The 142,597-nt window shown below is 42.6% G+C and overlaps 10 protein-coding genes, 1 long non-coding RNA gene and 1 other non-coding gene across 15 annotated transcripts; 6 read left to right on the top strand and 6 right to left on the bottom strand.

Moving 5' to 3' along the window:
- Positions 1 to 3,458: 3,458 nt before the first annotated feature.
- LOC127765265 (nuclear poly(A) polymerase 3-like) lies at positions 3,459 to 9,459 on the bottom strand. The gene is made up of 10 exons (XM_052290130.1): positions 8,977 to 9,459; positions 8,787 to 8,864; positions 8,599 to 8,697; positions 7,506 to 7,568; positions 7,260 to 7,421; positions 6,210 to 6,323; positions 5,894 to 5,956; positions 5,499 to 5,795; positions 4,572 to 4,736; positions 3,459 to 4,484 (listed from the first exon to the last, which is right to left on the bottom strand). Exons 1-10 carry the CDS (start codon positions 9,235 to 9,237, stop codon positions 4,146 to 4,148), a joined length of 1,641 nt encoding a protein of 546 aa, XP_052146090.1. The 5' UTR covers positions 9,238 to 9,459; the 3' UTR covers positions 3,459 to 4,145.
- A 5,484-nt stretch (positions 9,460 to 14,943) lies between these two features.
- On the top strand, positions 14,944 to 19,091 carry LOC127768921 (uncharacterized). The gene is made up of 10 exons (XM_052294588.1): positions 14,944 to 15,289; positions 15,372 to 15,551; positions 15,717 to 15,932; positions 16,014 to 16,196; positions 16,334 to 16,555; positions 16,755 to 16,871; positions 17,003 to 17,146; positions 17,519 to 17,620; positions 18,084 to 18,152; positions 18,605 to 19,091. The coding sequence occupies exons 1-10, from the start codon at positions 15,125 to 15,127 to the stop codon at positions 18,836 to 18,838; spliced, it is 1,632 nt and encodes a 543-aa protein (XP_052150548.1). The 5' UTR covers positions 14,944 to 15,124; the 3' UTR covers positions 18,839 to 19,091.
- Positions 19,092 to 22,073: 2,982 nt separating this feature from the next.
- On the bottom strand, positions 22,074 to 22,884 carry LOC127767877 (uncharacterized). Its single transcript, XM_052293349.1, has one exon. The coding sequence runs from the start codon at positions 22,577 to 22,579 to the stop codon at positions 22,277 to 22,279; it is 303 nt and encodes a 100-aa protein (XP_052149309.1). The 5' UTR covers positions 22,580 to 22,884; the 3' UTR covers positions 22,074 to 22,276.
- A 17,700-nt stretch (positions 22,885 to 40,584) lies between these two features.
- TRNAG-UCC (transfer RNA glycine (anticodon UCC)) lies at positions 40,585 to 40,656 on the bottom strand. Its single transcript has one exon. It is a non-coding gene; the product is annotated as a tRNA-Gly (tRNA).
- A 2,413-nt stretch (positions 40,657 to 43,069) lies between these two features.
- LOC127765952 (probable pre-mRNA-splicing factor ATP-dependent RNA helicase DEAH3) lies at positions 43,070 to 46,822 on the top strand. The gene is made up of 7 exons (XM_052290927.1): positions 43,070 to 43,466; positions 43,777 to 43,964; positions 44,108 to 45,192; positions 45,570 to 45,695; positions 45,774 to 46,012; positions 46,095 to 46,213; positions 46,301 to 46,822. The coding sequence occupies exons 1-7, from the start codon at positions 43,176 to 43,178 to the stop codon at positions 46,419 to 46,421; spliced, it is 2,169 nt and encodes a 722-aa protein (XP_052146887.1). The 5' UTR covers positions 43,070 to 43,175; the 3' UTR covers positions 46,422 to 46,822.
- A 727-nt stretch (positions 46,823 to 47,549) lies between these two features.
- Positions 47,550 to 52,768, bottom strand: LOC127765953 (protein REDUCED WALL ACETYLATION 1-like). Of its 2 annotated transcripts, none has more exons than XM_052290931.1 (15): positions 52,592 to 52,768; positions 51,379 to 51,470; positions 51,014 to 51,148; positions 50,863 to 50,919; positions 50,713 to 50,785; positions 50,354 to 50,512; positions 49,767 to 49,916; positions 49,432 to 49,687; positions 49,226 to 49,341; positions 48,869 to 48,955; positions 48,697 to 48,785; positions 48,542 to 48,604; positions 48,380 to 48,436; positions 48,183 to 48,279; positions 47,550 to 48,104 (listed from the first exon to the last, which is right to left on the bottom strand). In XM_052290931.1, exons 1-15 carry the CDS (start codon positions 52,658 to 52,660, stop codon positions 47,946 to 47,948), a joined length of 1,659 nt encoding a protein of 552 aa, XP_052146891.1. In that variant the 5' UTR covers positions 52,661 to 52,768; the 3' UTR covers positions 47,550 to 47,945. The 2 variants fall into 2 exon arrangements, with proteins under 2 accessions (XP_052146891.1, XP_052146890.1); XM_052290930.1 differs by having other exon boundaries at positions 51,014 to 51,151.
- Positions 52,769 to 57,518: 4,750 nt separating this feature from the next.
- Positions 57,519 to 66,955, top strand: LOC127768878 (pentatricopeptide repeat-containing protein At1g05750, chloroplastic-like). 3 transcript variants are annotated; one of them, XM_052294545.1, is made up of 4 exons: positions 57,519 to 59,686; positions 60,108 to 60,293; positions 63,385 to 63,547; positions 66,615 to 66,955. In XM_052294545.1, the coding sequence occupies exon 1, from the start codon at positions 57,670 to 57,672 to the stop codon at positions 59,614 to 59,616; it is 1,947 nt and encodes a 648-aa protein (XP_052150505.1). In that variant the 5' UTR covers positions 57,519 to 57,669; the 3' UTR covers positions 59,617 to 59,686; positions 60,108 to 60,293; positions 63,385 to 63,547; positions 66,615 to 66,955. The 3 variants fall into 3 exon arrangements, with proteins under 3 accessions (XP_052150505.1, XP_052150503.1, XP_052150504.1); XM_052294543.1 differs by lacking the exon at positions 66,615 to 66,955 and having other exon boundaries at positions 63,385 to 64,806; XM_052294544.1 differs by lacking the exon at positions 66,615 to 66,955 and having other exon boundaries at positions 60,187 to 60,293; positions 63,385 to 64,806.
- A 4,019-nt stretch (positions 66,956 to 70,974) lies between these two features.
- On the top strand, positions 70,975 to 74,239 carry LOC127767970 (uncharacterized). Its single transcript, XM_052293463.1, has 5 exons — positions 70,975 to 71,593; positions 71,966 to 72,516; positions 72,701 to 72,883; positions 73,023 to 73,221; positions 73,310 to 74,239. The coding sequence occupies exons 1-5, from the start codon at positions 71,041 to 71,043 to the stop codon at positions 74,014 to 74,016; spliced, it is 2,193 nt and encodes a 730-aa protein (XP_052149423.1). The 5' UTR covers positions 70,975 to 71,040; the 3' UTR covers positions 74,017 to 74,239.
- Positions 74,240 to 75,940: 1,701 nt separating this feature from the next.
- On the top strand, positions 75,941 to 77,086 carry LOC127765870 (nifU-like protein 1, chloroplastic). The gene is made up of 3 exons (XM_052290835.1): positions 75,941 to 76,373; positions 76,504 to 76,646; positions 76,721 to 77,086. The coding sequence occupies exons 1-3, from the start codon at positions 76,031 to 76,033 to the stop codon at positions 76,907 to 76,909; spliced, it is 675 nt and encodes a 224-aa protein (XP_052146795.1). The 5' UTR covers positions 75,941 to 76,030; the 3' UTR covers positions 76,910 to 77,086.
- A 2,510-nt stretch (positions 77,087 to 79,596) lies between these two features.
- Positions 79,597 to 81,284, top strand: LOC127768032 (uncharacterized). The gene is made up of 3 exons (XR_008016541.1): positions 79,597 to 79,911; positions 80,040 to 80,094; positions 80,209 to 81,284. It is a non-coding gene; the product is annotated as an uncharacterized LOC127768032 (long non-coding RNA).
- A 6,516-nt stretch (positions 81,285 to 87,800) lies between these two features.
- LOC127767591 (neutral/alkaline invertase 1, mitochondrial) lies at positions 87,801 to 92,281 on the bottom strand. The gene is made up of 6 exons (XM_052292971.1): positions 91,507 to 92,281; positions 89,647 to 89,812; positions 89,345 to 89,556; positions 88,721 to 89,214; positions 88,510 to 88,558; positions 87,801 to 88,413 (listed from the first exon to the last, which is right to left on the bottom strand). Exons 1-6 carry the CDS (start codon positions 92,143 to 92,145, stop codon positions 88,087 to 88,089), a joined length of 1,887 nt encoding a protein of 628 aa, XP_052148931.1. The 5' UTR covers positions 92,146 to 92,281; the 3' UTR covers positions 87,801 to 88,086.
- Positions 92,282 to 125,790: 33,509 nt separating this feature from the next.
- Positions 125,791 to 128,026, bottom strand: LOC127765111 (transcription factor MYB2). Its single transcript, XM_052289941.1, has 2 exons — positions 127,561 to 128,026; positions 125,791 to 127,074 (listed from the first exon to the last, which is right to left on the bottom strand). The coding sequence occupies exons 1-2, from the start codon at positions 127,715 to 127,717 to the stop codon at positions 126,242 to 126,244; spliced, it is 990 nt and encodes a 329-aa protein (XP_052145901.1). The 5' UTR covers positions 127,718 to 128,026; the 3' UTR covers positions 125,791 to 126,241.
- Positions 128,027 to 142,597: the final 14,571 nt, after the last annotated feature.

Consider the following 142,597-nt stretch of genomic DNA (forward strand, 5'->3'; position numbering starts at 1 on the left):
CAGTTAACCGATAACTTCATTGTAAAAATACGCATTTGCCCTTGAGAATTAGTATACAACCAATAATAGGTATTTTAGTACTAATATAGCTACTGGATACAACATATGAAAATTGATTTTTTTCTGCATCACATGCAATTTTAGCCATTACCATCACAAATAAATTTTCAATGTAAGCATGAAACTGCAGTTTTTTCCAACAATATTTTTAATATAAAGAGCATTTTTCACTGGTTCTGATAAAATTTTGTTCACTCAAAAAGGATTTAAAATAAATTAGTTATGATTTTTTGAAGTTTACACATTTTTTAGTTGAGAGGGCATATTGGTCATTTACGAAAAAAACTAACCTTTGACTAACAGTCAACTAACATTATAGTGGTGGGAGTGGCATAAAAGGGTAGAAAAACTTGAACGGGTGTCATATAAGGGAGAAGCCAATTTTGAGTGGCATATAAGGGAACTGGTCAAATTGTAGTGGCATATAAGTGATTCTCTCTATATATAATATATGAATAGTCCGAATGACCCCATTCGGCACGACCCATGCTAACATCACACCATATGTATCCCTATCTAGTGACGTGGTTAGAGATGCGCTCATTTCCTCATTTTCTTTTTTAAAATATAGGACATACCTGCAAGTTAACTAGGCCACAATATGGCATATCTTATCAACAGCTATAGAACTCGTGTAGGCAGAAATGGTCCATTCAGTGACGTCCATGCTAACATCATATAGAACGTTCCTCTAACACTGCTATAGTTGTCTCAAAATCTAAATATTATTTTTTTTATTTGATCATATACTCATGTTTTGTTTTCCTGTGTTCAAAACCGAGGATAAACATACATTATAATATTATTATAATATTATGTAATCAAAAGATGCTAAGACACACCCACTCGTGTGTGCAAGGACAGACCCAGGCTCCTGTGTTACAATAAAATATTATCGTGTACTTTATCCATCCTAAAATAAACAAATTTAGTACGAGATGTGATATATTTTAATAATACGAATCTGAGCATGCATTTCGTGCTAGATCGATCCATAGTACTATGATGGGTGGCATCATGTGCTATACCGGGCTCATGTCAGAACACTATAGGCCAACATAGGTCTTAGGTTAGAGTTTTTGTTTTTAAAACTCAAAACTTTATTTATATAGATCAAGGACAGAGTTTAAAGGAAACAACATCCCCAATACATTGGCAACAAAGATAGAATATACATAACAACACCATTCAAACAGAAGGCAAAGCCGATTGAACTAAGAAGACTGTCCTCCAAGCTAAACAAAACAATAGTAATTGATGAGATCGATGGGGAGCTATGGCATTGCCAAGGCCACTACGTCCACAAGCCACTACTAAAGATGTGCACACCGCTCGATAGATCGGCGACCCCTTCAGTTGCCTCCACGAGAACTTCGTTGTTCAAGGTTTAATGTTGAGCCGTAGATTTTTCTTAGGCTTGATCGGACTCAACAATGGTTTGCCAAGAAGTTCTCTACCAAATCTGAGGAGCACTAACTGTAATATTATCAACAAAAGTCGAACAAACAGTCCGCACTCATCCAGAAATGGAGTTCTCATCTTGGATACTGTTGCAAGGAAAATTGGAAGACAATCCCAAACCCCAGCCTGCCTTAAACACAAAATGATTAGGAATGGTAGCGACTGAACTTAAGCCTTGGAACGATTAAGCGAAAGCGGAACACAGTAGCAACGATGGAAGAGATGATTCGATCAAGCCTCCCCACCATGCATTCCACTCTAACCTTGCGACTACAGATCGCTAGATGACCACTACCACGAAGAGCAATGGTGTTTCTAGAAGTGACACCCCCATGAACCCCAGACACTACACCAGGCATCAAGCAATAAGCCCACCAAAGACTTACTTGAAGAAATTGATGAACTTATTGAGAGGCCACCTCGCTTGACGTCCAGAACTACGAGTACTTGAGGCTGGAGGATCAAGCGAGCTATACCAGCTCTACCTATTAAATACCAACAAGTAGGAGCCGAGCACACCCATTTTGCCCCACCTCCAGCCATCATCACCATGGAGAATGGGCTGACCACCCTAGATCCGCCATCTCTAGCTCCGTTCACCAGGCTGACCGACAAGCAAGATCCGGTTGTGTCGGATCTAGCCCCTCCACCTCTCGTCGCAACGCAAATCACGCCAACCCTCCTAGATCCGTCCACACTCATCGCAGGGACCATTGATGGGGAGGATGAGCTTGATGACTGATGAGAACCCTCTTCCTAGAGGCAAAGGGACACCCAAACCTACAACTACAGCTACCAACATCACTTTCTTGACATGGCAACTTCACCAATGAGACCCAAAAACAGGATGAAGTCGAGTTACAGGATGACCTGACTACATGAGGATTTTGACCTAAACTACTCTATATTAGTACAGGGAGGAAGCCTCTTCCAGCCCTCGTCAGTGGTAAACCACCGGTGAAATTGGAGGGGGCAGGAGTCAGGATGTGGGAAATTACCGTAACTTCTTGGTCGCCCTCGCACTCTCGAGAGATACCCTCGACAGGACACTTCATCCATCTAGGTCCATCCCGCACTTGTGTGGGTATGTGCGATGTGTGTGGGCATGATAAATGGTATGTTTTGCCATATTTACTTTCATATTTAGTACGATATATTGGTCCTTAAAAAAGACTAATCCCTCCATCCCAAAATACAATAACTTTTAATGTTTAAATTGTGTTCAAATATAACAACATAGTACTTATGAAATGTGACTTTTGCTACTAATTAAACCACATATACAACCCCTATTACCTCTTAGCTTTCTTATTGCCACCTAGTCACCTACCCCTAGAAGACAACCAAGCTTTTTTTACCTCTATACTAATAGCTAAAACTTGCTACTCCCTACTTTTCAAAATATAATAAGTTTAAACATTCCACACGTATATTAACGAGAGGAATAAAAATATTGGTTGTCTCATTGGGATGAGTGAGATATAAGCGTTCTTTTTATTAGGATACATATTTTACCTTGATATCCGTTTGCATGCTTTTCAAACGGTATGTTTTATGCGAAAACTTTTATATAGAAATCGTTTTAAAATATCAAATAAATCTATTTTTAAAAAGTTTGTAATAATTAAAATCCAATTAATCATGCACTAATTGTGTTTTGGTGTATCTGGAATATTTGTCCTTCAACAGACACTAGAAAGTTACGGCACCTCACAAAAGGGAAAATGGAGTTAGAAAAGGAAAAGGTTAGATGAGTATTCAAATAGTCTGAAGTTCAAAACCAAGACTTTCCATAATACTTTTACAGAAACAATGACAAATGTTATTGAAGCGGAAACATGACACTCAATAAACAGTAAGCTGGCATCCCATTTCCCATCCAAGGAAGCAAGAAATGTAAGAAATTGGAATTTATAAGCCCCAGCTAGCCAGCTTTAAAGTCTCAAACAGGTAAATAATCAGTGCAGGTAATCAGAGAAGCAGGGATATAACTCAAAACTATGTTGAACAGAGCCCGAGAGAATGCATGACAATGTTGAGTACACAATGGCAATGTTTTTTTCTTTCTCTGGATGACTTGCCACATAAGAATTTTTCGGCAGTACATGCAACAGTTTTGCAGCCTACAACAGTAAGAATGACTGACATCCATCCTAAACAGTAAACACTATCATATCGACCTCTGAATCTGGACCCAACAACAGTTCTAACCACAGGTGGCGATTTACACAATTTTGCTGCTGGGACAGACATTGGACCTACAGTTTATAAAACTTTTTATGCGCTATACCTCTGTTACATGTATACCAATCCCCCTATGCTGTGTACATGAATATACATGTACCTGCACAAAACTCAGAACAGCAATAAGTAGCTCGATTGAGCTTACTTTGCCCTAGAAGCTCGACACGAAAAACCCAGCTCTCGCCGGCCAGCTCCAACAAAGAAAAAAAAACCCTCCATAGTCCTTGTGACAGAAGCATCCCAAGCCTCGGTCCAAAAAACAGAAGAGATTCGGAGTATCTGATGATGTTAGCGTACTCAACAGCCTGAGTATCAGATCTCTAACTATTCTCAAACAGGTATCCGCAGATGCCGAACAAATTTCAGATAATAATGGAGTCCTAACGCACTGCATTGCAGTCCTGATTCATCAGTTGGTTGCCCATCATAAATTGCCGCGGATTCTGTCGACTCTGTGAGTAAACTGAGTGAGCATACACACATTTGGGCAAATGGGTTGGCCAGACAATGGACATCGTTATGTCTGAATGGGTGCACTTCTCCTTTCCATAGATGTCGTTGGTGACACTCTTCATGAAGTCTTCTTTCACAGAGTCGATGCAGATGTTTGTACTCGTTCTATACATGAGACCCCAGAAAAATACGACATTAGGCTCAATCATGCTATGATCAGCTTGTTCTGAGGGATCTGGATCACAATCAACACCAATACTTTCTAACTGCAGAACATCAGTTTGGATATGTTACAATCAGAACTTGCAGCTATAAATGTGAAGAAACAATGGGCAGGTGATGAAAAAAAAAACCTTGAGAAGAAGGTTGCGAAATCGTGATTTCACCCATCCAACCCAATCACGTAATTCTTCAGCCACTGGAGCAGAAAGAACTATACGGAGAAAATGTTTGTATCTCACAGTATACGGAAAAGGTGCAAAAAGCTCAGTCCAATTAATATCACCATTCCTATCACCCTGTTCAACAGTGCAAACACCAAGCTAGATGTTAGCAGCAGAAATTTCAACGATGAAAGCAAATGTCACCCTAAAGTCCACCAAAGTGCAGATGACTGACAAGAACATTATCGAGGATTCTAGCGTTAGCAAAAGACCATGCAAGGCAAAAGCACCACTTCCTAGCTGTCTGCTTAGTTAAAAAACATACCCATGAATAGATCCACCTATATAATTGACATAAGTTAAAAATAGGGCTTCCTCAGCAAATTACATAATTTGCAACAGTTGACTAATAGAGGGATCTCACTACCCAAAGCAGATGAAGTATACAGATAAATTGGACCTTAATTATTTTTCAGTGAGGTGTAGAGCAGTGCTACAGTTACGAGCTTCAAAGTTTTTTGGTAAGTCTTCAAATACTTCTGTTTTTTTAAAAAAAGATAAAAATGGCATAGCAATAATAAAAACAAAGAAAACAAAATTTGTGGGTCAATTTGTTTCATTTGAATATTCAATGCTTTTTAAAAAAGAAACGGTAGGTGCTCTGACTACTGCATAAAAGGAGACTGGATATTAAATGCTTAAAATAGAGTTAACTGAAGATTCAAGTAACAAATTATTCAAATATAACAGTTCAGCAAAAACAAAAGAGGAAGGACTGACCATATACTAGTTGCACTAAGACTAGTTACTCATTTTCTTTTTCTGAACGGAAAGTGAGAGAGTACAATGGGTTATTAGCTAAATAGTAGTTGATAAAGAATAAGCAATTCAACATACCTTGGTCAAAGCAAAACCACGCTGAAGTTCTTCTTTGATTTTGTTAAAGGTACTTCTTGTTATACTAGAGGCACAAAATTCTGGTGGAGAACAGGGCATCACTATGGGCATGAAAGAGCAGCAATGAGGTCTCCAAGGAGTTGGCTGATCAAGTAAACTCACTGGAAGAGGCCAATGCCAGTGAGAAAATATATCAAAGAATGAGTTGAACAAAGAGCTGAGAGTAGCATGTGGATGCATGATACAAACAAATGCTGCAAGAATCGCCAAATGGATCCCAGCAAAGAAGCCAAGTAGCTGAAAATAACACCATAAAATTAAGTATAACACTGTAAGACCAAAAAAGAAGACAAAACCATAAGCTGTCATTGATAAAGAAAACGTAAGCCACATACATGGCAATGAAGCCCTCTTTTTCTCGCCCATAGTTTAAGGCACCGCAAAAGAATTTGAAACTTCTGCATTAAACGTCAGAAAAAGGAAGCAGTTAAAAAAAAGAAAAAGACTATTAGCAAGAAAAATTTAGAGAGCTCAGCAGATAAAAGATTCAACATAGAATAAGGGAACCATAATGCATTATTGTTGCATTAACAAAAAATAACCAGGAATAAGAAAGTGAAACAAAGGTGCGAAAATATGAAATAAAATACAACTACCATGAGAAAATATGAGAATGGCATATAAATTAATCAAGCGAGGCTAGTGTTTGACCTTTATATTTGGAAGCAATTGCATGATTTGTCTATTAACACGAACTCCAGATAGACATCTCCAGCTTGGTTCATTAACCGCCGCTAGCAAGCGAGGGTCAAATGCATGTATTGCCTGCATCACCAAACAACTTGTGAGAACTTGAATTAACCACCACAATATTGTGTTTAACAATCTGTGTTTGACAAAATGGTTCACAGTTAGCCTTAATTGATAATGAACAACACATGTCAAACCAGGGAGGCCTAAGAATGGACTAGTTGATTATGTATCGTGTTTTAACTGATTTTAATTGCAGAGGCCAAGAGCATTCTAAAACAAATGTAGACAGTCAAATGGCAAACTAAAGCTACTGCCTGAAAAAATGGTGGGGGAAACCTAATCCATTAATAGGCATATAAAATACATTATTTTCAAAAAATACATTCCATAAACCAATTAAATATATACATCTATATATACACATAAAGACAGTGAAGGCGTCATTCCTTATAAATGCTCTGCCATTTAAACTCATCAAACAGAGCACAAGTAAATGTACAACTCACTTAGTTATTGAAATGAAGTCATGGTGTTATGGTGAACATTGACTATTACATTCAAACTAAGCCTGCAACAGCAGTGGTGGGACTCCAGTATCGCCGTTGAATCAAAGCCAGTGATACTGGAGCCCCACAATAACACATGACCTCGAATTCATTTCATTTTTTTCTGGGGGGATCTAATCCATTAATAGGTACTTAACAAGGTAGCATGCAATGCTTTCGAAAAATATTATGCATGATTGAATGCAATTCTGCAAAAAATGAAACCATATCATGGTAAAATATTGAAGGAAGTTAAAAAATAAAGCCTGCAAATTAGCTCCAGGACATCACCAGCAGGTTCTATATCTTCAGGGAAAGGTGTTGTTTTAAGAAAACTTGACTGAATCAACAATTAATCATGGGACAATTATAACACATATATAAGGTAGTACAGAACACTAATTATGATAGCATGTAACTATAGTCATGTAATCAAAACAATCATAAGACATAAGGTACTTGCCTCTGCAGCATTGATAACTGGCAATTGGACATATGGGAAATCAACTAACATCCCGTTAAATTTAAAGCGCATCAATGGAACCTTAGCATTTTCAATAGAATGCAGGTCTGATACTTCTGGCCTCTCTTCAAGCATTTGTCGCAAGACAATGAAAAAATGGTGCTATACAATAACACACATACACACTGAGTTAATTTCAAAAGCTCCAAGCTAGTGGACAAAGGGAAAACTGAAAGAGATATTCACCTGTAACGATGCAATACAAGGGCCAACACAGACTGCGTCTATATCAGATTCAGGTCCATATGCCTTCAAAGCAGAACATTTTAGGCAACGCTTGTCACAATAAGATATATTAAAAATCTCAAAGGGGAATTCCTAGTTACAAGGCAATGTTATAGACAAGCAAAACAAAGTTAAAATACTACTATTAACCCAGTCTATTTTATCAACATGTAATAAAAGATTAACCGAGCCAAGATTGTATGCATAAGTATATTTCCATCCTTAAAACTCTGCACAATGTCAACAATACAAATGGATATTTAGTGAGTTCTCTAATTCCCTGATTTGCCTACCATCAGTCTTTCAAGCATGGATTTAAACATCTTACATGTTATTTACATGTAGAATATTGTCCATGGGAACAGATGTCAAGATTTAATCTTTCTATGTATTCCTTAACCATATAATCTTATGTCAAATCAACAAACACCACATTAAGTTGACTATGAACAAGCACAACTAAGAACATATGATCTATCCATTCAGAAACTTTATTCGCTTACACTCACTAGTCACTATGGCATATTCTGGCTCATCAATCCAGAATAAATCATTAAGTCACCAAGAGGCTTAGAAAAAGAACAATGAGCAAGCCAAAGAACCAAGTTTCTCCTTTTTTTTTTCTCTCTCTCTCTCTCTCTCAGGTTCTGGTCATCTTCTTTAGCACACAAAAACTAGAGCAGTAAATTGTTTCCACTCAAAAAAATGATTGAAAGATTGTGAGCTCACAAATAAACATGCTCTGCTAAAATTAACATGGCATACATGTAATTCCAAATATTAAAACAACGAGCTATGTCTAGCTCGTGGCTTCTCCTGTAGCAGCTCTAAAATGCTCATAACCAAGAGCAGTGGCTGAAAATGACTGGGCAATTGACGAATTAATGGTAACACTTTTAGGTTCAAAATGAGCACAACATATGACAGATAACTAAATGCATTGCAAAATAATTATATCACTCCAACAGTATACACTATAAAATCAATCGGACATTGCATCAACACAAAAAAAAAATCCCAGAAATTGTGCACAAATCGAACATTTCTTGTTTACCCCCAAAGCATACGACCCAAAGGTCAACACCGTAGCTGTTGTGTTCCAATATTGTTCCCTCTGGTCGTACGCCACCCTCTTCGCCCAACCCATCACTATCTGCAAAAACCACCATCGGATCAAGGCTCTCAGACCAGTCAGCATCGCAAACTTTAACCTTTAAGCTCCGAAACCCGAACGATCATTACCTTATCGAGCTCCCGCACCACCACTTGCCTCTTCAACTCCTCCTCCGGCGAGGGCAAAACCCCCGTACGAGAAATGAACTAAACCTCGTAAAAAAAAAAACAAGAAGATCCCCCCAAAATTAGCCACGAGATCAAACACCATAGGATCATACGATGAAGCGTACGAAGCTTAAACGCCCCCGGTGCTCACGTTGAGGAGGGATTTGCTCCGGAAAGCGTCAGTCCGCTCGGCGGCCGCGGGATCGAGCCCGCAGATGATCAGGTGCTGCGGGAGCCACGGCGGGGGCGGCGGGACCCCCCGGAGATACATCACCGGGACCGGGGGCATCGGCGGGGGCGGCGGCGGGCCCATGGGTGGTGGTGGCGCCACGGGGAAACCCGGTCGGGCCCTGGACGCCATCCGGGTGGCCGACGAGCCCGACTGCCTGCCGCCGCGGCTGCTGCGGGACATTGCCCGGGGCCGGCGAGGCCACGCCGGTTCGCGTCGCCGCGCGCGGTGGTGTTGGCCGCGGCCGGGGGGACGTCGAGAGAACCCCCCGCGTTTTCAGTTGTTTCGAGGCAGAAAAAAAAAGGCTCGAGGCCTCGAGGGGGTTTTGAGTTGGGAGGTTGTGTATTGGGGGGAGTTGGGAAGGGGAAAATGGGGGAGAAAAGAGTCGAGGGAGGGCGGAGGAGAAGAGAGAAGACGGCGTGGCAACGACAGGAGACGGGGGGGTTTATATAGCGGGGGTTGGTGGTGCCAACGGACACGGGGGTTTTGCGCTGTGTTTGCCGTGTGCGATGGGTGGAGGGGGGGCGAGCATGAGCCGCTGACGTGGTGGAGCACCGGTAGGGGGGCGTAGGGTACGCGTGACCCGGCATGGGTACAAACGGCAACAGCTGCTGACAAATGATGTTTATGGAACTGTTCTGCAAGCCGGCTGCAGACTACTCCCTCCGTCCTCATAAAAAAAATCGTTTAGGACAATGTTTAAGTCAAACCTTGAAAATATAAATCATGAATAACTCTCAAGATATTGAGTTTGAAAATATAAAAATTATATGAATAGATTTGTCTTGAAAAATGCTTTCATAAAAGTATACATATATCACTTTTTAGTAAATATTTTTATAGAAACAAGAAGTCAAACTTATGTTTTGGAGACCATGTCGCTGTCATAAACGACTCCCTTTATGAGTACGAAGAAAGTATACTCCTACATACGGCACTGTTGGTGTCACCGAATAGGTCCTATCTCAACAAAATTGCTACTCTAGGATGGTTGTAGTTTTTTAAACTTCTAAGATAGTAGTATGGGTCGATTTTAGCTCACCATATTCTTATGTATGTGCTAGATAGTGCTACTATAAAAAAATTGATTGTAGCGAGAGAAGTTAATAGTATCATAGTATAGTCCTGCTTTTCGTGCCACAAATATCATAACTCCTCATGTAAAACATTATAAGTATTTTTCGTGCCGAAACTTGAATGGAAACAACGATTATATTGTTTTATTGTAAATGCACCATTACAATCCGTGATTAGATTCGTGCTTTTGGTACACGCTATTCTATAACCTGGAGAAGGATTGATCGACTGAAAGTAGGATTAAAGCCAAGGTAAAATGGTGAGAAAGAAAATATTGTCATTGTGTAATTATTCCTTCATGAGAATAATGAGTTGTATTCTTTTATGATATTGAATGACTGCTATCTGTAATCTGTGGCTATAGTTTAAAAAAGGGCGCTTGATAAATGTAGCCATTTATGTCCATATAGATTGCAGTTACTCATGATGAAGACGAAGATATGCATAATTAATTCATTTATGAAAAAAGATATGCATAAGTTTTTATGTACAAATGATACGCGGATTAATTTGGAGAGAGAGAACGATTTGTCACTTAATAAGTGTAGTCATTTAATGTAGTCATTTATGTTCAGATATGCTTATGTTTATGTTCAGATTTGTCACTTGATAAATGTAGGCGTTTACGTAGAGATAGATGTTAATGTAGATGAAGATATGAATAACTAAACCATTTATGAAAATATACACATAAATATTTGATATACGAAATGAGATACAAGAGTTATATGGGATATATATAGAGAACCATTTCTCACTTTATAAATGTAGTTGTTTACTTCCAGATGCTTTAGTGTTTATCCATTGGGTATACGAAGATACAAATTAATCTGACCATGAAAAGGTACATTTCTAATCTTGATATACACAATGAGGTACACAAATTAATATGACATATTGAACCACAGCTCACAAAAATGTTACAATAATTTCCACTATGTCGTCCATAAAAAACCAGTACATTGATCCGTGACATTTAAAGAAGTGATTTAGATCCTTATAAAGAATAATAAAGATTTAATCTTGGGATAAAGAACAGCAAAAAAGAAGTAAATGTAGGACAATGATAAACTACCTAACTTGAACATTATCTAGGCTTGTGGGCTCATCCCAAAGAAATGAACTACTGAAAACATTCACAGTGCACTTAAGTAGTTAATGATGTGTTCGGAGGTGGGGGTTGGGAACCCATCTCCTATGCACGGAAAACGGAGCGGTCCATTAGCGCGTGATTAATTGAGTATTAACTATTTTTTTTCAAAAATGGATCAATATGATTTTTCTAAGCAACTTTCGTATATAAACTTTTTGAAAAAAAAGCACCGTTTAGTAGTTTGAAAAACGTGCGTGCAAAAAACGAGAGAGGAGAGTTAGGAAAATAGAGTACCAAACACAGCCTAAGGAGAGAGGAGTGGAGGCGAGTGGCTTCCACATGAAGCTTGTGCCCATTTGCAAGGAATGAGTGCCTCACCTAGAAAAGGCTCCTGCTATGTAGAGCCACTCAAGGGGAGCCGCATTGGTTGATCTTGTCACCTCGCTACATACTGCGACGGTCCCTCATTAGCACGTCAAGCTGCTCTGTTGTCGTTGTTAGGGTCTTCACCACCATGGGCCACGCAAACCATCACTACATACAAAATTTTCGTTGAGACCGTTTGTTCTAAGCAGTGCCACCGAGGTTGCACTTTAACCACATGCACCATCCAAACCATCATATTTGAAGCGGTAGCAAGGAGGAGGAGGACAGGAACGGGACGTTGGATTTGCAGTGGTGGCAAGGAGGACGGGAATGAAAAATAGGAAGGGAGGCATGGTGATGGTGGTAGGGGAGGAAGGAGATTCGGCTAACGACAACCTTCGTGCAACTAGAGCTGTTCATGCATGCTGCAGCAGCAGTCACTGTAATCTACCTCCTCCTCGACCATTACAACTAGCGCCCTCACCACCTTCTCTACTTATTTTTCTTAGACTCCGGCAGTGTCCTTGCCACCCGTCTTCATTTGTTTTGCCGGTGTGGGTGGTGGGGAATAAATGTTGGATTAGGTTACGCTACGTTTTTTATATTATTTTTTTTGTTTTCTTTGATTTTAGTGTATTTTTTAATTTACATGTAGATTGAAATATACAAGGGCTAAAATTAAAAAAAAAACTTCTGAGGTGGACACTTGAAGCCACTTGTATTGTGAGAGATGAACTTTTTCAAGTAAGGTTAAATCCAATTTACCTCCCACCCCCTCAACTATTATAAAAGCACAAATTATCCCTCTTAACTCCAATACCATACATTTTATATTCTCAATTTTTCAAACTAGACAAAATACCGCCTTAACCTAGCGAGGAACAATATTTTTGTCCTACTTGGCATACAAGAGGCAACCCCATCAAAAAAAAACAAATTAAAAAAAATGGTTGAACCCACGTGTCAATGGTCGCCTCATCTTGATGCACTCTTCCTCTCTCCGTCACTTCTCTCCCATCTGCCAACCACCGGCGAATTTACCTTCTCTCCACTGCCCACGAGCAGTAGCAAAGGCGAGCTCAAGCTCCAACACCGCATCCGCCTCCTCTGCAGAGATCCATCTCCACCATGTGTGTTTCTAGGAGCTTTAGCACCGCAGCATCTCATCACCTCTTCTCTATCTCCCTTTTTGACTGGAGCGGTAGGGTGCGGATCAATTAGAGCTGGTGGCAGTGTGGGCGAATGTGGAGCTCTAGGCAGGGTCTAGTGAGGTGGAGGATGAAGTGACATCGACTTCTTCCCCCTTTATCTTATCTCCCTCCCTCACCTCATCTCGAGCTTAGATATCGCTGGCTGCCTAGCACATGGATACCAAGAGGAGATGCATGGTTGTGGCTGGCTGGCTCAACAAGGGCAGAAACAACTAACGGGGATCGCTGGTCATGGAGTGCCCGGTGAGCTAGGCGTTGGAGCTGAGAAAGGGAAAGGCACTTACAATTTAGTCCCACCATTTTTTAAAAATGTTGTTTGACTGGATTGCTACTTCAGTGCCAAAACCGCTTGAGAACAGGAAGGGGGCGCCATGTGTCCGGATTAAATACTATAGGAGGTAATTTGTACTTTTGAAATCGTGAATGCCCTAAAAGAAGGAATAAGTTCACCGGAGGTCCCTCAACTCAACATCAAGATTTTTCGAGGTCCCTTAACCACAAAACCAGAAATGTCTACCCCTAAACTCACTCAAACCGTTCACCGGAGGTCCCTCGGCAGTATTTTCGCCTGGTTTTGCTAACGTGGCATCCTAGTCAGCAAAAAAAATTAAAAAAACACGTGGGGCTCACATGTCAGCTGCACATTTTTTTCTTCTCTTTTGTTCTTCTCTCCTCTTCTCCTTCAGGCTGTGGGCGGAGGAGGAGCAGCCACGCACCGTGGCCGCCGTCGTCGTCAGCTCTCCACCGTCGTTGTCACCGTGAGCGAGGCTACGCGGCGCGGCCGTCCGCGGCGGAGCGGAGGCAGCGGAGCGCGGCGGCGGAGCGGAGCAGCCGCGCGCCGTGGCCGCCCTCGTCGTCGTCTCTCCACCATCGTCGTCGCCGTGGGTGAGGCCTAGAGTTACATGCATATATGCATTCATTCATGAATATATACATATATATGCGATCGATCGATCTTGTCACTTTCAACCCGTGCAGCCTGCAAATCAATCACAAGCTGCTTTTGCTTTGGTCTTTTTCTCTCTATTGCATGCATGTATCCCTCACTTGAGAACCCATAGCTATCATGCGTTCATGGGCTTTTGGCCTTTCTTCTCTCGCGCGCGGAGGGACGCCATTGCCGCCGACAAGCTCGCGAGTGAAGCTCGGCCGGCTCTCTCTCCTCTCTGGCGAGAAGGGCGCCAAGGCCGCCCTGCCCGACGACGACGATTACGAGCCCCCCGCGCCGCCGCTCCCACCCGGGGACGGCGACGACGACGAGGAGCCCATCAACCTCATCTTCAAGGGCGGAGATGAGACCAGCGGGAGAGGGGGTGGCGCTCCGCATCGGCGAAGAGGTCGCCGCCGACCGCCTGCCGCCGCTCCGCAGCCACACTTGCCCCCCTCCCTGTCGCTCGCCGACCAGGCCCCCCGCTCCGTCGTAATCGCCCGCTGCGCTCCCCCCACCGCTGCTCTGTCTACCGCGCTCGTGGAGGTCAACCAACACGACGACGACACCGGCGGTGAAGAGCTGGAGCATGACGAGCGCCGCCGCTCCGCTGCCACTCTCGCCCGCTGCCCTGCCCGCCGCTCCCGCCGTCCCAGCCGCCTCTCTCCCCCTCTCCCGCCACCGCTGGCGCACTCGCTCCACGCCGCCCGCCGCAGCGCCCACTTCCTCTCCCCTCTCTTGCTTCTTCCCCACGCGCCGCTGTGCCCGCACCGCCGCCTGTCGCCACGCCCTCATCTGCCCGGCCGCCTCACTGAAGAAAACGAGAAAAGAAAATGTGCAGTTGACATGTGGGCCCCATGTACTTTTTAATTTTTTTTTTGCTGACTAGGATGCCACGTCAGCAAAACCGGGCAAAAATACTGCCGAGGGACCTCCGGTGAACGGTTTGAGGGAGTTTAGGGGTACACATTTCTGGTTTTGTGGTTAAGGGATCACAAAAAATCTTGTTGTTAAGTTGAGGGACCCCCTGGTGAACTTATTCCCTAAAAGAATGATTGGGCTGGTGATTGGGCTCAGGCAAGGTGATTGGGCTGGGCTGAGAAAGTCCGGGACAGAAGGGAAATGTTCCTTGGAAGAAAAGAACGGTCATGGTGGCGCGGTGGCATCGCCCACTTGTTGGGGGTGTTGGAATCTATCGGTTCGCCACTTCGCCGTCCATCTCCCCCGGAAAAATTTCCCCCTCCCCTTAAACCCTACGAATCATTTCCTATCCATCTCCTCCGCCCTCCTTTCTTCTCCGGCCGCGCGCCGCACGGCCCACCTGCAGCCACCCAGCAAAGCCGCCGCGCGCGTCCTTCTCGCTCTAGGGTTTTCCCACACGACAACCCCCCAAGCATGTCGGCGCCGCCGTCGCTGAAGGCTCCGGCCGCCGCCGCCGCCTCCCTCGTCGCGGCGGCCGCGGGCCACCGCGCTACGGCCGCCGCCGCCGCCCCGTCCGGTGCGTCCCGCGTCCCGCCGCGACGCTTGCGCTGCTCTGCATCAGGCGCCGCCGCCGTCGAGGTGAGCAGAGACTCTTCCCGTGCAAACTCTGAACTCCCGCTTGAGTAGTGGTCGTTCCTTACGGGGGGGTCTGTTTGGTTAGGTGCGTGCTCCGATGGATTGGGCGACGAGGTCGCTGGAGGAGATGCAGCGGGCAGAGGACTTCGACTCTTTCTGCCTGATGGGGCTTTCGCCGCTGGATGGGCGGTACGAGCGCTCTACCAGGGACCTAAAACCCTTCTTCAGTGAGTTCGGCCTCATCAGATACCGGGTCATCGTTGAGGTATCATTTATTTGGATTCCTTTGCACTCGTATCATTTGTAGTGTATTTCATCATTTCCTCACATAAACTAGGATGCTTGATTCATGTGTTAAATACAGAAACTGGGGCATGATGCTAGTGTTATAATCAATGTTGCTTATCTGAAGTGACTTCTGGCTCTGTAGGTAAAGTGGCTACTGAAACTCTCCCAAATCCCTGAGATCAATGAGGTGCCTCCATTCAGCAAGGAGGCCCAGTTATTCCTGGATGCGATTATCCAGGATTTCAGCGTTGCTGATGCAAAAGAAGTGAAAAAGATTGAGAAAACAACCAACCATGATGTGAAGGCTGTTGAGTACTTTCTCAAGCAAAAATGCAGCTCAAATCCAGAGATTGCAAAGGTATGTCAGCCTTCTGTGTGAACCAATACCTGAACATACTATTACTTCGTTGCTAGCTGTTGAGTGTATCTTTGTCCCCAGGTGTTGGAGTTCTTCCATTTTGGATGTACTTCTGAAGATATCAACAACTTGTCACATGCATTAGCTCTAAAAGAGGGGGTAAATACAGTTATGTTCCCTGTTATGATGGACATATGCAAAGCAATGTGCTCCTTGGCAACACAAAATTCAACCATCCCTATGCTGTCGCGAACTCATGGACAGGTACGAGAACCACCTCTGAAGTATACTCAGTAATATATGCTTGTACTGTCGTACATATGTACACAGAGTCACTGTAATCGATGCTATATGCTTAGAAGTTATAACGCTAGCTTAGATTTCCACTTTCCTGCTTGTAGCCAGCATCGCCAACAACTCTGGGAAAAGAGATGGCGAATTTTGCGGCCAGATTGTCAAGCATAGGAAATAGTTTTTCTGAGGTCAAGATACTAGGGAAATTCGCTGGAGCTGTCGGAAATTACAACGCTGATGTTGTTGCATATCCAGAAGTTGACTGGCCTAAGGTTGCAGAAGATTTTGTCAAATCGTTGGGCTTGGAGTTCAATCCTTATGTTACCCAGGTGGTTTATATTCATTATTTTGATATCCAGTTGTTTCATTTGTATTCCCAGTTCAGTGCTTTATTGGAGTTATTATTCTTGAACTATGGTGGTGTGGAGAATTTCCTATTAATACACTTTCCATTTAGCTAACTGCGCTGTAAATTTTAAAGTCATATGATACTCTTTGGTCTGACGCAGTTTTAACTTTTTTTTACAGATTGAGCCACATGACTATATCTCGAAGCTCTTCAATCTATTTATTCAGTTTAACAATGTCTTGACTGATTTCGATAGAGACATGTGGACCTATATATCACTAGGCTACTTCAAGCAGGTAATACTAACATGCAAGGACTGTTCTTTAAGGTTTGGTTGAATTCGTTTAGTACACAGTGGGAAAAACTTAGTGGTCTACAGTTTTAGATTCTGTTTGAACTTACTGCATCCTTCCAAATGTTGTTCCAGATAGTAAAGGCTGGTGAAGTTGGATCTTCCACAATGCCTCACAAAGTCAATCCCATTGATTTCGAAAATAGTGACGGCAATTTGACTATAGCCAATGGTACATTGTCTTCTTTAAGCATGAAGCTACCAATTTCTCGGATGCAGGTATAATACTGTCTGTACTCTTCAATTTCCACTTTTACTATCTCCAGTTGTGAAAAAGGGGTAGTACATCATCCATTGTTGATGCACATGCAAGAACAGACGCCTAACTTGCCACAAATGGTGTTCTTAAGTTTGGCTTTATTAGGCTATAGTCCATGGATTTCTGTCGAACTCGTGGCACACGCTACACTTTCTTACCTCTGCACAATTTAATGCTTTCTTACCTCATTTTTCAATGCAACCGCAATTTTGGTCAACCAATGTGCATGCAAAAATTGTAGCTTGCCACTGATGTAAAATACAGCAAGCAGTCAGACATGCCTAACTATTTACTTAAGATTGAACTAATGAGCAACCATGTCTCTCTGTCAGCGTGATCTCACAGACTCGACTGTTTTGAGAAATTTGGGTGTTGGATTAGGGCATTCACTCTTGGCTTACAAAGCTACATTGCGAGGAATCAATAAGGTTCAGGTAGGTGGCCACAATCCTCCTCTTGTTTGATTTGGTTGTTTCTTGAATTATTCTTGTATAGATAATTTTATCATTGTCCAAGTATTGAACTAGCATATTTTGTATTTGAAGTCTTTCTATGCATGCTGTGATGCTGAATGGTTGATGCCCAAGCATGCACATCCACCCACCCACACTTTATGTTTTTGGACTAAGTGAACTATAAAGTGATGGATGTGGCTAGGTCTTACCCCCAACTATTATTTGTATCTACTCAATATGCACAGGAAGGACCTCAGTCAGGGTATCTGTCGTACTAGAAACAAGATATTCCTTTGTGCACTACACATAATTTCATTTTCGGACTATTGGAATTTTAGACATTTAGTCTGTTTTGTAATTGACCTTAACTTTGTTAAGTTTACTAGCCAAAATGTAACTATGACACTTCGTTGTATTTATGCTGAATTTTGCCTGTTGTTAGGTGAATGAATCCCGGTTATCTGAAGACTTGGATCAAACATGGGAGGTCCTTGCAGAGCCAATACAGACAGTAAGACCATTCTTTTTGTCCTCTATATGGTTTCTGGTTGTTTTCACAATGGTATGCTTCCATGGAGGAGTTGTATTGGTTTGTCCTAGAAATTTGTGCGCCTCTTCAGATGCTTTCAAATTGTCGAAAGTGTCTTTTGGATGCTTGTTTTGTGATTTTGCATTGCCCTTAATGCTTCGTTAGGTAGGACTTTTACGTTTTTAGTCAGGTGTATTCATGGTGAATTTTGATACTGAGAATGGTTAGTTTAATTGCTTTTGTTTGGTTCGAAAACGACATATTCTCCTACATCGTATGATATTTTGAAAATTTCTCAGAACTTATAAGTTTGATATTGGGGGTAATTTCACCTATTGGCATTTTCACCAGATACATCAACTGTATTCATCATCATTTGTCTGTCGTCTTTCAAGCTCAGATGCATATCATACATTATTATATCATCTTTGTAGGTGATGCGAAGGTATGGAATCCCTGAACCTTATGAGAAGCTGAAGGAAATGACCAGAGGGCAGGCTGTCACCAAGGACAGCATACGGCAATTCATTGAAGGTCTAGACTTGCCAGAGGCGGCACGATCGTCGCTTCTGAAGCTAACACCACATTCTTATATCGGAGAGGCAGAATTTTTGGCTAGAAATATCGAAGAGGTGGTTGATCTAAAATCTGGATTTAAGATCGAGTGAGCACCCGTTCCGGAACTCGGTAATCCCCCCAAATTTTTTACCAGGACAGGAAGAATAACGGGCGAAAATCTTCAAAGCTGAGGGTGAACACCGAATTGTGTCCTGACCTTTAACAACTTCCGGTTACGCTAATCCAGCTGTGCTGATTGAAAGGCTTTTGGATGCACGCAAAATGCATCCGTGGAATTTGTGCCATGCGTGTTGCGGAATAAAATCAGAAGCAGGATAAATCTTGCTCGCCTGTCTTTTTCAATCGCAAGTGGCCTTGCTACAGTCTTCATTAATGCAGCATTCGCCTTTGCATCGAGCAGGCTACGAAATTGAGACCGCATATCATATTCTGCGGAGTTTTGATTCGTCCGAAAAACGTGGTTACGTTTGCAAGGCAATAACAGGCGACAGTGACCCTTCGAGTAGAGGAGTTTTAACCGTAGACGCTCAAAGAAAGAAGGAAGCCCGGGATGCTCGTCCTTATCCGACCCTCGCTGAGAACGGATTCGTGGTGCACGGCACGGACGGAACACCGCGCGCGGTAAATTCTTCTCGCGACCGGACCAACCAACCAAATGGCGTTAAGCTCCGGCTCCGGCGCTGCAGCTTACAATCCTGGCACGTGAGAGACAAGAGCGACCACGTCACACTCTCCCACATGAGAATAATAAGAACCCTTCGAATCACAGGAAAAAAAAGAAATAAAAAAAATAGGATTCTAACATAATATTCTCAGAACCCTTCGAATCACATGAATAAAAATAGAGAAATAAAAAAATAGGATTCTAACATAAATGTAAGTGTAAAACAAATTATTGTAACAAAAAATATAGGAATGACCGTTTGATTTGGATGTAGGAAAAACATAAGAATTTGAGAAGAGATAAAAACTCAAGGGATTATTTTCATGAGGTCCTACCTCACGTTAAATTTCCTTCAAAACTCGTATAGAAGTGGTATTCCATAGGAATTACATACGATTTCATAGGGTTTATTACTTCGATTCAAAGGGCTATGTAGGAAAATTTTCTATAAGGATAAAATCCTCTGAATTCCTATAAATTTTCTTTGAATTAAAGGGGATCTGAGTTTATCTGTTCTCACGTACTACTGCCCTCTAACGTGGGTTATTCGTATATAAAGATCACAAACTGTAGGACCCACGCGTCAGCCGCTCAAAATAAGATGGCTGACCGGGACCGACGGGCTCCGTTGTTTTTCGTCCGCGCAGCACGAGGTGTCGAGCGGACGGGTCGTTTTTAGTTTTGTTTGTATCATTGTGTGGACGAGAGCCGGGGCGACTCTCTACTGGCGCGCTTTGGTGCTGCTACACGTGGGGCAATGGGGGCTAACGTCTGTCTGCTGTTCAGTTGTTGAGCTCTCGCTTACTCATGACTTTTTCAGTTTGACGTTATTTTCAACCTTACTAAATTTTGATAAAGTTACTAAAAAAGTGGACATATTTAGTTTGCTGCCAAATTTTGGTAGTTATATAAGAAATCCTACCAAAATTTTAACAATTTATGCCAAAATTACCAAAATTTGATAAGGTTTTTTTTTCATCAAAGTAAACATGCCCTCAATCTCATTAATAAACGTGGCCATTGCGAGCAGCAGATATCCACAGAAGATATTAGGAGGCTGTTTAAAATACCTACTTAATAAAAAGGATTTCGTTATCCAGAGAAGATATTAGGAGTCTGTTTATAAAATACTAGTAATAAAAGAGAATTATGTAATCTTGCGGGGATACTCGACACATCAAGTGTCGAAGCTATCTCAAATGGTAAATTTTTCTACAGTATATCGTTACTTCACGATTTTAGCTGTAAAACACAACACAAAGTGACTTTTAGGGGTAAATATTCTATAAACGTGGTAATTTAACAGTGGACATCGTACCCATTAAAATAATAATTTCCGGTTGGAGAGGAGCGAAAAATCACGTGAAATATTAAAATTACCCTTAAAATTACCCCCTGGATCCATATGTCAGTTCTTTCATCTCTTTTCTCTCCCTATCCCGTCCGTTGGCGCCATGGGGGTCATCGCCGTCGATGGGAAGCAGCGCGTGGGCAGCAGAGGAAGGCGACGCTTCGTCCGACGAGTTTAGCTAAAACCGACGATTTCCTATAGTAAAATTTGTCATGGCGGTTCGCTCATTAGCTTCAGAAAGACACCATTTCATTCGAACACTCTACGGTAACAGTCGAAATAAATTTCAAAGCGTAGATAATCTTTTATGAGCATATACAGTTATACACACGTTGATGCCGCCAAATTGCCTGTTGAAGCCAGGCCGTGTTATGCGACGTCCGAAAGCATCACAGCTCTCTGAACAAAAGGGCCGTGTTAGTAGGAATGAAGCCGGATTTTGGCCAGGCATCGGATCATGGTTTTAACCTGTAAATGGTCCTGACTGCAACAGTGGCGCTTCACGAGGTCCTAGGACAGAACGACAACACCGAAACGTGACATGCAATCCGCGACTCATCAGTGCACTGTCTACAACAGCTACTGCCTACTGGTATTAACTACACCTTCAGTTCCAATACCCTAATACTACGTGTGTACTATAAATCTGAACAATTCAATCATATCCTATAATATTCCTCCAATCTTAAATAACAAATATATAATCGGATGTTACATATTATGATACTATTAATCTAAAAAGATGTGTTACTTCCGGTAGGTTAGTTTTCTTAAGTGACGGAGTGAGTAAGTGCACTTATACGAGACAAGGGAGTAAAAAAAGAATTTTATATATTCCTCGGTTAATAATATTTGTCATATTAGACTATTGTTAAACTTTAAAAACTTTGACTATAAATAACATCTAAAATATTTATAAAATATGATGATTAAAAATTACTTCCATAAAATCATAATACAGTTATTGATATTTTAATACAGTTATTAATATTTTTATATATTATAATAAAAAATATAGTGGTCGAAGTTATTTTGTTATATTTTTATGACGAGTATAATCAGGTAGGAAATAGTAGTTTCATGGACTCGCCACGATTAAGAAAATCATAAGATATTTCGAGGGTTGGACTCACCCCCGTTCCGACCGCGCACCCGCACCAACTAGTCCAACCGAATCTCACTCAATCCCTCTCCCCAAACATTTCATCACCCAAAACAATCAATGGTGCTTGCTGTTCTTCTGCCTCACTGCTCTGCACATACATCAGACAAGCAAAATCCAGTAACAAATCTACGCACTAAGCACCAGTACAATACAATTAGCGGCATCTAAATTAATTTGCCATGAAGCATGAACACAGTGAAAAACCGACGACAAAATGGAGAATCATCTGAAAAAAAAATCAATCAAAAACAGTTGGGAGATTCAGAGCAGAGCTAGGAAGCGATCATATACAATTATGCATACGTACGTACGTACGCGCGCCCTATATGGTGGGGGAGTGGCACCGATCATAGCGTGCAGCCGCAGAAGAGGAAGAAGCAGCACACCATGGAGAAGAGCGCGACGGACTCGATGGCGGTGACGAGGCCCCAGAGCACGGCGTCCACGATGGGGGAAAAGTCCTGCACGAGCTCCGGCCACCGCCGCACCGCCGAGCTGAGCCGCTCCGGCCACCAGTGCTGCCAGTGCCACCCGCGGAGGGCCGGCGCGCCCGCGTAGTGGCCGGCCGCCGACGACGGCAGCAGCGCCGCCAGGCTCGGCACGCCGAGGTCCGGCGGCCACCGCAGCATGGACACCAGGCTGCCCCCCATATCGTCGATCGAGCGGCCGCTAATTAACCTGCTCTTCCCGGCGAGGCCGCGACGGCCGGTCGCCGCCGAGTGTTTCTCCCGCTGTGTGGGCTTATGCTTTGACGGGTTGGGGCCTGGGGGGATGCCGGTGTAACGTGTTACTTACTGCTGCTTTGCTATTAGCTAGTAGTCGCGTGTGGAATGTAGTTGTACCCGCGCGTCTCGTCTCGTGCTCTCGTGGTGCATAGCACCGGTATCCGGTGTCACGATGTGGCGGAGACGCGGGGTCATGGGCGGTTTGGGTCTTTTCTTTTTTTTCTCGGCAAAGTGCTGGGACTGGGAGTTGTAGCCCTGTAGGTCGTCATGCGACTATGCTTCGCACTCAGGCATATGCCGCACATGGCGGTGAGTGGGTTTAACGGACGGGCGTTCGCGCGTCTAGATCATGCACGCGCGTGAGAGTGTGAGATACTTGAAATGATTCTGGCTTAGCCTATGGATCCATCCGTAGCTTTCTATTATGCAACATCTAACAGGTAGGGGTGAAAACGGTACGAAAACTTTCCGGATTCGAACCTATTTTTCGAAAACGGAATATGTCGGTCCGAATTTTTTCGGAAACGGAAACAAATTCGGAAATATTTTCTCGGAAACGGAATCGGAAATGATAAGGGCAGTTTCCGTCGGAACTCGGAATCGGTCGGAAATTTTCTCGGAATTACCAGAAATTTTGTGAAAGAAATACCCTGGATTCTTTTTTAAGCACTGAATAGTGAATACCATGGTGTTTGGCTATTTTTTTTAAAAAAATATTTGTTATGCAAACTAAAATTACATAAGAATATTTTTTTGTCCTACATGGGGATTTATCAACAACATTACTCTTTTAAACATACATAATTTATTCAATTGGATTTATCAGTTTGAGGGAGTTTTTATTCCGATAAATTTTCGTTACCGTATTCGCGCCGGTTTGTTTTCGCTCCGTTTTCAGTTTCGATAATATTCGATTCCGTTTTCGTATCCGGGGTTTCCGATTCCAATTCCGAATAAAATATGAAAACGAAAACGATAAAGATGGTTTCCGTCCGTTTCCGTACCGTTTTCACCCCTACTAACAGGTATGTCTAAGTAGGGTTCACAACTCCGACGAAAACCAGTCGAATTCTGTGAAATTTAAAGGTTTCGACGAGGCTCGAAAATAAAAGCCGTTTGAGATTTCGATAAGTTTCATCCAAATTCAAATTTGAATTGATAAAAAAGAAAAAAAAATAAAAAAAAACTAATAAATAGTATGATATTCATAGAACCTATTGGGATATAAATTTTCGAAAAAAATTAATGTATTTCGTGTATTTACTGAAATTTACAATAGGAAAGAAAAGAATAATGAATTAAAAAAGGAAAACAATTTCAGTTTACCTCTTTTTCTAGTTACCGATTGAAATTTTGATGATTTCGCTCAGAATTTTGTCAAAGTCGACCGGTATTTGTGAGCTTATCGGTAAAATCAGGGAATTTATATTTAAATTTTGGTTTATGAAATTTGTTCGGAATTTATCGGCTCTCCACCAGATTTCGCGAAAACCGTCATTCCACTAGAGCCCAAAACGGAAAGCCATCTCGGAATCGTAAACCCTGGGTCTAACACGTGAATGTTCACGCGTTTGGTCTGTTGAACACTCGTTTTCCTTATTTGCATCCACACGATTTTTTTATCAAGTTTATACACATCTCAATTATTCATATGAATTTTTGTTGTCGAATTACAACTGCTCATGTCGAAGGACGTGGTTCACACAGTGGAAAAGTAAAGCATATGTGTTGGAGGCTTGCCATGGAAGGCCTTCGGCCGAACCTGCCGAAACCGAAAAGTTCAAGTATCAGGCTCACACCAAAGGACAAGAGCGAATCCATACGGGCGAAAGCCGTGACTGTGGGTAACACCACCTTCGTCAAGTGGAGTTCTCGACAGAAGGCGGAACGGGCGAAGATGATGTAGCGAAAGCCTCGGCACACGGGCACAGGTTTCGCCATAGCACCAAAACCCGTTAACGGGAGACTTGGCGGGCCGCTATGCCCTCGGGGGATTTCGCAAGATAGATGGGCCGAGCTGTTTAGGCCCAGTAGGGGCCCGTGTGTGTGTAAAGGACACAATGTGCCCTTCATAATGTCCCTATCATAAGGTAACCATGTAAATTCCCCTGTATGACCTAAACCCTAGTAGTGGGAATCTGTAATGGGGCTATAAATAGCCCCCTAGGGCCATGTAATAGGGGGATCCCGAGAAAAATTCTTAATTTAATACACTTTACTGTTTTCCAACCACTGTTGAGTAACCACGTCTTTCGACATATGCGGTTGTCGTTTCGACAACAATATGTATTAATGATGAAAATTATTGGGATCCCCCATTACATGCCCCTAGAGGGTTATTTATAGTCTTAGTAGAAGCTCATGCATCCTAGTCCTAGAGTTAATGTGTACATGAACATTTATGAGGGTAACTAGTATCTAATGTCTATTTTGCCTTGGGCCCCTTAATGGGCTTCACTATGGGCCTTCAAGTGGCGAAAGGCCATTTTAAGCCTTATAACTTCTTTGGTTCAGTGGCGAAGACGTTCGAGGCGAAAACCTTAGTCTTCTCAGCTGGCGTTTCACCCAAGCCCATCTGGTTTCGGCAGCCTCGGTCGAAGGCCCTCGTGACATGCCTTCAACAACTTTATATGTAGAAACTTTATACATGTATTTTTGGGGGGACAATTGTAAATTTGCCACTAATTTAAATCGTTATCATAATACGACCACTACGAAATTGCAAAAATATCACTATAACTTTCATTTAAATAGCATCCTTGCAAAATTAAAAAAAAATAGTGGCAGATTTGCAAATGCCCTAATTTTTATGTATAAAGCTTTATCTATAAATCAGACGTCATGCACATGAAAAAATTGAAGTAGGAGGGTGTCCACGCGGGCGTGCACGCACAAGCCCTTCAAAAGATACGTTTCCGTGGATCCGTTGATGAATGTCGTTTGTGTAGCTAATAACGGGTAGGTTTAACGCGTGGATGTTCGTGCGCCTAACCCCTACGAAGCACTCGTTTTCCATTTTTGCATTTGCGTGGTTTCTTTTTCATTTTTAAGTTTATGAACCCAAACTCAATGTATATACTGTAAACTTTACAAGCCGAAACTTTATACATATAAACCTACAAGTAGAAACTTTATGAAACTATTATATGTAAAATCACTTGATTCGAATTAGAACCAGATATAAAGTTTTAGCATATAAAATTAGGGAAAGTCCATTTTACACCCTCAAACTTTTAACTTGTCTAAAATATACCCCTGAACTACGAAACCGGGTATAATACACCCTCTGAACCGTTAATATTTGATATTTGACCCCCTTGGGCTGTTTATGATGGTTTTTGCACACGTGGATGATACGTTGGATGCCACATCAACCCTTCGCCACGTCAGCGCATATGATTATATGGGGCAAGCCCATATTGCTTGGTTGTTTTGACCTTAATTTTCAGGAGCGGCGGCGGTAGCGGCACTGCGAAGGCAGGGTTGAGCGGTCAGTGCCGCGTATCTCCGACAAGCAGCTGCGGTCGTCGGCGGAGAAGGTGTCGCAGGAAAGTAGCATATCCAAGCCGCTGCGCGCGGTCATCGGCGGAAGCCGCGCACGACCGCATATATGGCTAAGCAGGGAGCAGGGAAGAAGCTGCTCCGACACAAGCACGATATAGACCTCGACCTGTCTCTTGTGACCTGTGTGTGATGCTTCTTCTGTCTGAAAAAAATTTGAAAATATACTGTTCATAAATATTTTTTTCATAAATATACCAGATGTTGGTCGATTTGCACAAATATACTATTGAAATCGCGGAAGAAAAGCGCGATACCGAGGTTCACAAGAGGATTGAGCGATACCGACACGATATCACAATATCAATAAGCGAAAGCGTGACGTCAGCTCCGGTATCGCTTATTGGGTAAGCGATACCGATGCAGTATCGCTTTTCCCTTGAGCGAGAGCGCCACGTAGAGATGACCTAATTCGGTCTTGCGATTTGGGAGAGAGAGCAGGAATGGACCCAACGGTCTCGCTGATTGCCCTTGCGAGACCGGGATCGGTATCACTTTTTCAACGCGCGAGAGGAGTAGCATTGTGGGGCCCGTGGTGTGGCATTACTGGCGCGTGAGAGATGTGCGTGAGACCCATGGTCTCGCATGCCTGAAGCGCGAGAGCGGCCTCGGCACCGCACTTTCGTAGCACGAGAGCGACTGTGGAGTGGGTCCCATGGTGATTTTCTGGTTGGTGCTTAGTCCGGCACGGTTTCGCACATTAGCAATGCGACAACGCGCGTGGAGCCAGCGATCTCGATCGCTTGTTAGAATTGCGAGACCGGTAAATTTTATATTTCGAACAAGACAACGGCCTCTTCCGTGAAGCAAAGCTACATGATCCTTAGGGCAAACAACAAATATAAAATATGAAATTAATAAATATAAAATATTAATAATGTATAGTATATTATTATTAAGTAGGATAATAATAACGGAGGTAGTTTCTGTTATATAGCTTAGAGTCGGTTCGGGTTTAAAAATTAGATAGACATAATTAATTTATATGGTAAAAAAAATTAAATTAAAGTTACAATTAATTTGTACTAATTGTAAGTTACAATTAATTTGTAGCTCATGTGATTTTTTATTTTATATAGATGGCCAATGTTGTGTCTAACAAATGAAAAGTTTAAATAATGGTAGTTCTATTTCTAGTACATATACAGAAGGTTTCTCATATATATTTACTAACGAGCCTTAAAAACTAATGTTATTATCACATGTTGTTAATTCATGCAAATATAAAATTGTAATTAACTTAATAATCAGTACATTACTGATTCCGTCTGGCTAATTTGGAAAGCGAAGCGCGGTCTCGCAAATCAGACAAGCGACAGCGCTGTCACATCGCTCGTGTTCGGCGCAGTGGCGAGCCTGTGCTGTGCACTATCGCATTCCCATTCCGCGAGACCGCCGCGTGGCGCTATCGCATTCCCACCGCGCGAGACTGCGCGGCGCTCTCGCATTACCTTCGTGCGAGAACGCGCGTCCCGTCGTTGCTTTCATAGGCCCGCGGCACCCGCTCGCTCTCGCACTTCCCAGGCGCGAGACCGCCGCCGCTCTCACGTTTCGGCGCCGCGAAACTGGTAGCAACGCTGGCCCCATCGCACTCGCTAACACATACTGCGAGAGTGCTGACGCTCTCGTTACTCCAAGCCGCGAGACCGCCGGCACTTCGTCCTCGCTTATCTAAACAGCGATACCGCTCTCGTTCTCGCACATCCCCCGTGCGACGCCGCGCTCTCGCTAAACCAAACCGCGACAGTGGTATATTTTTATAAAGGAAAAGTCTATACCTACTAAATTTTTCTTACAAAATGTTTACAAACTCTGATGTGTCAAGCTGTGAGTAAATCTAGATTTCTTGCAACTTCCATATAGTTAAATCAAACGGTTGAGAAATTTATTAGTAAAAGTTTTGTAAGAAAATTTTAGTACGTGTAGCAGTACTCTTTTGTAAATCGTCTTATGTTCAGCATTTTCATGCAAATTCCACGGAAAAAAACGTATATTTTTAAATTTTTTCCTCCTGTCTATCACAACTACTCATAGTACTATTAGGGTGTGTTTGAGGAGAGGGGGATTGAGGAGATTGGGAAGATACGCAAAACGAGGTGAGCCATTAGCTCATGATTAATTAAGTATTAATTATTTTAAATTTTAAAAATGGATTAATATGATTTTTTAAAGCAACTTTTCTATAGAAAATTTTTTAAAAAAACGCACCGTTTATTAGTTTGGGAAGCGTGCGTGCGGAAAACGAGGTGCTTTCTCTCTCAATGTCCTCCAAACAAACGCTGCCTTACTAATCTCGGCAAGCTAGTACTTTGTGCTGCTAGCTGCTCATCTTTGCAGTCATTAGCATGTCAATAGCTCTTCGGCCTCCACGCCTCTGAACAGGAGACGACGGATTAGCACAAGCACGAGCAGGAGCAGGGGTAGTACTCGACTGAGCCAGAGAACGGACCGGTCTGCGGCAACAGAACGGAGCTCGCAGAGGAGGAGCTAGGCGGCCAACAATGACAGAGCTAGCTCGTAGACACCGGTCGCACCGACCACAGTCTGATGGAGGCGAGCCCGCTGCTCATTGAGTAAAGCTTGAGCTTGCTTCCGCCAAGCTCAGCGGATGGGTGCGCCAAGCTCGCGGTGGTCATGGCGCTCGAGCTCATCCCCGCGCATGTATCTTCGGCGAGCTCCACCTCTCCACTCGGAGCTACTTCGACCCTGCGCCTCTGCCTTCGCTGGAGAACGCCGCCCCCATTGCCGCCTCCACCACCACCGCCATAGGTGCTGGAGCTCGATTTGGTTGCGGCTGTCATCCTCTGTGGCGGTGGAATGGGCATTAGAGGACGGTGTTTGCAGGCGGCGAATCTGCAGCTCTGTAAGGGATGAGATAGGACCGTCGCAGCGAGCTTGTCGATGGGTGTGTGGCGGTCCTCGCTAGGCAGAGGGATGAGCCATGCGCGCATGCCGAAGGGGAGAGAGAGTATGGGGAGGAGGAAGAAGGAGAACCGGACTGACATGTGGGGCTAGCTAATCTATACAGGTGGCATCCTACTGCACAAAAACAGTGTAGAAAACCACACCAGGTGGTCTTTTGCATGGTATTAAAAGTTGTAGGGGGTTAGATGTCCGGTTTTAAAGTTGTGAGGTGTGTTTTAGACAAACTAAAGACTTAGAGGGTGTAAAATGCACTTATCTCTACTATTATAAAAGTTTAAGATGTTTTTGCCGTAGTTTTTCATCAGTCATTGTGTGTTCAGATTGGATCAGGATTAAGTCATTGTGTGTTGGAGCTCGATTTGGTTGAAGCTGTTATCCTCCACGGTGGTGGAATGGGCATTGGAGGACGGTGTTTGCAGGCGGCGACAGCTCCGCAAGGGATGAGATAGGACCGTCGCAGCGAGCTTGTCGATGGGTGTGCGGCGGTCCACACTAGGCAGAGGGATAATCCATGCGCGCATGCCGAAGGGGGGAGAGAGTGGGGAGGAGGAAGAAGGAGAACCGGACTGACATGTGGGGCTAGCTAATCTATACAGGTGGCATCCTAGTGCGCAAAAACATTGTAGAAAACCACACCAGGTGGTTTTTTGCACGGTTTTAAAAGTTGTAGGGGTCAGATGTCCGGTTTTAAAGTTGTGAGATGTGTTTTAGACAAACTAAAGACTTAGAGGGTGTAAAATGGACTTATCTCTACTATTATAAAAGTTTAAGATGTTTTTGCCGTAGTTTTTCGTCAGTCATTGTGTGTCCAGATTGGATCAGGATTCAAGAGTTTGGTGTTTCGTAGGTTCGGCCGGTTGGTAGGCGTTGAAAGAGCATCTATGCCCTTAGTGGGTTTTGGTTAATTGATGACAAGCAATTAAGGGACTAATGCGCTTATTGAGTATATAAGCAAATGATTAGTCCGATGAAGAAGCTAGGAAATGGACTTATAAATGGATGAGAATTAAAGAGAAGATATTGAAGATGCGGGTATGAAGTGACTACCTATGGCAAGACGGTGAAGCGCAAGTGACGCTCAGCTGCGATGGACCATGCGGTGGTGAAGGGCAAGCAAGGGGCTTGGGGCCGACGAACCGAAACCGGTGGTGAAGGGCGAGTGAAGACTGTGTCGTGATGAACCGTGCGAGGCCATTTGAAGCCATGGATTATCCGCATCAATCATTTGAGAAATAGAAGATGAAATGTCAAAGATCAAGAAGATGAGATCTTCCCGATGATCAAATGACCTTGACGTTGGTAACCCTCCAAGTGAAGAAACAATATGATGTGAAGGTACTCCTATTGGTTTAACTTTGCTTTTTAAATTTGAGTTTAGGATGCCGTACTATTAAGAGGGATACCACATGCATATAATTGGTTGAACACTAGTGCTCAAAATGCTTCATCTTTGTGTGAGTTGAAAAACTAAGCCAAAATTTCAATTCCGAGTTGTTTCACTTGTCACAACACTTACACCGGGTTTCTTTGCAAGTTTTTCATAATCTCTTAAAGGTTTTGGACCATATTTTATGTTGGGTTTGATAGCCCATAAAACTAGCTTTCCATAGAGTCCAAGATCTTCGAAATCGGAGTTCGGAGTAAAAAGTTATTGCATTTTTACTTGAGCAACATCAGACTATCCGATTTTTCACAGAACTTCACTCTCTGTCTTTGTTTGAAAAATCCTTTCGAGTGAGTTTTTCTAAGTGTCGGAGTATCCGATGTTGGATGAGATAGTCCGATGATACAGAGACTCCGAAATTTCATAGAACTTGAGTCTCTGTTTGAGGACGAAGTTTTTGCTTCTAAAATATCACATACTCCGATTTAACATCAGATAGTCCGATGTCTCGGAAATTCCGAAATTTCATGGAACTTCGTTCTCTATTTCTCGTTGCCTTGGAGGTTTAAAATATCGGACTATCCGATCTTGTATCGGACTATCCGACGTGGGCTGAAAGATTCCCCTCCAACGGTCACATTTTGGGGGATCTATATAAACCCCCCAACCCTTTTCTAGGGCTGCCCAAACTGGTTACATTCCTATTATGCTTTGGGTTGAGCTTTGTGCTAAGTGCTTTGGATTTTTGAGCTCTCTCCCTCTCTATCTCAAATCTCCCTTGTTCTTTGTGACTTGGATCTTTGTGTGTGGATTTGGAGTTTGGGAGCCTAGTGTGTGTTTCTCTTAATCTTGAGCACTAGGATTTGTCCAAGAGTTGTGTGGTGTTTATTACTCTTGGAGGTTGAGGACTCCTAGACGGCTAGGTGTCGTTCTTGGGCCACCGATCTACGTGTGGTTGGCCAAGAGAAGTTTGTGAAGGCCGGATCTTGCCTCCGCAAGGAAAGTGATACCCTTAGTGGAAGGAGGAGTGCATTTGTGCAACCTCACGAGGATAGGGTTGAAAAAGACCCGGCTCTTTGCGAGCCCCTCAACGGAGACTAGAATCCCCTCAAGGGTTTGAACTCCGGGAAATACATCGGCGCATAAACCTCGGTGATATCCTCACTCTCTTTACCTTCTTGTTCCATTGCTTTGTGCTATGCTAATATTGTTGTTGGTCGAGCTCTCCTCTTTGCTTGTGGATTGAATCTAGATCTCTTAGGTTGTTCTCTTGTTTGTATTGTTGTTGTACAGGTCAGATAGTCTGATCTCAGTTCAGACTATCTGATCACATAGGACTATCCGACCTGATATCAGACAATCCGACCCTGTTTTGTTTTAGCTTTCGCATTTATTTTTAAAACCGCCTACTTGCAATCTTGTTTTTGCTAAAAGTGAGATTTTACCTCAAATCAAAATCTATTGAGTTTTTGAAAAAGTTGCCTATTTAAAACTTTTAGGGTTGGTCAGTTCAAACATATCTTTAGTTCAAAGCTTTTGTAAAAGACCAACCATTCAAATGTTGCAGCCTTACAAAGTTCATCAAAAATCTTGATTTGACCATATTTGGCCAAAACTTGCATATGGTGGGTTGAACAATTTGAGCTAAAATTCTTTGTGAATAATGGTATGAATTAGTATCTCTAACCCATCTAAGGCTTTCTAAATGTCAAACTTCATAAAAATCTTATTTGGATGTGATTTGACACTTTGGTTGAGATTTATTGACTTGAATGGCCTACAAAACTCTCTTTGACATTTCTCTTGAAAGAAAAATCTTTTTTGAGAAATTCTTTTTGGAAAATTTTCTATTAAGTGAAAAGATCATTTCTGCAAGGTTTCGCATCATTCCGATTTAAATTGGAAAGAATTTGACTTTTTCTCACCTTGCTCAAGTTGCTGAAATTTTCAGAAAATTCATGGTTTTTGACTGATTTGTGATTTTTACATCTCAAAATGGGTTGCAAACTGGAATGAGTTTATATAATGACTTTTGTTCCTCTATGGTTGGACTTCACATCTAAATTTACTTGGATTTTTCTATAGTCATTTGAATATTTTTATGATGCCCTTTCCAAGCTCTTTTTGAGTTCCAAATTCTGAAAATCCTGAAACTTTCAGTTTTCTAAATTTTTGTGTTTTTTTGTGGGTTCTAATTGTTTGAGAATTGGGTAAAACTCCCAAAATGAAAAATATGCAATGTTCTATGACCTATCTACAAGATTTATTGCAGATTTTATAGTGGAACCAAAGGCTTTGGTAAGACCGCTCAGTTTGCAATCAAGCTGATCTATGACCATGCATTCGAGCCCGGAGGCTCTGGGTACATACCCCGGAGACTCCGGGAAGATTCCTTGGTCACCCGAAGGATCTAGGCCAGAGGCTCCAAGTTCACAAGAACATGCATACTTAAATGTTATCCATCTGTGCAAGAATCACGGGTAACCCAAATAGTCTTTCATATGGTAGATTGTCATGCGTTTATTCAATATGTTCCGATAATCTACATGCTCATTTTATGATGTGTGTTATGTTTTGGCACAAGTGTTTTCTTGAGAATCCTTTATGTGCCTTTCTCCAAAATATAGGCTACACTCCCCATTTGTTTTTCATTAAACACATGCATTTCTACAAGTAATTCAAATACTTTGAAGCACACATTTAGGGGGAGTATATCCTATGTTTTGTGTTTTTGAGACTAACTTGTTATCAAGTGTATTTTTGTGATTAGTCTCATAGGAGATCAAAAACATCTTCGAAGATAATTTGGAAGGTGAGACCACAAGAAGTCCATGATGACCAAGGTGGACTACTTGATCAACCTCAATCAATTCAAGTCAACCTACCGCAATTGTCTATGAAGAACATGAAGACATGTTTCCGGCACAAATGGATGGGATTGATACCAAGGGCAACTCAAGAGCAAAGTTACACCATACAAGCTCAAGTCCCATCGGTGTACCATCCAAAAATTCACCACATCATTCAACGAGATCATCTCCACAATATCCTCGATGACATACAAAAAGGGAGTAGCTATTCATTCTCAATCTGCAAATTTGTGAATGTTACTCTCTCTTGTTGTATTTGGACTATTAGAAGGAAGATGGTGCAAATGCTAAACCGGATCGGGTCATGGCCTTACAAGAGAGCACAAGCACTATCAGGATGTAGACTGTGATCAAGGAGTTAAACATGTTCGTGATGGAAAATCTTAAGTTCTTTCTCGGGATTGGAATCAAGCAAATCAAGGAAGAGATTTCATCAAGCCCATCAAGGTGCCAAATTCAAATTGGGTTCAAGATATCAATTTTATTGAATGGGCATCTCAAAAATCGACAAGGCAGGTAACTTGATGATCCATAGCTTGTTATTTAAATTGGTATGATTGGATCACTTGTCTTGTCTGTGCATCTAGGCCAAGTTTCATTTCTTGCTAATTAGCCTAATTTGCAAAATGTTGTGACGACATGCTTGTTTAGTCAATAAGCGAGTATTAATCACAAAGTTGTTCTAAGTGAATCAATGTGCTCGGAGACCTCATTCTATGTGAATTTTTGGTCTTAGCACAAACTATGAGATTCATACATGCGAAACTCATTTGTGAAATGTTTTGTGAAAATCTTAGGTGAGATTCTTTTTCTTCTATGCTTTAAACCCTTTGCATGTGAGCTTTCTATGCGCAAAATTTGTATCTCAATGCTTATTGATTTTCTTGTAATCTTTATGTGAAATTGCTTCATTTCCTAATCACAAGTGATGAAATATAAAATTGAGAGGTAAGTACTCGATGATCCCTCATCAAGGAGATCTTTGCTTTTCTTTCCCTACTTATGCCCTTTTTGGTGTTAGATGTCAAAGGGGGAGAAGTATACTAAAGGGGATAAAGAAAATATTGATCAAAGGGTGAGATATTTGTGAGAAATTATCAAAATGAATGCTTTAAAGATGCCAAAGAGTAAATGAGAAAGGGGGAGAGAATATTTGAAAGTGTTTATCAATTGGTGTGAATGCTTATTATTTGATCACCATGCCACATGCAATTAAGATTATCTTTTGATACTTAAAATTGTTTACAAAACTTGATTACTCATGCTTTCTCAATCGGTACCGGAATCAATTGGCATAGAATCAAGTTTTTGCAATTGGCATCAATAATTTCATTTGATACATTTTGAATTGGTGCCAAGAATTTGAGTTGTGTGTGTTGTTTTAATTTTGGTATCTCCTTCACACACAATACACCCCACGGATGCAAAGAGTTAGGGGGAGCTCTCACATTTTCAAAAATATGTGCATATGTGTTCACTTCATAAACTTGTATGCACACATTTAGGGGAGCTCAAACTAACCTTTGGATTCAAAATCATTTATTATCAATCTTTTGTAAGCTTTAATTGTGTTGTCATCAATCACCAAAATGGGGGAGATTGAAAGAGCATCTATGCCCTTAGTGGGTTTTGGTTAATTGATGACAAGCGATTAAGGGACTAATGCGCTTATTGAGTGTATAAGCAAATGATTAGTCCGATGAAGAAGCTAGGAAATGGACTTATAGATGGATGAGAATTAAAGAGAAAATATTGAAGATGCGGGTATGAAGTGACTACCTATGGCAAGACGGTGAAGCGCAAGTGACGCTCAGCTGCGATGGACCATGCGGTGGTGAAGGGCAAGCAAGGGGCTTGGGGCCGAGCAACCAAAACCGGTGGTGAAGGGTGAGTGAAGACTGTGTCGTGATGAATCGTGCGAGGCCATTTGAAGCCATGGATTATCCGCATCAATCATTTGAGAAATGGAAGATGAAATGTCAAAGATCAAGAAGATGAGATCTTCCCGATGATCAAATGACCTTGACGTTGGTAACCCTCCAAGTGAAGAAACAATATGATGTGAAGGTACTCCTATTGGTTTAACTTTGCTTTTTAAATTTGAGTTTAGGATGCCGTACTATTAAGAGGGATACCACATGCATATAATTGGTTGAACACTAGTGCTCAAAATGCTTCATCTTTGTGCGAGTTGAAAAACTAAGCCAAAATTTCAATTCCGAGTTGTTTCACTTGTCACAACACTTACACCGGGTTTCTTTGCAAGTTTTTCATAATCTCTTAAAGGTTTTAGACCATGTTTTATGTTGGGTTTGATAGCCCATGAAACTAGCTTTCCATAGAGTCCAAGATCTTCGAAATCGGAGTTCGGAGTAAAAAGTTATTGCATTTTTACTTGAGCAACATCAGACTATCCGATTTTTCACAGAACTTCACTCTCTGTCTTTGTTTGAAAAATCCTTTCGAGTGAGTTTTTCTAAGTGTCGGAGTATCCGATGTTGGATCAGATAGTCCGATGATACAGAGACTCCGAAATTTCATAGAACTTGAGTCTCTGTTTGAGGACGAAGTTTTTGCTTCTAAAATATCACATACTCCGATTTAACATCAGATAGTCCGATGTCTCGGAAATTCCGAAATTTCATGGAACTTCGTTCTCTATTTCTCGTTGCCTTGGAGGTTTAAAATATCGGACTATCCGATCTTGTATCGGACTATCCGACGTGGGCTGAAAGATTCCCCTCCAACGGTCACATTTTGGGGGATCTATATAAACCCCCCAACCCTTTTCTAGGGCTGCCCAAACTGGTTACATTCCTATTATGCTTTGGGTTGAGCTTTGTGCTAAGTGCTTTGGATTTTTGAGCTCTCTCCCTCTCTATCTCAAATCTCCCTTGTTCTTTGTGACTTGGATCTTTGTGTGTGGATTTGGAGTTTGGGAGCCTAGTGTGTGTTTCTCTTAATCTTGAGCACTAGGATTTGTCCAAGAGTTGTGTGGTGTTTATTACTCTTGGAGGTTGAGGACTCCTAGACGGCTAGGTGTCGTTCTTGGGCCACCGATCTACGTGTGGTTGGCCAAGAGAAGTTTGTGAAGGCCGGATCTTGCCTCCGCAAGGAAAGTGATACCCTTAGTGGAAGGAGGAGTGCATTTGTGCAACCTCACGAGGATAGGGTTGAAAAAGACCCGGCTCTTTGCGAGCCCCTCAACGGAGACTAGAATCCCCTCAAGGATTTGAACTCCGGGAAATACATCGGCGCATAAACCTCGGTGATATCCTCACTCTCTTTACCTTCTTGTTCCATTGCTTTGTGCTATGCTAATATTGTTGTTGGTCGAGCTCTCCTCTTTGCTTGTGGATTGAATCTAGATCTCTTAGGTTGTTCTCTTGTTTGTATTGTTGTTGTACAGGTCAGATAGTCTGATCTCAGTTCAGACTATCTGATCACATAGGACTATCCGACCTGATATCAGACAATCCGACCCTATTTTGTTTTAGCTTCCGCATTTATTTTTAAAACCGACTATTCACCCCCCCTCTAGGCGACATCAAGGTCCTTTCAGGCGTGCACGTTGATCCGTCAGCTTCGCCTCGTCCTGACCTGTCTGTCCCGTCCCATGCTTTTCCGACTCGATCTCGTCGTCTCCTCTTTCTCAATTCGAACTGATCTCTAGCGTATCACTGCCTCCACGTAACAACGCCCAGATCAGGGTTGCTTCATTAATCGCACGGTCTCTTTTCGTGTTTGGCTGAGGAGGACGAGGCCGGGGAACTGTTTTAAACACTCGGGTGGACGTTCACCCTTTTCTTGCATGTCTTCTAAATAGTTATGAAAACTTTTCAAAAAAAATACAAGATAGTTTAATATTGTAATATATCACTTCACAAACATGCAAGTTCAAATTCGACTTCTACAAATTGTAACAAAAATAAAAAATTTGACTGTGAATATACGTATACTAGTTAGAGTTTAATTTGTTATTTTTGTTACAACTTGTAGAAGTCGAATTTGAATTTGCATGTTTGTGAAGTGATATATTACATATTAACCTATCTTGTAAAAATTTTTTTCGAATTTTTTCATAATCATTTAGGTGACATGCAAGAAACGGGTGGACGTCCACCCGAGAGATTAGAATCTATCCTCGGACGAGGCCAGGTAGCTGCACCGGCCTTGGTAGGAGTCCATGACCTCCGGTGAGCATGCTGCTCCATCCTTGTACGCAATGGCTGTGAGCTTGTTTACTTGAAGGCAAGGTTGTCAGGATCGGGATACTAGGTAGTATCGTTTTGCTCAAAGTAATATCGTATCGTAGGATCGTATCGTAGTATCGGGATACTATGAGATTTTATTTTTTTAAGTTTAATTAATATTTATATTAATTATATATAGCCATTCTATATAGAAAAATATAGTGATGATATATATCATGCAAATAGAGACATTTATCTAGAGAAACCACGTTGGTTTTGATATATTTAACTGATTTTTATATAAATTTGAGCATATTTAGTTACATTATTTTCAAACCATGTTATTTTAAATAATATTTTGTAGTATCGTAGGGATTGTAGAATCGGGATACCACCTAAAATTTCGTTGGATTGTGTAGTAATGAATAGTAGGATCGAGATACTACGAAAATTAGGATACTAGGTGGGATCGGTATCGTTTCGGCTTGGTAGGATCGTAGTATCGTAAGATACTAGGATACGAATCGGGACAATCTTGCTTGAAGGAACTGATCGCGATTTTGTTGTACGGTGGGTTAATTGTTGAGCAAATTTTAGTCTTTTTTGGTTGCAAAACTGTTCTTATGGTACAGGTCATGTGAAACATCAACTTTTCCCCTGGAGTTCATTACTGGATGCCATCTTGTTTCAGAAAAAAAATCTTTCTCTCCGATTTTTTGATAAATCGGATCGGATCAATAGCAACCTTCTGCAATGGGGAGGTGACTGGCTGTTGCTCATCCCACGGCCATGGAGTCACGACGCAGAGGTCCGATTGTGCTGCGACCTTCTGTGAGCTGTTGGATTCACTAGCACGGGATAGGTCTCAATCAGTGTCAGGAAGGGCTACCATCGCTAAGCAAAAGTCACTGATGTGAGAAGTTATCTTAATCGGGTATTTGACCGTCACGGATGATAGTTATCTCAATCGGACTATGCATAAGGCCCATCATAGATAGGTTTGGCCCAGCATATGAGTCAAACGAGATTAGTTATGGCACCCGCCACGGATGACGGGCATTTTACCCGTTGCAACGCACGGACATTTTTTTTTCTAGTCCCTATAAAATTTGGGAGTATAAACTTTTAGGTATACAAACTTATTAGAAATAGAAATCATGTGGTGCCAAATATTAAAAGCGTGTGTGTTCGTGTGGGGCCTAGTCAAGCAAATGTTTGTGCTATAGCCCTTTTCGCATTGCGGTTACCCTTGCCTCTATACTATAGTTTGGCCCATTTTAACGATCTTACAATTTTGTTTTTCTGATTTTCACATAAATGATGGCATGTTTGGTTAATGGGTTCTTCGAATAAATAACCACCCACTATAGCAAGTTTTAATATGAACTATCCATATTTCTCAGCTAATTTTGTCCTAACCCTTCATTCATCTCTATTTCTCAATCCCACCCTTCACAACCCATCAAAACACCCCTAAATTGTTAAAGCCTTGTTTAGCATATGTGGGGAACTTTCTCATTTCACATTGAGTTAAAATGTTTTCTTGTGAAACTCCCATTTTCCAAAACAATACTTATATTGGAACCTTCCCGTAAAGATTTTAAAATTCACATGTTAAAACTTCAAACCGCCGTTGATGTAGAAGGAGCAAGTATTAAGATCTCATAAGGTACGCACATGGAGAGCAATAACATCATTTTAGGTGAAGGACGGATGCAAGTCCTTAGTCGATATGAGATCGCAATATCCCCAAAGACCACCTTCATTTGGAGTTTGTGTAGAAGGTGCCTTTGATAAGGAGTGGTTCATCTTCATCTCTCCATTCTATTCTCTACTTTATCATTTAATCATGTGATGCCTTAGGACCAGTGCTTAAAACCTTATTAAACTTACTTTAACATACATTTCGACTTGTACTCATATCCATATCATATACAAATGTTAACGAATATGTTCTGATTTGTATTTGATCCCATATATCATGACTCTCGACTAGGGGTGAAAATGGGGTGGGTATTTCCCGACCGCCCGCCCGACCCGAGGCTCGCAGGAGTAATATGGGAGAAAAAAATGGGATACCCGATACTATCCGAGTTCGAATCCGAATTCGTTAGAAATATGGGTTAGGATACGGGAAGACATGTATCCGCCCGCATGTCCCATATTATAAAATATGTATGAAAAATCTATTATAAATCCACCTACAAACATGATAAAAGATTGGTTAATCACTATTTTACGAGCTCACATGTAATATTGTATAATTTTTTTTCTTGATATATCTCTTTTAATACTTTAATTATCTTATTATATTTAATATATATGAATTAGAGATACAATATATATCCATTTCCGAATCTGATTTGAAGGAAATAATATGGGATAGGACACGGGATGAGCGATATATTATTCGGCACTAGCCGTACCTGCCTCCGAATTTAAAGAAAAATATAGGTTAGGATATAGGAATGCCAATCCGACCGTATCCGCCCGTTTTCACCCGACTACCTATCAGTGACTCGCACCCGATCAAAAAAAGCACATGAAATAAAAAAAACACCAGTAACAAAAAGAAAAAGTGTTGACGACACGAGACAACATGCGTATAACTGAAGTAGCTAAAACTATACAATTCAACTAGGAATTAAACACATGAGGCAATTTATAATTTGACGAGGCTATGCAATATAATTTTCTCTTGTGCAATTTGCACTGTTAATCGCACCAATACTTTCCAAGCAAGGAAAAAACAAAGAGAAAAGGAACCAACACCAACTTGACCACTTTGAAACGAGACTCGCATGGCCACGAGCACAGAAGCATGTTTTCGTGGCATGTCAGATAGCTTTGAAGATAAATTGTATAGATGTAGTGACGTTTATCTAAAGTATGGAACCACATAACCCCATACTCAAACTGGAGGGATTAAAACAGCGACATGTGTATGTAATTGATTATGATAAATCAGCCAAAATTTTAGCAAAAATTAGAGAAACATGCGTTTGCCGGGAGTCGAACCCGGGTCTATTGCTTGGAAGGCAATTATCCTAACCGTTGGACTACAAACGCAATCTTGATTATTTATATTCTCCAAAAATCTAAAGTTTGGAAACGTACGAAATGTTGATATGAATATCATAGATATACTGGTCGAGAAGTTTTCCTTTTCACATGACATGTAATACAATTGAAATTTTCCAGTGGGACATGAATGTATTTTGTAGGACTTCTGTGTGTTTGTAGATCTTCTAGTGTCAAATATTTGCATTCCGATGGTGCCCTTAAAGTTTTTCATTCTGCCAAGAGTGTAAAGTACATATAGGGTGTGTTAGGCAAATAGAATATAGGAGATGAGATTGGGAAAGGGAAATGGATGAGTGGCTAGGATTAAATGATGTGTGAAGAATGAATGGCTAGGATGCAATATTGCCCTTTGGAGTGTGGGTCCCAATCCCATTTGCTAAACAAAACCATATAAATGTAACAGCAAAGAAAGAGACCAAGCCATCTTGCGAAACTCCTAAATTGGTGCCTTTTTCCATCCCATTTCACCTTCGAAACCATTTAATTTTGCAATTATATTTTCATGTATACATTATAGAGAATGTGAAGTAAAAAGGAATTGAAGCCTTCAGAGGAATCAAACCGTGGCTATTTAGTTAGGAGAACTCTTGTCTCCCTTTTTTATTTCCCTACATAGAGCTGCTATTGTTGTTGTTGTTGTTGTTGTTGTTGTTGTTGTTGTTGTTGTTGTTGTTGTTGTTGTTGTTGTTGTTGTTGTTGTTGTTGTTGTGAGTAAAATCTATCACCGGTCCCTAAACTTGTAGCGCTGTGTCATCCCGGTCCCTAAACTCGCAAATCGACCGTTCAGGTCCTCAAACTTGTTCGACTGTGTTATCCTAATCCCTAAACTTGCAGATCACTCGTTTAGGTCCTCCAACTTGTTCAGTTGTGTCACCCCAGTCCCTAAACAGGATGGTCTAAAAACTTTATATCAAAAAATAATTCATAACTTTTTCATGTGAACTCTAATGAAGACAAACTTGATATCAAAATTGTAGCCCTCGATGTGACCTACAACTTTGTAGTTGAAAAGTTTTTGAATTAAAACTGTTTAGGGTCCCAAAATATTGTTGCATGTATATAGATTTTGAAATTTTAATTTTAAAATTACATTTTGGGACAAAAAATTACTTAAAATAAAAAAAAATTCAACTACAAAGTTGTAGATCGCGTCGAGGGCTACAAGTTTGATATAAAGTTTGTCTTTATTAGAGTTCACATGAAAAAATTATGAATTATTTTTAAATATAAAGTATTTAGATCGTCCTATTTGACCAAGATGATATTCAAATCCAAGTTTAGGGACCGGGGTGACACAACTGAACAAGTTGGAGGACCTAAACGAGTAATCTGTAAGTTTAGGGATCGAGATGATACAATTGAACAAGTTTGAGAATCTGAACGATCGATTTGCGAGTTTAGGGACCGGGATGACACAGCAGTACAAGTTTAGGGACAGGTGACGGACTTTACTCTATTATTATTATTATTATTATTATTATTATTATTATTATTATTATTATTATTATTATTATTATTATTATTTCTTACAAGTTACAATCGAACCGTAATTGTAAAGAAAAATATCATTTTAAAAATCTTAAAAATTCAATAGAAAAAAATAAATAAATAAACCTAGATATATATTATTGCCTTAATGTCTATTTAGCAACAATTTAACTCTTGATTCTTGTTCCTTAGAGTTAGAATTGAAGATAGAGCTAAACTAAACTTTACCATCTTTTTCAATCTTATATGAGTGAAATAGATGGATTTGCTAAAAAAATCATTAAAAAAATCAAGCTAACTTTTTATAAGGGCATCCACATTGTTGCTTTTTAGCCGGTAATAAGCGATACATTCTCTCTTCCTACCCGGTAGGAAGCATTATGAGAGTGGCAAAGAGTTAAAACCTGGTCATACAACTACTACCGATGAAAATGAGATAAACAATATTATTTATACAGTGTTTCTGACAGAACTCGTGGGAAGGAGTCACGCAGCAATCACGAGAATTTTACTATCGGTGATTTTTTTTTAGCTGGGCCCACCTTATTCCTCTCCAACGCGTATAAACAATGTGAAGGGTGCGATGGTTTAATACCGTCTGACCCCTTGGCCCACAGTATTGCCGAAGTCGGCAGCTAATATTGCGCTTGCCCTAACCCCAACTATATACGAGTTTATACCGGATTCCACGTAAAGAGTCTTGCCCTAACCCCAACTATATACGAGTTTATACCGGACTCCACGTAAAGAGCCAGGGTAGAAATGTAGAATATGACTACAACACGTATACTGAGTAAAAGGAAATACGCCTTCTGAACCGGTTAACGGAAAAGGAGCCCGTTCGCGGTTCGCCCCTTCCAAACCGACTTCCAATCGCGCAATTCCCAAATATAAATCTGGCGACCCCAACAGAGCCGAGCTAGGGTTTCGCCTCCCCCGCCCCGCCTCCTCCTCCTCCGCACCGCGCGAACCGACCCGACCCCCGCTTCGCCGCCGCCGCCGCAGCCGCAGCCGCGATGGGGACGGAGCGGAAGCGCAAGGTGAGCCTCTTCGACGTGGTCGACGAGACCTCCGTCTCCGCCAAGCTCGGCCGCGCCGCCACCACCAACGGCTCGGCCGCCGCCGCCGCGGCCAACCCGTCCATCAATCGGTGGACGGGGAGGCCCTACTCGGCGAGGTACCTCGAGATCCTCGAGAAGCGCCGCACGCTACCCGTGTGGCAGCAGAAGGACGATTTCCTCGCCGTCCTCCGCGACAACCAGACCCTCATCCTCGTCGGAGAAACCGGAAGCGGCAAGACCACTCAGGTATTGAATCTGTCCCTGTGCCTGTACATCTCAACATTGAATTGTAAAAGTATTTTAGGTTTGTCGTTATTGGTTGTTTATTAGGGGATCGTTATTGGTTAGGTTTTGTTTGTGTATTGAGATGTGATGATATTGTGTTGTATGATTAGGGGATATTTTTCCCCTAGATACTAGTGGCATGGAGCTATGGTAAATTGGTTAGATTTTGTTTATGTATTGATGTGTGACGCTGTGTCAAGGTTTTTGGTTGCTATATGGGTGCCTTATTGATGATTTGTTCTTGGGGATTAATTCGTTTTCTGTTGATCAGATTCCCCAATTCGTGCTCGAGGCTGAAGGCTTGAGCAACCGCTCAATGGTTGCTTGCACCCAGCCGCGGAGGGTGGCAGCTATGTCAGTTTCCCGGCGTGTTGCGGAGGAGATGGATGTTACTATTGGGGAGGAAGTTGGTTACAGCATCCGTTTTGAGGATTGCAGCAGTCACAAAACAGTTCTCAAGTAAGCCTTAGTTTGTTTATGTTTAATGGAAGAACATGATTAGTTGCACATCCTTTGGCAGATTGATATGGTGCGTATGTTTCTTTCTTTTTTAGGTATTCTGATCTAATCATGTTGTGTTGAACACTATTGCTTCCTATCAGATATTTGACAGATGGTATGCTTCTGAGAGAAGCTATGGCAGACCCACTTTTAGAGAGGTACAAGGTGATTGTTCTTGATGAGGCCCATGAGCGGACATTAGCAACAGATGTTCTGTTTGGGCTTCTGAAGGAGGTTCTAAAGAACAGACCTGATTTGAAGCTTGTTGTTATGAGTGCTACCCTTGAGGCTGAGAAATTTCAGACCTATTTCAGTGGTGCACCGTTGATGAAGGTGCCTGGGAGACTTCATCCGGTTGAGATCTTCTATACACAAGAACCAGAAAGGGACTACCTGGAAGCTGCTATCAGGACAGTTGTTCAGATACATATGTGTGAACCTGCTGGAGATATCCTTGTTTTCCTTACTGGAGAGGAGGAGATTGAGGATGCCTGTCGGAAGATAAATAAGGAAATTAATAACATGGGGGATCAGGTTGGCCCAGTTAAAGTTGTGCCTTTGTATTCTACGCTGCCTCCAGCAATGCAGCAGAAGATTTTTGAACCTGCTCCAGCCCCATCAAGAGAGGGAGGCCCAGCTGGAAGGAAAATTGTTGTGTCCACAAATATTGCTGAGACATCCCTAACCATAGATGGTATAGTGTATGTGATAGACCCAGGGTTTTCCAAACAGAAGGTTTACAATCCAAGGATAAGGGTGGAGTCCCTTCTGGTGTCGCCAATTTCAAAGGCAAGTGCACATCAGAGAGCTGGTCGTGCTGGAAGAACGCAACCTGGGAAGTGTTTCAGGTTATATACAGAGAAGAGTTTTAACGATGATTTACAGCCACAGACATACCCAGAAATTCTTAGGTCAAATCTGGCGAATACGGTTCTTACCTTGAAGAAGCTTGGAATTGATGATTTAGTGCATTTTGACTTTATGGATCCTCCTGCACCAGAAACTTTGATGAGGGCCTTGGAAGTTTTGAACTACTTAGGGGCACTTGATGATGATGGAAACCTCACGCCTTTAGGTGAAACAATGAGTGAATTTCCTCTAGATCCCCAGATGTCAAAGATGCTTGTCATCAGTCCAAAGTACAACTGTTCAAATGAGATCCTTTCAATATCTGCCATGCTGTCAGGTATGTCAAACAAAACTTCATGTTGCCATATGGTTTGTCAGCTAAATTATATAGTGCGTAATAATAACACCCGCACAATTTTGCTTGCATCAATTGCACATTGTAGAAAGCTTACAAGCTTCTTATCATGAGAGTTTGCATCCACTTTAGTGCATTTGCTCTTCCAATATGCTTTATTAATTCTTTCAGAGCTGTAATCAGCAACTGTCGTGCACCTAGCTTCTTGAGCTATTGATCAAAATGATCATACAGTTTAGGCTGATGCAGATAGTTGCTGTTTGTTGAGTTATTCTGACAAAGCAAATGGTATCGTCTCGCCTCTTTGCATCTGCTGACCACCATGGACTTCGTCTGTTATTGCCGTATTCTTTCTCTAGTACCCAATTGCTTTCTCCGGCCTAGGGAGGCACAGAAGGCTGCTGATGAAGCGAAGGCTCGATTTGGCCACATTGACGGGGACCACCTGACACTTCTGAATGTATACCATGCATACAAGCAGAACAGTAAGTTCATGACCATTTTCGTTCAATCTACACTGATATCCATTTCATTGCCTAACAGTTGTCTTTTCGACAATGCAGATGAAGATCCCCAGTGGTGTTATGAGAACTTCATCAATGCCAGAGCTCTAAAGTCAGCTGATAATGTCAGACAACAGCTTGTTCGCATCATGACCAGATTTAACCTCAAGATGTGCAGCACAGACTTCAATAGTCGGGAGTACTACGTCAATATCAGGAAAGCCATGCTTGCAGGGTACTTCATGCAGGTTGCTCACCTGGAGCGAACAGGACATTACCTGACCGTCAAAGATAACCAGGTTGGTATTAATTTTCTGATGCCCAGTCTCTTTGTGTACAGGATGATGAAATTGCAGATTTCTTACTCTTTGTTGTGCTCAGGTTGTCCATCTTCACCCCTCGAACTGTCTAGACCATAAGCCGGAGTGGGTCATCTACAATGAGTATGTTTTGACCACCAGAAATTTCATCCGCACGGTCACGGATATCCGTGGTGATTGGTTAGTCATTATCTGGCAGACAGCTAGTCCTTTTATGAGTATTGAAGATTTGAAAGAATTTCTGACATGTTTGTCCTTAATGTGCAGGCTGATTGATGTGGCTCCACACTATTATGATCTTGGTAATTTCCCCTCGTGCGAGGCAAAGCGCGTCCTTGAGAGGCTGTACAACAAGCGGGAGAGGGAAAGAGCTGCTAATAGGAACTGAAGTTGATGGCGTTTTCCCCTTGCGCTAGCCTTCCACTCGAGAAGATTCGGGTATATCAGCTTGTCGTGCCGGCGCCAACAATGGATGCTTCCTCATCCTATCGTATGATTTGGCTTGATGGATGCTCGTCACTACGTATGACATGCCAAATGCTGCTCTCTAGCCGTACAATCTACCAGCAATGGCCTAGGATCATATTTTTGTTTCTTTTAGAAGTTGTAGCCTGTGACGCAGGATATTATGTACCGGTCTCCCATATTTTGATGGTTCTGGCACCCTTTTATTTCGGCATATTTGTTTCGTGTTTGGTTAGTCTTAAAAGTGAAATGTGCATCATTGCTACCTTAGCCCGACTTTCTTTCGATAGTGTCAAATCAAAGTAAATTTTACTTTAGGTCGCATTTTATTACCGATGTTTCATTTTGAATCACCTTTAAACTAATATTTTTACTTGATTGGGTTTTCACTTTGGACCAGGTAATTTTATCTTTGTTACACTTTGCAGCCAACTACAACCCAGAACACAGATTTCAAAACGCTGAGTGCATGATAGATACATATTTCAAAACGCTGAGTATATGATAGATGAGATCATGTATTAATGATGTAGGAGATATATTAGTTATAGATGATTTGGAGTTGATAGTTGACTGTACCATTCAATTTGCTCTAAAGAGAATCAAGATATGCTGCTTGTTGCTTTATTACCACATTAGAGAAGCGGAACCGCGCAAGATGAAAATGTTTTTTCAGAAGTAAAATCATGTTAATAAAAAAAAATGTTAATAGTAGAAATCGTAGAAATAATAGCTTGTCAGCATGCGAATATTCATGAGCTTTATTACCACATTAGAGAAGCGGAACCGCGCAAGATGAAAATGTTTTTTCAGAAGTAAAATCATGTTAATAAAAAAAATGTTAATAGTAGAAATCGTAGAAATAATAGCTTGTCAGCATGCGAATATTCATGAGGAAGGAGGAAGGATTGAATAGTTTTCAGGCTCCCCTCTGTCTTAAATTTCCCAATAGAAGTATAGTTTGGGCGTTTGGTACGAGACGAAATATTTGGTTATCATGTGTACATGATTCAATACAAAATAACAACTCAAAACGCAGGCGAACAAAATATTTACCCAGCTTGCACCAAGCTAACAACGTTATTTCGAGAAGGGTCAAAAGAATAATATTCTTACAACATGTTTCCACTATCCTATTTCAAATCTCAATCTCAACGGGCCAAGAGGCCAAGAGATAGAAGTTTCTATAGCCAACGAGCTCGCTTACATATGCATTTCAATTTTCAACGGCTATACAGGCATATATCTACTTCATTATATTCCCATTTGGGGTTTAATGCTACATGTTACACTCTCCCTGATCATTTTTTGTTCTGCATCCCGACTCCTTTTCACCATGTAACACTCATAAAAAACGAAGCTCAGGGTGAAACAATGGAAGTCTCCAAGCCGTGAAGGTAATCAAATCAGCTTTGCAGGTGCCACATAAGGCCAACTATAGGACTTGCTAGTATCCTGCAACGCCAACTATAAGAAATGAAAAAGAATATAGCGCCACTGAAATTGCAATTCCCGCCACAAAATTGTACGAGAGGCGCTTGTTGTCACGACTAGGCACAAATGCGATCTTCAAGGTGTTAGTCAACTCAAATAGCCTATGGGAGACCTGTAGGAATAAGTTATAACATAAGCAGGTTGCCTGTAAGGTCTAAACTCTTCAAAGTCACAGGGAAGATCTACTTACTGCAACATATATAGCAGTTGTGAGCATGAAATTCAGCATTGGGTAATTTGGGATTATTGTCAATAGCCATTTAGGTTGCCCATTGGGCACTTTTGATCTGCAGGAGTAAAGACAATTTTCAGTCATTGACAAGAACAAGAGGAACTTCTAGTGGTACGAACCACGGAGGTAATATTGTAGAGACAGCAGCTGGTTACCTGAGCCAAATATGGAACTGTGATATGTACGTTTCTAAGGTAATCTTTCCGAGCCAGCTAGCACAGATGAAGAGTACATTAATTGCATATTCACAATATCGCATTACAGTAAGATAAAGTCCAACATAAAAGTGGAACATGCTTCACAAACACAAAACTTACGCAAATAGTGTGAGAGAGCAGCACCGGAATTCTTGAGTGAAGTTGCGTAAGCAGATGTACACACTTTTGAGTACAATAAGCATTGAGCAATCAGTTATTGCAGTACACCAAGGATTTTTTTTTAAAAAAAAAATCGATATGGAAAAAATACATACGTTATGGGGATCCAGGATGTATAGGGATGGTATTTGTTGTAGGTAATTTTGTCTAGCTTATAAATGTACTCGTACCACAAACAACCAGCCTGTGATCACAGTAAAGCAAGGTGGTCTTACCAAAAGATGGATATGCAACAATAAGTGGCTTATTCAGTTATTTGATAATTACCGTTAAAGCAATTGAAACTATCAAGGCCTTAATATAGAGTTTAGTTTTCGTTTCAGCTTCTTCAAGCTTCTCCATCCACTTCTCAACCTGCAACACAAACAAATGATTTATTGATGTAAAATACTATTCTCTCGTATGCCCACAATTTTACAAATGACTCAACACCCTCAAAACTGAAAGAACCAGAAAATTTATATCAGCACATTTCTCTCACACATGCATATGCGCAGGCGCGCAGAGACATGCACTCATACAAACAACTTTTATGCGATTCATGAAATTTGATAAAACTAAAGAAATAGAACATCTATAACTGAACACTATGTAAAAGTATAGCACAGTTGGCAGGAAACATACAGTTGGATGGTAATAAGCATAAATCATCCCCACAATCCATATGTAGCGATCCAGTCCAGATCGGAAATGCCACTCATGCAATCGAGGGAGATCAGGTTTAGATGGATCAGTATAGCCTGCACACAAGGTAAATTACATTGATCATCCTTACTAAAAATATGTATATAAACTATCAATCTCACTAAAAGTTTACAGAGAAAACTTACCGAGAAGAAACGTGAATGGGCTCCAGACAATCTCGAAGACTCCTGGGATTTCCCATATCAGGATAACCACCAAAAAGCAGGCAACAAACTTTATAGCCATCACTGATCCAATCTCGTTATACTTATTTAGTATTCCAAGAGCACCATAAACCATAAGGGTAAAAAGTGTGTGCATAGGGCAAATATAATAGAGGGTGTAGTCATTATTTAGCACAATACAACAGAATGCCACGAAAAAATTGAGGCGCCACATCATCTGTCAAGGTGAAAACATGTCAGGAAGGTCCTACTTATGGAAGAAAGAATGAAGGGGAATGAAGGGTCTAAGAATGAACCTGAGCAAATCGTGCAAGGCTGAAATCCTTCCGCACATAATAATAGGAGAAGTTACCAAATCCAGTCATCCAGACATATGCAGCAATGAACACACGAATTGCATTGTATATCTCTTTAGCATTGAAGTAGTGGTACATCAAAAACAGCACCTGAATGAGGGAAATCAATGCTGAAAACAAGTGATATGCATACACTTGAACATAGATGAAAAACTTACTAACCACACATGTATGCTATTGAGGCATTGAGCATTGACTAATTAACTTACTAAAACTAAGAGAGGTTCATTAATGAAGACTAGGTAAGCATACATGTAGAACAATATGACAAAAGATGTTTAATAATGAACACATTTATATCCTCTTTGCATAGTTCTGAGTTCTGAGTTCTGATAAATTAGTATTATGCACAAACGGAAACCAACAATATGACAAAAGATGTTTAATACTGAATGCATTTATACCCTCTTTGCATAGTTCTGACTTATGATAAATTAGTGTTATGCACAAACAGAAGCCAACTAGTATAAGATACCCCATAAATATATGAAAAGGAAGACGGAGTTTTTTTTCCCCAAAAAAGATACCTGCATCCAACCCTTCCATTCCTCAGTTTGGTGCCTATTCAGATACAGTATAGATTTCCCCGTGAATGACGACTTGTCTTGGTGGACCTTGAAAGAAGTCATAGCTGCTACGATAATAAGAAGAAAGTAAAGGAAAAGGAACATATCTCGGCTGTAATTCTGCAGATACAGGATAACAGAAAAGGTCAGAACAAAAAATGTCCCATTGAAAGAACAGCACATTATATAGGCACTTTCCATGAAATATTAGTAAGGCTTAGAAAAGTACTCGTAAAAGATATCTCAACTAGATACAATATTTTTGCAACTACTTTTCAAACGTGAAATCAGGCTTGTAATAAACATCAATGTAATAGCACCTTCGCAGACTCTCCCAGTAGATTTGTGCGATCACATATGTAAAAGTAAAGCAGATGACCTCCAAACTCAGATCTGAAAAAATAATAACTGCTCAGCCAAATAATGCAACATAGAAGAACACGTGAATGCAAGATGCAGCTGTAGCTTACATTGCTCTCAACGTCAATCGATTCTCTAGAATAAGTGCCTGGTCCAACAAGAAAAGTCTGTGCAACAGATTATCTTTGTCAGTGCCTTAGTAATGTTGATATCTCAACGTTTATATACAACACGAAGGAGAAATCATACATCACAAACAACCTGAACATTTGTGATGTGAGAGAAGCATAAACTGGCTTTTGCACTGGTGCTTGGACACCCTCCTCCAATAACATCACTTGATCCTCTCCTTTGTTTGAGCTAGAATCCATTACTGCTAAATTTACATCCGAGTGTCTACTAACAAAGATAAAGAAACAGAAATTCCAATAAGTGGTACATTTCAAGCAAAATAATGGTGCAGCACACATTCAGTCCAGACGAAGTACGACTCTTGAGTTATGCTTCTTGTAACATAAGTAGATATTTCAATCTCAGTGGCAACATGAGAGTATATCACTTAGCATATACGAAAATTAAAATGCATGGATACCAGAACTGTAAATATAGCTGTCACAATTACTTACGCTTTAATAGAAGCAGCATTCTTCCTATAATAGAGAACCTCCGCATATGCCCAGGCGGTGAAAACCCAAAGAAATCCCAGAAGAGCGGAGACCTGTCAGAAAGTTGCCAGCTATCTCAGATCCAGTGATTGAGGACCCCCAAAACAAAATCCTACTATTAGAAGAATATCACTCAGTCATCTGTATAGTAGACAATAGTTCTACAGCTTTCAAGTTGCAATCAAACACTGTAATTGTGTTATTTGAACTTGTGGGGTAAAAGTAGCTCATCATAGTCTGGATTCTTGCAATCCACACCAATATGTATTTCTGCAACTAAATTACTATCTAGTTTTAGTATTTTTACCAACCTGAACTTCCTAACAACTACCAAAGTAAGGAACAACCGTGCGCTAGAAAATCAAGCAGATTGACACCAATTCTAACAGGTTGGTCAGCACATCGATACTGCTACCATCTCTTAGAAAATAAAACAGAATAGCCCATGCTGCCAGATCTTAATGACGGTCTTACTCTAACATCCAATACCTCCAGATCTGAAACCGCAGCCACTTACGAATTTCCAACCTTAAACCCTACATATAAGCTATTATATCGCCAATTTTCCAACAGCTCGGATGAATGGAAACCTCCACCATATATTTGGTGCTACTAGCCTACCATACAAAAGCACAGCTATGACCTGATGATTTACACCCTTTGATCCACATCCCTGAAACCAGCCACAAATTCAAATCCCGCATCAGCCAAAATAGTTAGCCTCCTATCCGAATACCACCGAATCCTAAAACCTAGCACTAATACTTGTCGTATCAACAAAAAAGCAAACCAGACAACCAACCGATATCCACAACCATCTCACCGATCATCACCCAATCCCGCCAATTTAGCCAACAGCAGCGTTAAAGCAACACAAGCTCCCGCCAGAGATTCCACGCGCATGCCATCATCTCCAGCGCGCTTCCTCCCAGTCCCAGCCACCTAAACCCAAAACCCAAGCCGCACTTCCGCGGCCGCGGCCGCGCCCGGCGCCCGGCACACGGGCGATGCCTTCCCATTCCCCCCGACGAAATCCTCGAGCCACCTCGCCAACCGCGGATTCCCCCGACGAAATCGCCTAGGGGGCAGCAAATGCCGCGCGGTCCCCGCACCCGCACCAACAACAGAGCAGCAGCCCCCCCTCCCCGGATCGACGGTGCGATTTAGGGCTCACCTGGCCCGGCGTGAGGGAGGTCGAGGCGGCCATGGCGATCCCACCCGCGGACGCGACCGCCTCCGCCATTCTCTCTACAGCATCCGCCCCGCCTCCTTCCTGCGCCGCTCGGATCCAGCCGCGTACAGGAGCCGAGCAGAGAAGAGAAGAAGAGAGGGAGAGGACGAAGAAAATTAGGTGCGAAGAAAAAAAAAAAGAGAAGCGCGGTTTAAAGCGGCGGGTGGATGTGCGCGTCGTACGAGGGAGCGCGAGCTTGCCGACGCTGCCATGTGGGACCGAGCAGGAGATTCCACGGTCACTGACAGTGGGGGCAGTGAGGCATTTCAGAGCTTGTGGGCCCCACACGCCATCGGATTTGCGAGTGACAGTGTAACTAAACGGATGCTTAGTTTGGTCGATTTAGGTGAGAAGAAGAAGAAAGAAATATTTCCGTTTTTATTATTTCTCTCTTTACACGAAAATTGCAGCTTTGTAGATTACAGGATTGCCCCTGTCGGTCGGCGAGATCTTGTTGCATTTGCACCCCTCACTCACTCTGCTAGTCTTCTTAATTCCTTCGCATTTAGTACTTGTGTTTGCGTTTTTCGATGATTATCACTAACTTAATCTCCCCGCAAAGAAAGGCACTAACTTTAATCGGTAGTACTGCTCCGTTTCTTGGATTTCGATGCACATCAATTCGTCAGAGCATCCTGTCTGTAGTGAATAGCTCGCCTTAATTAAGAATCAAATTCGGAATTTGAGATGGTTAGCAGCGCAGATGCCCAACTGGAAGTCAACTACGGCAACAGATGGTGATTTTCTCGATCAAAAGCCCATAGTTGTAATGACGTGTGTTGAGCGGTTTATGCGATCTGAATCAAAGCGATAAGCTGATAACAATGGCCTCTTTTTTTCTCATAGTTGGCTTGTAATATGCGTCTACGTGGAGTATACAAAACGCCATTAATCGGCTTTTTTTCACCTGGGAAGTGGGAACATGTTTGCCCAGGGGAACAGGAAATAGGATTTTTATGTTCAGTGCGAGAGTCACTAGTCTCGTCGGTAGTTGGTATGCGCCCTAACCCACCAACTAGGATGCATGTCATGCAGATGCAATGGAGCTAGCTTAGTACAGGACTTCGGCTGCGTTCGATCGTCGCTTTTAGATGTTAGTTTTACTGTCACGTGAAATTAGATGTGTGATTAGCATATAATTAATTGAGTATTAATTGTTACTCCCTCCGTCCTATAATATAAGGGAATTTAAGTTTTTGCTTGCAACGTTTGACCACTCGTCTTATTCAATTTTTTTTAAAATTATTATTTATTTTATTTGTGACTTACTTTATTATCTACAGTACTTTAAGCACAACCTTTTGTTTTTTATATTTACAAAAAAAATTTGAATAAGACAAATGGTCAAACATTACAAGTAAAAACTCAAAATCTCTTATATTGTGGGACGGAGGGAGTCAAACCTAGAAGTATTTTTTAAAAAATAACTTCTATATAAAAAAACTTTCACAAAAATACGCAATTTGGTAAACATGCTAACGGAAAACGAGTAAGTTGTAGTTTAAATTTTGAGCTTTAGAACGGGACCTTCGTCTATTTGTGGTGATGCAGTGCCAAACAAGTATTTTCCCTCCATGTCAAAATAAGTAGCTGTATAATTAAAATTTAAACTACACAACTAGATTTATTTTTGGATAGAGGTAGCATGATGGTAACCTGATGGTGATAGTAAAAAAGAGAGAAAATGACTTGTGTGAATATTCCTTTGAACTTGTATTCGTGGATACAATTTATATAATTGATCAATTGTTGATAATGAAACTTAATTAGTGCTTCTTAGCAATAATATACTAGGCATGAGCATGTGTATGCCACTCTTCTCCAAAAGAAAAAAAAAAGAAAAACCTCAAAAGTCATACCCACACAAAACAAACCTTTTAAAGTACAGAAATTTAAAATGATTTTCGTGAAAATTAGTTAGAAAAGTGTGAATCCACGTAAAAGAGAATAAAGGGCATGTAGCCAAGTGATTAAAAGAGTCTCAGTAGCACCTTAGGTCCTGGGTTCGACTCTCCATGAGAGTGATTTTTTCAGGATTTAACGGTTTTTGTGCTTTCAGTGGTAGGCGACGCCCAGTCTTCGAAGATGCTCATAGGGGTAGGGATCACCAGTGACAAGTTCTTCCTATGAGACGGAGGTGATTAGGGAGTTGATGTGCGGTAGGCGCAACATGCTGCCAATGACCAACCCAAAGCTACCTCGCCACGAGCTCGTCCCCAACCATCCCCTCCGCGATGCCATCCACAAGTTGCATCTCCGTCACGCCATGCGAAACAAGTAGCCCGTTGGCGGCCACCCTTTTCCCCACCTCTCATTACCCTCTCATTATTGCTCGGAGGCCTAGTGACAGATAGGAAAGATAGGAAGATGAGGAATAATACCACTTACGACCCTTTCAGTTTGCAGCGGTCGTTGCCCTTTCTAATCTACCGTGGCCTCATCCCATCGATCGCCACCCCTCTCCAAGTCGGTGACTGTCCTTTTTCCCACCACTTGTCGCCTCCTTACAGGGCCAGCTCTAGGTCTAGGCAAGTTGTGCGACCGACTAGGACCCAGAGTGAATGGGGCCTATCCTAATGTAATGTAGGTCAAGAGTAAATAGCTGAGCAGTGTGCCTTCAATCAACTGATGTATGGACTTCTTGATGACCTATCCCATTCCAGTCGTCTCATCCCGAGGCCAAAGGCGTCGAGCGGGAGCAACTCGCCGTCATCGCCGACGACTCCTTTTCGACAGACAACAGTAAATGTGTCTCTTCCTTTGATCAACAATTCATCTCAGTTCTCTCTTCTACTCTTGCCTGGCCCGTACGCTCGTAGCAGGCAGCAGTGTGGCACCCAGCCGGCCAGGCCAAAGAGCGCAGGAAGCAAAGTAGCGGCAGCCTTGATTGAAGACTATGTGCATAGGTACATTTACATACTAGCAGTAGATTTTATTTCTCAATTTATAAATAATCATAGAAGATGATATATCCTACTCCCTCTGATTTCATTTTAATTGACGTTTTGGAGAACGACACAGTTTATAAAATATATGTTTGACCTTATTTTTCTATTATAATATATATATAATAAATAAATGTATGCTTACTTTTATTATAGTCCTTTGAAAGAGAAATCTATATACGTTATTCTAGTTTCTTTAAACTAAATATTTTTAAACTTATTCATGGTTAAAGTTATAAAAGTTTGACCTCAATCTTGTCCAAAACATCAATTATTATAGAACCAGAGGGAGTATCTGGTTAAGATGATACATCCTATCGGGCTTTTAGGTCAAGATTTTTAGTGTTCTTGCCTTCTATTTTCCTTTCTAATTGCAGTTGTAAGATTTTAATCCGTTAGATGATGATGATAATTGTGATGTGTTGTAGTGAAAAGAATATTTTGGACAATATTGAGCACAATATTGTTCTTAATGATTTTGAATAAAGAAATGAGTAAATTTCACAATGGTCTACCTTTTCTTACCAATGTTTTACATTGGGCTAGGGTTAGGTCAAAATTTTCACTAACACCATATATATTTGCCAAGAGTTGCACTTTGGGCTAGGCTCCAGGATTTGAGCCCATCTGGATGACCAGACATCTTCTCCCTCCCACAAGGGCATGCGCAACCTCGCCGCCGCCACTTCTGTCGCTGGTCAGGAGTTGAGCGCAAGGGGACACGATGGGGGTTAGCCAAGGAGAAGGGCGATGCAGCAGGCACTGCTCTGTTGTTGTTTTCCCTTGCTGTCCAGTAGCTCAAGGGGCTGACGAGATTGGCTAGAGGATAGAGATTAAGCGCGCCGGCAAAGTGAGTGGCGGAGTGGTTATTGGAAGGAAAAGCGTTAGAGTTGGGGACAACGGCCATGGCCATGAAGCTGACGGTGGCAAAATCAAGGTCAATGAAACAACATTAGGGGACAAGTGCTTGTTCTTCTTCCCCAGCTCTAGCATGGGATTGACATGAAGCTCGTTTCACGTGTGATTGACATATCCAGTTGAATTAGGGGCAGGGCATAGCAAACGATGGAGAAGCTGTGCTCCAGAGTTGGAAGGAGAGAGGAGGCTCCCAGCTTGCCCATTTATCTCCTAATCTCGCTGACAAGTGAGCCACCGGTCCAAACTGAAATTTTTTGCTGTAAGACCTAGCCTAAAGTGAAAACATTGTCTATAGGATGGTCCAAACTAGAACTTTGGTAAATATAACTAGACCAATGTGCAATTTACTCTAAAGAAATTCCAGAAGTTCTTTTTTAATCACATATTGGATATTAGCCGTTTTCTCTTTTTGAAGCATTGTCAATAAAGTTGTTGGAGTTTAATGGTTATTTGAGGTATGAATACTACTCTTATTTTGCTGTCTTCAGTTTTTTTCAATTTTTTTCAATGAAGCATCAACGCTATTTATCGATATTAAGACCATATTGCAATGTCACGTTAGGGGATTAATGGATTATAATGTGTCTTATAACTAAAAGGAAATATCTAGTCTAAGGGACTATTGTTTCGAGTTTGCATAGGGTCCTAGAAAACGTAGTAGCTTTGCCCCCTAGTTCGCTACGTCTCTATCTATCAGACGGCTTGGTGTTTTCCGTCGGCTGCCGGTCGAAGGCTTGGTGAGAATGTGAGAGATGGGAAGAGAGGGAAGAGGGAGGATAGAGGAGGAAGAAGAGGTGGTTGTTGACATGTGGGGTCTATTGGACACGTCAGTCAAAATCGGGTATTATAAACCTCGAATACACTGTTTTGCAAGTTAAGAGACGTGCTACAATTGGTATCGCGGTACAAGAATGTAACTTGAACTCGGCGTCAAGATAAGGGACCTAATATGAACTTATTCCACCATAAAAAAAAGAACTTATTCCACGATGGAAAGCTCTTCTTGCGTTCAGCAGCCAGTAGCCCAACAAGGCCCATTGTTCGGGTTAAACGAACCCAAAACCGTACGAAAGCCCGAGAAAATTGCCTTCGTCTGCGCCCCGCGGGCTCTCGTCCCAACCGCTCACCGGCTTCCCGCGGCGGCGGCGGCGGGGCTCCATGCTCACGGTGACCCTCCTGGACGCGCACCTCGCGCGGTGCAGCTCGGCGCGCCACCTCCTCCAGATCCACGCCCAGTTCGTCGCGTCCGGTCTCCTCGCCGACGCCTTCGCCGCCAGCCGCCTCATCCTCTTCACCACCTCCACCCGCCTCCTCCCGCTCCCGTTCCACCACTCGCTCCGCCTCCTCCACGTCGTCCACCGCCCCAACGCCTTCTCCTGCAACATGGTCCTCAAGGCGGCCCGCGAGCATGGGCTGCCGCACCTGTGCCTCCCGCTCTACGCGTCCATGTCCGCGGCGCCCGACTGCTACACCCATACCATCCTCGCCGCCGCCTGCGCCACCAGGAGGGCCATCGAAGAAGGCCGCCAGGTGCACTGCCACGCCGTCAGGCACGGGTTCGGGCGCAACCTGTACCTCGCGAACGCGCTGATGAGTATGTACTCCGCGTGTGGGTGCCTCGGCGACGCGCGCAAGGTGTTCGACGCGGGTCCTGTTTGGGACGCCGTTTCTTGGAACACGATCCTGGCCGCGTACGTGCAGGCTGAGGATGTGGACCAGGCGGTTGGGGTGTTTGCACGGATGCCTGAACGGGGTGCTGCGGCGGTGAGTTCGATGGTGTCGCTGTTTGGGAGGAGAGGAATGGTGGACGAGGCGAGGAAGGTGTTTGATGGGGTGGAGCGCAAGGATGTTTTCACGTGGACTGCGATGATTTCTTGCTTTCAGCGGAATGGCAAGTTTGCAGAGGCGTTGGCTTTGTTCTCAGATATGCGTGGGGAGGGGTGGCCTGTGGATGAGGCAGTCATGGTCTGTGTTGTCGCTGCCTGTGCACGGTTGGAGGTAACTCGGAATGGGGAGATGTGTCATGGGCTGGCTTTCAGAGCTGGCCTTGGCTCGAGGTTGAACGTCCAGAACGCATTGATCCACATGTACTCAAGTTTTCTGAATGTTGTTGCGGCACGAAGATTGTTTGACAGTGGCCAGTGTTTGGACCAGTTCTCTTGGAACTCGATGATAGCTGGCTATCTTAAGAATGGCTCTGTCAAGGATGCAAAGGAATTGTTCACTGTAATGCCTGACAAAGATAATGTTTCTTGGACTACAATGATATCTGGTTGTGTGCAAAATGACCAGTCCTCAGAGGCACTCACTATTTTCAACAACATGCAAGCCCAAGGAATCAAGCCAGATGAGGTTACGCTTGTAAGCGTCATCTCTGCATGTACTAATATGTCTTCTCTCGAGCAAGGCAAGTCAATGCATGAGTACATAAGGGAACACCAATATACCATCACAGTCATACTTGGGACTAGCCTCATTGACATGTACATGAAGTGTGGGTGCTTAGAATCTGCATTAGAAGTCTTCGATACAATGGAAGAAAGAGGAACACCTTGCTGGAATGCTGTCATTGTGGGGCTGGCCATGAATGGTCTGGTGACGAAGTCCCTTGACATGTTTTCGGAGATGGAATCATCTAGCACTGCCACTCCAAATGAGATAACTTTCACTGGAGTTTTGAGTGCTTGCAGACATGCTGGCCTAGTTGAGGAGGGCCAACATTTCTTCAAGTTGATGCAGCACAAGTATCACATTATCCCAAACATCAGACATTATGGATGCATGGTGGATCTTCTTGGACGTGCTGGATATGTCAAAGAGGCAGAGAATCTGATTGAGAGCATGCCCATGTCACCAGATGTTCCAGCGTGGGGTGCTTTGCTTGGTTCCTGCTGGAAACATGGTGATAATGAGGTTGGAGAAAGGGTGGGGAGGAAGCTTGTCAATCTAGATCCTCACCATGACGGGTTCCACACTATGCTATCTAACATATATGCTTCAGAAGGAATGTGGCAACATGTAAAGGACCTAAGGGGCTCCATGAAACAATGGCATGTCCCAAAAATTCCTGGTTCTAGTGTGGTTGAATCATCACTACCTTTGTGAGAATATATCATATGATGGTACTTGAAATCAGAATACAGTGCTTAGAGTGGTTTGACTCAAGTTTCATAAGGTACTGAGCCGATCCTTAATTCCTTACTTATCAGCAGAACTAGTGTTCTAGCTATCTTATGAGTTGCTTTGGTAGCTTGTCATTCAAATAATCTTTCTTCTGTCTATTTTTTCACATGTTTTTAGATAATGTATATTTTTCACATAAGCTAAAAGTTTTTGTCTGCCATTAATTTTCACAACATTCATCTTTTGATCATTCACCTGAAGTCAGATATAACCTCAGTCGCTCCCTCCTCATTTCTGCAAAGGTAACATCCATCCATCTGGCACCATGAATAAGTAGCCACCCACTACATGGTCATGGCTCCTTTTTTGCATTTAGCCATGCATAATGGTGCTTATGTATTATTTATTTATTAATTTGTAATCTATGGTGAATTCAATCTATGATGGGGACTAATACTTCTGCATTATTGAAGGCATGGAGCACGTGAGAGTGAGGGTGGTCTACTTCACCAAATTAAGGAGAGTAACTGTCTGTTTATATGAATATATCAGGGAGCTTGGTGAAGGGAGGAGGGAAGAATAAGGAAGCAAGGATGGCCTGTTATTTATAGTTAGCAGATGACAGATTAGCGCAGGCAGACTACCCAAGCTCCTAAACGGTACGATTTTTGCAAAAAACTTTCTTCATCAACATTTCTTAGATAACTTGTTTAAATCAACTTCCAATATTTAATTATGCCCTCGAATAATTGTCATGAACTCTGTGTCATCCATCACCCATCATCTATTTAGGGTGGGATCTTAAGGGGTGCAATAAGCTTGCAACCTTTATTGGTATGTTTAGCTTTGTCGTTGGAAGTTTTGAAGTTGGGACAACATGTTATCACACTTATTGCACTGGAAAACAATAAAGAGAAGATCTGTAGATGTTTTTTTTTTTCCATAGAGAAAAGAGGAATGTAGGTCAATTCTGTTGTTTTGTTTCTAAGGCATTTGTTTGTTACAAAATATGTCCATGTTAATTATTATGAATTTATGATGTACAAGTTGCAGCCGTACAGGCAGCTAGCTAGCTGGTTAAGCATGATTGACACATTTCTGGTTCAGCAATCTTATTCAGTATTAAATTCAAGTCTAAAGAGGCTTATATTTAAGGTGAACAACACTCAAAATTTACTGTTGTGCATATTGACGAAACTAAGTAATTCCAAACAAATTTTGCAAGAAGATAATCATTTTGTATTGACTTTCTAACAAAGAAGAATTTACGGTGTGAAATGTGAGATGAGATCCACCTTGACAAAGTGATAGATGACCTGCTAAATTAATTATTGGGGATTTCATTATATGACAAAGTGAAAGTGACTGGCCTATCTTAAAACTGCACGGGCAAATACTACTGGAAGAGTTTTTCTGTCAGTTCCTTGCATATGACTAGAAAAATATGGAACACTCCTCCCTATTTTATATTTTAAAATGAAGTAGAGATCAAATGCAGAACAACTTTGGCACCACCATACATTATCTCCCTTGAGGGGAAAAAAGAATTCAAAGTCTTATTGACTTTTGACTAACATAACAAATGCATGGAGAAATAATACAGGTTTAATTGACAGAACGATAATCATAGCTAAAGGGAAAAAAAGAATACAAGTCTAATTGACTAACATAGAAAATGCATGGAAATGATAATCATTTGTGCAAGAGAAACAACATTTCAAAGATGAATCCATCCCCCAAAAGACTAATAATGGTTTTGTTGCTGTTGTGAATTTGTGATAATGCAATGAAAGCTCGATTGCATCAAAATGTTGCATGATCAACCGGATCATCTTTGCTGATCCACAAGTTGTCTGCAACTCATTGCACATCAAAATAAATGAAAGGTGAAACTCTTCATGCAAAACTACAAAGCCATGTCATCAAGCGAATATGGAGCAGACGATTTTTGCTCCGGGTGTTATACGCTGTCGGATTCTCTGATTGGCAAAATATCTTCTCAATCCTCCAGGATACTTCTTTTGAATGTAGGTCACAGCTATACACAGTTCGAGTTTGTTTATTTTGTAAAGAGTAAATTTCACAAAACTACAGATACTATGACCAAATTATCACAAAACTACAGATATAACTCGGTGTATCACAAAACTACACATTTAACACCAAATTTATCACAAAACTAAACATTTAAGATGAAGTGTCACGAAACTACGTGTTTAGTAACTAAATTATCACAAAACTACAGGTTTAGAAACAATTTAGTCACAAAGCAGTAATGTTTATAGCTTCACCATAACAATGTTGCTAGGGATTTAAACTCCAAAAGTTGTAGTTTTGTGATAACTTCAATATTAAATACACATTTTTGTGATATTTAACCTTAAATCTGCAGTTTTATGATAAATTTGGTGTTAAATCTGTGGTTTTGTGATGCAACACCTTAAATCTGTAGTTTTGTGATAATTTGGTCAAAATACATGTAGTTTTGTGAAATTTACTCTTCTGAAAACCTCATTGCATATTAGTCTATTTCTGTTGGAGCAGTTGGGGATTTATCAACTCAAATGCCAAAATAATTTCAAAAAGGAAAAAAAATCATTGTTGAGAAGGCTTTGATGAAAGCTGAAAGGTTAGCCTGCCAAATTATACAGTTCTGGAAATGGGACAATTAAATTGACCAATCTGTTATTGCTTCCTAGAATGGGTTGCCAATTTTCTATAGTTCCAACTTTCTCAAATGAGAAAGTCTAGTGGGTTTAGGTCAGTAAATGACTCATACCCAGAAACAAAAATGAGCAGACATCCCCTATGTAACGCATTGTCCTGCAAAAACTGCAGCATGTTTACAGATATTCTAAGAGCAATGCTATGCTGTATGGAGCATTTTCACTATGTCAAATGCGGGTAAATATGCGGGTGCAAACCCAATTTAGGTGAAAACTAGTGTAAACCCTGAGTTTGGAAAAGATCTTTTACATGGTTGTGTAAAATAATCTCATCTACATGTATGATTTTTTTGGGGTGAATTTAGACAACTGTTTGGTCAGGGTTTACATGAGTTTTCACCTAAGTTGCGGTTTCCACCATATATTTACCTGTCAAATGCAGCTCAAGTATTTCAACTATTCTATTATAGATAAAAGCTACCTTTTGGTCCCTCTTTTGGTCTTATCTTTTCCATCTGTTATCTTAAGAAGGATAGTGAAATCTGCAGATTATTAAAATTAAATTATTTAGAAATCCATATCCTATTGAATGTGAAACTATAATCATTTTATCTTTGCAACTGTGGGTTCGTGGGCCTTATAGACCTCTGAGGTTTATGATAGTCTTATAGTCCCCCCTCACTGTCCTTTCACCAATCAGCTTTCTTTCACCTTTTGATATGCAGCCCATATTTGCAGGGATTGTTCCCCATATCAAGCGCAAGCTTATATGCATATGTTTTCATTTCCATTATTCCATTGTTTTCTTTTACTCCTGAATACATGACAACTTGGCCCCTTTTTTAATCATATATTAGATAGCTAAGTCCTTACACCTACCCAAAAAAAAAAACATTTCTTGTGCGTGATATCTGAACCCAAAATTGTATGCGCCTGCCACGTGCTTGGTTTTCATAGATGTAGTTATGGACCTCTGTATTGAATATTTTCATTCATCTGTAAGGACATTGTAGTTTCCATCATTTTGCAAATCAAAATGGATAAACATGTCGCATGATGCATTTCGCTTATTTCCTATTGGCAGAAATCCTCAGAAGTAATCTACTGGCAGAGTGTAGAGCTAAGGGCATGCAAGTGCATTAGTGAAATCCAAGCATCGTTCACATGGTCAATCCTGCCCTAGAATGGTCCAATCCATTAAAACCAGTAAAAGTGATGTCAATAGATGGGCTAAAAAGAGCTTTGAGGTATGAAGTACTATCCCAGCTGCCAGCTTTGCAACTTTGCATAATGTTCTGTTTGTTCACATTTTTCCTGTTCTTTCCTGACAATAGTTAACTTCAGCGGTGAATGAAACGATGTTGAAAAATGGAAATGATTGTATTACGATTCTCCTCCTAAATAAAGTACGCATACTTCATTTGTAGCTAGCTAAAACTTTTGAAGGTCATGTGTGGCATGAAATGGAATATAAATAGAACTGTTCTAGGAAATAATTCTTGTCTTGAACTATGATATCTAGAAGAATCCCCAAATTAATGGTTTAGAATGATGGTAGATTATCAGCTACAGTTACACACTAAATAGTTTATTTATTAATTCTAGTTTTATTTTGCAGCAATGTAGACAAAGTAGACTACCGATCTTATCGTTGCCTGATTAATGGTATTAAACTAAGATTAAATATCAAGTACAAGTAAGGAATAACTAAAATTTGGATTAAAAACAAAAATAAGACTAGAATTTGGTTTCCATGCAAATTCTAAAAAATATCTTGGTTAACCATATTTAAAATAATTTTAAAAATGAACGAAAATGCACCCCAAAAACAATGACTAAATTTAGAATAAAAAAGATAAATTCTATTTGTATATGAATTCCAAAGTTATCCATTTTCTTAAATGTACATGATTTTAGAAGGCGAGCCTTCAGATCTCGGAATTATAACTAACCAATATGCGTGGATAATAATAAATATTACATTAGTATTTTTGTCATTAAAAAATACTTTTGTTTTGTTAAATCAAGGATCTGAAATCATGTCAATCTGCTAATGACCTAAATTAGAAATTCCTAAATAGCTTTTTAGAATAAAAATAGACTTAAAATATCAATTAACTTCATATAATATACAAATAAAACAGAGCTACCCATTTTGTATATTCCCAAACTAAATACATAACTAACTACAACATAAACCAATAACTAAAGGAAGCACGCTAACACAAGCAAAGTATGAAGGCCTCCGTGCCATCCCCCAAAAAAAAAATAAAAAGATAATTTGCCTGAACTCGAGGAAGATGAGCTACACATACATTGGAACATTAGAGGAAGAACAATAAAAGATGATAAGGGGGCTGAAAAAATTGCCGTTTTAGATCACGGAGTTTGTAAGCACCACTTGCAAATACTCCTAATTCATGATGTACTACCAACCAATAGATGGTCCTCGTGGAGAGTCAAATACCCTACTTAGAGCAAGTTTTATAGTAGAGGTGATTGCCATGGTTACGGATAAGGCATATCTCCAATCCTATGACTTACGGAATATACGAATACGGTATACCTTCATGTATACGATGTGTTTCCGTATACGATAAGGAAATCTACAAGATACTATGGAAAACGTCCTCACGATAGGCGGATGTCAAAGTCCTATTTGGAGAGGATTGGGCTTTTACTATATAATGCGGGGTCCGTAGTCTTCGAGTTCTACTTGGAGACTAAGGAGATTCACGGTATAAAAGACGTACCCCTGAGGGGTTCAGATCATCGAATCTTACTACCAACACACCCACCATAGTCTACAAGCTGGAGGACGCGAAGCCTACTCACCGAGAGATCTCGTCGAATCATCTCGACAAGGATCTCACCAGTAACGCCGGATTCATCTATTCTCATTGTACTATGTGGTTTTCCATATCAATATCATATAAATTGGATTAGGGCTATCACCTGATATCTTTGCCTTCTTGTTCCCCGATGTCGTATCGTGTAGATCCTCGTACCAACGTACCCCAATACCTTATTCATCCGGTCTGCGGGTATCATCCATCGATAGTGACGGTAATATATGGTCCTTTAATTTTATTCATATTATCTACTCGTTGATTAGAGCAAGTATAATAATGAGCTATAAGTTAGCTATAAACATATGTGGATGAGAGATAAGAGGAGAGAGAATAAAAGTGGGCTACAAATTTATAGCCAATTACGGTACATGCTCTAAGAGATTGTGTGTATATTAGAGATGGGCCAGATATTAATGTTGTTGTATATGTTTATATGAAACTATTGTATGAGTAGGCTATTAGATTTGTTGCACATGATGTGTTAATTTTTAGATCTAGTAGTTGGCTATACTATTGGGACAATACAACACATCGCCAATGCACTTATCCCAATACACCACTTTATTTATTTTCACTTAATCCATTAGCTTATTTCTCTCATCTAGGAGTTTGTGTAGATATTGACTCCTCCTCTCTTTCATCTCATTATATGATCTTAGAGCAAGTTTAATAGTATAGCCCACTACTAGCTCCAATTCACCTATAGCCAAACTAATAGCCAATTCATAAAATAGTTGCTTACTATACTATTAATATATGGTCCCACATGTCATACACACATTGCGTCTTGGAGTCCGCGCTGCAGCTGGCTACAGATCTGTAGCCCGCTGCTATTCTCTCTCATCTTTTATCTCATTAAAATATGTTTATAGCAGGCTAATAGTTTGCTATTGTACCTGCTCTTATGTACTCTCTCCGTCCCATTTTAAGTGTAGTTGTGGGTTTCTGTATCTAAAGTTTGATTGTCCGCTTATTTGAAAATTTCATAAAAAGATTAAAAGAATAAGTCATGTATAAAGTACCATTTATGTTTTATCATCTAATAACAATAAAAATACTAATCATAAGAAAATTTCAAATAAGACAGACTCACAGATAGTCAAACACATTGGACACAGAAATCATAACTACTCTTAAAATAAGATAGAGGAAATAGCATCTTCCAATAAGATCTTAGAGCAAGTTTAATAGTACAACCAACTACCGGCTCTAAATTATCTATAGTCAATTTTATAGCTAATTCATACAATAGTTACCTATAAACATATACTACACAATTAATATATGGTCCCACCTATCATACATGCATGTATATTGGTGTTCGTGTTGTAGCTGGCTATAAATATGTAGCACGCTACTCTTCTATCTTCTTTTTTATCTCCTCGAAATATGTTTATAGTTGTCTTATAGCCTGCTATTGTACCTGCTCTTAAGGTTTGTACTTGCTCTTTGTACATGACAGTCGTGAGAACTCAAGCGCACCCACCAATGGATGACGTACCCATGGATGACGTAACAATGAATGACATATGTCAATGGAAGATTCTTTGTCCAACGGCCTTGATCTTTCATATACGAACCAGAATTAATCGTCCGTACTCATAAGAGCAGGTACAATAATAGGCTATAAGTCAGCTACAAACATATTTTAAGAAGAGACATGACTACACAGCTAGTGGTAGCTGGTTTGTCTCCACTCCATATATGATAGACACTATCCATCTATACTTCAAATACAATTTTCTCTAAAACTGCTCATCCGATCTACGATCCGATTACACCGTTGTGTTCGTAACAATTAAATCTTTATAACAAGATATCACATGATTATATTTTGATGAAAAAATATAAATTAGTTTTATAATATATCTAAATTACTTTTAGATTTCACTAAGTTACTTCTTAGACATATAAAAGTAATTCAACAAAGCCTAAAAGTAATTTACATATACTATAGAAGTAACTTATAAAAAAAGAAAGTAACTTCTATAATATATGTTAATTACTTTAAAACTTCATTGAATTTACTTTTATATGTTTAAGAAGTAACTTAGTGAAATCTAAAAGTAATTTAGATATATTATAAAAGTAATTTGTGATTTTTTTATCAAAATATAATCATATGAGATATTGTTGTAAAGATTTAATTGTTATGAACACAACGGTGTAATCGGATCGTAGATCGGATGAGTAGCTTAAGAGAATTGTATTTGAAGCATAGATGGTAGGAATATTTTTTCTACTTGCTTGATCAATTAGTACTATAGTAAAGTAAGATTCTTCAAGACACATATCTGGACAATGGCCGATCGTATCTGAACAATGGCTAGCGTCGCTCGTTATGACTAAATCGAGAGCGCTCTCGATTTAGATTTTGCGTTTAAGAAGATAAATAAGGAGAAAGAAGAACAACGGGCTAAAGATTTATAGCCAGCTGTAGCACAGACTCCTATACGCAATGTGTGTATGATTGGTGGGGCCAGATATTAATAATGTAGTATGTAACTATTGTATAAATGAGCTATTAGATTGGTTATAGATGAATTGGAGATAGTAGTTGGCTATACTATTAAACTTGCTCAAAGCAGATTAATTCTCATACATGTGCAATCAAGATCTTCCGTCCTCTGCGTTCGACATGTGCAATCAAGGATTACCTTCCGTCTTCTGAAATTTTATTCTTGTACAGCGTTCGACAATTAGGGTGAGTTTGAGAAGAAAGGGATTGAGAATATTGAGAAGATACGTAAAATGAGGTGAGCTATTAGCGTATGATTAATTACGTATTAACTATTTAAAATTTTAAAAATGGATTAATATGATTTTTTAAAGCAACTTTCCTATAGAAATTTTTAGCAAAAAACACACCGTTTAGTAGTTTGGGAAACGTGCGTGCGGAATACGATGTCCTTTCTCACCCTATATCACCAGAACGAACGCTCCCTTAATCTCCTCCTTTGCATGTAGCCATACATGATGGTCCTTATGGAATTTCTCTTTCTTTCTTTTAATCTATGGTGATGAATTCAATCTATGATGGGGACTAATACTTCTGCATTATTGGGGGCATGGAGCACATGAGAGTGAGGTTGATCTGCTTCACCGAATTAAGGAGAGTACCTGAATATATCAAGGAGCATAGGTAAGGAGGGAAGAGTAAGGAGCCAAGAATGGCATGTTCTTTGTAGCTAATGGATGACGGATTAGCGCGTGCCCACTTTCTAAGCTTCTAAACAATACTGTGATTTTTGCTAATACTTTCTTCATCATTATTTCTTGGAAAACACAAGTTGCACAAGTTGATTAACCCTGTCCCTGCCTGTGTTAATTATGATGCACAAATCTCACCGTACAAGTAGCTGGCTAGCCGGTTAATGATTGACACATTTCTGGTTTAGTGATCTGATTCAGTACCAAATTCAGTCTGAAGAGGCTTATATTTAAGGTGAAAAACGTTCCAAATTTACTGTACGTGTTGCACATTGGTGAAACTAAGTAATGGCAGCAGTAATTTTCTAGAGCAATTTACTCTGCATGATTCCAAATAAATTTTGCATGAAGATAATCCACTTGTATTGACTTTGTAACAATCTCACATGCTTTCTGCAAGTGCTAATATTAAACCGTGTGAAATGTGAGATGAGATCCACCTTGACAAAGTGATAGAGGGCCTGCTAAATTAATTATTGGACTTAGGGGATTTCATTATATGACCAAGTTATGCAGATACTGCCGGAAGAGTTTTTCTGTCAGTTCCTTGCATATTAGTACTAAAAAAAATGGAAAAATCATTTTCCTTTTTTTTATATTTTTAAATGAAGCAAAGAGCAAATGCAGAACAACTTTGGCACTACCGTACCATTATCTCCCTTGAGGGAAAAAATAATACAAGTCTAACTGACTAACATAACAAATGCAAGGAGAAAACAATACAAGTCTAATTGACAGAACAACAATCATTGCTAAAGGGAAAAAGAGAATACAAGTGTAGTTGAGTAACATCAACAAATGCATGGAAATGACAAATCATTTATGCAAGAGAAACAGCATTTCGAAGATAAGATCCAACCCCAAAAAACTAACAATGATTTTGCCGCCATGAATTTGTGATAATGCAATGAAAGCCCAATTGCATCAGACTGTTGCGTGGTCAACCCAACCATCATTGCCGATCCACAAGTTGTGGGCAACTCACTCCATATATTTTGTTAAAGAATTATCCACGTGCAAGGTCTAGCTGGACAACCATCTCTGCAACTGCAACTGGCTAACTGGTCAGTGGTCACTTGCTCCACCCTAAAATAGGTACTCCCTCCGTCCCAAAAAAGACAAACTCTGGTTTCCGTGTCTAATGTTTAACCGTCCGTCTTATTTAAAAAAATTATGAAAAAAATTAAAAAGATAAGTCACGCATAAAGTATTAATCATGTTTTATCATCTAACAACAATGAAAATACTAATTATAAAAAAATTTCATATAAAACGGACAGTCAAACATTGACACGGAAACTCAGGGTTTGCCTTTTTTTTTTGGAACGGAGGGAGTAGAATAGTGCTCCCTCCGTCCTATAAAAACGAATCTAGGATCGGATGTGACATGTGCCAGTACAATGAACCTGAACATATGTATGTCTAGATTCATAGTGCTAGAATGTGTCACATCTGATACTAGGTTGGTTTTTTATGGGACAGAGTGCGTATATATCAATCTATATCGGATTAAACACATTCACTCCAATCAAAATCGATTTGAATCACTTTTTTTTTCATTACACTATTTCGATTAAGACATATTTAGCACTATAAGACCCTGTTTGGATCCACTGATAAATTTTTACACCATGTCACATCAAATGTTTGGACACATATATAGAGTATTAAATATAGATGAAAAAATAACTAATTACACATATTGCGTATAAATCGCGAGACGAATCTTTTAATCCTAATTGCGCCATGATTTGACAATGTGGTGCTACATTAAACATTTGCTAATGATGGATTAATTAGGCTTAATAAATTTGTCTAGCGGTTTATAGCAGTTTATAGGCAGATTCTGTAATTTGTTTTGTTATTAGATTACGTTTAATACTTCAAATGTGTGTCCGTATATCCGATGTGACACGCCAAAACTTTACACCCTTGGATCTAAACACAGCGTAAATCCCGGTCAAATTCATAGCTTTAGAATGTATATAATCTGAAAGCATATTATTATATTTTGGGACGAAAAAAGTATTAGACAAGAGTGATGCTCTGGTACTCTTTACTGGTTACTACCAGTATCGTCAGAGGTAAATTAGTAATTTATAATTATAATGATTAGAATTTATTTTATCATTTATATTTTTTTTGGCTAAATCAATATATGATCATCCATTGTGTTGGCGTTGCTCATGCTTCATCGAAAAAGCCAAAAAATGAGAAAAAAGTAGTCATTGCTAAATGATGATTATACCCTCGATCACCACCTACTTTTTTTTTTTACAGTAATGCCCCTTCACGTTTCTACTACCGCTAACCGTGATGGTTGTATAAATAGATTTGAACCCTTCGATTAATAAAAATAACGGTTCAGGTTGATTTCTACTACCAGTAGAGAGCACCGTAGTGAGGCTCATTTAGACAATATGCACAGCTCCATCCCAAAATATAAGTATTTTTAGCTATGAATCTGGATAACTGTGTGTTCAGATTCATAACCAAAAGTTATTACATTTTGGGACGGAGGTAGTAATTTACAGTCACATACAGTATCCACTGCCTTGCCCTGAACCCTATAAAACACCCTGCTGTTCTGCCATTCCAAAGCGCCTTTTCCTCTCGCTTGCAATCTCACCATTAACAGGCTGTACCAGGAAGCATCCATTTCGATCGCAAGAAGAATAATGGGTGAGAGCAGAGGCAGCATTGCCTTCTTCGCGAGCTACAGGCCACCGGTGGCTCTGGACATATTCTGCTGCCCAGCTCCACCGTCTAGCCCGAAGGACGAGCTGCACCTGACGGACGGCGACTCCTACAACTACAACTGCCAGCCCATCCCACCGGCGGCGCTCAAGACGGTCGTGGAGCGCCTCGGCGTGTCCCGCGGCGACGCCGTCGAGGGCGACATCGATTCCGGCCGCATCACCGGCCTCGTCTTCGTCTCCGAGAGGGAGCACAACCTCGAGACGCTCCACATCGCCCTGCGCTTCAACGACGACGGCGAGGTCCAGGTCTTCTCCCTGGCCGACGCCTATGGCGGCGACGGCCTGTTCAGCGGCGCCCGCATGGAGGACAGCGGCTGCATTGCCGGCGGCTACGAGGTGGATGGCCGCACGGTTGACCATTACCTCGTGTATGTGTCCACCAAGGAGCCGGTGCGAGAACGTCGCAGCCCGTGGAACGTCGCTTACAAGACCAATCTTAGAACCGGCGAGACTGAACGCCTCACACCACCAGGTTATAATTTGATCAGTTACTGAATTATATCTTGCCAAAGCTTAGCCTTTTGCCACTTGATAGCCAACAGATATTACTCGCGCTTGGAAATTCTTGATTTTAGTGAGATTAGGGTGTACCGCTGGTTTCGATATCTTAAAATATACTTTCTCTATTGACATATTATATTATTTATAGTAGTAAAATATGTAAATATCCGGAACTAGGTTGATTTTTTATAAGACGGATGAAGTATGTTAGGAGGGCACATTCGTAGGATATGAATGTAGTATTACGTATGTAGTTGTATGTGTGTGTGTGCGTGTGCATATGTAGTGTAATCACTGAATAAAGAAAATTTTTGATTTGGTCCGTGCAATTGAATTTGGACAGGAACATTTGATATAAGCCCATCTGTGTCACCATCCGGGAAGAAAGTAGCGGTGGCTTCGTACCAAGGGAAGAAATGGGACGGCGAGATCAAGAATCTCAACACCAACATCTACGTGATGAGCTTGGAGAACCCGTCTCAGGATCGCGAGCGGGTGATCGAGAACGGCGGCTGGCCGTCGTGGGGCAGCGAGGACGTGATCTTCTTCCACAGGAAGGACGGCGACGGGGAGAACAGCTGCTGGGGCGTGTTCCGGCACACCCTGAGCACCGGCGAGACCGTCCGGGTGACGCCGGCGGCGTTCGACGCGGTGACTCCGGCGGCCATCGACGAGACCAGGGTGGCGGTGGCGGCCATCCGCCAAAAGTCCGAGTTCAGTGACGTCCGCGTCGAGGCACAGTACCGGCACATCGAGGTGTTCGACATGAGATCGCCGGAGCAGCCGATGCAGATCACCCGGAACACCAGGCCAAAGGCCGACCATTTCAACCCCTTCGTGATGGACGGTGGCAAGTTCATTGGTTACCACCGTTGCAAAAGCGAGCTCCTCCAGGTACATAGCCATGGCTATGTCCATTGATCACGTTTTCTTGTCCAGTGAAATGGCGGTCCAGCCGTATGCCCGTATATAGTATATCATTGCACTGATGGATAACTAATTTTATTTAGATAATGACTGAGTAGTTGGTTGATTTATATTCAAAGCCGCAGATGATATTATATTGTTTCTCGTGCAGCACGGCGATGATCTCCCGAGAAAATTTCACAAGCTGCAATCCCCACACGAAGATGTCGGTGTGTTCAGGGTGTCCGGTGTGTTCCCAACATTTTCCAAAGATGGTTCTCAGCTTGCCTTCGTTGACAACGAGTTCAAATCCGTGTGGCTGGCCGATAGCCAAGGGATGCGTGTCGTCTTCAAGGTATACCTCCTGCCTCCTGCTAGTAGTTGCTATATACTAATATGTTAATCCTCCAGAAATGCTGTACGAGTAGTCAATATTTTTTTTCAATTATGAAGTGCTAAACTGCTACTGATCATTACTTAACCTGTTTGCATAGACTGATGGCCCAGACAGCGTCTTCTCACCGCTGTGGAATTCCAAGAAGGATATACTCTATGTGTGCATGGGACCTTCTTTCAAAGCCAGTGAAACGTTGGAGATCCATTCCATACACAATGTATCCACTGGTGACCGGAAGTCGCGGCAGCTCACGTTCGGAGGATTCAACAACGCCTTCCCTTCCACCAATCCAGACGGTAACAAAAACCATCACCAATATTCAATCATCCCGTAAAATGAACTTTTCATAGTTAATTTTGACTGTGTTTTGGACTTCTTAATTAGGAACGAAATTTGTTTTCCGGTCGACAAGAGATGGAGGGGCAAAGTACAGCAAGAACCTGTACATAATGGAGGACGCCGACGCCGGAGAAGGCGAGGATGGCAGCCAGTCGACGGTGACGCGGATGACCGCCGGCGAGTGGACGGACACGCACTGCCAGTGGTCTCCGAACGGGAAGTGGATCGTGTTCTCGTCGAACCGGGACAGGCCGGCGGACGCGCCGGAGCGCGACCACGGCCTCGACCCGGGCTACTTCGCCGTCTACCTGATGGACGTGGCGTCCCGGTCGGTGGTGAGGGTGATCAGGAGCGGGTACGACGTCGCCGGGCACGTGAACCACCCGGTGTTCAGCCCGGACGGGCGGAGCATCGCGGTGACGTCCGACCTCGCCGCGGTGACCGCCGACCCGATGTCGCTGCCGCTCTTCCTGCACTCCGTCAGGCCCTACGGCGACATCTTCACCGTGGACATCGACCCGGACGACATGGCGAGGAACGAGGACGTGGAGGGGTTCGTCCGCGTCACGCACAGCCGGTACGAGAACTCCACGCCGGCGTGGACCGTGTTCTCCACGCACGACCCGCACGCGCAGTGGAACCTCCTCGTCGTGGAGGACGAGCACGTCCCGTCGTGCCCGTACGCGCATCCGGACGGAGGCGAGAGTTGGCACATGACCGGCCAGATTTGCATCCCCAAAAGGCACTGTTAATTCTCTCGCCATTGCATTACTACGTTTCTTGTTTAGAAGCGTTGTTGTTTGTTTAACGTACGATATTTATTATCTGAAGACGTTTTCAGCATTTGCTTGGATGTACAACGTGTGTATGAACTGTTTGCGATGTAATATTTGTTTATTTGCTTGAGATGTACTTTTTTCATTGTCAGTAAGACTTTTGCATAAATCGAAAAAATAATCACACGAGTGTAATACTATGAAATTTTTTGTTAGAACAAACCTGACTGTGTGTAAAACATTAATTCCCAGACAGCTTGATCGTTTGGCCAATAGCTGATAAACTGTAAAACAATTTATTTAGCAATTAGAAAAATAATATGTAGGTAAAACTTGTATATATTCATGTCCCTAGTATATATAAAAGGCAATACTGAAAAAATAAGTATAATATAATAACCCTCAAAATTTAAATTTCAAGAAATAAGCCAAAAGGTAAACGATGGTTATGCATATATAAAACCTTAAAAATAAGAACTTATACAAATTTCCTAAATAATAACCACTGCTTGAAAGAAAGAAAAACTCACAAGAAACTACAATGGAAAGGATTAAGTTTGATTTACCCCTCTCAACTAGGGTCAAAGTGAGAATTACCCCTTGAACTACGATACCGGATATTGATATTTGATATCCCCGAATTATTGAATCCGGACGAATTATCCCCACATGACATCCTCTCTATCTTCTTCTTCCGCCCTCCCTCACATCTGGCAAAAAACACACGAGAAGGAAGGACAATACAAGAAGCATAGAATGATCAAGTCACTGCGTGAACTGTTCACGATGGAGTCTTTGCTGGCGGCGTTCTTGCAGAGCTCACCGTCACCAGACTATGTCGTCCTGCCCATCGCAATTCACGTTGGATACAGAGTTGTGGCTACTCCTGTCGTGCCGCCATGTGTTCTATGCCGCCTGCGTTGACAGGTGGCTCCGCACCACCCTCATCATGCTCGCTGTCAGGCCATTGTCTTGCTTCCACATCTGTCGATCTCCGTCATCCTCACCACTAGAGCCAAGGAGCACTCTAGGAGCTTCCACGTCGAGATGGGCAATGTCAGCGACCGCAGCTCGTCCACAGCCAGCTGCGGCAACAACCTCCCCATCTACTCACTCGATTCGTTCGAATACCACATTGATGAGGAGGTTGAGGCTATCGTCTCCTGCGCCATGCCCATGTCAACCAAGACCGCAGTCCTATAAACATAATTATTGAAAGCTGTATGAGTAGTTTCTATATATATATCCTTCTACATAGCAGAAGGAATATATTTTTAAAATTTGCAGGAAAAAAATATTTCTGTAATTTAAAAATAGATATCAAATAAAAAAACTGAGCTTCCATTTGGTAATAATAAATTTTGGTGCTACCATATTTTTTTATTTGATTAAATGGTTGGATCCGTAATTTTTTTCATTTAAGATATTTCAAGCCTATCATGTACATACCAGTTTTAAATTAATTTGTTCAAATAAAATTTTTCTATTTAAACCGCTATGTTTTGAGTGTGTATGTGGGTTGGAGGGAAGAGGGGATTGAAGGGTTGTTAATTCATTTGGATTCAATAGGTTAGGGGTGTCAAATATCCTTGTTTAGAGAGTAAATTACAGTTTTGCAATTATTGAGGAGATAAATCGGACTTAACCCCAATAAAATCGGTTCAAAATACCAAATTACTTTGAAGAAGAATCATAGGACTTATTCTTTTGGTGTTGACACAAGGTACATGCTACATGTATTTTTTTAAAGAAAAAAATAATCAGCTGAGGAATCACAAGAAAACACTGCTATCTGCAGATCTGCTTATTATTGCACAGCATAACTGTTTTCGCAATTCATAGGAACGTTTTTCTTTTTTCAGGGAAAAATTACCGACCTGAGCCAGAAATTTAATTGATATTTCTTCCTTCGTCAACCGTAACTTCGTGGACGGCACGAAGCCATCGGCGTCCACCCACCACATCGACGCGACCACACTCCACACAAGCCATGGAGGCGTCACTCACCGTCGCCGGCGCCGGCGCGGCCGCCTTGTCTCTGCGGCCGCAAATCCGCCTTCGAATCACCCAAGCGACCCCTCTGATGCCCCCTCGGCGGCTCCAATCCGGACCCTCCAAGATCCAGACCTCCGGCGCCCGGGCCCACCTTGCGGCGGCCCCCGCGTCCACGCCACCGGCGGCGGGAGGCGGCCTGTACTCGGCGGAGACCTACGAGCTGACGGCGGAGAACGTCGACCGCGTCCTGGACGACGTGCGCCCCTACCTCATCGCCGACGGCGGCGACGTCACCGTCGCGTCCGTCGAGGACGGCGTCATCTCCCTCAAGCTCGAAGGTGAACCCCTAGATTTTTCTTAATCCCCTTGCGCGCGTCACCAATTCTTGGCCAGAATCATGGCTGCGAGACCAAATCTTGCTATGCTTACCACTTACTAATTTGTGGTTTTGCTACGGCATCTATCCAGGAGCGTGCGGCAGCTGCCCCAGCTCGACGACGACGATGAAGATGGGCATCGAGCGCGTGCTCAAGGAGAAGTTCGGCGACGCCGTAAAAGATATCCGCCAGGTGTTCGACGACGATCAGCAGCCGGCGGAGACAACGCCCCAGGTCATAATTTTGCCAAGGATCCCCAAGACTCTGTAAATTTGGAGCTACCAATGCTCATTGGCTGGATGTTGCAGGCGGTGAACGGCCACCTGGACATACTGCGGCCGGCGATCGCCAACTACGGCGGGAGCGTGGAGGTGGTCGCCGTCGACGGCGAGGACTGCCTGGTGAGGTACGAAGGCCCCGAGTCCATCGGGAGCGGGATCAAGGCGGCCATCAAGGAGAAGTTCCCGGACATCACCAATGTGGTGTTCTTGCAGTGAGCTATCCAGAAAATTTTTACCTCATTGGCATGCATGAGTTAAAATGCACCAGTTTTCGATGGCTGTTCATGTGCTAGTGAACTTGTTCCGATGTATGTTCAGGTGCAATCTTTACAGTGTTCGCAGATACAATACACAAACAGGGAAACGGAATGATACTTGCCTATTGTCACCTCACTTGAAATAGTATTTGGATTTAGGGGAATAATCCATATGGATCGTCAAGTTAGATGTTCAAATTATAAGTTTTCGAAGGTAGCAAGTAGCCAAGTAGGAAAAGCCCCTAATTGGCCAAGTATTAGCGATTACTACTACCTAGCAAGTCTGAAAAATCTGGCTATTGGGGATGATCGAACTGTTAAAAAGTTTGTCTGAATATTTGTCTGAGACTGAAATCTTAGCGAGAAGAGTCCTTGAATATCTGTCTAAAAATCTTGATGACATAAATCCCCTTTACCACCGAAGGAGCACCAGTCTGTCTATAATCTGGCTACTAGATAGGATCAACTTGCCTGAACGTCCGTGGATATCTGTCTAAAAATCTTGATGACATTGATCCCATTCCATTTAATTATCGCCAAAGGATGCATCAGAGTGTCTGAAAATCTTTCGATGTGTGCAGTCCAAATACATGTATATGTAAGATCGAACTGTCTGATGCATCCTTGGTGATTTCAGACTCGTGCATCAAAGACCACATTATTAAACCCTCGTAATGCTAGAAAACCAGGATATGTTGTATTCCTACTGTAGATCAATAGAGTTGTACGGGCACATTAGGACCTGTTTTGAGGAGTTTTAAATTTTGAAAAGTAGCTGGAGAAGCTAGAAAAACCAGTTTCTTGCTTTTAAGTTTATTTTCTGGATTCCATAACTACAACTTTTTATAATTTAAACTAAAAACTACACTGTTTGAAGAAGTTTTTTATTTTGAGAGAGGCTGCGGTTGTCAGAATCACAAACTGCAGACCATCAGTGTTTCCAACATTTCAGGCCGGTGTCCTCTATCTCGTTTAGTACAAAGTACAAACAAAGGAGACAGGCCACCACTAGAAGCGTGATCAGTTCCCCAACCCAAAGAAGCCCATGTTCTCCGGCCCAGTTTTGACCGAACTTTCGGAGGCCGTGCGATGCGAATGCGACCTCTACGGTACACCGTACACGTACAGTCTTACCACCCAGTACTACTCGGCCCGCAGTGTCACTGTGACAGAACAGGCTAGAGAGAGCGCCTCGACCGTGGAATGCGTTCCGGGTCGCAAGGTCGCATGATCAATCCATTGTCGTCGCTACCACCACATCACGTGACATGTACACATATGTTATGGCCGTGTACTAGCCATGTAGGACATGCATGCTGCTCGTTCATTCCAAGGCCCATATGCCTCGCACAGTCTCAGAGATCGAGTCCCACTCGAGCCCCGATTGATCACTGCCCAATTGTTCGTTCTTGGCCGCAACCAGACAGCATCAAACCGCTAAACCAGAAAACAATCTTTTTCTTAATTAGTAGACGGTGACTAACCACTAAAATTAATGGCACTAGTACTACTAGTGTACTGTACTGCTACTGGCACTGGCAGGCAGCTCCATCGGTTAACGCATGGCGATTGCCTTGGTTGGAGCGTGCGACCGTGCGTGCGTGTGCGTGTGCATCTGCAGGTCAAACCAAGCGAAGGCAGGCGGCCGCGCGCCCGGCCGCCCGGCCGGCTCGCGCTCGGTGTCCTCGGTGATTAGGCCCCGCGCGAGCGATGCGTTGCACGATGGTGGTGGCGCGGGCGGAGGAGTAGTCGCTAGGGAGGAGGAGTTTTTTTTATAATCGGGTGGTGCACGAGCAAGTGGTGGTGTTGGTGGTGCACGTGAAGCCCTATGCGGTTCGGCGTTGGGATTCCAACAAAATATTTTCGCGGGAATGGCGCTCGGATCCGCCCATTTACGCCGCGCGGAGCGGACGGGGGCCGGGGCCCCTTTATTTCCGTTGCCGAACGGCGGCACGGGACGGACGGATGGATGGATGGATGGAACGGCCGGGGCGGCGCCGGCGCGGCTTGGTTTCACTACGTCACACAGCGAGAAGTGACGTTTCTACAGCGGGGGAGGGTAGTTTAGGCTGTGTTTAGTTCAGCGCAAAGTTTAAATTTTGGTTGAAATTAGAGATGATGTGACTGAAAAGTTGTGTGTGTATGACATATTGATGTGATTGAAAAGGACTAAAGTTTGGATCCAAACTTTGAATCTAAACACAGCCTTACTGCCCACCACCGGTCAAGCCGTATGCGATGGTTTTTCGTCGGTGACTGTAGTGTTTTAATTACCTCAGTTTTAGTTGCGGTGCTGGTTTGGGCCAGATGTGACCACGTCGGTGTGTTAAGGTTTGTACATTTCCTTAAACATGATCTAGGTGGAGCAATCTTAATAGTACTTCCTTTATTCTAAAATATTAACTATAAATTTAGATAACTATGTATCTAGATTTATAGCTAAACGTTGTTATATGTTAGGATTGAGAGCGTGAGCCGTGAGGCAGCAAATTTAACCTAACCGTGCCCAATCCAACGCCAACCATATGACCGGATCACCCCGGATCTTCAACCGAAGCAGCTGCCTTGCTCGGCCCTTTTTTACTGCACTTGCGTTGCTCTCGGACTATTCATACAAAGTGCTCGGGAAGCTCACACGCTAGAGACCACTAGGCCAGCGCGAGCGCCCAGCTATAGCACATCGATCTCTTGGAAAAGCCTGAGATCAAATCCCAGCTTAACTCCCCAAAGATTTCCTGACTCCAAATCTCCATCCGCTCCGCAGCTACCTTCTCCCCATATATACACGCGCACTCCCTCCCCCCTCTCCAGCCTCCATGACCCCTCCTCGCTCACCTTTCTCTCTTGCCTGAGCCAAGAGCTACACTTTCTATATCCACCACTTCACCGTGCAAACCCCATGCACACGCCTTGACAGAAGCTGAGCTAGCTTCTCCTGCGTCGCTGCAAGCTGCTACTTTGGTGCGTGTGGTTTGGTTAAGTTCGTGTACTGGTGCAACATAGGTTCTTTCTTCTAAGAAGAGACTACTTGGTTGTAGTCAATTTGTGTCTGCGTTTTGCTAAGCTTGCTTGATGCCGTTTTCCTGCAGGTTCGTGACTGAAAGCCAAATGGAAGATACGGATCAGGAGCTATGCACCGTTGCGGTAAGAACAGCGAGTTATCTGCTATATCTCTCTATGTTTGAGCTTGCGCACTCAAGCTAGCGCTAGCTATTATTGTGATCTCTTGTGTTGATCTTCTTTTTATCTGTCTATCAGGTGGAGATGATGAGTTCAGGAAAACTAAAGCCATGTAGACAGTTGTTGTTCTATCAAGACTCCCTTCACCGAGAAGCATCCATGAAAATGGTTCATGTTTAGCAATAGCACGGTGTTATCCTAACTGAGCTTTTCTTCTAGCCACCATCCACATCCTTCTTCAAAACCTCAACATCACTTTGTGTGGGAATTAAAAGGAATTGGTCTTCTTGACCTTGCAAGACCTTTTCTTGACCTTGTAAGACCCAACATCGTTGTGTTGCTTTTCTTGTTTCTTATTTTTCAATTTCATCCACCTCTTCTTTCTACCTCCCATCTTTCTCCTAGTTCTTGCCTTCTCTCTCGGTCTATCCCTCCTGAGCTGTATTGATCACTTTCTATGTTATTTTCTCGATGTTTAAAAGAAAATTGATTTTGTTTAGCAATATACGAAGAGATTGTGCAATTCTAGTATATCTGTAAATTGTAATATTATTGCTTGCGTGATATAATTTGTAATATTATTATTGCTTGCGTGATATAATGTATTTCTGCAGAGTCAGAGTGCAGCTGATAGACCTAAGGATGTTTCCTGTTACCACATGTGAAGCTGGAAATCTACCTGTAAGGTAGCTTGACATGTATCACATCATGAATGGAATAAGTTCGCTGTGTGCCACTCGATAACGATTTGGATCTTTGCCGCCTTGCTCACTGTTGGGAACAAGTACTCGTACTCGTTATAACACTGCATATGCAATACACGGTTTATGTGCTGTCATTTCGTTTTTGTTATGCGCCGCTACAGAAGGTTCAGTTCTGTCTCAAACTTTTGTCACAGCACTCGACTGTGTACTACTCGATATTGTCCTTTCTCGCCCATATACTTCGAGTTTTTTTTTATTTTGCAATTACATGGATCATCGCTTTAGTTCGCGGCTTAATTAGCCATTTACTAAACATCTAGGCCTACTGAGACGAAGTTTATATGAATATATAGATCGACCTAGGGAACAAGTGTACTCGCATAAAATAAAGAATTGATCAAATACTGATACTACCGTACCTTCGAGATAGCAGCACAATCCTGACCTAGCAGAATTATATTGGGCCGTGTTTAGTTACAAAATTTTTCTTCAAACCTTCAATTTTTTCATCATATCAAAACTTTCTTACACACACAAACTTTCAACTTTTCCGTCGCATCGTTTCAATTTCAACCAAACTTCCAATTTTAGTTTCAACCAAACTTCCAATTTTAGTGTGAACTAAACACAGCCGATTCAGCTAAGAGTCTAAGGAAAAAAGAATATATAGCCATTCATGTTATACGTACCTCTAGCATGCAAATCATTACAGGGGGTCAATTGATATAGCAGTAAGATGTATCGGAAATTTAGAGTAGTCACGGTATATCGAGCAGTCCAATCTATAACCTCCCGTTATTATAGCAGGATTACAGTTGATGAATCAAAACATTGCCATCTAGTCATGTATTTATCCTTACAAATCTTAAATGCCACCACTTAATTATTTGGCATTTGATCTACCGTGTCTGCTACACAAATTCTACTCCCAATTATTCCAATTCCAAATTGGTTCCAAAGGATCTATGTTTTAGAGCCGTGCATAAACATAAAAAAAATTTGGTTAAAGTTACTAACTTATCCTCAGTTATTACACCATGGAAATGATACCCCATAAGATGGGAGTTTTAAATTAAATCGTGCAGAAGAGATTAAGATAGTTAAAAAGTATTGTGTCACTATAATATTAGAAATGAATACCCTATTTACTCATAGGAACGGTATAATGCGTTCAATTGCATGATAGGGAAAATGGTGGATATCTATTTTTTAAGTTAAAAATGGGGGATGAGCTACTCCAAGTTTTAGTCTTTTAGAGAAGCGTTGATTACTCTAAAATTTTGAATCAATAGGGATTTTGAAGGTTTAATTAATTGTTGCAGCAAAACAGGGAGGTCTGAAAGAATACCATGCATGCAAGTAATAGTGATACAGAAAGTGTCAAGTAGCTGTTCTGACTTAAACAGAAGAGAGACAAGATACGGACAACTTAAACAAGAAACCAAGCAATCAGGGGATGTACACACTCACGTCACTTTAGGAAAGAAGTGGGGAAGGTTGCTCCACAACACTTTTCAGTCAATTCATTAATCATTGACACCACGAATTCTTCAGAAAACGGGAACGCGTAGAGCAAAATGCCAAAAAGCAGCTCTTACATCTGTACTGTTGGCAATACTCAAATTAGCCCATTATTAATTAAGTCATTATCAGTGACACCAATGAGTATAAATACTTTCATGCACTTAGTAAAATTTGCAACAGTATCTGCATTCAGTTCTCAGAACTACTAGTCTGCTACTCTACTCTACTACTACAAAAAATGTATCAGTAATTTGGAGTCTGCCCCTAGTGTACTACTCCATTGAAGCCTGGTATCATAGTGGCAGATCAGACAGGTACGTCTAATTTGGCAGGGCACTCTCACTCAAGTCTGTACAGTAAATGAGCCATTGAAAGGCATGAATGAAGCAACCTACCGTTCTTTCACAGCACAAGATGCATGCATGCCTTCCATTCTTGCTACCATGAATAATGGGTGTTACATAAAATGGGAGGATGCAGAATGCTACAACACTAACACATGCTTTATTGATGCATGCCGTTACTGCATGGACTGATTGAATTGGTTGAGTTGTGGTGCTCTTCACATGGGTAAGATTGTAGTGTAAGAGACTAAAATAGCACAGAGCTCAAAGGCTATGAAAGTATCATTGCCTTAGACTTCACTTTCCTGTGTGGAAACCACCAAGAGTTGTCCAGGTATTCACTCAAAAAATAATAAAAGAAGAATGAAGGGAACAGGTATTCCTAAATACCTAAAAGAAATAGGGGAAATAAGAAAGGAAAAACTTTAGGATTCCTTTGGACTGAAATAATTTCAAAGAAAACCTGGAGGATTTCAATAATCCTTGGAAAATTTTTCCTACGAGCTCCTTTGGAACAACGGAATATAAAGTTCTACGAATTTGCTTCCTATGTCTCAATTCCATAGAAATCTAAGCATGAGCTCGTATACCTCTTTTTATTTTCCTTTGAGAAGTCCCATGCTCTCTCCCTACCTCCCTACCTCCCTCTCTCTCTCTGGCCGTGTTTAGATCACCCCTAACTACTCCAAACTTTCAACTTTCCATCACATCACATCACATCTAAAATTTTTCTACACACATGAACCTCTAACTTTTTTTCCAAACTTCCAACTTTCCCCAAACTTCCAGCTTTTTTCAGGAACTAAACACAGCCCCTTTCTCACTCTCTCTCTCTCTCTCTCTATCTATCTATCTATCTATCTAGTATCTCTCTTCCACAAAACAATTTCCTCCAAAGTTTCTATATTTTATTTGTTATGAACCATCCAAGCGTATAAACTGCTTGTGTTTTGAAACCCAATAGGAATTCCTAGTCTGTGACATCCTATTCCTACGGTTTACTTGTTCATGCGATTTAGAAATACTGCATTCTAAAAAGGAGCCCTTAATCTACACATTAGAATTCAAAATACGGCAGGATATATGTAGTCTCCAGGAAGCATGCAAATCAAACACCCATTTTCACAAAATTCATGTGTTTTCAATCCTCTATTTTGTGCATGTATCCCTATCCTATTCTATTGTTTTTTTCCTATTCCTGCGTTTTTTCAATTCTACATTTCAAAAGGGGCCTGAAAGTTAATGCAAATACTCAGGCTGTTATCAAGGCTGTGTTTAGATGGTGGAAAAGTTGGGAGAAAATTGGTAGTTTGGAGAAAAAATTGGTAGTTTATGTGTGTAAGAAAGTTTTCGATGTGATGTGATGGAAAGTTGGGAATTTGGGGGAACTAAACACGACCCAAGTTATATGAGGTCTATGATCTCAATTCCATATGTGGCACTTCAATTTTCATGTCATATATGTGCCACTTTCAGCGACAAACATGAGATTAGGCAAAATTTTAATGGTAGACAGGGATTTTATCCGAATAAAAAAAATACTCCAGGAACAATGCTCCTCAGTCCACCACTTTTCAAGTTTAAGCGTCATCAATATCACAAAAGGTAAAAACACTACATTCTTTTGTACAAATTTTTAAGATGCAAGAAACCACAAGCAATGGCATTCCTGACTGAGCTTTTTATCCACCGGATGCACATTGTTATAGTTTGAAAGAACAAGTTTCAAAAGTCCCAACTATAGGAAAATAACAGAGAACACGGAGCAAGGTAAAACATTTAGTAAATTGAATCAACTAATCAAGGTCCCCTGTTAGATGCCTCTACAGTTCTTTTTAATTTCATTTTTTTTTTACTTTAGAGATGAAAGATTGGTTGAGAGCAAGTTTAATAGTAAAGCCAACTATGATCTTATAGCTTATATTAGAGTTAATATGTATAGTAAATGAGCTATAAGGTTATCTGCATTTTTTCTCCTCACTCTTAGCTCTCACATATGCATTTAATATATTCATCTTAAAGTATGTGAATAGTTAGTTAACTCTTGCATGAGCCAAACCTTTTCATTTTCAAATTCTTTCTTCTCTACATATAAGCTTGACTTATAGCCTACTATTAAACTTGCTCTATGAAGATAGAGGCTATACAGAAACAATAGAGAGAGGATAATAGTGAGCTATAAGCCTACTATAAGCTTATGTGGAGGAGAGATGTAACCAAAAAAAAATTAAGGGTGTTGGCTTTCATGCAAGAGCTTAACACAAGCTCCAAGACATACATTAAATGTATAAGTAAGGCCGTGTTTAGTTTCCCCCTTATTCCCAACTTTTCATCACATCATATCACATCAAAAACTTTCCTACACACATAAACTTCTAACTTTTTTTTTTCCAAACTTTCAACTTTCTTCAAACTTCCAACTTTTTTCAGGAACTAAACACACCCTAAGAGATAAAGAGAGGAGAAGAAAATTATAGCCAACCTTAGTTAATCTATTATATATGTTGGCTTTAAGATAGACTAATAATAGAAAGTGAGCTCTTTTATATCCTTGCTCTAAGGCCTGGTTTAGTTCCCAACTTTTTCTTCAAACTTCTAAGACCCTGTTTAGTTCACACCAAACTTCCCCCAAACTCCCAACTTTCCATCACATCATATCACATCCAAAACTTTCTTACTCACATAAATTCCCAACTTTTTTTTTCCAAACTACCAACTTTCCCCAAACTTCTCTCTAATTTCAGGAACTAAACACAGCCTAACTTTTTCATCACATCAAAACTTTCCTACACACAAAAACTTACAATTTTTCCATCACATCGTTCTAATTTAGATCAAACTTCCAATTTTAACGTGAACTAAACACACCTCTAACATGACAGCCATGAAGCTCTATGGACATTTATGAGGTACCCACCACCACCATCTGTCCCCTCTAAAGAGAAATAACAATCCCCCCTATATACCCTGGCACAATTGGACAGCTACTACACACAGGGGGTATAGTTTTGTCCTTAAATGCCTTTTTGCTCTCTCCCTCTGCTGGAGGATTGTAGACGCAGCGACATTTACGCACCAAAACGTTTGAAGGTTGTCATGCATGCATGCATGCTTGCTAAGGGCGCAAAGCCTGAGTTTTTTCAGCTCAGAAGTTAGTAGTAAGTGGACAAAATGGATTGAATTCAAACAGTGAAGCGAGCAGCCACTGTGCGCAAGCAACAGATAGGCAAGAATCCACGCCATGTCCAGAAACAGTTGCAAGAACAGGAGCAGTGACGAGTTTAGTAGCGAAGAAAAAGAAATGCTACTGCATTTTAAACTTTGCCCAACAGGGAGACTCAGAACAGGCATTGAAAGCATGCAAGACTCTGGAGGGTATTACTGCCGCAGCAACCCGACTAGTCAAAATCTAATGCATGCATGCAAACGGCTCGAGATTTAATGGTCCATATCTTTTGCATCTTCTTTGAAAAGTGAACTCTTGCAACATGTTCTCAAAAGATAGCCTCACACTCTCTTGGCAGCAGACATCAATAAGGTAGGTTCAGTTCATGATCGATTTAGACTAATTTACAAACTTCACCAGCCCCCAAAACAAACCCTCCTCAAATGACATCGATTTAGACTAATTTATGACACTCCATGATCTATGGTTTAAAGTAGGCTGTGTTTAGATCTAGGGGTTAGATCCAGGGGTGAAAAGTTTTGCCGTGCCACATTGGATATACGGACACACATTTGAAATATTAAACATAGACAATAACAAAACAAATTACATATTCCGCTTGTAAACCGCGAGACAAATTTATTAAGCCTAATTAATCCATCATTAGCAGATGTTTGCTGTAGCACTACATTGTCAAATTATGAAGCAATTACGCTTAAAAGATTCGTCTCGCAATTTTACACGCAATCTATGTAATTAGTTATTTTTTCATTTATATTTAATACTCCATGCATGTGTCCAAACATTCGATGTGACAGGGTAAAAAATTTTGCAAAGGGATCTAAACATGCCCTTAAATACAGTATAAGTCTTGCATCAATGTCTTATCTTTATTTTTCATGGCACTAGCTTTCAAAGACTTACCATACTTTAGTTTCTTCTTCTTAACGTCCTCCAGATTTTGTTGAATGCTCTTCTGCTCCCCCACCACTGTATTCAGCTGATCCTGCAGAGCAGCCCAGTGATGCATCATGAAATGACCATAAAATGGGTAACGTATGATCATAAAATTGCACCATAAATATTGCAGTTCCTAGAGTCGCTACCATTCATTCAAAACAAACCAATTGCAAAGCTAAAGATCTTGCCTGGATCTTATTTGTTTCTGCAAGGGAGACCTCGCAGTTCCAGGAACCGCCTGGCTCCTACGGGTGATGTGAACAAGACATAAATGACAGAGTAGATCAGCAGGGTAGCAACTGTGCCCTCCCAGTGCATTTTGAAAGGGTTTACCCCCTATAGCTAGTAGTATGCAAAGCCATGATTGTGTTATGAACTTCTGATCAACAAACAGTAACAAAACACCTACATATTAAGTGAAAGCCGTGCAATGTAAGTGCATTTAAAAGTGGCCAGGCAGACCAGTGGTCACCATTTGTCAAGTCAGTTTGTGCAGAAGTTAAATGCTCTATACGCACTGCAGAGAAAAATTAAGACCGAGTATGTCCAAAGCATTTAACTTAATGCGATTTTTTCCCGGAAAGCCATTAGATTGCAGCAGCAATTACAGTAAGTACTCCAGATATGAATTTTTACCTGTTCTTTTAAGTGGCAGAGGATGCATGGAGCAATCAGGGATGTTAAAAGAGGGAGCATCAGTGAAAAAAAAAGGAGCAATTTCAGATCTTGATTGCAGTCGAGTCTTTACTACTAAATGTTTGAACAGGACAGGACACACACATTAGCTGGCTGGGAAGAAGACCTTAATTGGTATGAATATACGGACCTGACAGTTTAACCCATGACTGCTTGCTCCTAAACAATGCTGGATGCAACAGCTGGACGGCATGTCTGGCCCTCATCACTTCTGGGGACTCAGTCAGCTGAAATAAGAATCACCAGCTATTTTTATCAGAGGCAAGAGCAAGAACACTGTCAGAAACATTCTCCCATATATTGATTACAAAGTGGCAATATTTACATCCTGTCAGTTTACAACCAGCCAATCAACTTTTGATCGGCTTTTAGTGTAGTATGCAATCATGATTTGGTAAAATGTACACACAAGCGTTATCGATGGATTAACCACAAGATTGCCAAAATAACCGGCATAGGTGGCCACCCTGGTGAAGTAACTATGCTAACTAGAGCAACGTAAAAAATACAACGAAGTAGAATGTGCAGTGCCCATCTTGGTAGTCAAGCACCAATTGTGGTACTACACAAGAACCTGCGACCTTGCCGCACGACGGGAGCATTTGGTTCGGGCACTCTTGTTCACACTGCATGCACACCCTTCCAGCAGCTCGAGATCTTCCTCACAAATCAATATGGATGCCAATTCTGGACAGTCTAAAAGCATTTTAGAGCTAAGGTATCCTGCAATCGTCCAAGTTTGATATAGCCTTGACTGCTTCCCAATAAACCTTCCTGTCCTTGTGTCATAATATTCTGGCCACTTGTCCTCTGAGAGTCTCTTTTCTGCGACTTCAATGGCTCGCTGTGCTAAGTCACGCCTACCCATCTTGATACAGGCTAGAGTGAACTAAATTAACAAATACAAATGATTAAACATACAATCGGTGGAAAAAATAATGGAAGCGTTAACAAGGTTAGTGATATATCAATTTTAGATTTTTACCTGCCATAGCAATGTAGGCCAAGATCCACCATTATGATACGACCAGGGCCTGTATGCAATAACAAAGGTATAAAAAATAGACTCAAATACTGAAGCAATGCAAATCTGGTTAATGCTAATAATACTTCCTGACAAATTTAGGTTTCAATATCTGCATCTGCACATAACAAATGATATAGTCATCATAAAAAAGAGTTTTTCAGTTGCTTACGTGTTTTTAGGGTCACTGCCAGTGATGATACGCCATTCCTCATACTCTAGAGCAGGGTAGCATATCTTGAGTGGCATATTTGCAATTATATCCTCCCATTTGGCTTCAATGAGGTTCAGGATACCCTCTGCTTGCCTTTGAGTAGCTAGAGAAGAGATAATTGCCCAGAGATTTCCAAGAGAAAAAAACCTGAAATCCATGTGAGCCGGTTGTAGATTTCCTATAAGGTAACCACCCTTTTCAGGAATCCAATCTGCAAGCCAAGAAGGTATTTGTTCTGGATAGATATTGAACTTATTAATAGCATCATGGGAGTACTCTTCAGTTTTGTAGCGATAAATTTCATTTATCTTCTTCATATCAACCCAATAGTACTCTCTTATGTGAAACGACAAAGCACTGAGCCTGTAGTTGATGGCACGGATCAAACTGTTAGATCCGTCATTTACACTGACCATTTCACGGGCACAACGCAAAGCAGAATAGAATAGCGACTGCAAAATAGATACCACTAGGTCAAAAACCACTACATTTGAGTTGTGAGTAGGACTTGCAGTGAAGAAAAACACCAGTCTGGTACTGAAAGTCTGAGTTTGTCAAAATCATTATCAAGCATTAGCTTACCTGGATCTCAAGAGGATGCCCATGGATTCCCATCCGTCGATCGATCATACATGATCCATCAGTGACTAACAATGTTGGGAACATGTCAAATCCATCAGACAAGCATAAATTCAGGATTAGTCTGATGCCTGTCTGCACATCAACCCTTTCTTGTAGTGCATAGTCTCCAGTAATTTTACCATATGCCCGCAACAGGATTATCCACCAAAGACCTTATAAAAAGAGGATGGTATAAAATATCCACGTAATAAGTAGTAAGAGTATATTCAAAAGTATAATATGAACCTATCTAGCTTACTCACCCGAATCAACTGGTGCTACACGTCCAATGGCTGACTCTCCAAAGTCAGGGTCAAGAACCTCCTCAAATGCTTCACTGTTTCCATCTAGAGGTATGGATCTAACTTTGAAACTAGCAGGCATCAATCCCTGACCAGGACTGTAGCAATCAACTGTCTTCTCCCAGCTCTGATAGGTTAAACCAAACAAAAAAAAGTGACTTTTCTTTCAAAAAACACCAATGATCATCATAATTTATATATTTTAAGAATGATACAAAATTAAAAAATAAAATAAAAGAAAAGAAAGAACTCAACTCTTATGCTACCAAGCCTACCATAGATGAGCTAGCAGCGTAATGTGATGAATCATGACAAATGAAGCATCTTAACCTATCCTGTACATAGAAACATAGACCATGGAAATTTGGTCGATACTGGTCTCAGAGGTTTGGATACGCTAGTGGATCTATTTTTGAAGTTATGGAACATGTTTCCAGAATAAGGATAAGTATGTCTTTTATTTTCAAAAGAACATATTCATGTTGTGATTTATTAGTTAGAGCTTAGAACATACTTGTCCTAGAGTGTTAAACCAGTGTTAACCACCTTACAAAAACCAACCAAAGTAGTAGTGATTTTTAACAGTCCCAAAGTCAGTTGGTAATATTTCAGATTTAGAACACCACACAAATTTAGGTGTTCGAGTATTCCAGATTTGCAACATGGTATCTCTTTGTGGAGCCCTCACTACAGAATACCATGCTCTAGCTGTCTCGAAGTAGTGCAGCACTCTTCTTTCTTTTTTGATTTGAATGGGTTATGGCTAGCACTTGTGATGCTAAATGGTAACATCATTTCTTGCCCCTGTCCCTTATACTGTAGTATAGACAAGTAGACAACCATGTAGCACTACCTGTAGACAGCCATACCAACTGACACTAATGATTCTTGACTTCTTGAGTATTGGTAGCAAACTTGGTCATGCAGAAATGTTGTCTTGCTGTCTTGCATGAATCATCAATCCTATCATGTTCTAATTTTAGATGAAGCTTAGTATGTACTACTAAATGTTATGCATTGCATATGAATAAAAAACAATTAAAAGTGTATTTTAAGACAAGGCTGAGACCATTATGGTCATATCACTAGGAATGGGCCTAGGAAAAGAACTAGTAAATGATAACCTCAAGTCATGCACCCTTGCCAAAAATGAAAAGAAACCATATCTGCTCCAATAGTTACATTTAAATAAACCACATGAACTTTTAGATCAACAAACAAGAATATGTCATACTCAAGGTGCCGGCGCTACAAGATTATAGTATTAGTATTATAAGTATAACAGAGGCATACATCATGACAAATTTACATTAGTGGAAATTTAGAAAATATACAAAACACATAGATTCAGATCCTTCAAAATCCTCATACGCTTAAACAAGTTGTTGTTTGAAGTCCCACCAAAATTATGCCAGGTTGTAATTGCACTAATTTTGTGTTATTTAATACTCAAGTTTTTTAAGCAAGTTTCTGGTGCAAGAATAATTGGCATTGTTGCAAGAGATGCAAGGATCATAATCTACTTGAGGGTGACCTGAGTTCGAAGCCTCACCCCTTCTAATTATTTGATATTAGGTCCTTCCCTAATATTCGCGTCTAGAAAGACATAATATGTGCTACTTTGTGCATAAGATTTTCTTTCCACTGTCGTCACACTGAAATTGCATCAGAATTTGTGTTATTTGATCCATAATAACGTTTTAATAGCGCACTGCACATTATTACCACGGCTACATTTAAACCGAAGATGCATAGAATGTACTACTGCCACGGCCCACGGGTAACATAGCATTTATTCCGATGTTTGTTTGGGCGACTGACCTGGAGTTGCAAAGTGTGGAGCAGGAAGTTCTTCACGATGTCCCCCTCGCCCTTGAGGAGGAACGCGATGGCCGACGGGACAAAGTCTCTAATGAACACCTGATCGTAATTGAGCATCTGGTTCGCGGTGGATGGGTCGTTCGCCGCCACCGTCCCCACGGCGGTGCCGCAGTAGCTCACGACCGAGCGGCCGAGCAGACTCCACGCCTCCTTCTCCTCCGTCGACTCCTTCCTGCTCCTCACCGTCTCCACCCAGGCCTTCAGACCCTCCAACTCGTGCTGGCACGTCGTCGCCACCGGATCCTTCTCGGGCGCGGGTAGCCCAGGCTCTTCCTCCGGGGGAGGAGTCGCGTCATCGGGGAGCTCCTCGATGGGGGGCGACTCCAGCGGCGGGGCCGACGAGGCGAGGCTGGCGGCGCGGAAGGGGTCGAAGAGCGGCGGCTTGTAGCTCTCCCCCGTCGAGGACGCGCCGGAGTCCACCGACGTGGAGAGAAGGCGGCGGGCTGAGGCGGCGACCGCGGCGAGGGGAGCCACCCGCGCGGCGGAGGAGGAGGAGAAGCGGCGGGTCGAGAGGTAGAGGAGCGCGCGGGCGTGGCGCGGCGCGCCGCGGCGGAGGTGGGAGATGGCGGCGGCCGCCATCGGTGGCGATTTGGATTGCGGAAGAAGAAATCTCGCTGCTTCGATCGGATTCGGTGGGGGATTTGATTCGCCGACGGAGGAGAGAGTCTCTAGAACGGGTAATGGCGACTGCGATCAACTCGTTAACAATGGGGTAGTTTCAGTTTAGGAGAAGTGTTAACCTTAGGGCAACCGCGAGATCGGACGGCGTAGGAGTGACCACGTATATGGAGGTTATTCTGTCCGTAATTAACACGGGCCGCGGGACGGCGGGAGCCGAACATGTGGCGAGCAAGCCGTGGCCTCGTGGGTGGCGGCGTGTCCGCATAGGAGGAGAAGCAAAATTCGCATTGGAATTGGCGAGCAAGCGACACTGCTTTCATCGCTGGCAAAACAAATACTATCAGGTTTTCTTAATTAAAACACGGAAAATCATCCGAAATCAAGGCGGTATGGGTAATGGGTTTATCTAAAATCCAGAAATACATTGCCTTCAATTTAAACTAGTAACATGTCCGTGCTAACGCTACGACGTTATTTATAATGCAAAGCAAACAACCAAAAGGTAACAACATATGTTTCAAAAAGTTTCTGACTCCATATTCAAACAAGATCACAAGTATCATTCCCAAAAACATTGAAGAAAATCTAAATAAATTACCTTCTGGAGTCTTAGCATCGACATCATTTTTAAATAACTAAATTAGCTACAATAGTATTGCATCGCGCTGGTGGAACATTAATGTCTTCCATCTTAGGAAAAACCTACCATCAACACTATCATCACTACCAGCGCAACCATCTGCCTATCTTAGTAAAAAGCAAGCCAACCTATCCATCGTAATGATGTCTTCTTTGCAATATGCCACGTACTTCATCAGGATCCTTTGGGTTCTCCCAATTCTCTCAAGCATCGATCTTCTTGAATATACCGCCATCATAATCCTTTGGGTCTAGACTGGAGAGATGAACCTTACATGAATTCAAAAGAAAACTAACTTACAGAGGCTACACATGAATTGTTTATATATATATATATATATATATATATATATATATATATATATATATATATATATATATATATATATATATATATATTACAAATAGTTCTTCTTCATTTCCTTTTCACAATCTTTGCCATGTACTTCCGGCACAAATTCAATGGTTAATTAATCCGGGTCCAATTACATAAAAGCATGAAAACAAACAATTTGCTTGAAAAGTTCAGAAGTGAAAAATGGAAGCTATTAGTGCAGATTAAATCGGAGCACAATGAAAAATCCAAATACACTCCACTAAACCAATTTAATTGCAAGGTTACCTATATGGCAGCCAAACCCCTTAAATGCTTAGACAGATCCCTAGAGAGTAGTAGAAATCCCTAAGAAAACATGCAGTTGTTGGTTGCTAAATTATGCTTAGCATCCTAATTACATACTTACGGCAACATGATGATGGTGTTTTACCACCTCCTGCTATTTTTTGCACCCTTTCACTCGTTTGCATGCCTCCCCAGAAATTGGTGCAGCAAACACGATCCCATCTACACCTCCATACAGTAAGATTTGGTTCTTTTGACTTCTTCTAGAGCATGGCAACATTGGTTTCTAAATTTGTTAAATTCAGAAATGGTCTCTCTGTATCATGTACTTTTGTTTTGGTCCGATAAGGCCTTAAAATTTTGAGTTATCAATGTACAGAATGCATTACCCAGTGATGATGTAGAACTGGTTTAGGTGCTGCAGCTATCAAGACTGAAAATTTTCCATTGAGCATTCTAGCAATCTAGCACAGCTAACAACTCATTAAATGAACATCACTGATCAAAATGCAACAGATCAAAGGCACTGGTTGATATCGCATCGTACTAACTCAACGTAGCCACGCGTAGCAGAACGCCTAAACCGCGCTGCCACCGGAGCCCGTCGCGGGGGGCCGCCGGAGCCCACAAGCGTACGAGCAACAATGCCTTCCGTACCAACTACATCAGCCAATGGAACCAGCTCCCAGAAACACCACGACAGGTAAAATCTCATTGTTTTTTCAGGGTTAGCCTGATCATAATTTTCAGTATAATGTTCTCAGCCCGAAGAACCTTAGGTTGAGTATTGCATATAAGTATTTATCATGGGAATAGAGTAGTACCAAATCTTAATTCAGATGATAAGAGTGCTCAGGTGTCGATCTGTGCAACATTATTCTCACACAATGATATCTTCATAAGCTTCTGAAATTTGAAAATGGTTTGTAGAGTTCCTGCCAAGGAAAAAATAAAATAAAATTGTGCCATCAGTAACATTGGAAACAAGAGCTCTATTTGATCAAAGTCACATACATCTAGCGCCAACAGTCTATGAAGGCCAATATCTGTAGCACGATTTAATAATGCTCAAAATGTTAGATCTGCTCAAAATTGTGGTAGCATGTTCTTTCCAATAAAAATTACTGAAAGTGCATCTAGGACCCCTCATTTGTTTTGGTGTTAATGACAACACAATTAGAGAGAAACTAATGCTTTTTGTCGAGATGTCTGCAAGGATGAAAAAGGAGTGGAACTTAAGCATAGAAAGCTTTGTGGCAATTTTTGTGGTAATCACCTCTCTAAACCTTGTGTATCATGTGTTCTTGAGTATTAGGATGCCGTACTATTAAGAGGGATACCACATGCATATAATTGGTAGAACACTAGTGCTCAAAATCCTTTATTTGAAGTGTTCCTGTTTTATTCCTGTCGGACTATCCGATCTAGATCAGACTATCCGAAATTTCACAGAACTTTGCCCTCTGTCTTTGGTCTGAGTGTTGACAAAAAAAAAATATATCGGACTATCCGATACATCGGACTATCTAAAATTTCTCAGAACTTCACTCTCTGTTTTGAATTGCTTTTTATTCCTCTTGAGTGAATTTCAAATCAGACTATCCAATGTGATCGGAGTATCCGATGACCCAGAGACTCCGAAATTCAATGGAACTTGAGTCTCTGTGAGAGGATGAAATTCATGATTCAAAAATAACGGAATATCCGATATGACATCGGACTATCCGATCGATCAGATTGTCCGAAATTCTCCAGAATTTCGTTCTCTGTCTTTGGCTTGCTTGGGGGTCAAAAACATCGGACTATCCGATGTCACCTCGGACTTTCCGAGGTGGATGAAAAGATTCCCTTCTGTTAACGACCAAATTTGGTAAATTCTATCATTATTGGCATCGGAGATGAAGATCAGATCGAAGTGGAATCCAAGATGAAGATCGTTACGGAAACAGAGTAAGAATCGGCTGCAGTCCAAATCGGCTAAGGTCAGGTCGGCAGAGTTCGAGTCGGATGGGGCTAGCCGATATAGCTGATTCTGATAATATGACTCGGTGTACGTCATCGGGTTCAAGTTGATGTGCTTCAAGATGATTGCCACGCATGGATAGAGTCCTGGGAAGGTAATTGTATCTATTAATTAGGATATTCTATGTGATTTCCTTAGAGATATGTTTGAGCAAAAGTCTGCCGTAAAGACTTATGGTATCTTAGAGTTTGTTAGAGATAATAGTCGTGTCCGTTATGGACGTATCTTGTAATTCTCGGGTATAAATAGACCCGAGCCCTATGTAAAAAGTGAGAACACATCCAATACAATCTCGGCGCATCGCCACCTTTTTTGCTTTACTTTTATTTCGACGAGTTCGTGCTCTCGGGTTGAGCTGCATTGGTTTCGATCTTCAACAAGAGGTACAACTTGTCATGACGACTTATGTTCTCAGGATTAGTGCTTCCATCTTTATGACACTCTAATCTTGTTTATATAATTCGTCGAGTTATCATATATCTCACATAATCTTCGATAATATCTTTATCTAACCTATAATCGGCTAACATCTGCTAATGGAAGGCAGCCGATTAGGTTAGACAATAAAGTTAACTTAGATTCTGTGATATATCTACCACTCTACGAAACCTCCAGCGGCTTGATTGTCTAGATATTGTTCTTCTTTTCATACTTAATGCTGCATCAGTTGAGTTTGATCTATTAAGTCGTGCTTAGAATTGCAATCTCTAGCCTGCTTTCTAGTTGCCGATTAGGGTAGCATCGGAGTTTCAGCCGATCTTATTTGATTTAACTACTTTTATCCCATATGCTTAATCTATATGTTAAATCTGCCCTTTATGTTAAGATCTTGTCACATCTAAGTATATTAGGCTTATGTTTGGTATATTCTACTTGCTTTAACATCTTAATATAGAGTAGTATCGGAGTATTAGCCGATACATGCTAGATCTACCTGATCGGCTATGCTATAAATGTATATAATCCCACTATTAATATATATTTCGATCTAAGAGATTTATACTGTCTCGGCAAGGCGACCGATCTATCCCAATCACTTGATTTAAGTATACATCGATATAAGGATTATATATCATTAATATCTACAGCCGATCGAGTAGATTTAGTTCTGATTTGCTTATTGATATTTGCCAATCGATGTATGCATGACATCGGCTTGAAATAAATGATATGCCATCGGCACCTAGCCGATCGGCTATCATTTATAGGATTAATTGCGGTTTATTTGTTCTATCTCTTGTTGATTGCATGATCAAATCAACTGGCACACTCATACATCCGAAGGCGAGCTTTGGACCTGCACTGGTGTTTTCTGTCAACACCTTCCCAACGGCCACATTTTGGGGGATCTATAAATACCCCCCACCTAACTTTTTTCTAGGGTTACCCAACTCATTCATTCACATTCACTTTGGGTTGAGCTTGGTGCTAAGGTGCTTTGAATTTTTGAGCTCTTTCTCCCTCTCTCAAATCCCTCTTCGTTCTTTGTGTGGTGGATCTTAGTGGTTGTGGATTTGGTGTTTGAGGGCCTAGTGCGTGTTTCACTCGATCTTGAGCACTAGGGTTTGACCAAGAGTTGTGTGGTGTTTGTTACTCTTGGAGGTTGAGGACTCCTAGACGGCTAGGTGTCACTCCCGAGCCACCGATCTACATATGGTTGGCCGGGAGAAGTTTGTGAAGGCCGGATCTCGCCTCCGCAAGGAAAGAGATACCCCTTAGTGGAAGGAGGAGTGCTTAGTGCAACCTCTTGAGGAAAGGGTTAGCAAAGACCCGGCTCTTAGTGAGCTCCTCAACAGAGAGTAGAATTCTCTCAAGGATTTGAACTCCGGGAACAACTCCGTGAACTTCATCGTTGGTGATATCTCTTCATCTTCTCTTTAGCTTTGCTTAATTGTGCCGCTATAGATCTAGTCGCTGTTTGCGCTATACTCTTGTTTGTGTGCTAGATCTGCTTGTTGTGACTCTTTAGTGGATCAGACAGTCTGATCCAACATCAGACTATCTGATATTTTCGGATAGTCTGACTGTGGATCAGACTTTTCGACCCTAACTCAGTTTTAGCTTCCACATAAAGTTTTAAATTAGCCTATTCACCCCCCTCTAGGTCTAATTGACCCTTTCAAATACAACACAGAGATCAGTTGAAGTACAATCGCATTAATTAAAGTACAATCAGTAGTGCCAGTTAGTTCTAGCTAAATAAAAAATTCACTAAAGTTTCCATTTGAGGTTGTTTAACAGAGGAAAAAAAAATCTAATGTGACAAACTTCATTTAGAGTAACTTTAATTCACTGCCTTCATTTAAATACATTTGTAATCCATTTTCAATTTCATTTAGACCGTTCATACGCAGTTTAAAGCGGGATGATGCACCAACCCAACGTAACCTAAAGTAACTTGGTTTAGACGGTTTGGGCCAACGTCTTTCATGAGTTAAACTGTCTTAATCTTCCTAACCTGCACACAATAACGAACCAAAGAAAGTGAGAAGGGACACAATCATGACCGACCTCAATAAGAAGATTATATCAACTGGAGCAATGTAGGCACTTAGAAAATCATGTTACGATTCTAGTAGAGGGCTCTGCGGGCGGCTAATGGAGTGGGAGGGGCCTTGCAGCCGCACACCGCCCATGGTGCCAGCTTGCCTAGCCACATGCCATCGCTGCCGCCGATCTTAGTACAAAGTGAGGCAGATGCGATGTCGATGGGTGGTGACTCGTGGCTATTTGCCTACTTCCCGCATCAAGTTTATTCATTACCACGCGCAATCACAACAACAAGATCACCTTTGTGTACGACTGAAGCGGCGATGGTGCGCTGGCATGGGCACTGAGTGACGACATCATCCCAGGCTTCATCCATCCTTTTGGCAACACGATCGTCACTAAAGGCTCCAATCCAAGAACTCTCATGCCATAACCACGGGGATGGATTCCAAGGTCAGCTCCCAGATCAGATGGTTTTAGTCCAAGCAAATGGTTGTACGCGACATTATCCTTCCTGGTTAGCGACTCACCTCATTGGTCGAGAGCGTAATGATGAGACTAACAATGAGATGACTAGCTACAATGATGAAGGGAATGTAGAGACTAAGCACACGGTTTGGACGAGTTTTAGAGTAGCCCAACACAACCCATGTATAACTTTGATCTGGATTGGTTTACCGGTGTTGGCAATATGGCATGAGGCCCTTCGACCAAACCTGCCGAAACTAGTAAGAATTCAAGCCCGAAATGTCAAGGTTAGTCAGGGCGAAGCCCCCCTCCCTCCAATGGCGAAGACTAGGAAGCAAGGACGGCGAGAGGCAAGGAATCACGCGGGTACCTCGCCAAGCCAGAGGCCTCCTGGGCGAAGGATGTAGGGCGAAGAGTATACGCCGAAGGGGGACGACTTCGCCATAGCAAGATTCGGCCCCGGGAGGACCGAAGAAGCCATCCTGGCCATGAAGTCTAAGGGCTAATTGGGTCGACAATCGCTTGACGGCCCGTTAAGGGCCCATGAACCACAATTACACTGTGTATCCATGTAAATGTCCCTTTCATAAGGGCAACCATGTAAATTCCCCTGTATAACCAAAACCCTAGTAGTAAGAACCTGTAATGGGGATATAAATAGCCCCATAGGGCCATGTAATAGGGGGATCCCAAGAAAAATTATCAATTTAATACACTTTACTTCTTTCCCAACTACTGTTGAGTGACCACGTCTTTCGACGTATGCGGTAGTCGTTTCGACAACAGCTGGCACCGACCGTGGGGACCTCCGAGCGAAACCACTGAGAGCGAATGCCACCAAAGAGGGTCGTGAAGGAGAAGGTTACAAGGCGAAAGGAAAGCGAAACCGAGGTTGAGATGGCCGCCGAAGAGGGAGCAGAGCCTTCGGCGCCAGTTGCCGAAAATGGAGGAGCGTCGTCTGCCTCCGCACCTGCACCATCACTACCGCCTTCGGCTCCTGCCACCTCTGCGCAGGTGCCGAATGCGGCTGACATGGCGAAGGCAGCCGCGGCGGCAAGGGCACTCCAGACCAGGCGGAGATCCTTTCGACAAGCCAACTGCTGGTGCCCCAAGCCGCTCCGTCGCAGCTGGCAGCAGCCTCGATTGCGCTCGCCGCTGTACAAGCCCAAGTCAACCCTGACCCTAAAACACAAACCGAAGCCGACATGGAAGCCATGCGACAGAACATGACACGACTCCAAGACATGCTTCGCCAAATGCAAGAACAGCAGCAGGCGTATCAGGCGGCGAGGCGGTCCAAGGTCGCTTTGGCCCCAGTCCTCCAATATTTGGCAGGCTACGTCCCACCCCAAGTCTATCCACAAGCACCGATCCAGCCCCTTCCGCCACAAGTTACGCAAGCGCCAGTATACTTCACCGGGGAGCCCTCGACCGTAGCAGTGCATCCAGCTTCTCACGTGCAACTGCAGGCTCAGCCGGTCGCTGCCCAAGTACACCCTCAACCGCCTGGCCAAGTGTCACAAGCAATGGCAGAATGGGCTTCGGCTCTGCAGGCGCAGCTCCAAGCTTTCCTTTAGCAACTCAGCTAACCCCACAGCATTTCAGGTACAGCCCCTTCGGTCCACCTGGAGGGGAATACAAGTCAAGGTGCACCTAGTTGGTTGCCGTCGAATCAGCTAGGTCTGGGGGCTTCGCCTTGGAGTCAAGGACCGCAATTTGACTTCATCAATGCCCCTCAGGCACCAACCGTTCGGCCGCAAGCACCAACGCTAGGCTTCGGAGCAAACCAAGCACCAAATCAGGTCGCCATGGCATGGTCCCAGCAAACGTTCGACCCATCCATGGCGGCTCAGCAAGCATCACCAATCAGAGCCGGGCAGCCGAATGCCATGGCCCAACCTCAGGCGCAAGCCGTGATTTCGCCCTTCGCCACGCCATACCCGCAGCAAGGTGCCGTGAATAGGGCAGGGGGCAAAAAGGGGCTACCGCTGAGTGGGGGAATCAAGACCCATCCAATCCCACCCCAGTTCAAGTTCCCACCCGTCCCACGCTACTCAGGCGAAACTGACCCAAAGGAATTCCTCTCCATTTACGAGTCCGCGATCGAAGCGGCTCATGGTGACGAAAATACCAAGGCAAAGGTAATACATCTCGCTCTAGACGGCATCGCCCGTTCTTGGTATTTTAATTTGCCAGCCAATAGCATTTACTCACGGGAGCAATTGCGCGATGTCTTTGTCCTTAACTTTCGAGGCACCTATGAGGAGCCGAAGACGCAGCAGCATCTACTCGGCATTCGCAAGAGGCCGGGGGAGTCGATAAGGGAGTACATGCGTCGCTTCTCACAAGCCCGGTGCCAAGTGCAAGACATAACCGAGGCGTCTGTCATAAACGCCGCTTCGGCCGGGCTACTCGAGGGCGAACTCACAAGAAAAATCGCCAACAAGGAGCCACAGACGCTTGAGCACCTACTTCGCATCATTGACGGGTACGCAATTGGCGAAGAAGATTCCAAGCGACGTCAAGCAATACAAGCTGAGTATGATAAGGCTTCCATTGCTGCCGCCCAAGCCCAAGCACAAGCTCAGGTTGCCGAACCACCTCCTCTCGCTATTCGCCAGCCTCAGCCGGCGATCCAGGGACAACCGCCAAGGCAAGGCCAAGCCTCCATGACCTGGAGGAAGTTCAGAACCGACCGTGCGGGCAAGGCTGTGATGGCTGTCGAAGAAGTGCAAGCCCTCCGCAAGGAGTTTGACACCCAGCAAGCAAGCAACCATCAGCAGCCTATCCGTAAGAAGGACCGAAAAGACCTCTACTGCGCCTTCCACGGACGCTCTTCGCACACCACGGAACAATACCGAAACATTCGGCAACGTGGCAACATGCATGATCCAAGGCCGCAGCAGGGAGCAGCTGTCGAAGCACCTCGTGAAGCAGCTGAAGAACAAGCACCCCCGGCCGAACAGCGCCAAGATGCGCAGCGCAGAGTAATCCAAGTGATTACAAGGGCCAACCCGCCGATCCAGCTATCGAAGCGACAAAAGAAGATGCAGCTCCGAACGGTCCACAATATCATTTCGGCGGGCGAAGGGGCCCCGCAGTATCTGAACCAGCAAATCTCTTTTGGGCCGGGAGATGCCGAAGGAGTAATGTTCCCGCATCAAGATCCTCTGGTGATCTCAGCCGAGATAGCTGGCTTCGAGGTCTGGCGAATCCTGGTCGACGGAGGGAGTTCGGCCGATGTCATCTTCGCCGAAGCATATGCCAAGATGGGGTTGCCCACCCTAGCCCTTACCCCAGCACCAGCCTCGCTCCGTGGTTTCGGCGGAGAAGCAGTTCAAGTTCTTGGCCAAGCACAGTTACTGGTAGCTTTCGGCACAGGGGAAAACAGACGCGAAGAGCAAGTATTATTCGACGTTGTTGACATGCCGTACAACTACAACGCCATCTTCGACCGTGCGACCTTGAACAAGTTCGAAGCTATCTCCCACCACAATTATCTCAAGCTCAAGATGCCCGGCCCGGCGGGAGTGATCGTGGTCAAGGGGCTTCAGCCTTCGGCCGCTTCAAAAGGCGATATGGCCATAATCAACAGAGCAGTGCATAATGTTGAGGCCGAACCACATGACCGGGCGACGCACGCGCTAAAGCCCGCCCCTCACAGCAAGATAATCAAGATGCAGATTGATGACGCCGACCCCACAAAGCTCATATCGCTGGGGGGCGACATGGGCGAAGAAGAGGCTGCGAACATCCTAGAGGTACTCAAGAAAAACAGTGATATCTTCGCCTGGGGCCCTAATCAAGTGGGAGGTGTTTCGATAGATCTCATCATGTTCACCTGGCAGTCAAGCCGGACGCCAAGCCAAGGAAACAGAAGCTGCGCAAGATGTCCGCTGATCACCAAGAAGCAGCAAAAGCCGAAGTCCAAAAATTGCTCAAGGCTGGGGTCATCCAAGAGATCCACCATCCTGAATGGCTGGCGAATCCAGTTTTGGTGCGGAAATCAAACGGCAAATGGCGCATGTGTGTCGATTTCACAGACCTAAACAAGGCATGTCCGAAGGACGATTTCCCTTTGCCACGGATCGACCAACTCGTGGATTCAACAGCTGGCTGCGAACTCATGAGTTTTTTGGATGCATATTCCGGCTATTACCAGATACACATGAACCTGACCGACATCCCCAAGACAGCCTTCATTACACCGTTCGGCACCTTTTGTCATCTCAGGATGCCATTTGGCCTGAGGAATGCCGGGGCAACCTTCGCCAGGCTGGTATACAAGGTCCTTTACAAGCAGTTAGGGCGAAATGTGGTAGCTTATGTCGACGATATCATCGTAAAAAGCTGCAAGGCTTTTGACCACGTGTCCAACCTGCAGGAGACCTTCGACAACTTGCCCGCAGCGGGTATGAAATTGAATCCTGAGAAGTGTGTTTTTGGCGTTCGCGCAGGCAAGTTGTTGGGTTTCCTTGTTTCTGAAAGAGGCATCGAGGCGAATCCCGAGAAAATCGATGCCATTCAGCAAATGAAGCCCCCGTCGAGCGTACATGAAGTACAAAAGCTCGCAGGCCGAATTGCAGCACTCAGTCGATTCATCTCAAAGGCAGCCGAAAGAGGTTTGCCGTTCTTCAAGACCCTACGGGGCGCGGGAAAATTCAATTGGACACCCGAATGCCAAGCAACGTTCGACGAGCTGAAGCAATATCTGCAAAGCCCGCCAGCTCTGATCAGCCCAGCACCAGGAATCGAACCACTACTATACCTGGCAGCTTCGCCAGTGGCAGTCAGTGCTGCCCTCGTCCAAGAAATAGAGTCAGGCTAGAAACCGGTCTATTTCGTCTCCGAAGCATTGCAAGGAGCAAAGACAAGATACATTGAAATGGAGAAACTCGCTTACGCCCTGGTGATGGCTTCGCGCAAGCTTAAACACTACTTCCAACCCCACAAAGTCATAGTGCCATCGCAGTACCCTTTGGGCGAAATACTCCGAGGCAAGGAAGTTACTGGCCGGCTTAGGAAGTGGGCAGCAGAGCTATCCCCTTTCGACTTTCATTTTGTTGCCCGCACTGCTGTCAAGTCTCAAGTGCTAGCCAACTTCGTGGCCGAATGGACACCGGCATTCGTCCCCGAGCCCGAACCCGTCGAACAACCCTGGATAATGTATTCAGACGGTTTGTGGTCGCATAAGGGGGCGGGCATTGCGGCAGTACTCACTTCACCAAGTGGTGTGCCGATTCGGTATGCCGCAAGGCTGCAGTTCGACACAACCAACAACGCGGCAGAATACGAAGCCATTCTTCTGGGCCTAAGAAAGGCGAAAGCATTGGGGATTCGGCGCTTGCTAATCTGAACGACTCTAAGCTGGTGGCAGGCCATGTCGACAAATTCTTTGAGGCAAAAGAAGAAGGAATGAAGAGGTATTTGGAGGCCGTTCGGTCTATGGAAAAGTGCTTCACCGGCATAACGATCGAACATTTGCCTAGAGGCCAGAACGAGGAAGCAGAGGCCTTGGCGAAATCTACTGCTTATGGTGGCCCACATTCGCCTGGCATCTTTTTTGAAGTCCTATATGCACCAAGTGTGCCCATGGACAGCCTGGAGGTCATGGCAATCGACCAGGTGAAACTGGGCGAAGATCCATGCGACTGGCGAACTCCGTTTGTGAAACACCTTGAAACTGGCTGGCTTCCGGAAGATGAAGCAGAAGCAAAGCGCCTGCAACTCAGAGCCATGAAGTATAAGATGGTCTCGGGCCAGCTATATCGCTCCGGGGCACTTCAACCCTTACTTCGCTGCATCTCTTTTACCGAAGGTGAGGAAATGGCGAGGGAGATACACCAGGGGCTCTGTGGCACGCACCAGGCCGCAAGAACAGTTGCCTCCAAAGTGTTTTGACAAGGAGTGTACTGGCCCACCGTGTTGAAAGTCTGTGTTGAGCAAGTCAAGAAGTGCGAAAGCTGCCAACGCCATGGCCGAAGTCAAAACGCGCCCCAGTATTAGTTGCAGCCCATCGCACCAATCTGGCCCTTCGTCAGATGGGGATTGGACATCATTGGGCCGTTCTCGGTGGCGCGAAACGGGTACAAGTTCGCAATCGTATCCGTCGAATACTTTTCCTGATGGATTGAGGCCGAACCCCTTGGAGCGATCACTTCGGCAGCAGTACAGAAGTTTGTATGGAAAAATATTGTTTGCCGTTTCGGAGTGCCAAAAGAGTTCATCACTGACAACGGCAAGCAGTTTGACTCTGACAAGTTCAGAGAAATGTGCGAAGGGCTTAACCTGGAAATCAGATTCGCGTCGGTCGCGCACCCGCAGTCAAATGGGGCGGCCGAACGCACAAACGGTAAGATCCTAGAAGCACTAAAGAAAAGGCTTGAGGGGGCGGCGAAGGGCAAATGGCCAGAGGAAATGCTATCTGTTCTCTGGGCCCTTCGGACGACCCCCACAAGACCAACCAAGTTCAGTCCGTTCATGCTCCTTTATGGCGATGAGGCAATGACCCCAACAGAGTTAGGGGCTAACTCACTAAGGGTGATGTTCTATGGGGGCGAAGAGGGGCGCGAGGTGTCGCTCGAACTCTTGGAAGAAGTAAGAGTCAAAGCACTCGAACACATGCGCAACTATGCCACAGGCACTTCGGCAACTTACAACAAAAAAGTTCGACCAACGGAGCTGTTGCCTGGTCATCTTGTCCTAAGAAAGAAGGCGAACCTGACTGCCGTTGGCAAGCTTGAATCAAAGTGGGAAGGACCATACCTCATCAAGAACAAGTCTAGGACGGGATCCTTTCGACTGGCGACACTGGAACGCGAAGAGTTCGACCATACTGGAACGCTGCCTCTCTCAAACGTTTCTATGTCTAGAACGGGTGGCACCCAAATCGCCAATTTGTAAAAATGTATATATCGTTATGTAAGCCCTTCGACACTATGTAAGCCTTTCGGCAAAGAAAAAAAAGAAAAAAAAAGAGGAAAATGCAAAAAGACAAAAAAATGGATGTAGGGCTATTATCCATCACGGAGGCCCGAACCAGTATAAAACCTCTGTGTCCTCCGCCTTCTTTTTATTTACTTGTGTGATTGATAATTTGTGGGAAAACTCCAAGGCAAACGCCTGATCAGCGAAAAAGGCCAGGGGGCGAAACGAATCGGCCGAAGCATCGCTCGCCGAACGTTGGAACCGCAACAGCTTGTTTCGGGAAACAACTAACCGAACACCGTTACACTCGATCAAAAGGAAAGCACCAGTGCTTCCTACAACATAGAACAAAACGGATCGAAATCGGAAGCCGAAAGCTGAAAAGTCAAAACCTATTTCGCTAATATACGCAAAGGGGCCGACACGTTCCGACCCAACAAAAGCACGCGAAGTGACAATGCAAAAATAGCGAAAAGGAGATAAAACACATCTTTATTGATTTTAAAGAAAAATATATCGAAGAGTACAAACCCATCAACATGGTGCAAGTAAAAGAAAGGAGCAATGGCTTTACAGCCCAACTTACAAATAAATTACATCTCCGTCCCCACAATCACTCTCTTTCTAAGGAATGATCAGGCGAACTAGGTTCGTCATCACTACTAATATCATACACGACCCTAAGAGGAGAAGGGGGCGAAACACAGACTAGACTATAACGACGCTAGAAGATTAACTCCTGCCGATCAGTTCTTTGATGATTTCGCCAAAAGCGAACCATATCCTCCAGACGTCTTGTACGAACAAGATCGTAGTCTTCTATGGTTCACCCGGGGTGCGCCCTCAGCCAGCCGGCAACCTTAAAAACCTTATAGTTGCGGCCGTTTATCACCATTTCGCGATAAACAGGCCGAAATGGGCATCGCACCCTCGGCAAACCCTTCAACGCCACGAACTTCTCGTTGCTGTTTCGCCATTTTTCAGCGGGAGGTCGAACACATACCTTTCGGCCGCAAGCCTGCTAGCAAAGCACAAAATAAAGGAGAAGTGCAAAAAAGGAGGGAAATATAGACGAAGATTAGTTCCGCTTTCAAACAGAACAATTAAATAAGCGAAAGGGTTATACTTTGCCAGTAGAACAAAGACTATATTGAATACAAGGCGAAGGTGGCTTAAAGCCGAACAAACAAAAAGCTTATATACAAAAACTTAGGCTACAAGAAAGCCCGAAAGGGCCGAAGGAAAAAATAAAATAAAAAGACACGAGGGCGAAGGGTCTCACACCTTAGGGTGGTCTTGGCCTCCGTTGCCTTCGTCCTCGTGCCCGGGGGACCGTTCCGACGGCCCAAGATCCTTTTTGGAGTTGACAGCAGCGGCCTCCTCGTTCCTCGCGATCCTTTCAAGGTTCTTGCGGAGTCGAATCTTTGCACAGTCCCGGCCGCCATCCTCCCAAAACCCCTTCCGAAAGGCCCTTAGCGCAGCCCCGGAGCACTGCATATCGCTAGGCCATTCCTCCTTCACGAAATCGGGAAAATTCCCGATGTGGTCGCACCCGTGTGTGTGCAAGAGGCTGAGAACGAATCCCGCCGAAACACGAGCGCAACAGTCCCCATAGGTGCCTGCCACTTCGACAACCGAGCCGGCCGCCTCCTGTGTCCATTCGGAAAAATCGAGAACAGTCCCGCCTTCGCCCGGAGCACCTTCCGCCCGCGCCCCAAGGTCGTTAAGGGCCAGCTGGAGAGTGTAACAGGCCTCCTTGGCGGACTCCGTGGCTGGTACCAGGGTCACGGCGGCATCTTTGGCGGACACAAGACGGGCTTCGAGGCATTTAATCTTCTCCTTAGCCGAAGCAAGTTATCGGTCCCGTTCGGCGTCCTGCTTGCGTGCTGCTTCAAGGTCAGAGCGGAGAGACCTATTTTCAGCATTCGCCTTCTTCAAAGTCTCCGCCACAACGCTTCTTTCGTCTTCCTTGTGGCGAAGATCTTCTTCGGATTTGCGAAGGCGAAGGCGGTACCCATCCAGTCGCTCTAAGGCGGACTTCTTGGCACTTAGGTGCGCGGCAAGGCCCTGGTAAAAAAAATTACGTCAGGGAACTGGCGAAAGAGCAAAATTCGACGCTTAACAATAAAAATCATACCCGCACAAAATAGGCTTTCCACAGCCGCGCAGCTTTCGCCGAACTCGTTCAGTTCGGTGAAGAGCCCAAGGCCTTCGGTCGGGGCTATGACCTGGCACGCCCCGTCCACGAACGGAGTGATCTCTGGCCGCGTGGCGAATACAGCGGAGACAAAATGTGGGGCGGTAAGCGTCACGTCCGAAACGCTCGCTTCAACCGCCGGGGCCTTTCCCTCTCGTTGACGAACAGGTGAAGGAACTGCATCAACCCGTTCGTCCTCAGCAACATTTGCCGCAGCGGCCGGGGCTGAGACACTCCCACCCGTCGCCGCTTCGGCATCGCTAGCAGGTGGCGGAGACATGCGCCTACCACGGGAAGCTGCGCGCCGTAAAACCGGCGAAGTAGGAGTCCCGTCGGACCCCTTGTTGTCCGAAAAGCCATGGCCGACATGCACAACCTTCCCTTTCTTCTTCTTCCTTCTAGCGGTCATCACCGGTTTCGCGGCTGTGCTGGAGATCACCAAGAGGGTGTTCGCCACGACAATATCTTGCGGCCGTGTAGGCGAAACATGAGAGCCCGCCCTAGATTTCGCAGGAGTAGGACTGGAAGTATAACCATGAGAGCCGTCATCCTTAGAACCAGCCTCCACATCTTCCTCTTCCTCCTCATCCCCATCACTTTCGACGGAAACCTTTGCGCTGCGGCTAGTTCGAACTTGGCCGCCTTTCGCGACCGCACGCTTGCGCTTCTTCGAAGTGCCAACTTCATCATCACCGGCCCGAGAGGGGTTCGATCGGCTTGGAAATTCGCCAGTATAAACATGGTTCACCCGGCCGTCGGCTTGGCGCTGAAGCATGCGGGCGAACTCGGCCGTGGTTAGAGCTCCGATCATCTTCGATGCCTCTATTTCGGCGTCTTCCAAAGTCCGCACTGCGAAAAGAGAGGAACACAACCGTTTAGTCTAAAAAGCGCCTCCATAAAGGAAATATGCGGCCTAGAGCAAAAACAAAAATCTTACTTTCAACCCCGGCGGGGAGAACAAGGCGGGGAAGCCCAAGAACTTCTTCGCCCTTGTTCACGGAAACGTCCCACACACGAGCTAGAGGGGAAATCCGAAGGAGACAAAACTCCTCACAAAGGTCCCGGGTGCTTAGCCGCCGGGCAATCTTACAAAGGAGTATGAGCCGGGACTCGAGAGTCCCATCGATTTCCACGTTTGGCTTCGCGTTGATGGAAACGGCAGAACGCTCAAAAAGGAGCCAGTTCGCCTGGGCATTTTCTGCGAAGTAGGGTCTGCTGATGTAGAACCAATTCTGCATCCAGTTCCTGTCCCACTTCGCCATCGATGCAGGTACTGGCCAAGCATCTGAACGCTCCGGCCGCAGCATGAAATTCACGCAGCCGAAAACGGTTTTCCTCGGACCCGCCGGCGTCTGCACGTCTTTGGTCGAGGCGCACGCAGTAAACAGAGCGGCAAATAGCTCAGCGGTAGAGACGAACCCAAAGGTCCGACACATCCAAGCGAAAACCACCAGCTTCGGGAACGCCGACGGGCTAAGCTGGGGAAGCCTAACCTCATACGTTGAGAGCATCGAAGGCAAGAAGTTGTCACATGTGAGGTGAAGCCCAGCGGCGAAGAATGCGCGCGAAGACAACCGTTCGCCCATCCCTAGGCGAGGGAACAACGGCTTCGCTCCCGCATGATCCTTGGCCCTCCGTGAGAGAACCAGATGATACCAGTTCGCCCAAATCGGCCTCTTTGACAAGTGATTTGCCAAGGAAGCACGACCATCCTTCGCCAAGGTTGCCAGGATCTTCGCTAGTTGACCCGGCCTTGGTAGGCTTGCGAGGAGCCATCGGGCTCGTAGCTCAGGAAAGAAAGGGAAGAGCCGATAGGCTAGGGGCACGATGATGGCGAAAAGCTAAAAAGCAAGAGAATGAAGAGAGCACGGAGCGTGTCAAACGGTAAAAGGGGAGAACGTGGGGGGAGTGAAAAAGTAGCAGGCCAGCTTGGGGGTATATATAACCCCGTCGCGAGACCGTTCGCCTGCCAACCAATCGAGCCCTGACACGTGTCCAAGGACAGACGAAACGGTAAATTACCATCGGGACGGAGCCAAACAGTAAAAAGCCCGATTACGAAGAAGGAAAAGCCCATGGGGCCCATTACTATTCATAGTAATAAAAGAGACTAAATAGCCCCCTTTGATGCTTTGCAACGGATGCGAAGAGGAGATTTTCTCAAGAAATTTTTCTAAGCATAAAAACAAAACAAACTTTACTAGCAGGAACAATATAGGTTTCGGCAGGACCACCGGTCGAAAGGGGGCGCCACATACCATACCACATGGTTTGCACGGTCTCGGCCGAAGCTCCTATCTCACTCTTGCCCATGAGGGGCTTGTTGGCGATATGGCATGAGGCTCTTCGACCAAACTTGCCGAATCCAGTAAGAATTCATGCCCGAAACGTCAAGGTTAGTCAGGGCGAAGCCCCCCCCTGGCGAAGACTAGGAAGCAAGGACGGCGAGAGGCAGGGAATCGCGCGGGTACCTCGCCAAGCCAGAGGCCTCCTGGGCGAAGGATGTAGGGCGAAGAGTATACGCCGAAGGGGGACGACTTCGCCATAGCAAGATTCGGCCCGGGGAGGACCGTAGAAGCCATCCTGGCCCATCAAGTCTAAGGGCTAATTGGGTCGACAATCGCCTGACGGCCCGTTAAGGGCCAATGAACCACAATTACACTGTGTACCCATGTAAATGTCCCTTTCATAAGGGCAACCATGTAAATTCCCCTGTATAACCAAAACCCTAGTAGTAAGAACCAGTAATGGGGCTATAAATAGCCCCATAGGGCCATGTAATAAGGGGATCCCAAGAAAAATTCTCAATTTAATACACTTTACTTCTTTCCCAACTACTGTTGAGTGACCACGTCTTTCGACGTATGCGGTTGTCGTTTCGACAACAACCGGTTTAACCGGGTTGGATCCAACCTGTGAACAACCTGAGTTCAAGTACCAAACTCGTTTGTACTCATATATGATTTCCACCCCTTTTTTCCTACTTGGGTAAGAACTAGCGCAATCGCTAAAAAGCGATCAGTCGCGCGCCTCCCCTCCCGCACGGCGCGGCCACGTGGCACGCGCGGAGAGGGGGGCCGCGGTGGAATGGCGCGGGAGCGCCACGTGCACACGTTTCTCCTTTTTTCTTTCCCTTTTTTCCTTTCGGTTTTTCTTTTCGTTTTTTCTGGTTTTTTTCCCTAATTTGGCGTTTCTCTTTTTTTTTCTTTCAGTTTTTTTTCTTTTTTTTCTGGTTTTTTCCCTGGTTTCTTTCGGTTTTAAACTTATATGTATATAAATTTTGTTTTTGCGTATATAAAGTTTGTATACGTACGAATACAAAGTTTGTATACGTGGTGTTTTTTTTTTCTTGGTTTTCGGTTTTTTAAATATGTATGTATTTACGTATACAAAGTTTGTATACACGTATACAAAGTTTGTATGCACGTATATAAAGTTTGTATATGTGGTGTTTTTTTTCTTGGTTTTTGGTTTTTTAATATGTATGTATTTACGTATATAAAGTTTTTATACGCGTATACAAACACAAAGTTTGTAGACAACAGTGTAGTAGTAGTACTAGTAGTATAGTACTAGGGCCTGTTTGGTACAGCTCCAACTCCTAAATTTAGCTCCAGGAGTTGAGTCTGTAGTGGAGTTGTGGAGCTGACTAAACCCAACTCCACAACTCTAGTTCATTTTGTGAGAGAGCTCCACCCAGCTCCACTCCCAGTTTTGGTGGAGCTGAAACTGTTTGGCTGAGCTCCAGCTCCAGGAGGGCTGGAGGTGTGCCAAACAGGCTCGTAGTAACAGTGTAGTCGTACTACTAGTAGTAGTATATGAGCAGTAGTAGTAGTAGGTGGTACATGAGTAGTAGTAGGTGGTGGTACTAGTAGTATATATAGTACTGACCGTGCGGACGGCGGGTGCCCAGTCGTCCATTAGCAGTCCCCAAGATCTAGCCCTCAAGACAGAACCCACTAGCAAAACGTTTTATACTTAACCTCAATTTACCAATATTTTTGTACCGTGTAAGGTATTCCCGTTTGGACTCGGATCGTCACAGAACGGAAAGTCTATTTTCGCCTTAAAAGAAAAGAAATTGATGTTTATTTGGGCCTCAGGATACTGGGCCTACATGGCCCATATACTAAAAACATCCAGCACGCGGAAAAAGTACACTGAAGGTCCCTCAACTTGTCATCGAGTTACAAAATCGTCCTCCAACCACAGAACCAGATATCCGGCGTCCCTTAACTAACCAAAACCAGTCACAATAGGTCCTTTGGTGGTTTTAACCCTGGTTTTATCCTACGTGGCGGCTGAGTCAGCATGGGACCCACATGTCAGACCGCCACGTCATTTCTCTCCCCACCTCGTCATTTCTCTCCCCACCTCTTCTCTCCCTTTCTCGGTTCCTCCTCTCTCTGTCTAAATGCCTGTAGGCCGGTCGGCGGGAGAGAAGGAGGGCGGCACCACGACGGCGGCTGCTCCGCCCGCGGAGACGACGCGGTGGTCGTCCCTGGCAGCCACGACCGCGAGCCTCGGGGCAGTCGGTCTCGGCGGTGCCGCGCTGCTGGTGTGGTGGCCCGCGGAGACGACACGGTACCGCGAGCCTCGTGGCGATCGGCCTCGGCGGCGCCGCGCTGCTGGTGTGGTGGGTGCTCGCGTTCCACCCGGCGAACGCACGCCTCTGGATGGTGCCTGCGGGGCTCGTCCTCCTCGGCACGCCCATCCTCGCATGGCTCTCCCTTTGCCTGTACGCCGGCCCGTGCACTGCCGTCCGCGACGCGCCGGTGCACGTGTAGGATCCCCCGCGCGAGTCTCGCGCGCGCGCATTTTTTGCTGCTTCCAGCTGCTCCATTTCGGGATCAGATGTACATACATGTTCAGTGTTCACTGCTAACTAGTCATACTATACTTCTTTCTTTGATTTCTTGCTGATTCATTTCGGGATCAGATGCACCTGCACATACATGTTCACTACTATTTTGATTTCTTTGTGAATTCAGCTGCGAGCTGCAGCGTGTTGATGCTAGAGGGAGAGGGACATGTTGCATTGACATATGGTATATATGACCTGGTGTACACAGTTGCTTTCCAAGATTACTTCCTCCGTGCGTGTGATATGGTGAATGCGAACTTGGCCACCTCCTGCGCGAAGTGCTCCGCCTCGTGCGCCGCTAGCGCCGGCGGGCTCCATGAGCCGCACTCGAACCTCTCCAGCGACGCCAGCCGTGACACGCTGCTCCGCCGCGGCCACCGGTGTGTGACACGCTGCTCCACCGCTGCATCGCCCTCGTCGTCGTGCGGCACCATGGACCTCCCCTCGGCGCAGGATGCGCTACGTGCCAGCGCGGGGGCGGCAGCGCCCGGCGCGGCGACGTAGTGGGCAAGCGCGACCGAGTGTTGCCGCGCGAGGGCGCGCATCGCCTCCATGGCTTTGGCGGTGGGCTCTTCCCTTTCCTCAAGGATGGGAGGCTAGCGCTGACGAAGTTGGGCTGCCGGAGTGGCGGCAGCATCGGCGACGACCGCACCACCACCTCCCTGCGTGCAAATACCGGCGAGGCGGGCGACGAGGCGAACCCCCGGCGGCGGCGAATTGAGAGAGAGAGAGGAGGAAGGGAGAGAAGAGGGGAAAGAGAGAGGATGTCGTATCGTCGCCGCCATGTCGCCTGCCTCCTCCTCCTCTCCCGCCTTGCCCAGCGGCCTCCTCCCCAGCCGCACGCTGCTCCTCGCCGCCTGCGCGCCGTCCCTCGCCGTCGCCCGCCCTGCAGCTCCTTCCCCCACCGCCGCCACGTTGCCCGCCATCACCGCCGCCATGTCGCCCGTCGACGGCCGCCGACGCCTTCCTCCTCCCGCCGGCTAAGTCAGAGAAGGGAAAGTGAGACGAGGAAGGGAGAGAAGAGGGGAAAAGAGAGAGAGAGAGAGGAGGCTGACGTGACAGCACATATAGGTCCCACGCTGACTCAGCCGCCACGTAGGATAAAACCGACGTCAAAACTACCAAAGGATCTATTGTGACCGGTTTTAGTTAATTAAGGGACGCCGGATACTGGTTTTGCGGTTGGGGGACGATTTTGTAACTCGATGACAAGTTGAGGGACCTTCGGTGTACTTTTTCCTCCAGCACGCTGATGAAAATTCATAACTGAACATCCATAATTGGACCTCCTGACCGTCCTGGGCTTCAGTCTCGCCTTCTGTCCACCACCAATCAACAGGCATAAAGGCCTACTCGTGTGAGCTGCAGTTAATTTTGAATTCTAAAACTTAATTTGAAGGTTTCATTTTGACGTTCTCTTTTTTAACCTTAGATTTTGAATTACTGTACAAAAAAGAATAACTCTAAAATTGCCTTTTGTTACTTTGGTCAAGTATCCTCCGTTTACAGCATATAAAAAATGCATCCCAAGCCGGCTGATAAAGTGGCGCCCCACCTGGCGAGCGAACTAATCGAACATCACACCCTTCGCTCGTAGTAGTAGAAACTACGGAATACGTATCGATGCCTGTCGTGTTGAACGAGCTAATTAATTAACCAATGGCACTTACCGTTATTGGACCGCGTTGACATACGTACGTACTCCTACAGGAGTAATATTGTAGTGTGCGCCCCTGCTAACTTGTCCTTTTCGTTGTTTTGTTACTACGGTCGGGCTTGCCACGATTACGTGCCGGTGGGATAATGACCATGAGATAGATAAAAGTTAATCCATCAAGTGGTAAACGATAATTAATAACTGAATCGAATCATCTCCGGTCTAACTAAACAATAAATTCCCTTAATTTACTTCCGATAGAAATTAACATGGTATTTTTGCCTATGGTCTGAAAAAGAATGATATGTACTCCCTTAATATGTTACATCGTTGATATTTTAGATACGTTTGATCATTTATTTTATTCAAAATATTTTATACAATTATCTATTGTGACTTGATTTGTAGTTAGCTATTCTTTAAACATGACTTAATTTTTTCTGTTTATAAAAATAATTAAATAAAATAAATGATGTCATATATTAGAAACGGAGGTGGTATTTGTTAACCGTTAATCTGGACGAATACGTACACTGTAGTTAAGTGCAAAATTACTTGAACGGGAATGAGTAAACTACGTGTGACAAGGTATTTTAATTTGCACAGAGGATGCAACGGATTCCTTGTAATTTGCTTAATTACAATAGAAACAACGCATTTTTGCAATTATATATATATATATATATATATATATATATATATATATATATATATAGCCGTGGATATCCGTGCCCAACGTTTGACCGTCCGTCTTATTTGAAAAAAAATGTGAAAAAATTGAAAATATTTAGTCACATATAAAGTACTATTCATGTTTTATCATCTAATAGTAATAGAAATACTAATCATAAAAAAAATTCAAATAAGACGAACGGTCAAACGTTGAATGTGAATAGTGCAAAACTGCACTAAAATCTCCCCACTAATTTTAGGACGGAGGGAGTAGACTACATGTGACGACGCAGTACATAGGAGACATCGGACATTCTGATCCTCATGATGTATACAATCTGATAAGACTAAGTACAATGACACACTACATACTCCCTCCGTTCCAAAAAAAAGGCAAACTGTGAGTTCCCGTGCCAACATTTGACTGCCCGTCTTATATAAATTTTTTTATAATTAGTATTTTCATTGTTGTTAGATGATAAAACATGATTAATACTTTATGCGTGACTTATCATTTTAATTTTTTTTATCATTTTTTCAAATAAGACGCACGGCGAAACGTTGGACACGGAAACCAAGATTTGTCTTTTTTAGGGACGGAGGGAGTAAGAGGCAACGGCAATCCCATGAGACAACGTGCAATGACGCAATGCAATCCGACGTTAATCTGGTGAGTTTTAACAAGGTACTACCATATTTTAATGTATGACGCCGTTGACTTTTTACCCAACGTTTGACCATTCGTCTTATTCAAAAAATTATGTAATTATTATTTATTTTATTGTGACTTGATTCATTATCAAATATTCTTTAAGCATGACATAAATATTTTTATATTTGCACAAAATTTTTTGAATAAAACGAATGGTCAAACGTTGGTCGAAAGGTTAACGGTGTCATACATTAAAATACGGAGGGGTACAATCTAATGAGACTGGGTACAATGGCACAATATAATCCATTGAACGTGACAACAGTAACCCAATGAGTTCTAATAACAACTCGCCATGCTTGACAAGGTAAAAGGCTACTTTCACTCTCAGGGGCGGATCCAGCATAGGTGCTGGGAGGACTGGGTCTCCCCTATCCTACTAGATCACTATTCATAGAAGGAGAGAGAAGGGAAAAAAAGGGAGGGGAGGGGAGGGGAGGGGAGTGAAGGAGGAAGAAGGAGATTAGTTCCAATATAATGTTTTTTCTGGAACTGCCCCTATTCACATCAATTGCTCAACTGGCTAGGTGAGCACTTATCTTTTTAAAGTAGCTCACTCTTTTAGAACTAGCAAAGGTGTTATTAAAAGTTTGCATGCATGTATCTCATGGGTTCGGATTTTAATATTCTCATAGAAATTATTCTCTACATAGGTCTTGGATCACATAATAATTAATTCCACCAGTTAAGCCACTAATCGTTTTAGACTGCACGGACCCCCGGCCGGACTCGACGCGCGTGCCAAAGTGCGTACTACGGCGACACGTTCGAGCTGTTGAGCACCGGGAGGAGATCGATCGATTGATGCTCCTCTCCGAAGTGAAGTACTGACGTTGATATATCGATCACTCTCGATACATACGTATATGATCACCGCACACAAAACTAAACGTGCGCGCGCTAGCTCGATCGTTTCAGTGAGTGTGGTACGCGTACTGTCAATCAATTATGCATGCATGGCGCGCCGATCCCACATCCCCGAAGGCCGTACGCAAGTCGGTACGTGGTCAAGTTGCCCACCTGAGATCAAATCGCATCTCATCCCATCGCATCCCATCGCATGGTGCCCTGCTGCCGAAGGCAAAGCCATGCAACTTCATCCCAAGCCCCCACCCCCCGCGCGCGCGCGCGTGCCCGCGCACATTTACCTCGCCACCGCGTCTGATCGATCTCGCGCGCGCGGTTGCCGGAGAAATCCGGCGTGTGTGCGCGCACATGCATGCGGTCGACGGGCAGGTAGGATTTTCCTTGGCGTGTGGGAACACCGCGCACTGTATCGTGGCGCCTGAACCTACTGAGATGTGGAGAGGCACATACGAGAGTATTCTGCAGCTCGATTGCTACTCCCTCCTACTAGTACTAGATAGGTATAGGCGCTATTAGCCAAAGCTAGTGGCTGAGACCGCGAGGAGGCCGGCTGGGCTCGTGACTTCCGCGCGCGCCAAGCTAAGGCCGTAAGCTAAGCTAGGCGTCGTCGTTGGCATGTGGAACCCAGCCGAACCGGAGCCTCAAATTCCCATGGAAGCATCCACGAACCTTCTCATCGCACACCTCGCTCGATCTCATATCCCCGAAAGAACAGTATGTGTGATGCGTGCTTTGGGGCACTTTGGGCTTACGCGAGGGATCACGAGCTAGTACAGTGGTCCATCACCATCGATCACATGCGTGGTGGTCGTCACGCTAAGGTAGTTTGTAGTGTAAGACTGCCGGTGCCAGTTGACAAGTATACTCCTATGTCAACCACAATTGCATATCGTGCCGTCTTTAGGCAAATATCGAAGTTGGATTTATGCTGATATGGGAGAGAAAATGGGCAAAAAGATAGCTTTATAAGTATTGACCATCGTGCATTATCGAAGAAATAAGATGGGAGGGACGACGATCTTTCTCTGCAGATGTTCGATAAAATTGAAATGGTACATACTGATATATGTCTAAAACTGAAGGGATGACGTGCACAGGTCGAAAAATAGTCTTTTTTTTACCCGGCTAAAAATTCTTGCCTAGATCGAGAAGATACAACAAGCTCATCATTATAAAGCATATAGTACATATCGATCTCTTCATGAATTAATTAGTAATATTTCAACTAATAGTCTCTGCTATTATTTTCATCAAAAGAAATATTATCCTCTGTTATATGCATGTGTTTATTGCATTTGTAATTATATTTGCACAATATTAATTGGTGTTATTTGACAAGCAAGCTGCTGCTACGCAACCCGCTGATTACCATATTGTTTGTGCTGGCTGCGGCGCAGCCACAACCCATGCAGTCGAACAACTCCATCGCTAGCAAGCCTTAAAAAATAGCACATGCTATGCTATCCTTTATTGTATGACATGGCACATATATATGATAAAACCAAACCAATTAATTAAGCATGGTTAAGCAGCTAACTGTGACAACCCGCAATGCATGGTAGCTAGACTTTTTTTTTCTTTTTAAGTGACACCTTACTATTTACAGACGATAATTAAGAGACCGCTACTCCCTCCATCTTAGAAAACCCAACTTTCCCAAAAGTTGTTTTTTTCCGTCGGACGGGGTGAATACAAATCTACAACTGCACAATCTATGTTGAATGCAAAACCGACGATTTGATATGTGGATGCGTATAGCTATGAATCTATATATTTATATACATCTGGATAATTGCGTACAATCAGTTTTGCTCACCTGCCCGAGGAGACAAAAACTATAAAAGTACGTATCACCATTCAAGGGAGGCAAAATAATTCCAAAATAAACAGAAAAACGGTGGGGTTTTGGTTGTTATCAGCTGATGATTTATCCATAGTCTGACTAGCTATCTATAGCTATAGTAACTGGAATACTTAAAAAAGCTTTCACGTTGATCAGAAAAATCTGATGTTGGTTAGATATGTTGTGTTACCAAAAATCCATAGATCACATAAAAATCAGTGTTTAAGTAAAATATACTATTGAAAATAGCAAAGACTCATTAGTTTCGTTCCTATAATTTAGTAATTTATAAATTTGAAATTTATAAATATGAAGTTTCTTTGTATTCATTTTAAAGTCTCGGCTTAGTTTTTCGTTGTTTAGTCTCAAATTAAAAAATACTAATTATTAAGTTGTAGTAATTGATATGGACTCATTTTTAATGACCACAAAATAGTTCCTAAAACAACTAATGTATTCAATATACATTACAATTTTAATTAATAATTAAATTTTCTTATGTTCACAATCTGGCACACCAACAATATTGTCCTTGCAAAAATAAGATCCAACTCTCACGAGTTTACGAGTAGTACTGTTAAACACATACATAGTATACCTATAACTACTTTTCTTTCTTTTTTTTTTTTTGGGGGGGGGGGGGGGGGGTATCTAGCTAGCTACTTTTCTCATGTTCAACCTGGCACACACGAAAGAAAAGGGCATATAGTACATATATATCTGGCCAATGGATAAATGGATAATACCATACATCCATAAGGCAATTTTAAGGTAAGCGATATGCGCGAGTACAACGTGCCACTTTGACTAGTTGCAGCAGCTTCTGGGCTCTAGCTGTGGCAACGAAAGAGAAATTCGTGATCAGGAGATCCACAACGACGCAATAAGGTGCAACTTGCCCCATGAATTGTCGATTTCACAACCTCACAGCGACTTTGCACTGATTTGTTGCGGACAAGCATTGGACTTTCCGTTTCCTGCGCCTTTCTGAAGTCTTTTAGTTTGAGGGCGTACGGGGTGGAGACCCCCTTTCTCTTGATAGGTATAATGCACTTTTTTGTTGGTGGAAATTGATGATGCCCATAGTTGCTCAGGCACAGAGAGATAGAGAAGAAAGAACTCAGCTATAGGTAGGATGACCCAGCCCAATTCAGAGAAAATCTAATCTAGATGATTGTGAAATGTATGGTGCGAAAACACTAGCCCTATTGACATGTAAGTTCATACATATCGGCTGCTAGCTTAGGTCTCAGTTAGTTCATTTATATTAATTAGCAGCACAAATAACACCGAGTGACAGCGATTAGATGGATAAGATCATGCATGCTCTTTATTTAGTGCTTTACATGATTGGAATGGCTGAAAAATTGAGAGATCTCCGCGTTCTTTTAACCCACAATAATATCAGGTAGTACACTTTCTGCTCTCCTGATGTCATTAATTAGCAATTTACTAGGTAACACGCGCTAGTGACAGTGAGTAGTGGCTAATGTAATGTGTGCACCACTAAAGTGAACAAGCTAGGCAAACAGCGATTTCCTAATTAATTAATCAGCACATTCTTCTTGGCTCATTTTAATCACCTGTCAGCGCACTAGCAACGGGGTGAAATGCATAAGCTAGGCCAGAAAGATTGATGCCCTGGCATGGCCTGTTTTGACTTTTAACTTCCCTAGATGAACAAAAAGTCTAAACAAAGAGATTTGTCTCCAAATCTTGCCTACAACAATCTCCCCCTCTTTTTCTATAAAGGGGCAGGAGACCTACGCATAATCTACAGCAATCTCCTGTGGCTAATGCGATAGCTTTCGTTTCCTTTCTTTATTACTGTTAGAGTTGTATGGCAAAGATCTGATTCTTATGCTATGGTATAGGATTGTTTGAAATTGAGTAATTTGTGCTGATCACCTATTCCTACCAAAGTTTTAATTTAGGCCATCTTAAAAGTATTATTTTCACTTTGCGCTAAGTAATTCTGACAAAAGTTGAAGTTTATACCAAGTAACCTACATGTCATGCATTGTGATTAACCATATATGTTACTGTCCATGTATCAATTACATGTGGACCACTTGGTTCAAAGCGCAACATTTACTAACAATACCTAATCAAAGTGAAAAAAAACACGTCAAAGATAATCCAAAGTAAAACTTTGAAAAATATATGGTAAAAAACGTAATTTATTCAAACATCATCTCTATGATTATTTGAGATCAGTCAACCAGTCGAATATTTGTGAAACTCTCAATACAATTATTTTGTGTACTATTACAGTTGTCTACTCTCTCCGTCCCTAAATATAAGGGATTTTGGTTGTATATGACATATCCTAGTACAACGTAACTAGACATCTAAATCTAGATGAGACAAATAGTATTTCTTGATCGTCGAAAATATGTACAAGCACCGATGATTATAGCAACAGAGCCTACACAACCACCTGACTAGCTTTGGAGTTACCTCCTTCATTGTTTATGGTACCAATCGACCTTCCCTTGCGTAGACTCTAGACACCTTAAGTTATATTCGTGAGTACGTTTTTCAAACTATTAAATGATACATTTAATTAAGAAACTTCAAATAAATATATTTAATTATGAAGTTATAATTGTTAATACATAATAATTATGTACTAATCACCCACGTCGTGTTATTCGTGGCATAGTTAAGCTAAACCTAGCATGGTGCTGAGTTATTATCTCTACTTTCCCAACTAACTTCACTCGTTTTTTGCACGTACGTTTTTTAAACTGCTAAACGATGTATTTTTTATAAAAATTTTCTATACAAAAGTTACTTTGAAAAATCATATTAATCTATTTTTCAAATTTATTTTAGCTAATACTTAATTAATCATACACTAAACACTGTTTCATTTTGTGTGCTGGGACACCCGAGACACTGCATTGCTCAAAACGTTTCGAAATGGACGAGGTCGTACATATATGCGTCTCCAAAGTCCAAACCCAATCCCATCTCTATTCAAGAAACAGTACCACAGTACAGTACAATGGTACGGGTGCTAGTGCTAGTGCTAGACTGCCCCTAGCCAGCCGCTGCGCGTGCAGAAGCAGAACAGAACGGACATGTGCAGCTTGCGACTTCCGTCGTCGACGAAACGGACAGACAGAGTGCTAGACGGGCAGTGTCCCAGTAGGAACTAGAAAAGCAAAGCCAAACCCAGGGAAAAAGGTAGAGGAAAACCCTCGGCTCGGTCGGCCGCTCTACTGCTACTGGGTGTGAAGCCTCGCAAGCGGAAAAGCGCGCGCGGCGAGGGAGATCGGCAGCACGAGCACGAGGAGGATTGAACCGAACTACGTCTCGCTCTCGCGCGCCGAGTCGAGTCCACCCGCGTTGACCCGTCCGAACCCGCCCTTGACCTGCTGACGTGTGTGGCGCGGGCGCTGGCACCGCCGCCGCGTCTCGTTGCTCGCCAGACTGTCTTTAATTTGCCGGGGGCCACACCGCCCCCCGCGGCGGCGGCGGTGCATCGCGTTGCGTCGCGTCGCGCGGATCTTCTGCTCCGCCCACGACGATCTCCGCATGCTCCGACTGCGTCTGCGTGTGCTCCCTAAACCGCACGCACCGTGTGAATTGTGATAGTCTGATTAGTGATTTAGATAGCTCGATCAGTGAGCATCCAACTTGGCACTTGGTAATCTTACAATAATAATTCTCCTTCCAGAATGAAAAGAAAAAAAAATGAAGGGGTCATTTTATACGATTTGCGAAAATTGACTTGCTGGTACTGACACGTCAGGCTCAGGCCCCACATGCCTGAAATTGCACGTCGCTGGGGCCAGTGACAATGTCCACATTGGTACTACGTGGTACGTGATTATGCGGGAAGAAATTTCCATGCAACGCTTCCATATTTGTCTGTCAACAATTGGCTCGCCGCTCGCTGTCTTGTGCTTGGGAGTTCACAGTGAGCGTGAGAGCATGCAAAATGCAACACCTACTCATGCCGGCCCGGCGCCTGCGTTGAGTGCAATCGCGCATAGCGCGGTTAGTACCGTCTAGTTACAGCAACAATCTACTACTCGCTATACGTACCTGCATGATCACTGGTCTTTTGTGAAAAAAGAACTCCATGATCACTGATCACTAGTTAAGCAGTCAGGAAAGTTCTAATATGTACTCTTCGTTCCAAAATAATTAACTTTTATACGCAAATTTAGACACAGACTATATCTAGATTCATGTGTAAAAGTTGACTTTGTTTTTGATAGAGGGAGTACTTACATAAATATTTTCAAAGAAATTATATATACACATGTTGATATTTTAATAAGGGCATCTTTAGAGAAAACTTTAACAAGTGTAGCTAGACATTTTCTCGCTCCCCTGAATAGTCTAGATATTTCGACTTCTGAGTAGATAGCTACATAATCCATTAAATGATTGGTGATCTAAAGTTGGCCAACTTATCTAGGTTCTCACCAATTGTGTATTCGCTGAGTGCTTCTCGCGGAATCCAGCTCTCCAAATTTGAGTAAATGAATGTCTAGATGACATGATTTCTCAATTTAAGTACTACTCCTTATATCTCTCAAAATATAAGGACTTTTGTCAATTTTATGACCAATTAAGCAGCGAGATAAAAGTTCATTATGTCCCTTATTAAACAATTAGGAATTGGTGGCTGAATGTTGGGACTAATCCATCCTGGAGTATAAATTAGGGGTTTAAATCTGATTGCACATGTTATATAAATTATAACCAAATACTACTATATATATCACTAAGATTGTAGGACCCAAGGTATAAGTTAATTATTTAAGGGCGGGGCTTGTTGAATTTCCAAAGTTCTTTTATAAGTAACATAAATGATCAGTGCCTAAACTTGTGGGGGTGGTGCCATTTAGGTCCATGAAATTGAAAATTATACATTTAGATCCGTGAACTTTGTTTAATTTACCACTCCCGGTCCAATCGCTCTTTGACACAGCTAACTCCTTAGGTGACGTGCCACGCAGGCAATACTTTTGCGCTTAGACCCCTCCGCATCACAGTGCACCACATATACCCTCTTTAGCTACAGTGACACCCGAATCCCCCTAAAAATATCCCCAAATCCTTCCTCCCTCTCATTCCTCTCCTTGCACATACAGAAAATGATGCCCTAATTAATAATCGTCATTGTTGTGCGCTCCACAATGGTCCTCTTCTTGCACAACGAGCATTTTATCAACGGTACCTTCTTCTGGCGACTATAAGACAAGGACAAGTTTGGAGAAGCCATGGGGATGGCAAGTGTGCAAGCGGCACTACCCCGCCTCCCGCCACTAATTGATCCACACTGCGCTACCTCCCGTTGCTAACCTCGTCGTCAAAACCCTAGCCGATTCAGAGATATTTGGGAGGTTCTGTTTGGAATGCACTGATAAGGGCAAATTATGTAAGAAAATATATACAAAGGGGGATAAAGTGCAAAAATGTTGTCTACGTAGTGCGTCATGTTGGCGGTCAGCCGCGGTCAAAAGGCGATTGAACCGGGGGTGATACACTAAACCAATTTCATGGATCTACACGCGTAATTTTTAAGCTCATAGATCTAAGTGACATCACTCCACACGTTTAGGGACCAGTCATGTATTTTGACATGAAGAGAGTAAAAAAACGATGCAAACAACTTTGAATTTTTCAAGGTTTTGTTAGAAATTAATTCAATTCCCGCCAAACTCCTCTGAAAATTCTCCATTCCAAAGAACTGCTTAGTCGGCAGATGAGGCACACACTTCGCCATCAAAATTGGGTTACAGCCATCATTCCGTTGCTGGCCCAATGATAATCATTTCCCGTTCCGTTTTACCAGTTCAACAATCAGCGACTAGTGTGCTTCCTTTTTCTTTTTTGGACCAATTGGCGTGCTAATTCAGAGATAGATAGAGAAAGAGAGGAGAAAAATATCAGCGAATCAACACCGAGAAAACCTTCTCATGGAAGCTGACAGTTCGCGAGTGGTGCTTAGGTCGGCCCAGCCACGACAATCGCGCGGGGGCTCTTTTCTCAGGTTTTCCACTTTTCCTTTTCCGCTTCTTAATTAATGCAAGTGTGAAACTACGAAGAGGAAAATGTGGCTAGCTTCCATGATTTATTTTAAAATATTTTGGTTCTTTTTTAAACATTTTTTAGGTATACCCTTAGAAAAAATTATCGTAGTAATGGATCACTTCTGGCGCTAATCAGGGTAGTGCCATGGAGGTGGATCAGTGATGAATCTAGAATGAAATTTAAGTATGTGCTCATATTTATGTAAATTATTTTAGCGGCCAAGTAAATATATATATATGCCTATCATTTTTTTAAACTCAATTAATTAATACATAAACAAAACAAAGAAAAAAATGAATTGTATAATAAAATCATGATTCGAAACTGTTGGTGTGGTCCATGGCCATGTCAATAGTTTAACTGTATGGCCAAATTACTTTATTGGTTTTTGAAACATTAAAAATAATTCAACCAAAATTGACAAATTGGTATTCTCAACGTTTACTAATTGGCACATCAGGTACAATCTCAGAATCTGCTCATCAATTATGTGATAAGGATTAACAAGCTAACAAAAAATTTGGTTGATTAATCTCACAACTTTTAAGTTTTCACCATTCTCATTGGCTCTTAGTAATCAGTATTGCGTTCTTGCTTGCAGTGGCTGATAGGTTGGAGGGCAGATCTGGCCCTTAAGCCCTAACTATGAATCCGCCCGTTGAGAGGGGTTCAATATAATGCCGTTGGCAGAGCCATTGGATCTCGGTGCTAATGAGGTTGGTACCTAAAAATGATTCATTTGTGAATACGTTTTTTTCCCAACAATCTATTCATAAAAAGGTTTTTAAAAAGATCAAGATGTAAACAATTCACGCTAGCTCCCCTTTTATTCTTTTAGAGAACACACACTCCCGCTCTCCCTTTTCACTCCCTTTTAATTCCCTTTTCCTTATCTGTGTTTTGAGGTGATGCATGCAACGCCGCTTGGCTGGCTGGGCCCACAGCTCAGTCGCATGCAAGAGTGTCGTAGTGAGCGTAGTAGCAGCAAGCAGTAGCAGTAGAGCTCACTCGCTCGCCATGCGCGTGCCGTGCGGATGGTTTTTAGTGCTTGCAATTTAAAAGCATATCTGCTCGACATCCACTTGGGTTTCAGGGCTTTCAGAGCTGATCACTCCTGCTCTGCTAATGCTAACGTTAATTGTCACTCTCACCCCTCCCCTCGTCTCGTCTAAATTATCTGAACCTGACGAGGTGATGAGTTGCGAAAACAACGTGTGTAGTGTCACGCAGAAGGCCACGCGGATCATCACATCTGGGGAGAGCGAGCCGTGTCGATCGATCGATCCGATGTAACAGCGCACGCGATCGATCTGCACCGAATTCTCGCGGTAGAAAACATCCGTGTCGGCATAAACAAATCGAAGCGATCTCTCGCAAAACGCTCGCTCGCGGTCGCGATCAGCGTAATGATAACCAAGCCAGCCACTGCAACAAAAAACACAGAAAAAAAGGGAGAAGGATCGAGTGCGCGAGGATCACAATTAGCGGCGAGAAATGGGCCGGGGATATTGTGTACTAGTGTACCACTCGGCTCGACACTGGAGCATGCAAAGTGTAGTAATTAATCAAGACTTGACGTCGGAGCTTTGCTTTTATTACCGGTTTCTAGAAGTGTACAGTAATCCTGTCAATCCTACAGAGTTCAGCTCGTACATACAGTAGTGGCAGTACTGTATTTACTCAAAAAGAATGAGTAAAATTTAACGGACAAACTTTAGTAACAGCAGCTTCAACACTAGTATAACGGCTACACTTTAACTTCTTTTTGTTTACCCTAGGAAGTAAAAAAGGAGAAAGAAACGGAAAAGAACTGGAGTTAGAATAGTCTGGGAGCTAGGAGTCCAAAAATGGCATCTTGAGGCGATTAATCTTGTTCTAATCCCCCAGATAGCTTCTCTCCTTCTTCTAATCCGCTTCTCCGCTCCGCTGCGTCCCCGGCGGTTGTGCACCCGCGGGTGTCGCGCGCGCGCGCGCTCGCTCGCCGCGGCGGATTCCCATGGCGGCCGTGCTGACTTTTCACACGGCGGCCTGGGTGGGGCACCACAGCTGGTCGTCCTCCATGCTCGTCCAGAAGCTATCGACGTCGAAGCCGCCGATCTCGAAGTCCGCGACGGCGAGGTCGGGGAAGGTGAGGCCAGGCAGCGACGACTCGGACGTCGTCCACGTCTGCCCGCCCTGGCACGGCGGCTGGGCCAGCTCCAGCTCCGTGTCGCGCATGGCCACGCCGCCAGTGGCGCTGGAGGCGTCGCAGGCGGTGGTGAACCACTCGGCGCCGTCGGCCTGCGTGGGCCAGCTGGGCTGCGCCCCGGCGCCGGAGTCCGTGGACGGCGACGACGACCCGGCCGTGGTGCTCGACAGCTCCGGTGCAGGCGTGCCGCCCGACTGCGCGCCGCCGGCCGCCGCGCAGTACTCGGCTGGCCAGCAGCTGGCATCGGGCGCCGGGAGCTCCGGCGACTCGTAGAGCCCGTCGGAGCCGCCGTGCTGCCACGACAGGGGCGGCGTGTCGGCGCCGCCCTCCTGCTGCTGCTGCTGCCCGGCGGCGGCGGCCTGGATGCGCTCGACGAGGCGGGGCATCCAGAGGTAGCGCATGACGTCCTTGAACTGCTGGCTGTTGACGTCGCACTTGAGCTGCTTGGCGTGCTTCTGCACCCGCGTGCGCCAGTAGTTCTTGATCTCGTTGTCGGTGCGTCCCGGGAGGTGCTGCGCGATCTTGGACCAGCGGTTTCCCCACCGCGAGTGCAGCTCCAGGATGAGCAGCTGCTCCTGCGGCGTGATGTTGCCTCGCCGGAGGTCGGGGCGGAGGTAGTTCAGCCACCGGAGCCGGCAGCTCTTGCCTGTGCGTTTCAGCCCTGCATGACAACAACCAAAAACCAAGATTAATTTTTCTCTTCACGTCACATCAAAATATTCACATGTAGTACACCATTGCTAATACATAGTATGCAGCAACTAATCAATTATATACTAATGCAGTTATACGCATACGACGACGGCAGGATGGATGATGTAACGGGGAAGGGATGAGCAACTAAAAATATCCCTATGAACAATGCTAGCTACGCTGCTAACCACTAAAAATTCTCTCCCCTTTCCCTCTCACTCACTATAGCTTCTAGCTTAGCTGGTTGGCTGCTAGAGAACTCAGGGTAGACTCGTAGCTATCTGTGTTTCCAGAAATCAGCATGTAGATGCAAGAGCGACTGGTACTTTGCGTCCTATAATTGCTCATCAGGCTAAGCATGTACGGACACTCAGCTCATGGAATTGATCGATGTGTGCGTGCATGTAATTTATGGTGGAATTGGGAGCTCGATCGATCGAGATCGCGATCCTACCTGCTGATCGGGCGAGCGAGTTCCAGCGGCCCTCGCCGTGCGCGGCGATGTAGTTGACGAGCAGGAGGTCCTCCTCCACCGTCCACGGCCCGCGACGCAGGTCGCCGCCCATCACCTCCTCCTCGCTGCTCGCGTCCCTCTCGTGCGCCATGTCCATCGTCGACCGATCCGGATCAAAATCCCTCCCTTTCGAGTCTCGATCGATCCTCGCGGGCTAGTCGATTGATCGGATAGATCAAGCTAGTAGCTAGATCGAGCTCAGGAGATTCTGGTTGTTGTGCTTTGGTAGAGGGGTACTATATATGCGCCGTTGCTGTGCTCTCTGGATAGATGGATGGATGGATGGATGTGTGCTGCGATGAAACTGGCGGGAGACGGGGAGGGAGGTGTCGGGGTTTATATAGACGGGAGGAGCGCGAGGAGGAAGAAGAAGAAAGAAGAAAGAGGCGGGTAGGCTGGGCTGGACGACTTGGAAAGAAAGGACCATGTGGGGGAGAACGCCGCAACCGGGGAGATTAGTTTACGCCTTTTTTGAAGTTTTTTTTTCCCTTCTTCTTCTTTAAAAGCCAAAAGTTTAGGCGATTAACCCCCATCGTGGTTAATTAGGGCTAATCAAGCGATTAGGGTTAATTAACCACGCCGCTAATTTAATCGCCCGCGTACGTACGTACACGGGTTGGAGAGACTCGGGGGACTTTTGCGGTGGGTTTGACCCGTTGACTCGTCCAGCTGTACAGGCGTACAGCTCACTCGCGCGCGCTACACGCGCTCTCGCCGTCTGCCTACGCGGGCCTCTGCCGCTGGGGCCCACCTGGGTCCATTTCTGTCAGCCAGTTGGGAGCTACCTCTGCTTCTAGTTCCGGTGGGAAAAGAGATACGGAGTAACTACGTATACCTTATAGCCATGGAATACACGACTGATGATGGTACAGATATACTGCCACTAGCGTATACTACTTCTTACTACTACTAGCAGTATTGGAGCATCTGTGGCAAATGGGCACAATAATTGCTGCTGCACAAATCACAAATACTAGTACGTATACTATCGGTAGTGTAGTACACCGGTACGGACAAGTAGTGGTATTATCGCAAACATGCGTGTACACCTCTAGTACAGTGCGTCTGTGCATCACCATGGTTCTACACTCCAGTCGTAGGTGGTAGCTGGAGTATATTGTAAAATATCAGGGCATCCACAATGATTATCTATAGACTCTCTACAAGATATCCATATCAGTATATTTTCCTACTTGAAAGAGATTAAATGAAGAGAGAGAGAGTAAAACTATCTAATAACTTGGAGATAGTCTATAGAGAAAAACGAGGCAATGGATGAGAGAGCTATAGATATCCATGTAGACATACTATTGAGATGGTTTACTATTAGTCTAGTCTATTGCTGAGATGTACATATTTTATAGAGAGCACCTTACTTTACCATTGCGGGTGCTCTCAGGTTATATTTAGGGTTCACAGAACCGCTTGTGAAACTTGGAGGTTTCAAAGATGGATAGAGTTGATGATCCGCTTAGTAAACCAACAGAAGTTAATAAAATTAAACCAAAATTTAAACTATCTGACAATTTTTTAAATTTATGTGGTTTTGAAAGGACTCCGTGTGCGAAAGGGCTTGTAGCCTAATGGTTACAAGAGCCTCAGTAGCACCTGAGGTCCACATAAATCGTCAATCTCTTCAGGATTTGCCAGCCCAATCTTCAAAGATGCTCATAGGGGTAGGGTTTGTGTGCGTGTGTTCATAGGAGTGAGTGTGCATGCGTTGTGAGTGTCTGCGTTGTACTGTGTAATTCTTAAAAAAAAGAAAAAAGAAAGGACTCCGTGTAAACCTGTTGGTCATGTACGGTTTTCAAACCAATGGTTTTACGGATCCTGGTTATAAGTCCTATCCTATCCGATCCGAGTGAGATACTATGCGTTTCTCTAAAACACAGAAATTATAAAATTAAATTGCACTAGCTTATTTTATTAAAAAAATGGGAAAAATCATGTTTGGAGCTAGCACATAAACTTCAGCTGACACCATAAGAGGTGTATGCGATTATGTACTATTTTCAGTCAAGAATATTTGATGCTAACGTTGTTATATTAGTGGCACTACTGTCAAATTTTATCGACTAAATAAATTACTATCTTATTAAAAATATCGTATTAATTGGATAAAGAATTTATTGGATTATAGTGAGTCATGATTAAATTAATTGTGTTACATACGTACATCTATCTAAGAGTTATATACCAAATCGGATTCTACACTTAAATTTAGCATAGCTCAATATTGCACAGAAAAACAAGCTACTTACTCCCTCCGTAAAAAAAAAAAGACAAACCATGGATTCCCGTGTCAACGTTTGACTGTCCGTTTTATATGAAATTTTTTTATAATTAGTATTTTCATTGTTGTTAGATGATAAAACATGATTAATACTTTATGTGTGACTTATCTTTTTAATTTTTTTCATATTTTTTTTAAATAAGACGGACGGTCAAACGTTGGACATGGAAACCAGAGTTTGTCTTTTTTTTTTTTTTGGAACGGAGGGATTATGTGTGATGTCTGAAAGAAGCCAGAAACTTCAGCTGCCAACCCGGTAGATGAGATTGCTTGTACATATTGAGCAGCAAAATTGACTTGATCAGTCGCAGAATTTCGACTATTCCAACCAGGAGATCATTGTTGGTGGCCGAAACGTTCGGCAAATGTTCATCTCAGAGCCACCGCCTCTTCGCCGAGCTTCCCCCGTATGAGCTCCCTAGGTCCCCTCTGCGCCGCGCCGCCGCCTTATCTATCCATCAGGAAGAAGAATATCCCGAAAGATCTTCGCATGATTTGCGACGATCGAGACGAACAAGATCGCCTCACCTCTCCAGACGCGTGCAGCTGCAGCAAAAGCCTAGCTGGCTGGCTATAGCCGCTGCATGCTACGGCTAAACTGATCGATCGATATCGACAGCGATCTGTAATTCCCCTGCACACACACACAACACCCCCTCACGCGTCAATTAATACACATCGTCCAGACGACGTTACGTACGTACATATACGCGTTTGTCACACTAGGGCGGCAGCAATGCATTTCCGCTCGATCGATCCAACTTTCGCGGTGCAACAGTGTGAAAGTTGCTGTACAACAGCAGGCAGCAGCTAAAGTTGATATACACAGCGCCCCCCGCTGCACTGTTTCCACCGTACATCGCGCGCGCGAGGAGGAGGATTTTTGACCCATTTTGCTCGGATTTTAGCTCCGACAAACCGATCGATCGATTGACACCGCGAGCGATGCGAGAACCAGCGGTTTTTTTTGTCAAGACGTGGAAGACAAACTCCACACATGCGGTTTGTTTTTTCAAAACAAGATAATTGAAAGGTACTAGTAAATCGGTACAAGTGTTCTAGTATTAATTGGGCGGAGTCGTCCTTGACTATTTAGTACTACTAGTATAGAGATGATGGGAGAGTCAACCCCAACTGGCAAGAGTCATATTCTCTCATTGATCTGCCGGGGTCTGTGTGAAACAAATTTAAAAGTCCCAAGTTGCAGCTTTGTATACGCAGGAAAAAAACGGATGCTGAGAAGAAGAGATCGGTGTGGTCGGATTCCACACCGGGGTTGAAAACTTTGGCAGCTTGAATTGGATTCTTATGTGCCGTTTTTTCAACACATGGAGGTGCTGTTTTTTTAAATTTATTTTCCAACTCTCTGTTTCTATTTTATCCCCTGTTTTTTCAACACAAATCAGTTTCAGGATGGTACACTTGCTCACTTGCTTGAGAATCCGGTTTGATTTTTAAGCTTTGACAGGCTGCTGCAGCGGTAGAGTAGTATAGTATTGTTTTTATTTCGAACGATCAGCAGTATAGTATTGTTGGTTTGGATTTTGTCCATGCACTTGGCGACTTGTAAATTTGTAATTTTAAACGAGAAACCGGACCAAATCTGCCAATCAGATGGCGTCCACGGTTTGATTCCCCTGCCAGCTTGGCCTAGTCTGTTTTGTATTTGCAGAGCTATGCTGATTGCTGTAGTTCTAGTAGTTGTAGTAGCTCGCAAATAAAGGTCAAAGTGTTTGCTGAGTTGGACTGGCGTGCTCGTTGACCCCCAACTACGGCCAAGGCAAAGCCACTTGTGGTTAATATATTCATAATATTTCTGTTCTTATGCGAGAGGTCGATCGATCTAATCTATGTCGATCACTGTCTTCATGTGACCTGCAGCAACGCATATGCGTACAACAGTTCGTGTCCGTGATGGTCAGTACATCGAACATTGCTCTCGTTTTGGCTCTTCACGCACATTCTCATGTGCGGTTTTTTTTTTAAATGTTGGAGTGTACAAGTAAATACTCGTCCTACCTTAAAATAAAGGAAAAAAAAGTTCGGATAATCTTCTAGAATAATTGTGGAAGTATGAATTATCCTTCTCAATTTTTCATACCGGACGAATTACCCCTCCTCTCACTCTACAGTGGTTTTGATCCTACATGGCGCGCGCACACACGTAGTAGTCCAGTCAACATAAAAATAAAAAATGGTGGGGCCCACTTATCGGTTATGTCTTTTCTCTCGGTCACCACATGTGGGTCCTACCTTTTTTATATTTTCATATTGACTGGACTGCTACGTGTCACTATTACAAAAACAGTCAAATAAGGTGCTGGTTGGGAACCGGCTATAGGTGTCGGTTTTCCAACCATCACCTATTGGCCGGCATCTATGCGAATCATATAGTTGCCGATTTAAAGGTGCCGGTTCTTTATTTTTTAAACTATGGGAGGTCGGAAAAGGTTAATAGGCGTCGGTTTTAAATAAATCGATACCTATAAACCAGTCCCTATGAGGGTTTTTGTAGTAGTGTGTGTCACGTAGAATCAAAACTGCTCTGGAGTTTGTTGGGGATTAATACATCTGGTATAAAAAAAATTCGAGAGTAAAGAATGATTTTTTTAATTGAGGGGGGTAATTCGTATTGCCACAATAGTTGAGGGGTAATTCAGAATTTTTTAAAAATATAAGAATCAAGATGTCTAGATTCGTATATAAAAGTTGATTTTTTTCCATAACAAAGGAAGTAGGGCAGTTTAGTAGATACGGTCAAGTTGTGTAATGCAACGAGATTTCAAACTTTTTGTTGCACGGAATTGGACTCTACCTTGAAATTTTCTAGTATTCCAAATATAGACAAAATATCCACACTACCGAACCCTATGGATTTATTTTACTGTAGCTTATATTGGATAATATACAACTTTTGGGATTGATATTGTGATCATAGTGAGAAGGCTTGTTGCTTAGGGTAAAAAAATATTTAAAAAGGATATTACCCAGGTGTACAGCATAACCACTTCTGACCATGATTTTTCCTTCCAAGAACTTCTAGATCTGTAGTACCTCCGGTTCCTAACCAAAAAACAAACAAACAAATTTGTAGCCACTTGATCAGAGTTTATAAAGGAATGCATGGCTCCCATCCATCTGTACATAGTTTTTCATGAGTGATTTAACAATTCTAAAGACACATTCGTCCACACAAGAAATCTAAACCGCAAAATTAATTAATATCGATCACATCGTACTTGCCTTGAACTCTCAATCTAATAATTTTCTAAAGTTAAAATAGTAATAACCAGCAAATTATAAACTCAAAGTGGACTCACTATTAATAAACATAAAATTTAATATGGTGTGAGGTCTTAATTTTATTTTATTTCTTGATAAAATGATTTCTATATTAAAAATATTAAATATAAAATTGCACTTGGCTTGAGTCTTGATTTTAATTTAAATTTGGTAATTTCAAAAGTCAGAATCTATTATATGAAATTGTACATTTCTTGGACTATAATTTTAGTATGATAGTACCAATTTAATTCCAAAATTCAGTATTAATGGGCAAACTGTAATTGAGATGATTAAATTATTCTTCTTTTATTCTAACTGTATATTTTCGAAGGTACAAAAGCCAGCGACGAATCCTTAACCTTACTGAATCCCTGCTAAATACGCACCCTCATCAAGTCATCTGTGCATTATTTGTACCAACCAGGATTTAATCCATCTTATATAAATGAGGTTTGTCATGCATATGCATCCTTTATAAATGATCCAATTAAAATGGATGTTCAAATTTATTTTCTGTTTCTCCGATCAATATGTGATTGTGCTCGAGATTTCCAGTTGATATACTTCCTCCATCCAACTGTCCATCTTTTATTATGTATTTTTATAATATTTTAAAAGATGATATATTAATTACCAAAGTGCTTTGCATGCCACATATAACCATCCTTACTTTTACTGGATAAAAAAACAAATTTATTTCAACTAAAAAGATACGCGGCGAGATTTTTTTAGTTGATCTTATCAAGTCGTTTCCTTTCAACTTTCTTTTTTGCAGATGGGAAAATGACGAGTCGCCTGAGTTGAGGAGGATAAGCTGCTGTGGCAGCCTGGCAGGAGGCCGGCATCACGTATACAGGCACGACCACATGCAGAGGGCAACAGTGGAACGTTGATTCCGACCACCCATTTTGATGACACGTGGAAAATCTGCATGCATGGGGACTAATAAAAAATAAAATAATGCTTAGATATGCACTGGGGGCGATCTCAGCCACAATAATCTTTTCGGTGCCTAAATTATGTAAAACCCCCCGTTTTTCTCATCAATATCGTTTCGCTTTTCGGCGCCCAGTGCTTCTTTATGGACTATGGTACTTGTGATCATTGATCGACCACTCGCCGTTAGAAGAATGTTGATGAAGTGGAAATCCGGTCCATTTCCCCCTTTTTATATATATCGTAATGTTTTATCCACTAATGCGGCGCATTCCAACGGAAATTAAAGAAAAAAAATTCATAGTTACCATTCTTAATATTAATCTAAGAATTCATATCCATGTTGGAATTTTATATCTTCTCCTCATGCTACTGTAGTTGAAATAAATATTCACCGTTTGATGGTTATATATAGGAGATAGTGGTGGTAGCTAGCTATGGTAGGAGATGATAATTCATCATTCACCATTACCACTTATCTCTCCCTTCTAAAATATAATCATTTTTAGATTTCGACACGGTCTTCGAGATACTACTTTGACCAATAATATTTATAAAAGTAAAATGTTTTAAATAAAAAGAGTTGCATATTATGATAATTTGTTTAATAATAAATCTAGTAACATCAATTTTACATGATAGATCTTTTCTATTTTTTTTACTTTAATAGTCAAAGTTAAAAATATTTGACTTGGCACTATACTAAAATAATTATATTTTAGGACGGAGAGAGTAAGTCTTTTCAAGGAGTACAAATTTTTCTAGTTTATACTTTATCGTCCATCAAATATTTACAGAAGTGGTTAAAAAATAATGTATATGTAGCAATCATAATCGAAATTCCTATCTCTCAACGCTGATAAAGTGAAGGATGATGTAATGTAGGGTGAAATTTATTTATTTTTTCTTTTGTAGAGGTGGGGAGGACGACGACATGGGTGAGCTCGTGATCTACCTCTACTCGAACGTGGTATGGTCGTGGGAAGGAGAAGATAAGACAATAACGTTACTATTTATGCACAAATCTTGATGCAGTTTACAAAATCAAGTGAAAATTTGCGGTATTTTTGGGTGAAACTAGACAGTAAAAAAAAAAAACTTATACTGCTACGCGCTACTACCTACAGGATGATTCCAAGTTTGTCGCCCCATTTTAATGATCAATAAAACACAGTGAGTCCGCTAGTTTCTTAGCCTTAAACTAAGGAAAGTATCATGTATGGCCTGTCTTTTGTGCAACCTATAGCTAGCTCGTGTGTTCCATTGGCAAGGCGACAGCTCCGGTCTCAAAAGAGCCCTCCAAGGACAAGGAGAGCCGGCCGCAATGGCGATCGAATAGTACCGTCCATTATTGTAGAGTATACATGTACTATCTCCTAAACTACTATTGCTACTTCCATAGCTGAAGTTAAAGTGAAGCCACAATTAGTTTTTTTTTTTCATGGCAATCGTAACCCACGTTTTCAAATCCCAGAACTAAAAAAAAAGTACAATATAATCTCGCTGAAAAACTAATCGTCGTGGCCTCATATAAATCAGGCACGATTGCGTCGGCGACGAGTAAATTAAAATAAAGAGTGCAGAGACAGAGAGAGAGAGAGATGCATGGCTAGCTCGTGCTTAGCTTTTTCGTCAGTGTTGTGTTGCAGCTAGCTAAAAATATATATATATATATATATACAAGTATGTAACGGCTAATGGCTTAGTGGGAGACACATAAGATTAGCAGCGTGTTGTTAGTGGAAAAGCGATCGAGAGCTCATGCATAATTAATTAGTGACAAACGTGTTAATGTTCGATCCAGGAAGCACTAGTTTGTGGGTCAGTATTTGTAGGCTTCAAAGGGCTCAGGGGTACAAAAGCTGCAAGTATAATAACCTGTTTCAGGTAGTTTCGGCCGAGCACTTTACGTGTTCCAATCCAGGAGGCGGCTGCACATCATCGACAAAGTCGTAGTAGAATTAACCTGGGAAGTGTTCTGTTGATCAGCTTATAATATAGATCACATGCATATCTCTACTGGTTTTAATTTTGTCTTAATATACGCATGACAAGTTATTGCCAGTTCTGGTACTAGCAAAACAGCATATATATATATATATATATATATATATATATATATATATATATATATATATATATATATATATATATATATATATATATATATATATATATATATATATATATATATATATATATATATATATATATATATATGTATTTGTGGTGAAATGTTCGTATAGAATCTCAATTCATGGGCGTTAACTGGGAGATATGGAACGAAAGAAACCGGAGAACTTTCCGGCACAAGGAGTTGCCGGCGCTAACTCTACTAGTCAAGATAAAGGAGGAAGCAAAAACATGGGGGTTGGCGGGCGCAAAAAATCTCGCCGTCTGGTTGACAATGTAACTGCCTATAGTTAGGGCCACGGCCCTAGGTTTTTTGTTTTCTGTACTTTATCCTTATTTGTACAGTTTTCGTCTCCTCTATTCAATGAAATTGACGGTCTTGTTGATTCGTTCAAAAAAAAAATTCATGGGTAGATGCTACAAATTAAACAAAATAAAATGCAACAGATAGTGTCCCAAAAGGGGCACTACATGTATAGGAGCCATTTTATATATAGATGCTGAAAATAAGGTGTTAAAAAATGAAAAGAAATCCGGGATGAAAGGAACATCCCTAAGCTTAAGAACAGGCTCAAGAATATGTCCCTTAAAGCAAGCACCACTTGTTTGATATGCTTAGCATCAAGTAGGACAACAATTTTTTTTATAAAAAGTTTCTATGTAGGCACATCATCTTGGCTAGCTATTCCTTCCATTTTTTTTCTCCTACTGATGTACTGAAACACCAACAAATTAAAGTTGCTCATATCCTTTTCCAACCCTTTTCCTTTTTCTTGTTTTTGTTTTCTTGCTTACTCCTTGATTCGAGCATTTTATATCATTGCATTGAAACTAACCAACCGCGTCCTACGCGTCTGCATGCTAGTATACGCAAAAAAAAAAAAAAAACTTTGATGAAATCTAGAAGTTGCGTTTCAAATTAAGCCACAGAGAACATATTCCAAACTTTACACACTTCTGCTTTAATGATGTGGAAACTAAATAACAACTTGAGCTCTGTTTTGGACCCTGCCTGAGCATATATAATCATCTGTGTAGAACTTGACTTCTTAATACAATGTGTCAGTATCAGCACAGCATCAGCTAAAAAAATTACTAATCAGAATGAAGAATAAAAACATGGTGCACTGACTTTTATGCTTGCTTGCCTACTCAATGCTCCATGAAGCCAACTTTTTTAACTATTGGTGTACAAAGCTGAAGGGAACTTTGCATTTGCATGGTACATACTGGTCCTCCTTTTCAGCACCAGTACTCCTACCACTGTTGGTTCCAATGGTAAAGCAAGCATATAAACTGGTGCCTCCCATGATGACTAAGTTTAGATAAAACATGAAAAGCTTTTTACAACATGTGATTGGATTTGTCTAAATACTCTGGATGAAGCATCTGATCTGAGGATGTTCTGAGGGCCGGGACTCCTATTTCGGAGTTAAAAAGCTTCCAGGAGAGTACAATAATTGGGGATTCTGTTTTAACCTTATCAACATTAACATCAAAAAGAAAAGTTTTGGAGGTATACAAAATATTATCATTATTTTAGCTGGTACTAATAATGTGGATGATCTTTTAATAAAAATTTGTATGTAAAGGTCTACGAATTGCGGCAGATTTAGAAAGTATATGGGACATTCTTATGCTGCAAGTTAGCAAGCATGCGCAAAAAAAAAGAAGGTAGTATGATTAAAGAAGCCCAATTGGGACAAAACTTTGTGTCATTAGGCTCCATCAAGACCGTACATTACAATACTTGTATATTTGCATGAACTACGATCGATATGGCAACATATGCGTACATGCGAAAATATATTTATAGATGCAATGACAAGTGTCTGCACACAATAGAATACTTGGATTAGAGGAGTGGCCACTAGCATAGTGACAAAAAGCTTTAGAAAGTTCTTCCAAATTAAATAAATGTTGTGTGAACTATTAATTAGTTTACATTATCATGTAGATGAGAGCATACATATTCAAAAACTGGCGGAATGCCATCTACTTATCATTCTGAAAATAAAATGCACCAAAACGATTTTACATCATTACGGTGCAACGGAATTCTTGCAAGCATCATTGCTGAAAGATCAGCGAGCAAATGCACGGTTAATTTCTTTATTATGCTATAGCTATATATGTGGGATTCCCCTAACCTGGTGAATTAAAATGGATCAGAGAGCCCTCGTAGCCATATGCCATAGGAAAAGGATATCACCAAGATAAAGGACACATATCCACACGACATGAAGCTTTCATTCATAATGATGATTCTGGCTGCAAATATATATGACAAATTGCAGCCGTTCGTGTATGACAGTAACCAACGATATTTGCATCCTTCTCCCTCCAATTGCACATGGATATGTATATTTTTAGGAGTCGACGTCGACGTAATTAGCTCAGCAAAGACTCCTACATGGTAGTTTTTACCAACCTACTCGAGATCTCCTATCATGAGTCGCCATTAATCTAGCTGATGATCATGACTAGCTCCCTTTGCATTTTAAAGGATGCTCTCTCTCAAATCTCTCTCTGCCAATGCTAATGGCTGCCACGGCATTAACCAGCAGTTCAGCTGCTACTTAGCACACCTTTTTTCCTCCTTATATTACTGGCTCTATATATCTGATCACACATTCACACCAAGTGTTCGCTAATGGCTAGTGTTATATGGACATATGGTCCCCCTCCTGCCTTAATTATCCATTTTTTTCGAGTGATTAAGCAGCAACTGGAAGTAAGTTAATTAAGCTATATAATTGCGCAACGAGAAGAGAAGAGGTCTATGTGCGTTCTAGAACCGCACTATTCTCATGGTGCGCGCGCGTGCGCGAGGCGGACAGCGACGATCACGCGCGCGCGTCGAACGCGTGAGCGCGCACTGCTCGCTCTCGCCGGTGTCCGGACCCGCCGGGCCGTCTGGCCGCCGCCTCCGCCTCCGCCGCCGCCGCCGGCGGCTGCCCGTATGAACGCTCCGGCCTTTACATTTATCGTGTTGAACCTGTCAAACTTGCATTCACGCCTCCCGCAAGGCGGCGAGGCAGTCGCACAGCAACCTACTGTCCGTCTTAAAATAGAAGTATTTTTAGCAAAGTGTCAAATTAAATATTTTTAACTATTAATAAAAAAACTCAATTATATAAAATTGGTGTTACTAGGTTTGTCATTGAACAAACTATCTTAATATGTAACTTTTGTAAAAACATATTACTTTTAATAGATATTATTGGTCAAAATAGCATCTCGAAGACTGTGTCAGAGTTAAAAATATTTATATTTTGAGGCCCCACATGTCAGCCTCCTTTATATCGTCTCTTTTTATATCCTATACGTGTTGGAACCGGCCGGCTACGAATGCGATGCACGACTGTTCCACTAGTATAATCTAGCGTTTGTATTAGTGCATAGTTAACGGTGGCTAGTGACTAATGTACTGTACAGTACGTGTGGTCTGCTAATTGCTCATCGCTAAGCTAGCTCGACCCTGACACGATTATATTGAGCCGAATTAGCGTCTTTGACTCGAACTGCTTTCTTCTACAGTTCTGCTGCTACACGTATACGTACTGGTGCTGGCTGCCAGTCTGCCACGATCGGACGTACACTACATTTGTTTTATCTGCAAACCATTAAAAAATGCGTACAAAGTCAGTACAAGTCGCCAGCTTAATTAGTTTAGCTTAACCGTAGTTTAATACTTACTCCGGCCGTCACGTGCCGACCTGACGTTAGTAGCTTTTGGACTGGAGATGGGTCCCACACGTTTGACTGACGGACCCGACCCGGGTCGAGTCGATGCGTGGCGTCAGATTTCTTTACTCCAAGCGACCTCTGGTCAAAATGCTGAGTAGTATTATCCAAACGTGCAGGATAATTAATTAGGGTGTCAAAACTAATTGTTCCATGTTTGGAAGCTTTTGCCCATGGCGACAAATGGTTAGGGCTGCAAAGAGTGTGCAAGTGGGGATCAAGTGACGATCATGCATTTTGGTACAGGACAATGCCTTTGACCTTCTGGGGCGTTAGGTGCCAACTGATGATGATGCATCCTGCAAAAAAAAAAAAAAGGGAGGGGGACTTTAGTTTGTTCGATCGATCGTAGTGTGCCGAATTATATTTATTTAGGGTTTTTAAGGTGTGTTGATGTCAATGCAAGGTGGTTACAAAAATGAGGACTTGTTGGGAGCACTCATTTGGCTTCTAGAAGAGATTTTGGTAGGGTTAGTTGGTGATTTTCTGATCAAATTTGTGCAGAAAAGGAATTAAACTGATCGATCGTCCGATTTAATTAGTTTTTTTTTGTGAGGATTCAACTAGTTAGTTTGAAGCTTGAAAATGTTCACATCTTTCGAATAAAAGAAACTAGTCTGAGAATTAATTATTTATGTTTACACACTGCTATATATTGATATATATCGACGGCACTGATTAAATATGCAGCCACAAATTTTCCTCAAAACAAATATGCTGCCACAAGTTAAGTATATATACTTCCTTTTGAAACCTCACAAGTTAATACTAAATCCACTCAGAACATGTAGTGCTTACCCATTACTGATGTTCCTGTGAATGTATATGTTGATCTACAGACTGGTCACTGTAACTGCTGAAGAAATTAGATGTACTGGGATTGCATATATGCCAGCCGAGAAGCGAGAATGTATTGATCACACGCAGCATTTCTTTTGTCAGGTAGGGTTACATATATAAGGCTCATTGGTTCGAGTTGCTCAAAAGTAATGAAGAATTTTTGTGTGTGCCACTATAGGACATATATTACATATGAAATATCCGGAGATAACACCATTTCTCTTGTTTAAACTTTGAATAAACCAAGCGTGCAATGAATATACTACTACAGAAGTCAAATAGTGTTGAGTATGCAAAGAAGGATGCCACTAGATTGAACTGGTTTGACTCAAAACAAATTTTGTTATTTTATTTTTACTTAAGGACAAAATTGAGTAGGTGCATCAGGGAGGGAGTACTAAAGTTGTGTGATGTGGACGAAGTAAAGTGTGTGCATGATTCTCCCACTTAGATTAAAATCTTGTTTGTCACAGTTACACACATAAATGTAGTATCTTTAGAATTTTAGTGAGACCTACGGAAATTATTTTTCGGCTCCAATCTTAAGTGTGTGTTAAAAGTAACATATTCATGCATATGCTCCGTGTGCATTTTTTAATGTGATCGAAAAAAAACAAATAGGTATAGCAGTTTAAAAATATGTAGTCCCTCCATTTAGACTCATCACTATTTTGATTTGATTTTCTTTTCTTTCATTGAGGGGGACGGAGAGAGTAGGGGAAAAGGTATAAACATTCTTTTTTTTAGAACTGGTATAAACATTCTAGAATGTGCCTTGTCAGCAAGCAGGTCCTAGAAAATTATAGTACCATATTTTCTTTGGAGAATATAGTTCTGTGTTTAGTTGTTTAGGAAAAAAAAAATTTGACGTATACGGACACATGTTTAAAGTATTAAGCGTAGACTAATAACAAAACAAATTATAGATTGCACCTGTAAACTGCGAGACGAATCTATTAAGCCTAACTAATCCGTCATTAGCAATTATTTACTGTAGCAGCACATTGTCAAATCATGGCATAATTAGGCTCAAAAGATTTATCTCGCAATTTACATACAAACTGTGTAATTGGTTTTTTTATTTACATTTAATGTTTCATACATGTGTACAAATATTTGATGTGACGGAAAAGTTGGAACTTTAAAGGAACTAAACGCTCCAGTACTATTGGTTGCAAACTTTGATAAATTTAGTGGTTTAGAGAGAAGGCTAGAGGAGATCCTTTGACTGGAGCATCGTCATCGTGGTCAAACTCGACAATGCATACAACAAGCTATAGTAACTGATTAGCTAGCTACTACTATATATAGTACGTACTGATAGGCAATATCAGAAGTTAACAAGATTATCATGGAGATAAGAACTAAGGGATTTTCTTTGACCGCATATAAGTAAACAGACTGTTGGGATGCATTTGGAATGTTGGATCGATTTCCATACGGTTACCATGAGAATTTCACCCCCCAAAAAAATCGGTTTTTGCCATATATGTGTCGACAAATTATTTTGCCAAAATCTATTGAATTTTCAGCCAATAATTTGGCGTGGAGATTAGTGTGTGTGACTGATTAGCTTGGTAGTATTAGTACTGGATTTTTTTTTCTTGCTAACTGCTGCATGCAGTTTCTCATTGTCTTAGACTGTGTTTAGTTCCACGCTAAAATTGAAAGTTTGAAGAAATTAAAACGATAAGACGGAAAAGTTGAAAGTCTGTGTGTGTAGGAAAGTTCGATGTGACGGAG

The sequence above is a fragment of the Oryza glaberrima genome, chromosome 3 (assembly GCF_000147395.1).
Source record: "Oryza glaberrima chromosome 3, OglaRS2, whole genome shotgun sequence".
Lineage (NCBI taxonomy): Eukaryota > Viridiplantae > Streptophyta > Magnoliopsida > Poales > Poaceae > Oryza > Oryza glaberrima.

Bases quoted from the DNA above. Each gene is read 5' to 3' on its own strand.
- LOC127765265 (XM_052290130.1), bottom strand. From the start codon at position 9,237: ATGTCCCGCAGCAGCCGCGGCGGCAGGCAGTCGGGCTCGTCGGCCACC. The intron at 7,422-7,505 runs GTGAATATCTCT...GTTATTGTATAG, and splicing joins CTTGTATTGCATCGTTACAG to CACCATTTTTTCATTGTCTT. The intron at 6,324-7,259 runs GCAAGTACCTTA...TTGGTGATGCAG, and splicing joins CAGTTATCAATGCTGCAGAG to GCAATACATGCATTTGACCC.
- LOC127768921 (XM_052294588.1), top strand. From the start codon at position 15,125: ATGTCGGCGCCGCCGTCGCTGAAGGCTCCGGCCGCCGCCGCCGCCTCC. The intron at 16,197-16,333 runs GTACGAGAACCA...TCCTGCTTGTAG, and splicing joins TGTCGCGAACTCATGGACAG to CCAGCATCGCCAACAACTCT. The intron at 16,872-17,002 runs GTAATACTAACA...ATGTTGTTCCAG, and splicing joins CACTAGGCTACTTCAAGCAG to ATAGTAAAGGCTGGTGAAGT.
- LOC127767877 (XM_052293349.1), bottom strand. From the start codon at position 22,579: ATGGGGGGCAGCCTGGTGTCCATGCTGCGGTGGCCGCCGGACCTCGGC.
- LOC127765952 (XM_052290927.1), top strand. From the start codon at position 43,176: ATGGGGACGGAGCGGAAGCGCAAGGTGAGCCTCTTCGACGTGGTCGAC. The intron at 43,467-43,776 runs GTATTGAATCTG...TCTGTTGATCAG, and splicing joins GAAGCGGCAAGACCACTCAG to ATTCCCCAATTCGTGCTCGA. The intron at 46,214-46,300 runs GTTAGTCATTAT...CTTAATGTGCAG, and splicing joins ACGGATATCCGTGGTGATTG to GCTGATTGATGTGGCTCCAC.
- LOC127765953 (XM_052290930.1), bottom strand. From the start codon at position 52,660: ATGGCGGAGGCGGTCGCGTCCGCGGGTGGGATCGCCATGGCCGCCTCG. The intron at 48,956-49,225 runs GTATGTTTCCTG...TTTGTGTTGCAG, and splicing joins ATGCTTATTACCATCCAACT to GTTGAGAAGTGGATGGAGAA. The intron at 48,605-48,696 runs GTATGTATTTTT...TGTACTCAAAAG, and splicing joins ACATCCTGGATCCCCATAAC to TGTGTACATCTGCTTACGCA.
- LOC127768878 (XM_052294545.1), top strand. From the start codon at position 57,670: ATGCTCACGGTGACCCTCCTGGACGCGCACCTCGCGCGGTGCAGCTCG.
- LOC127767970 (XM_052293463.1), top strand. From the start codon at position 71,041: ATGGGTGAGAGCAGAGGCAGCATTGCCTTCTTCGCGAGCTACAGGCCA. The intron at 71,594-71,965 runs GTTATAATTTGA...GAATTTGGACAG, and splicing joins TGAACGCCTCACACCACCAG to GAACATTTGATATAAGCCCA. The intron at 72,517-72,700 runs GTACATAGCCAT...TTTCTCGTGCAG, and splicing joins GCAAAAGCGAGCTCCTCCAG to CACGGCGATGATCTCCCGAG.
- LOC127765870 (XM_052290835.1), top strand. From the start codon at position 76,031: ATGGAGGCGTCACTCACCGTCGCCGGCGCCGGCGCGGCCGCCTTGTCT. The intron at 76,374-76,503 runs GTGAACCCCTAG...GCATCTATCCAG, and splicing joins CATCTCCCTCAAGCTCGAAG to GAGCGTGCGGCAGCTGCCCC. The intron at 76,647-76,720 runs GTCATAATTTTG...TGGATGTTGCAG, and splicing joins CGGCGGAGACAACGCCCCAG to GCGGTGAACGGCCACCTGGA.
- LOC127767591 (XM_052292971.1), bottom strand. From the start codon at position 92,145: ATGGCGGCCGCCGCCATCTCCCACCTCCGCCGCGGCGCGCCGCGCCAC. The intron at 89,813-91,506 runs GTCAGTCGCCCA...TTAACCTATCAG, and splicing joins TCCACACTTTGCAACTCCAG to AGCTGGGAGAAGACAGTTGA. The intron at 88,414-88,509 runs GTAAAAATCTAA...TTGTTAATTTAG, and splicing joins GGCCTACATTGCTATGGCAG to TTCACTCTAGCCTGTATCAA.
- LOC127765111 (XM_052289941.1), bottom strand. From the start codon at position 127,717: ATGGACATGGCGCACGAGAGGGACGCGAGCAGCGAGGAGGAGGTGATG. The intron at 127,075-127,560 runs GTAGGATCGCGA...GTTGTCATGCAG, and splicing joins CTCGCTCGCCCGATCAGCAG to GGCTGAAACGCACAGGCAAG.